This window comes from Pelmatolapia mariae, linkage group LG18 (genome assembly GCF_036321145.2).
Source record: "Pelmatolapia mariae isolate MD_Pm_ZW linkage group LG18, Pm_UMD_F_2, whole genome shotgun sequence".
Lineage (NCBI taxonomy): Eukaryota > Metazoa > Chordata > Actinopteri > Cichliformes > Cichlidae > Pelmatolapia > Pelmatolapia mariae.
Genome location: NC_086243.1, coordinates 19524875 through 19662715, shown reverse-complemented (window position 1 = coordinate 19662715; position 137841 = coordinate 19524875). Strand labels below are relative to the sequence as shown.

The following is a 137841-nucleotide window of genomic DNA, read 5'->3' as shown; positions in this document are numbered from 1 at the left end:
AGAAAAAGAAAAACATTTAAAAAAAGGCATTTCGTTGAAAGTGAACGTTTCCTTCAATGTTTAATCATCGCTTGTTTTTGCAGTGAAAAGTAACAAGAGTTGTGAGCAGGTCACATGATCAGACACTCAACAGCATGTTTTCTCCTCCTCGATATGACTACTTTATTTGCGTATTTTTGAACACTAACACGATCATTGTGTGCGTGAGTGTTTCTTTTACAAAGTGTTATATGTTACTGATGTTTGGGTAAGAATGCACTTGCACCTGAGTGAATGTAGTTGTTTGCTGTGATGTGTTTACATTCTCAATCTCTTAAGCTAACCAGTTAATATTTGCTTTAAACCACTAATTTTATTCGCGAGTAGAAAGGAAGCCACATCCAACAAGCGTCAGCAAAATGAGAATATAGTACACAGTCTGCACATTTCCTGAAAGGCCAGAGAACACCTGGATCAAAAAAACCATCAAGAGTTATGACCAAAGACCAGAAAAGAACCTCCCCATCCACCGCATGAGGCTGTGATAGTCAGTACTTGTGTCCCATTGATGAATATGAAGCATGTTCTCCTTATTCTTAACAGTATTAGTGATGTGCCACGTGACTCGGTGTGGGGAAAGCTGTTATTTATAAAAGGTGTATTCCCATATACACATATAATATTCCTTTCCTTTAATATTTAATCAAATAGAAGCGTACTCCCTGGTAAACATAGCACAAATGGTAATTTAAAAAAGCAAAAAAAGAAAGCAGACAAAGCTGTATTTTATAAGCTCTCAATATTGCAGTGTAATTTGCAGTCGCTGTAATGTGATGACCAAAACGTGTGTATGTGATCATCCTCAGCCGTGGCTTTTTGTTCCCAAACTAAACAACAAGCAGCATCACTGAAACTATCAATACTTCCTTTGTTTTAATGCTGCTATGATAATATGTGTTTAGGTCCTTACACACAGTTTGTCCTCGTCTGTCTGTCTGTTTAATATGTGTATTCTTGGCATGTATTGATTCTTTCTGTGAAAGAAATCTATTATAAGTAGTTTGGGTTAAAAAAAAATGTGAAGTTTTACTAATTTTTGCATACAGTTTAACCAAATAGACCAGAATAGAGTTTAATATGTTATTTTAGTCATCTGTTACTTTGTAGTCATGCTAAAACATCAGGGCAAAGATGAAACACGTTGTGCTCTCTTAATTTGAGAAGAAATACAAAATAAAAATTCTTTTTTTACTTATGTGGAAAATATAAAACTGCTGAAAGCTGAGACAGAAAGTTACATAAAGTTTATGAAAAGTGCGTTTCACTGATCGCCTCCACTGTGGGGGAGTGTGTAGAGTTTCTCATTAATGTTTACAGCTAATGTAATGCTACGTCTCAGGCGTGCGCGTTTAATTCAAAAATGCCCACCCAGGATTCGATAACATCACGACTGAAAATATCAATAAACAGCCATAACCAGTTTCACATTTTAGATCATTTTTAGCAAACTACGCAGCAACCAGCATTCATACTAAAAGACCTGTTACAGTACACTTTTTCTGTGAGTGATCGCCTGTATGGATAATTTGGTTCGTTCTAATTTGTTTTTGTTAAGTCTTTAAATCCAAAGTTTTGTACAAACTAGTTCTTGTGTTTTTATGAATTTCTAAAAGCCGATGTTTTTTTTATAATTATTTATTTTATGCTATGTACATATTAGTAATTAAAAGTATATATTTGCGGAAATACATGTTTTGAAATGGTGTTGTGTGACTTGTAACTTGTAGCCTTTTTACCTCATCTCTGTTGTTCCACTGACTGGATACAGGTGTTTGTCCTACTGCCTGTAGTAGATTTCTAAACGTTAACTCTGTAACACCAAAATAAAAAAAATATTTTAAAAAAGAAAAAAAAGAGACAATGTTTCTTTTTCTGTGGTTGAAGATTTTTTATTAATATATTTTAATGTCAACATTGATCTGTCACGAGAGCTGAGAAATTACTGAATCAATGGCGATGAGTGCTCAGTTTTGGCTTACCTGAGGAGAGGCCAGTGGTCACTGAGGACAGTATAAAGCATGTAATATTCCTCTTGTCTGGTATTTATTCTTGCTGTCCATGCTATTTATATTTTAAAAACATGCACAACTGGTGTGGAGCACCCTGAATTTCGTTGTACATGTACAACTACAATAAAGGCTATTCTATTCTAAAACAGGGGCAGCCAATTCATTTCCCCAAAGGGTTAGATTGGACTGGGACTCTCTATATTACAGTTTTTCTCCATTGGTTTGGCTCATTTCTTGAAACAGAAATTACATTCTCAAAATAACATGGACAAACCTCCAAACCTCTTGGCAAATGTTCACAACAGAATGGCATTTCTCATTCATTTTATCAAATGGCAAATGCCTTAGTACATGTCTCAATTGTCTCAGTGCATCTTTGCAAACGATTAAGTACAAGTAGCCTACAGTTATACAGTTAGCCCACATTTAGCACATTTTCCAAATGAATAGATCTTGTAGATCTAAACTGATTAGCTGATTCCCAGTCTAATGATCATTCTCTCCAAAACATGTCAGCATGATTTCATTGTATAAGTACTCGCATGCACAACTGTCTGTTCAATTGTCAAAATTGGTCAAGAACATAATACCATGAATACCATATATGAATTTCTTTGAATATTTGATAAATTGATGACAGTCATTGACAGTCAGGTGAAACTAGACTAACGAAGGGGAGTGTCACACACAGGTGTGTTCCATGATTGTGTGCTGCCAAACACAGATATATAGAGCTTGAGCAGAGCCAAGGAGGAATAGGGGGAAGAGGCCGAGGTGCGCGAAGACACTGTGCTGTCCCGAATGAAATTCGGGCCACAATTATAGACCATGTCATAAACCATGGCCTCACAATGGCAGAGGCAGGTCGTCGAGTGCAGCCTAATGTGCCTCGCTCTACAGTCTCCTCCATCATCCAAACCTTTCGCAGGGAAAACAGGTATGTACTCTATGTAATCTATGATGAAATTATATGTTGTATAGGACAGGGCACTGTGCGTGAGGCAAAAAATGTATAACTTACTGTAGAGATTTTGTGTGCATCTGCCTACAGTAGTAGGTCTATACTAGCAGGTGGAGAGGACTAGTGGAATGTTGTGATACTAAATATGACAAGAAAGATATTGAACAAATTACTGTAAACTATGGAATTACATAATTCATACAGATTAGAGTAGTATTCCAGTCACTGTGCAATGTTGCATTAGGATTGTGGTGAAGTTACTGTGAGTAAAACAATAATACAATTACACTGGTAACTTACTGTATTCTGTTCTATGTGTAGGATTGGACGACAACCTTGCGTGGGTGGCAGAGGAAAACTGCTAAATGAACAACAGGAAAGAGAGATTTGTAACATGGTGATGGCAAATAATGCCAACACATTGAGACAGATCCGTGATGCCATCCTTCAGGACAATCATATATTCCAGAATATAAACACAATAAGCATCTCCACAATAGACCGGGTTTTGAAGAAGCATCAGATGACAGTGAAACAAATCTACAGGGTACCATTTGAGAGGAACTCTGACAGAGTGAAGGAGCTGCGCTACCAGTATGTAAATGTAAGTCAGTTACTGGTCTCATTATAACCTTACCTGTAATCACAGTAAGCAGTAGTTCACTTATTTGGTTTCAATACCTCCTTTACCTGATTTCAGAATCAGGATTTGCTGCATCTGACTTCAACAATTTCAACAGAAAACTGCAGTTTACTGTATGATACAATTCTCATTATAATCCTTATTTTGTTGTCTCCCAATCAAATCTATCTAATACTGTAGGTTTTACTGTAACATCTCAGTGAGTCATCAGTATTTCCCACTCCCCTTTCTATCAAATACCCCTGCAGTACTTCCTCATAGGCCTATCACTAGTTTAGAACCACTGGAGTAGTGGCCTGTAGTATATTGAACCTGTGGGGGAGAACATGTAATTGTCTAACTGTAGTATATGACTCTTCTGTATGACTGATTTTATGTTCTTTACTCTATTTTAGAGAATAATGGCATTGGAAGGACATGAGACCCCTCACATCCTGGTGTTCGTGGATGAAGCTGGCTTCAACCTGGCCAAGGGCCGAAGATGTGGCCGTAATATTATTGGCCACCGGGCCACAGTGGATGTCCCAGGTCAGCGAGGGGGCAATCTAACTATGTGTGCTGCTATTTCTGAAAATGGTGTGGCCACTCACATCCCCAGTCTTGGCCCATACAACACACAAGCTCCTCATCTTCTTGGATCGCCTTTATACCAATTTTATCCCTGAAAATGAGAGAGAGGTCTCATAGGGCCTCACCTACCCATTTATGTAATTGTGTGGGACAATGTCAATTTCCACCATAGCCCACTCATTAGGGGCTGGTTTGCAACGCATCCAAGGATGGTCATGGGGTTCCTACCACCTTACACTCCTTTTCTCAATCCGATAGAGGAGTTTTTCTCTGCTTGGAGGTGGAGAGTGTATGAGCATCATGCTCAGGATCAGCTGTCCCTGCTCCATGCTATGGACGCAGCGTGTGACGACATTACAGGAGATCAATGCAGGAGATGGTTGCAGCATGCACGCCGTTTCTTCCCTCGTTGCATCGCAAGAGAAAGTATCCGCTGTGATGTGGACGAGAATCTGTGGCCAGACGGACAACAGAGTGTAAATAATCAGGAGGGTGAAGACAGTGGACAAGAGCAGGAGAATGAGTACAGCGACCACTGAATAAGTCCTTGTTTTTTGATTTTGTGTTCATACAATTTACTGCTGTAATGTACATTTTCTTTTTACATATGTATGAAACTTTCTTTGCGTGTGAATATAAAATGGTTATAATTTCCTTGGTAGTGTGAGTGCAATCTGTGATGTCAAACCTTGGAGGCTACTCTTTTCTGTTGTATATTGTTGGTCCTCTGCCATAGTGACAAAACATCTAAACATTTTGTATGGCAGTACTCACACAATGCCAAAGGGACGATGCATTTTGGGGGCACTGACTATTCAGATTAGCAAGAAATGTAGTTTTGACACATGAGTGAACTGTTTTAGGAGAGATGAGCTTTTGCAGGTGGACCATGTTATTGTGATCAACCATCCAGGTTTATTTTGACAAAAGCACCAAGAATGATGAGAATGTCCGATCTGTGTCGAGAAATGAGCCAAAGTTATTGAGAAGGATCTTTGCCATTTTGGAGACACTGACTGTTTAGATGGGAAAGAGATTTAGATTGAAGCCTGAGTGAACAGTTTTAGAAGAGATATGAGCTTTTGCAGGTGAGCTATAGTGTTGTGCTAAACTGTAAGAGTGTTTTGCCAAATGATCTTAGAGTTTTGAGAATGTAATTTCTGTTTCAAGAAATGAGCCAAACCAATGGAGAAAAACTGTAATTGTATCTCTTCATAGACTTATTGGTGCATGTGCTCATTTTGGCCCTTGGGAAAATGTCCACCCATTATCAAAGATAAAAGTGAAAAGTAGATATATCTTTTAAGCAGAAAATTAAAAACCTAATCACAGTCACATCCTTGGTATGTTGAGTTAGTCATAAACACCAATAGATTCAGATCCTAATGCCCAACCACAGGTTTTGGATTTGTCATGGGATAAAAGAAGAAAAAATAAGGCTGGACTCATAATTTGATTCCTTTGAGGAACTGCAGAGGCCAGCTGTGCTTTTTGAGAAACAATAATGGCGGAAAAAAAATCTTAGTAATGAGAGTTTAGAATAAGATGGAGCTTTGTTGAGGAGAAAGACCTTATCTCAAGATAGATTAGGAGTTGGGTGTGAATAGAGCCCACCAGTGTTCCAGCTCAGCTGCTGGACCCCTGATAGTCTTTGAGCCCTGCAACAATGTCACCACCAGAGGCCAGGTCTCAGTGCTATCTAACCCTATTATCACACAGAAAGATTGATACACACCCCCTCCAGAGTGGAAGCACCACAAAAAAGTGATACCCTTCCGTTGTCATTCATGTGAATTCACTAGTGTGCTCACCTCCACATCAAGCTATATTTTAAGCTTTCTGTCCCAGTTTAACTCATTACGCGGGTGCACACAGACACTCATTAGAGTGCTGCAGCTTCTAAACCCCTCCCCATGACTGAAAATGAATAAAGACACGTTGAAAACTCTGTTGTGTATGAACCTGGGAGCCAGCCAGGTTCAGGAGTTATCTAACGGCCTGGAGGGTGTCGGCAGCTCATTCCACAATGTAACCTTTGACATTTTTCACACCAGCTCAATGGGCGAATGAGTAGAGAACATGAAACACATCACAGGATGAACAGAAACTCGGGCCCTGCAGCAACAGTGTGCTTTCGTTTAAGGAAATAGCCCCTTCGGTCAGACCCTCCTTGCTGCTTTGTCACACAAGTGAGATGAACATTGTTAGCAGATAGTTGCCAGAGGAGGCTGCAGAAGCTGCACTAAGTGAGATGGCATCCTGACTGTGAGAACTTTGACGCGACCAGACTGCAAGTGCCGCCACCCAATAACCATATAAATGGAAGACAATGGACCTAATTGCAATCAGTGTCCTCTTTTTAGTTTTTGGCCTTAGTTTCACCCTGGCATTCAGTCGAGACCGCTGCATGCATCTCAATAAAGCCATGTTGTTGTGAGGAGACCAGAGCGACATATATGCAGCGGAGCGGCGCAAAGGCCCACACTCTCATGACACAATGCAAATACTCCCACAGAAGTCACACTTTGGTTACAGCCAGTTTCTGTTTTCCTCATTCTGCATCTGTTTGATCTTTATTCCAACACAAGAATCACAAATACTCAGCTATAAGTCGGGATTATTACTCATTATTGTGATATTCTCAATTTGATCTTTGATCTGTCTTGAAATATATTTAAAGGTAGATTTAAATCTTAGAAACTTAGCATATCAGCATTTGAACCTGAAATGTTCTGGGGCAAAGCTTGTCGCTTTAAAGAATGATTCTCAAAGCTGTCCTTTGTAGGCCGTACACAGCAGAGGTGACAGACCAAAATTGAGCTACAGAGAAGAGTGAAGTGTGTGGGCGCTTCATTATGTAACTGACTTTGAAGCCGGTCTTTTGATGTCTGGGTGTTCTTCTCTCTGGATTCAGATCACTCCCTTGGATTCACGCATTTAACATAGCAGCGCGTCCGGATGTAGAACAGACGTTAAACTATTTTATATGTATGGATATTAGAAACATTTGTGGTGTACTGCTACAGGGCCTGACAGCCAATGAATGAATTTAAGACACACATCATAAGTCTCGTCTTGATATCACAGGGTATTAAAATGTATATTAAGTAATGTATTCATATGCCCTGGAGGTGATAATGGCTCTCACTTCTGTTTTCTAAATAAATAAACCCTGACATCACTCACACCTCACCCAACACCTCACCCACTAAATTCTAAATAAAGATTTAACGTGTTGCTTATCACACAATAGCAGTCACTTTTTGCCACTTTTGGATAAACGTTCGAATCACGAGAAGAGAAAAATCATCTTTTACAGAAAAAAATTAGTTTTTGTTCCCATGCTGAAACATCCTAACATCAACACCAGAAGGGGAATGTGTTTAGTATGTCACCTGCATTCGATGAGGATGATGGCTTATCTGAGAGATTTCTAAAGAGGGCAGCCTTCACGAGAAGAGATGTGACAGCTGTAAAGCAGCCTCATCCCCTTTTGAAGTGCCTGTTTGTATTGTTGAAGCTCACAAAGGAATTTTGTCACCTCTGTTCTTACAAGAGAACATTAGTTAAGCTGGGCTGATAACATTGGGGGGGAGGGGGGGGGGGTGATATGGGGAGACTAATGCACTACAGGCATGTGTATGCGATACCAACCCTGATCACTTTTGCCTCTTCAGTGTTTGTCAAAGAAGCCACATGCGTTTAGATCTGCTTTTGTAAGATGCGATGAGCTGATAATTGAATGCTGAGCATGTAGGTTAACAAGGGGTCCAGATCAGTGTGAGCAGGAGGCACACACGATCACTCATTAGTCAACCTTTCACCTCTTTGCAGCTCAAAGCAGTTCAGCAGGTAGGATGAGCATCTCCAGCTGCAGGCTCAATCTTTCTCACTGGCATTCATTTCTGTCTGGGGAATCATATTTTAATATCTACAGCAGAATAGAAGTCATTGCAGCATCATGGTTTTCAGTTATTGTCACTTTAAAGTCTGAAAGCTGTGATTTTAGTTAGTTGGTAAGTTAGTTGCTGCTTTCAGAGCATGCACACTGTGAGAGTTGGTTCCTGCCTGTGTCGGGGTTTCAAACACGTGCCTTGAAAGTCTTTGAAATTAATGCAGACTTTCAGGATAGACTGTCATTTCTTGCAATGGTGGAAAAATAAAACCAGTTAAACAATTTCCTGGTTCCAAGTAACACTGAGTATAATAATATCTGAATGTAAATCATGCCAAAAATGTTATTTCTGTTTCTTATTTGACTTCCTCACATCTTTCCTTTCCTGTCTTTTGGTGCATTTAATCATCAGTTTATCCCCCAGATAAATAGTCACATTGGAGGGGTTCAAGATTTGCTCAGTGCAGTTTGAAGCAAAAATGGATAAAAGGTTCAGATTTTTCTGCATTATTGTGGACATGTCCCGGGTAAGTGAGATTGGGTATATCAATTACGAGGTGACCAGCAGGGGAGATGAGAGGGGTTATCATTAGCAGGGACTGGCGCTGGCCCCTGGTAGTTCCAGTAATTACCTCACAAAGGGTGGTGCTTGCCTTCCCACTGCTTTTCCCACACTGCACTGCAGGCTCAGAATTCCTGTCGGCCCCAGACCTGCAATCTCCTCAGTTTTAGACAGCAAATTACTGACAAGTCCCATTCTTCACAGCACTGTAATTGCTTTTTAGTGCTGTTTTTATTGAGGTAGCCCCATCCCCCTTACCCTTCCCTCAATAAAGCAAAGTCAGGGAGGGGGCGAAGGGTTAATATAGATGACATTAGTCCCTAATTGGAAGGTCCCGAACCTCAGGAAAGTTTCATACAACTCATGTCTTCTTCTTCATTTTTTAAAGATCTCTTCACATTTCTTGAGTGCACGTATTTGTGTGTCTGTACCGAATCTATTTTGTAGCAATTAATACAAGCTTTTTAAAATGTTTGTGACTTCCACATTGGTTACAAACTCTGTAATAATGCTTCTTTGAGTGTTTGCTCCACAGAAGTGATATTATTAAGGTTCTTCACATCTCATACAAAGCAAGAAGCTGAGCATCTTGGCTATTCTAGGACTTAAATCACTTTGTGTTGTCTTTCCCACCCCTGCGCATTACTCTCTCAATCTATTACTTTGTGGAAATCATTAGTCTCCATGTCAATACAAGCTCCAAGCAGAGAAAACATCTCATTATGGGACTTAAAGAGATCCGTAGCATTCTTGGCTCTGTCAAGCTGTTCTTCCTTTCTTCAGTATAGTTACTTTCCTTTCACTGAGAGGACAAATTCTCAACGTTCCAATGCCGGACAACCAAACAGTTACCATTTGAAATGAGAAAAAGAGAAAGAATGGAAAATGGCTGAGGGATTAGAGGATCTAAACAGGATAAAGGGATAGGAGATTCTTGGTGTGATCCAGTTTAGTTTGAAAGATGGAGGGTCTTAACAAGGATTTGAGACTTTAGAATTCATTGTGCCATTATTTCCATCCTGTGCAGTTTCAGCTAAATTGTTTGCCATTTTTTGGCCTTTACAAGTCCCTAGTTCTTCTACCGACATCTTTACATCTTAACATCTTTACAAGTGCAAGTGTACACACAATATTTAACATTACTTGGTAGAATGTGTTGTTTTTGTCTTGTGCATTTTTCCACTTTTGCTATAATAACATGCATTTGAGGGGGGAAAAATGTCTAATGTCATTATCCACTCAACTTGCAACCCTCTCAGATGTTGATACGGCCAAAAATTGTGCAATAGCCATCAAATATAATTATGAAGACATGATTATATAGACTTTACATGCCAAAACATGACCAGCTTTTATCCTATTTTCTGTAAATCAAACATGAATGCATCTGGGTTTGGCAGGGCAGTAAAGTGCCCTAGGGCGACAACCTCCAATTGACTCGGGCAGCAACCTGCGCCCTCGTGTGACCATCTCCCTGTCAGTCTGAGCATGCTGACACCCCTGACCCTGTCAAGAGTGTCAAATTGCTTGTCAGCGGCCTTCAGTAAAGCACAATGACAAGCCCTCTAATGTATTACCACACGAGTGCCAGCCAGAAATGAGAGGCTGTACCTCTACCTGCAGCCTCAAGGCAGACAGGTGCGCCGTCAAGCAGCACACACACCAAGCATACACACACAAGGAAGCCCTTTCTATCAACAAAAAAAGTGACCAGACAAATGGTACGATGGTAAGAGTCTCTATGCATGAGGAAGCATCAGTTGTCAAAAATATTAATTATGTTCCGCATGATTTCATTAATTGTAATGCCTATGCTTGAAGACTGTGTTAGAAATGCATCCAAGATCATTACTCAGGCAGTTAAAGATGCTCTTTGGGGGGCTTACAAAACTCTTGTCAGTTGCAATCAAAACATGCTGCCTGGACCACCTTGGTAGCATGTTAGGCCAAAGGGCCACTCATAATCAACTTGTCAAAGTCACAGATAGCTGAATGTCGGAGAACTGCAAATAATACCAGATCAACATGACAAGTAAAAAAAAAAAAAAAAAATTAATTTCCAAATTTGGAAACTGCCTCGTTTCTGATGCCACAGATTTTGGTTGTTGCTGGTTGTCCTTCAGGCCCTGCTAGAACATGCTGTGCATTCCAACCAATTATCTACCCTGAGGTGCAACAGGTTCACACTCTAATCTTTGATGCCTCCTCACATGGGATATAGCTGGATTTAAACAGGGAACAAGGGTGGGACAACCCTTAAAAACTTGTATACATAGCAAACATGAATCAACTTCAAACCAACCCACTGAGGGAAACAAAAAAGTCTTTCAAAGAAATACTTTTATCCTCACTATTGTTTCATCTTGCAATGGCTCGTCATAGCCCATGTGGATGCTTAAGGTGAGTTTCAAAGAGAGCAGAAGAGGCAGCTTCAGATATTACACCCATCAAACTGCCCTTTGGGTTCACTGAAGGTGATGAAATGTCTGGTTCGATGTAGGTCATCAGAAGGCGCTTAGAATTTGAAAAAATGGACCATGGTAACCTCACGTCTGACCAAGTCATCCTTAACCAGGAAATCCAGTTCCCTGGCATGGACGTTGTGTTCTATGTGTACTCTTACACCTTGCCAGTATACCCACATACTCGAGCCAGCAATTTCCATTCTTATTACATCACCCTTACCACGCCAGAGGATTCCATGTCCTTTCCGAGGAAGTGCGTCTTTGAAGAGCTTGTCTCAGCCATCTGTCACGGATGTCACCGTCTCCCATCAACACCACTGGCTCCCACATATCCTGCACTAGTGGTAACTGAATGAATGAAAGGGTCACACTGGAAGTAAAACTAAAAGAATATTTAAAAAGGCATCCTAAATATACTATTCAAAGACCAAACTACAAATACTTTCTGGCATCAAGAAGGAAGAATTCTGCACTGGGCAAGTAGTTTTATGCGAAAAAGATTTGATGTTTTCCAAACCTGAGCTTTGATGCATTTCAGTCAAGCCACCTCATTACCTTTGTTTCCAGAAACTGTGCCGTGAAATACTCAAACAACCTTAAAGTAGTATTGACTCAATATTGAATTGAACATTTACGTACATGCCCGGGGCGGAGTGCAAAATTTTATGTAAATCCCCTTAACGACCTTTTCAGGCTGCCGACAATCGCCATACAAAGGTGACTGGCAGGCGACACTGGTGCACATTTATCCTTTTGCCCCCGCCTGTCTCTCTCTGTGGCGCCCCCTACTGTGATAGGCGTGGGGTAAGGTGCCCAGTCGTACTTGTTGCCAATGGAAGAGGCCAGCATGGACCCTCTCATGGCAACGATGCAGGTCGTTGTAATAATGTTCGGTTTGTTTCCTGCTTCACACCCCCGTAATCCAGTACATGAGACGCAGAGGGAGGTATCCCATGCCTGTCCATCCGAGTTCCAACACTGCTTAGCCAAACCAACTCCTTTGTACGACTCACACAGCAGTCTATTGGTTGCCTCCGAGCCATTTCATAATGTGCGACTATTATCACAATTATTAAGATTAATGGAACCCCACAACACAAAACCCCAAGTCCAAAATAAGTTAGTTAACGCAATGCGAAGGCTCGTGAGATTACAAATAAAACATCTCTTGTGCATAGAAATGTATGCATGCTCACACCCATTCTTTTTTCTGCCTGTTTCATACACACATACACACACACACACACACACTAGATCAGTGTTCCCAAGCCCCTTACTGAGCGTTTTTATCCTTGCTAGGCCTCGTCTCAGAGGGGAGTCAGGCCCCTACTGAGATCTTTACCCACTTCCTTGTGCAAAGCCTGTTTTGCCCCTTGGCAGCCATCTTCCATTCACTAACAGCAGACGAGCTCTGCTTTCTGTCTCATCAGCTTAAAATTACTTTGATTTGGAAATGACTGACTCAGGCAGAGATGGCCATAATGCTTCATAGCTGAAGACGTAGTCCATATTCCCATCACAGAAGTAAACATGAAGCATATTATCCTTCCAGACAGAGGCCATTTCTTGGAGTCCTACTGTATCTATCCCGTCTGAGGCCGTGGCCGCCCCCCAGGTGGGCATAAGTCTTCTAGGGACACATTTAACATGAATAAAGAGGGGATTTTTGGGGGGCTATTTAAAAAAAAAGAAAAAAGAGTGCACATGTGTGTATGTGTGCGCGCAAGTTTGTGCATGTGTTGGAGAAAGCTGTTAAGCGTGATGATGCCATCAAAATTTGTTTGCGTTTGCGTGTTTGTGTGTGTGCTTTCGGGGAGGGGGTGTAATATATAAACCCCCTACTGTCCTATTTCTAGTCGTCTGTCCACACATCACAGCTGTCAGTATCCAGTGAGATATGAAGACGAAAAGGAATACAGAGAAGAGCCCTTCAGTTGGATATTACCGCTGGCTTTCCCCGGGGAGTATGTTGGATTTAGCGTTTGCCTCTGGGATCTTTACTGTACTTTCGACTCCCTACATGGTACGTTGTAAATGCATATTATGATCAATCCAATAAATTCACTGTTTTTACTTAAAATCCTCATTCAATAAAAGATAACACCGTATTATTATGATCCTTAAGTTAACAGATTATCTAGCTTTATTTCTGCCTATTTGTCTGCAGATGTTCACAGACAATATTGTTTTCAGCCCGAAGCTATAATTTTCCAGCGAAAGGGATTATCTCCAAGTCCAGATATATGACTTGGCTAAATCATGTAGGACAATATTTAGTTATAAAATATGAATTTGACAAGTTGCATTGTAACTTTTTGTGCTAATCTCAGTTGTCACATCTCAACACCTGCACCTGCGCTGTGGTTGGATGTAAAGAGAAAAACTGGGACTTGATTTTGTTTTGGGTTTTTCTTTAGTTCTATGGAGTACATTTGAAATAAAGAAAGGTTTAATGCTACTTTTTTTACTTCCAGTCCAAACTTCTAGCAAACTTTTTGTGGGATGAGATGTGACATTTTCATAGTGAAAAAAGTAGAGAATATTTGACAGATGAAGCTGACAAACTCACTGCACAAATAAAGCCATCTTCTCTACTCTCTTTTCTTTTTTCGCTCTCTATTTTTCTTTGATTTAGGTATTGTGGTTTATCTTGGTCCAGATGGGACCAGCAAACGTGAATGGAAAGCCATTCAGATGGCTGCTTAGCTGGTTAAGAGTGTCAATGGTTACCTGGATGAAGGAGATTTTCTAAATAAATGTACGGCTCTTTATGAATGCTGCTAAATGCTGATTTCCTCAAGGGGAAAAATATTACCAGTAACCAAATGTTCAGTCTTTACTTAATACAATATTTTTCTTTTTCATATCTTACTCTGTTGTTTGCCTTCTAAGTCATCCAGGTACAACAGTTTGCAACAAGTCTGCCTCAAAGTAAACAAATCAAAAAGTAGTAAAAGTTCTGTTTCTGGAATTTAAGGAGGCAGTTGCTCAGATTATGGACAGCTCTGCACAATTTATCTTCAATGAATGTTTTAATGTTTAGACTTTGATTTCGTGGATGTGTGAAGATTGTGGAGATTTAGCGATGGGTCACCATGATGAAACTACTGTTGCAATTAATCACCTCCAGCCAGCGTTCATTTTCAGGGTGATTTATACAATAGTACAAGAAATCATAGAAATATATGTCAGGATATGATAAAGGACAAGTATTTAGGTATGAATATTTCTCACTATCTGAGAAAAAAAAAACTTTGATGCACAACATGAAACTCTTTGAAATGCAATTCTTTATTCGTGCAACGTTTTAAATAAAATGTTTCTTTTCAACAAGTGAAACCTATCAGCGGTGAACATCAGTGATGTCTGGAAGTATAAAATTTTAAAGTGAATCTCTAAATCATCCTGATAACTCTTTGGTTGTCTTTGTGATTGAATTTTTCTCTCACTGGGCTACTGATGATTTATCCTGAACAATTATTTAGCAGCAAAGTAAAGTAGTGCAAAAACACTCAGTCATTGTTTTGTTGCTGTGGAAAATGCAGACAATAAAAATATACCGTACAGTGCAGATGTCTTGAGTCACCTTTAATTTCTTTATATTTTGATATGAAAACACGAGATAGGTGCAGCGAATCTTGGAAACACCTGCAAACACACAAAGTGAAAGTTGATATTTAGTGTGACCCCCTTTATTCTTCAACACAACATGAACTCTCTTGTCCAAGCTTTCTTGTGATTTTTTTTTTTATATAAAAGAAATCTCCAGGCTTTTGAAGGACATTCAAAGCTCTTCTTTGGATGCTGGCTGCCTTTTGTTCTGTCCTCTGTCAAGATGATCCCACACTGATGAAATAAAATTGAAGTCCAGGCACTGGGGAGGCCAATCCATGACTGCTAGTGTTCCACTGTGTGTTTTTCTATCCAGCTGTGCTTTTACTGCACTGGCAGTGTGTTTGGGATCATTGTCATCCTGAAAAATGAAGATGTTGCCAATCTTATACTTTCCACATGGTATTTCATGCTGGATCAAAATCTGATAGTACTTTCCAGCATTAGTAATTCCTTCAAAAGATCCCCATTACCACTGGGTAAAATGCAGCCCCAAACTATAACAGAGCCTCCACCGTGTTTTACAGATGAATGTAGACACTCACTGTTGTACTCTCTGCTGACCTCCTCAATATTGACAAGCATTTGATTATGTATGCAGCTATTTGAAATCTGGATTCTTCGCCCCATAAGACCTGTTGCCACTCGTTTTTAGTTCAATTAGTGTGCAATTTGCAGTACCTCAGCCTTTTATCCCTTATCTTATTTCTTGACAGCCAACTTTCAGCTGAGATCTTTCCTGCTGAGGCTTCAGTAAACTGCAGATGGATGAACTAAAGTGCCAGATGCATCTCTCAGGTCCTGTGTCAGGACTTTTTTTCTTCTGTTCCTTCCTTTTCCTGACTTTCATACACTTTTCATCTTCTATAGAGAGCTTTTTGGGTCTGCTATCCCTTATTTTCTTCTCCACTTGTCCACTTTCCTCCTTTAAGGACACACTGCACACCACGCCAAGTTTTTTGGATAAGAACTCTTGGAGAATCACTTGGTTGGTGAAGAAACTCTGTTTTATGCATGTCAGTCTCCATTATTTTTTTTTTCAGAGACTCATCTAAAGAAATGGGAAGAAATAATTTGTTTTTGTGACAGGCTGCTAGTAACTAAATGACGAAAGATGCCATTTAAAATTGGTTCTTTGCTAAATTCTCTGGTAGGTGTAGATACTGCTTGATCGCATGAGTTCGGTGTCTTTTGTATGCCTGAATGAATCATAGGTTAGTGTTAAGTGGTTCAATAAACAAAGGGGAAAAAAACTGTTCATCTGAAAATTGTGAAGTACAAGGGCTGGATGAAAAAGGAGTGAAAAAGCAGCCCATGTCCAAAGAAAAAGTTTGAAAGTCCTTTGGGAAGATTAACGAACTATTTCTCAAGCCCACTATTACTTTTTACCAAAAGAAACTGCTGTAGATTTCAGTAAGGGCTCTGTATAATAACAGTGCAATGCTGGCAACGCTAGCTGACAGTATTTGATTGTATTTTAACGAGAAAATTTGCAACAGTTTAAGCTTGTCTTGGGATTACAAAAAGGAGCTCTCTGTTATGGCATTAGATATCAATATTTTAATTGCACTCACTTCAGATGTTCATAATGACAGTACAGTGGGGAGAATGAAATGCTTTGTTATGCTTTCTAATCTTGTTAGTACTACACAAACGTGGACAAACCTCTAATTTACTCTACTAACTACAGGTAATAACAGACTGTACAGTGTTCATTCTTCGACAGAAAGACACATCCACAATGTGAGCACAGATGTTGTGGATACAAATGAGCATAGCAACTGTTATAATATACACCACGTATTCTTTTGCCTTTAAAATGTTCTAAAAGTAAGAATGCCAGTTTACTCATCAGATTTATATCATTCATTTTCCTGCTTTTTTCCACGCCTTGTGTTATGAATTGAATTGGTCTTTTTCATTTTAGAAAAGCACAGATTACATCATCTTTACATATCTAAGAAAAGCGTGTCATTCAAAGCATGACAGTCATGCAAACTGGCACATGTCAGGATTTGTTTTTGAAAAACAGAAACTCTTGGCCTTTTTTTGTCACTTAGCAGCGTGTTTGCTTTGACAGAAACAGTTTGCAGTATACACTCTGACAATATGCTCCCCCTCCCTGACTGTCTCAACAAAGTTCTCTGTGTGCTCTCTATCTCTAAAAGCAAACAAACAGAAACATAGTGGGGTCTTTTTGGGGTTTTTGCTTCTTTCTAATAACTATATATAATAAAATGTATTTATTTTTCGTTTGTTTTGGATGGCAGCGTTGATTTCAAATGTCCAACAGCTGTCCGAAAAATGACGGCCAAACTAAAAAGACAGTAACACTTTGCAGAAACTTTTAACTGCTGCTATTAAACACCTTCCACACCCTTAAAGAAGGACAACTGTTGCTTTGAAAATATGCTGAAAGCGATCTCTATGGCATTCTGCGGGGCAAAACCACAAATTACGGTGGCAGAGTGAATGGCATTATGAGCCTTCAGTGTGTGGTCCTTCACTAGTCTCCCCTCCTGCTGTTCTCTCCTGGCCTTCTCCCCTCCTGCTGCCCCCTCTGCTGGGGTTAGCACGCATAGTTGACCCTGGTTAAAATTCAACTGTCCCGGTAATAATATGGTTAGTTTTTCTCCTATTGGCCTGGTCATGGTACAAAAGGAAGTGGAAACTGCAAAATTAAAAAGAAAAGAAAAGAAAAGAAAAGAAAAGAAAAGAAAAGAAAAGAAAAAGAAACTCAAATGAATCTGAATCAAAAAATTATGATAGACTATAGAAAATGATGCACGCTGCAGCAAGCTTTGAGTATAAATGCACATGTTTAAAATAATTAAAAAGGAAAAGTGAAGCAAAATTGCTCAGGCCTTAAATATAATTATGTGTGTCCTGGGTTTATACTGTGAGTACTCTGGATGCATTTACAGTTTTTAAATCCAGCAGTGAATCATTTACTTACATCGGGAGATAGTGGTTTTATCGTTAATCCTAAATTGTACCTCTTCTTTCTTACATCTTTAGCTTGGTTTTTGTCCTCTTCAATTACAGTGTGTGGCATCCACTGGAAGCAATAGCAATAATAATAGTAATAATAGTAATAATAATGATAATTGGTATACAGACTGTTGGCAGTCGCTTTTAACCAAGTTCCATGTCTGAGCCTCCAGCAATCCACCCCCAGCATGAGTCAACTTTGGTGTGTGTGATTAATTTATCAGTATACCCCCCCTTAAGGATAAACTAGTCACCATAATTAACTGCTGAATAAAGTGAAGCTCGTGACTGCCACCATATTTTCAACAGAAAATTGTTTCCTGAGGTCATATCTAAACTGGGACGGTGGGTTGGCTTCAGATAGTCTTCTATACATCAGACTTCTTTTTGCAGTCAGAAGAGCTGCCCACTGCTGGCCATCAGAGGTAACACAGGTCTAAGACACTTTTGCATTGGCTTTGCTTTTCAGATGTGGAACCTAAGTCTATTAAAAATAAATACAGCCAGCGATTCTTAGATTTTCAAAACAATTTTTTCTTTATTGATAATTAATTTACCACTGGAATGCACTACGAGTCAAAATTACTTGTTTTAATCAATGCTTACAGTATAGACTGTATGTAGAAGCTAGATGTAGGCACTGTGATGTCTGTTTTGAAGTTTCCAGTTGAGCATCTTGTCCAGTGCTGACATGGCTTTTAAAAACTTTCCCAATATTCACAAGTGAGAAGGTGGATCGGATTTTCTTGTTTAATCTTAACTTAAAAGATGGAAACTTCAAAATGAATTATATATAACTTGCTCATAGAAGTAGGAAAATCCAGTGGTCAGGTCTCTGCAGGAAAAATTAGTAGCTGTATTAATGGTGGCCATCGCAACAGATTCTGCCAAAGAGAAGCTGAAATGAGCTCATAAGACAGGGCTCTGACTTTTTTCCTTTCATATCTTATCAGTCAAGAAGAATATTATAAAGCTGAATGATTAACCACAAGTAACTTGTGGACTCAGATACATGAAGTGTTTCAGGTTTTGATTAGTGTGGTTGGAAAGGAGGTGAACCTCGAGCAACTAATAAGCTACTCGTGGGAACTTTAGCAGTTAGTGGGTCTTCAGCAGGGATAGGAATTTAAAAAAAATGATGCCACTTGGGAACCGCTTCCAAGTTTTTCAAAGGATTGGAACTGTATGTTTCTGAACTTATCAATTCTTTTATCAATCCCTGTAGCTGCTGGCAATGCACATTAATTTCAGATCAGCAATGTCATAGATGCGTGTCTAGTGTTGCCATAAAAAAAGAGTCATTGCAGGGAGGACGAATGATTACAAAGCATTGCTTCATGAAGACAGATGATAGCAGTGTTAGTTGTAATGTCTGTAACATCATTATTTCAAGCGGGGTGGAAACACCAGCAACATACGCAACATGGGATTCACTTCAAGGAGTGTCATTTATTTGATGTGCACCACAAGTGCTACCGCTACAGTTTCCCAACTGAGCAGCTCATCAATGCAGATGTATAACAAAAATTTTATTTAACTAAGAAAGCCTGAAAGAAAATGAATGCCATACTAGTATGCCTTTATTTACTCGATTTTAGATGTTAACTGAGAGATTGATGCTACATCTAGAAATAGGCAGTAGTTTGTTTGGGATTTTAAAAAAAAAAATCAGTTTTGATGACGCTGAAAATCTGTTTATGTATAAAAGTGGATCAAGGATCAATAAGGGCTAGGCTGATGAGCAGATTCAATGATGGCACTGGTATATTAAAAAAAAACATTATAAATTCCTATTCCTAGTTTTCAGGGAAATTTAAGATTAAATTTCAATAGTAAATTAAAGTCAACAGGTCATAGACACAGCATGCTTATCGTGCATTTGTACTTGCCAGTCCAAGGTAAAGCTATTTTTACTCTAAATAGTGCCATAACTAAAACAAAACAAAACAAAACCAAAAAAAACCCGAACTCACAGTGGAGGCTGTCAGGTGTGCGTGTGATTCTCCCCTCAACCACAGGGGGAGACACTTCTCCCGGCACGGTGAACGCAGGAGTTTTGCAGGAACCTCTGACGTGTCAGACTGTCGCCATTTTACTAAGGAAGGAAACGCCTAAAGGGAACAAAACATTTCAACTGAGTAAGTGTGCAAGAGAGACTTTTTGTTAAAGAAAAAAGAAAAGGTAGCTTTTACAATATCTGAAGGTAAATGTACAAAACCCCATGTGTTGTCAAGCAGAATCGGCTTTTGTGTGTGCGATTCCGATCACCATAGTCAGAAAAATCTGACTTGCAGCTTGTTAGCGGAATTATCTGAATCGACGAGTCTGTCCTTCCTTTCTGTGTGCGTTGGAGTTTTTTTTTACTCTCTCGCACATGATTTCATATTGAGTGTAACTGGGAAACACATAAATAGAAATGCAATTGTTGTTTTTATTTCTCAAGTTGGTACTCTTAAAATCTGAGCGGGTCGGACGACTATTAGCGTTGCACCGTAACAAGCTAGCATCACCGCTTGTTTACCTGCTCTGAAAGTTTTTGCTCCGAGCTAAATATTAAAAATGCTCCAGTAAGCCGCGTTGAGGCTTCAAAAAGTATTCGGTTCCAAACATGTTGCATAAACTGAAAAGACAAATACTGGTACAGTGTGACAGCTAGCGAGTTTCTTTATAATTTCATTTAGTAGCTTTCAGGAGTCACGGAGTGTTTAACGTCCCTTTTATCGAGGTTGGTGCTACCACGAGTTTCTGGCTTTAAGTAGTATTCAGAAGCTCATATATTGCGTATAGTATACATCACACTGATTAATGCGAGTGCGATAATAGAAAACTGCTTACAGATAATTGTGTTTACACAACAGTAGCATCATACTGATTTCTGAGGGTATTTAAAAATGTCCTAAAAGTGTCTAACAGCCTTTACAGCTGCTTTTCTCCAAAAATCTGAAGGTGCGAACTATATGTGCCACTTAGTATCAGGTCCAGTATATTTTTTAGTGACAATATTTCCATTTTCCACATTTGTAGCCAATTGCAGGGTACACCCTGAACAGGTCGACAGTCTGTCAGAGGGCTAACACAGAGACAGGCACCCATTCATACTCACACCTACGGCCAATTTAGAATGACCAGTTAACCTAACCCCATGCATATTTTTGGACTGTGGGAGAAAACCCACGCAGACCCCGCACGAGGCAAAACATGGAAACGCAGAAACACCCAAGATTGGATTTGAACCCAGGGCCTTCTTGCTGTGAGGTGTGGACAGTTGCACTCCCATGCTGCCCACGCCACTCAATAACAGCAAAATTTCAAACATTCACCTTTAATATTTTGACACAAGCAAATGTAGCTGTCTGTAAGATGATTTGATCACTCCATAAGATCCATCTCACTGGTTAGATGAGGCTATCAAAATTTTAGTCATGGACATAGACTTCATTTAATCCTACGCAGGGGAAATTCACTTGTTACAGCAGTACAAGGGACAGGAAGAAAAAGCAAGTTAGAGATATATATTAGAAAAATAAAAATTGAAAAAAATAGTGTACAAAAAATACCAAATTGCTATATGCAGAAAAATGCACCACTGTTTTTTATATGTATATTAAGTGCAGTGGGAGTAATAATAATAGTAATACACATGTATTTTTTAAAACCGTATTTAAGTTGCACACAATATTTTTTATTTAATGTATGGCGATATTGAAGTTTGTTCACTGAAATTTTAGCTTAGCAATTTTTACTAGCCTGGATGGTGTGATCAACACATACTCAGAACTTCAGTTTGCTGTCCGTCATTTGGGAGGTTGGAACACGGTTTGGTGTTTTCTTATGTTTACCAGCAGCACGTCTCTGTATTGGAGCTGAACAACTCCTCTCTTTCTTCACAGGTTTTCTTTTTGTTTTTTTGTCCTTTTTGGGTTCCTGTCACCAGCCGCCATGGGGAATATGTTTGCAGGACTGTTTAAAATGTTCGGGAAGAAGGAGATGAGGATACTCATGGTGGGTCTGGATGCTGCTGGAAAGACAACGATTTTGTACAAGCTTAAACTCGGAGAGATTGTGACTACCATCCCCACAATAGGTAAGACAAAAACTGTTTTACATGACACAGGAAGGAAGCCTAAAGACTATAAATATTTGAATATTTGTTTCATATCTCCAGGTTTTAATGTGGAAACGGTAGAATACAAGAACATCAGTTTCACAGTATGGGATGTCGGCGGTCAAGACAAAATTCGACCGCTGTGGCGTCATTACTTTCAAAACACTCAGGGTACGTTTTTTTCCTCATCGCCTGACATTTGATGGCTCATGTTAGTCTATTTGAACATGTCTTCTGGTTTGTATTTAGAAGATTTACACCCATTTATTTGATTGCACTTGCTCCAGGTCTTATCTTTGTTGTGGACAGCAATGATAGAGAGCGATGTGGAGAGGCTCGTGAAGAGCTCCTGAGAATGTTGGCAGAGGATGAGCTGCGTGACGCCGTGCTGCTAGTGTTTGCCAACAAACAAGTAAGTCATCAAGTCTTTTATATAAGCAGGTGTACATCATAAACACTTTTCACCTTTCCTTTATCCTCAGGGCACATGTCTAATGATTTCTCACCTTCTTTTTTATAGGACCTCCCAAATGCTATGAATGCAGCAGAACTCACAGACAAGCTCAATCTTCATTCCCTGCGCAACCGACAGTGGTACATCCAGGCAACCTGTGCCACCACCGGAGATGGCCTCTATGAAGGGCTGGACTGGTTGTCTAATCAGCTCAAGAACCATTAATGATTACGGCATTTTAAAATCCAATCTCCTCCACCCCTATCTCTGACCTTGCTCTTTACTCTTAAGATCTTGCTAAACTGAGTTACGTTGTACTGGAAGCTGCTCTCGTGTCAGCTGTTATTACCACAAACATGAAGGCCAGTGGTGGGGGTGGGCTATTCTTGTAAAGCAGCTTTATTTTTATTTTTTTCATATTTTATGTAAGTGTAAATAAATTTGGTATGGGGCAGCTTGTTGCACGCTTTAAAATCCTACTGTGGTGATTTGTCTTTCTGGCTGTTGGGCAGCCATGTGTGCATTGAATAGAAAAACAAAGGCAGGGACTTTACCAGCAGATATTGGCCTACAAAATCAATGCAGTTGAGGTTACACGTACTGTAAGGACTGATTTTAATTTTTTATTATAAACAATAAAGAATCATACACTGATTATGCACTACTTGCAACTACTACTGGTAACTTTTATCAGTAACTAGAAGTACCAGCGCCTCAAAATAAGTATAAACACTGGCATTGACTATATGTACTGACATTGCCCCCCCCCCACCTCCGTCACACACAGTCTGTGAACACCTACCAGCCTTTGTTATTTTAAACTAAGAAATGTTGCATTGACCTCACATCTACCTGCTTTGGGGTAACAGGGAGGAGCCAGCCTCTTGAGCCTGCATTGAATTCTTGTATTTTAGAGTCTCAGGTTGAATATGTGCTGCCTTTGCACTGTACTTGTTAGCAAAACTGCATGATGTAGTCTGTTTGTCTTTAAGGGCATGCATTATTATCTACTGGGTGTTTACATCATACAGCTGCAAAGGAACTCTTAGCCCACTAATTACTATAGCCATACACTGTTAATTTGTTGTAAGGAGCGGCTTAGCATCCTCACTAAGGGCTCTATTAACGTTTTCCTTTTATTGAACTCAAACCTGGGAATTTGCATTGTGCAGCTATGACATTAGTGCCAATGTTTTCCTTTGCAGCACGTTGGGGTTTTTTTTGGTAAACTGGCCGTCCATAAATGCCTTTTTTTTTATATGAGACACATCACTTCCCCCACTCCCCCCAAAACTTATTTGTAAAGGGTGTGGGTGTTTTAACTGATTGCATCGTTTGATTTTTAGCTGCCTAAAATGTAATGTTATTCTCTTAAGGTTGTCCGTGTTCTTATGTAAAGCTTGATCCTGCAATTGATTTCATTTTGTTTCACACCATGTAATAAAATCTAATTTTATGCTGCTTTTTGTAGGCTGTCCCTTGACATCAACTATTACAGAATTAAATGAAGTTTTAGACTATTTAGACGAAAGGATTAGGCATCACCTTGGCATTTTATTCTGCTCAGCAAATCAATCTAAAACACAATATGAGAACACGTATGTGCAGCAATTAATTGGCAATTGATTTTAGTTGTAGCATTAATAGAATTAAGATAAGATAACCTTTATTAGTCCCACACGTGGGAAATTTGTTACAAAGGCCCCAAACTTGTGTCTGTGACTTCATAAGGCTATCACCCCTTGACCCTAGGAAGAAATATGTTGCCCCAAGGTGATGAAACCACCCAGTGCTTAGGTTAAAGCAGTTATGTGAAGAGCACACCCTGTTTCACATTGTGTAAGGGTGGCAATCTAGGACCACATTCTTGCAGGTTGATTAGGCTGCTACGGTTAATGCAGCCAAGCCTGTAAAACATGGCAGGAGAGTATGGTAGTAGTGGAAGAGGAGGTAGTTTGAGTCTTGGGTCCCTCATAGGGTGGCTTTGTCTAGCCTTCTCTCCTGCTGCTTCATCAGCTTGGTTTGTGTGTGGCGGTCTAACGGTACTCGGCCATATAAAAAAACAAAAAGGGCCAGCCTAGTTTTTTGCACTCTTCTTTATGAATGCCTTGCTCTTTTTTTAGTGTACCCCCCCAGGTGCCAGTCCACAGAATACCCTCTTTCAGACCAATTCAAGGCAAATGCAAACACTACTCTATTATGACCAGTAAAGAGCATTCCAATGGTATCGCACCAGTCGGAGCTGAACCTAGAATGACGAGGGATTACTTAGAAAGGAAAATGGCCAGTGTCTGAGTAGTAGGATGAGACGGAGATGTATAGATGGAAAAAAAAAAAGGTGTCAAGAAGCATCTTGAAGGAGCAAATGTTTAGGTTTTCCAATATGAAAATGTAACCAATATAAGTTTGTGTTGAGGGATTTTTGCCGGCAAGTGCTTAGGCAGTCAGGTGAGTCAGGCTATCCTGGAAGAACAGCTCAAATAGAACTTTCACTCAAAAGAATGGGGTTCAAGTCTATGCGTTTTATTTGTTTTGTTATGGGGTTTTTTCTCCCTGTCACTGTTTGGTTAGGCACCAAAACTACATGCTTAGATTCAAGAAAAGAAATACTTATTATTAACATACACTCTTTTACAAGTTTGATTATAATCGTAGAAGGCTTCTTTGGCAGCAAGCCCTTGAAGCAACACATTCCTGTGCAAAAAGTGCCAGTTGCACCATGTCTTTATGGTAACCTTAAAAAAAAAAAAAAGACACGTTCATGTAAATAATTGAATGAGTCATGACAGGGTCATGTAAGAATTTCCATGAGGGATTATTGTGTGTGCTTGCAGTAACAATGATCTGGGTTGAAGTAATGTTAAATATCCTGAACTGTAAAAGCTTTGAGGACAAGGAAGAAAATCATTCCACTTGCTTTGGAAAAAAAGTTTCTATATTTATCTAAGATAAAACCCCCAAAATACAAAGCTTAAAGCAATACAGAGTACTTGATATTTGATGATTAAATAACTCGACGTGATCAAAAACTGTCAAACCAAAACACCAGTGTCACATGAGCAACCTTCTGAATGAAGAAGTTAAAACCTGAGGCTAAAGTCTGTTACACTGATTAGAGTCCATCCACAGTCTGTTTGGCTGTTCAAGTAAATAAGGTCTTGAGGGTCTGTCAAACTGCTGTAGAGCACTCTGTCCATATTATGCATGTTTGAATCGGGGGTGGGGGTGGGCACATTACTCGTCCGAGTCTGTGTCATGGCGCCGCCTGTGGCTTTGTGTGGCACCAGCAGGGGCCTTCTTGTGGCTGGCAGGGTTGCGAGGGACAGGAGATCCTCCATCAGAGGAGTCTGTGTCGTGCCGCTGCCTTCGATGATGGGGGTCGGAGCGCTGTCGCTCGGCCTTTGCTCCCCCCCTTGAGTGGCTGTCATGGGGTCTGGCTCCGCTCTGACTAACGTATGATGGATTATGATGATGGTGGTCCTTTCTGTGCCTGAAAAGTACAAGGAAACAAATAGTGTTGGGATTAATGCTGTGAGGGTATGGAAGAATAAACGGCACCTGCAAGTGGAAATGACTGGCTGTTTTTTTGTTTGATAAAATTGTGTTCAAGTTTATTGTTATTCTTTTCCCTACCACACAAGTTACTGAAGCACATAAATAACAATGTTTAATCTGCTATGCCTCTTCAACTGAAATATAAATAAAGTCTTGTGACGCATGCACCCCATACATAAGACAACAAGTGAAGTTGTTGTATGTAAGACAGTGCCTCACTGCCCTCTAGTGCTGACACAACAATTTGGCTCCCAACAAAAAGACTGCAATGTAATTTAAAAATATAAACAGGGCTACACATAAGTGGTCCGCTGTCAAAATAAAAGACGCACACCAGATAAGAAGTTGGAACGCACGTTTGCGTACATAAGATGTTCTGGAGGAGGACAGACATTTGTTTAGAACTCTTAAAGATGTCAAAGAAGCAAGCTCCGTAAGCAAATACTTTGGTGTTCCTCCACCGCAAAAGAAGCGCGTATTCCCGGAAAATCCGAGAATACGCGCTTCTTTTGCTTTCTTAATGTAAACCTTGTTCACCCATTCACACACCTACTTGAGGAAGTGCTTTTTTTTTTTAAATGTCTAAGCACTTTTAACCTAATACGCACACGCTCACATTCCGATGGACGCACTGAGGGCAGATTGGGGTTCTTTGCCCAAAGATACTTCCAATTAGAAGTGGGAGCAGCCAGGTTGATCTACCTCCACAGCCCCTGTCTTTAAAAACACGATTTTAAAAACATATTTTGAGTTTGGTCCAGACTCACGCTGAATAATGTTTGAACATTAAATGCAGAAATAAACCAACCTCTTCCTGTTGTCTTCAGAATCGGAGGAGGATGAGTCTCTCCTTTTTCGTTTTTTCTTTTTTTCCTTTTTCTTTTTCTCCTTTTTGTTCTTTTTTTCTTTCTTTTTCTTATTACTGTCATGCCTGCAGAGAGGGGAAAGAAAGTAGTGAAGATTACATTTCAAGAAATTACATTATTTTTTAATTTCAAATGTATTATTATTATTTATGCATTCTCATTCATTTGTTCACTGGCTATTATTAAAAGAAAACTTAAGAAACTGGACACAGGGTCAGATTTTGTCCAGTAAATCTAAAAGTTTGTGTGTCTGAAACATTTTACAAGTAGTAATTATCCAGTCTCACCTCTGTTCCTCCTCCTGTTTTACTGCACTCTCATTTGTTTTTGTTGCTGAAGCTTCTGTATGACCTTCAGTCCTGACGTGCTGGACAAAAAGCATTTCTTAATTTTTGCACAGAGTGTAAAATGCCTCAAAGCAGAGTAATGTCTAAGCACCACTACCCCAAAAAAGGTAATAACACAATCTTACTGTAAAAACCGGCAAGCCCATTTTAGCAACCTCCTTTTCTTTTTGGGACAGGACCATTCTCCGTGACCCTGCACTGCAGAAGGAAACATTGAAAACACAATAAGACACTTTAGAATCAAAACACTGAGAAAAGAAGCTTTTTGACACCACTTTCTCCATGATGACAGTTTAAATTTTTGCTGAATTATCAAATACACTAACTTGCCACTTTGCTAGGTACACCCGTTCAACTACTCAATAACACAAATATCTAATCAACCTGTCACAAGGCAGCAACTCAGTGCATTTAGATGTGTAGACATGTTTAAGAAAACGTGCTGAAATTCAAACTGAGCATCAGTATGGCGAAGAAAAGTGACACTGAGCATGGCATGGGTGTTGGTCCCAGACGGGCTGGTCTGAGTTTTTCAGAAACTCCTGATATACTGGGATTTTCCAACACAACAATCTCTAGCGTTTACAGAGAATAGTTGTGGGGGTTTTTTAAACTTAAAACGTAAGATATCCAGTGAGGTACTTTCATGCCAATATAGACCAAAATCTCTGAGGAATGTTTCCAGCATCTTGTTGAATCTATAGCACGAAGAATTAAAGCATTTCTGAAGGCAAAATGGCGTTGAACCCTAATAACCCCCAACGAACTAGCAAGTGGGTACCTAATAAAGTGACCAGTGAGTGCATGGTTGATTTAAAACAAGAGCCCCTGATAAAGATTAAAACTACCTTCACCTTCAGGTTCTACCTTCACCTTAGTGATGCATACTGTCCTTTTAACAAATGTTCATTTATTTTTATGTTGTTGCTTTTCCATATTTATTTATTTTACTCCAAAAATAAAGCACCTTTAACCATCACTGTTTCATGTGGAAAAAACAAACATAAAAAGAAGTCACCTGGAGCTTCCTAAACCAGAAACACGGTCAACATTTCTCTCATCACCATCAGCCTCGTCCCTCCTGCAAACCTCTACAAGGTCCTGCCATAGAAAGTCAAATAAAAATTCACATCACTAAGCTTTTGAAAAATAGCAGATTAATTTTTTAAAAATCATTCATAATTTAAGTCACACACCTCTTTGGTTAGACCAGTCGGTTGTCTCTTTATATTCTTGTGCCCTCTAAATTGATAATGAAAAATGAGAAATTACTAAACTGGTCAGTTTAAACTTCCCGTTTTATCTCTTTTATGGGAAGTTGTACATACAGTGCAGCCATCAACGCTTCTTCCTCTGCTGCCTTGACAGTAGCAAGTTCCTCCTCCCTGGACAAAGGTGCACCACCTTTTTTGTCCTTTGCATACCATGTCAGATCTTTGCCTTTTTGCCATCGCCCCACTGGTGCCATCAACGAGTTACCTGGAAACAGAGGAAGTGATGACATGTGATAAAGATGACAGATAGAGATTCCAGAATATGATGTATGATAATTTCCTTTTAATTCTTAAGCATTAAGAGAAAATGTATTTATTATTTTCTAAAATACTGTACATCTCAATTCAGCTTAAAAAATTCAGTCCTTTCTTATGGAGATAGTATCCTTTAGAAGTAATATTATCCAATATTTGTAACAATTTTGGCCAATAAGGTCACTTGAAATAACAGTTTGACAGCTTTTTAATTTGACTTAGAAAAACAAGAAAATTTTTTAGCACAAAAAACATCTTTATTTAGTCATTGGCTCTTTATTACACAGTTTAAACATTTGGGTCAGCCAAAATGTATGCAAATACTGCCACCACTATCAGTGTAACCCTATTAATTTTAATAGGAGTGATATCACAGTGAGTGTGTTTTGGGCCATAGCATAACATTGAATAAAGCCTGTGTTACAGAAATCCAGATGGTGTCAACTTTTTTTTTCCTCAAACAGTCAAGAATTGTGCATTTTTGTTTTGAAATTATTTACAGTATGTATAGGCGGGTAAAGTGAATTTTTAAAAAATGTCTTGTGTACACACCATAATTGTGTGTGTACAAAAAAATGTGCACAAACACAAACTTTATTGGATGTTAGGGGCCCCACACTAAAATGACTTATTCATTAATCATGGCAAAGATGATTTTGGTATTGTTAGTATTATCGTTTTTTAAGTTTCCTTTTTATGTACAACTTAAAAAGAAAAAAAATACTTTTTTTTAATCTTTCTGTTTGCATCCTCCCCTCCACAGCCACGTGTTTAAACAATACATTTTTAACATCTGCTGCTAACATCATGTATAATGAGGCCCTTACTGTACAATAATATTAATATGATGCTTTTCCTTGAGTGCTTTTTCAAAATGCACTTTCCTGAACAATTTAAGTAGGGTTACTTTTGAGAGTCTTATTTTTCATCGGTGGTGGCCGCTATGTAGGCTAGCTGCTGTTGGTTTGCTTGGCATGCTGGCAACTGTGTAGGCTCACATAACGGAGAGACTACGTGTCTGTGCTCAGGGGTGGGAGCAATGAAAGCTAGGACTTGCTTTGTGTAGACTGAAAGACAAGGCGAAAACCGAGCCATTAGACCCATCCAGACTTCGTGTAATGAGGGAAACGACAACAAAAGGTATGGGAGAGTTGCATGTGAGGCCGTGGTGTGCGTAGTTTAAGAGCTCCGTTAAAGCGATATGAGCAGCACCGCATCTGGTTGCTGCTGATAGCAGACAGATGGCTACTATCTCCTGTACTTACCGAGATAGTTTTCTCTGTGTTTGTCGACTTTCACTTCATTCCAGTTGAACTGGTCCTGACCTCCCCGTACACCTCCAGATCTCGAGGAACCGAACATTTTAGTCGAGTATCTCTAAAAGTTAAGGCAAAAACAATTTCCTGTTAACGCGATGAGCTAACTTTTAGCCACGTTAGCACATGACCCGCGCGACCGGCTAGGCCTTCAGCTAACACTCATCCGGGGAGTTTTTGTGGTAAGTTTAAATTCCCTATGGTTACTAGGACCTGTTGGTGAGAGGCTTGCTTCTTAGTGGTAATGCTTCCTTTGCCTAGAGGCACTGCTTCCAGTTTCCCCAAGTCTCCGCAGAGCGCAGGGGAAATAGTTTGTTTAAACGCTAGTTAGCTTAAAATCGTTAATATGCGTCTTTAGGTTATAGTAATTACTGCCAGCCCGCGCACATGTCGGTACTGCCGCTTTTGAAGAAGCTGCCTGATTCCAGTTGAAAGCATACATACATTCACAATAATAATAGTTTTAAAATATCAGCCTCTTCGTCATTATTTGTTTGGCTAATGTTGCTAAAAGCCCTGCTTTTTCAGCATTCTCTCTCGCGCATTCTTGACGCTCGTGAACGTCACTTGTTGGTGTTTTGGCCTGTGGTGATGACGTAGGCAGCACGGGTATCTTTAATGGCTCTCGCGGTGAAGACTCGGAGCACAGCAGGGGAGGGAGAAGACACTCAGGAGACGGTGCTTTAAGTTGTGGATTAACGCTATTCCTTCCCCATAATGAGACATTTTTCCAGGCTGTTTTCAGGTAGGAATGAGGACGTTTGGTGGGGGTTTTCTGCTCTCTCCAAATTGTGTGTTGTATCACGATATCTGAGCGTGCCATTCATTCCTGGAGTCCCAACAGAGAAGAAGATGGTTCATGTGTTTACCAGAGTGTTTTAAATTAACATGGCTGACGCAATGTTACCTGTGGTTTAATAGTTAGCAAGTCATGTTTGGGAAATGTGATTCAGGCATGGAATAATGTAAGAAGTGCATTTAAGCCTATTTTAAATCCCCATTTCACTTCCAACAACTTTAACTCCTTGTTACAATAATGTCAGTTTTTATATGATTATAACATACAGACTTTGCAGTTCCTGTGTGCTATATATTAACATCAAATGTATATGAAAAACAGATGACGAGGTCTCACTATGTGAAAAAGATACGAACTGTTTGTCCTCCTGATTGGAACAAAGCCACTGTTATCTTGATGTTACATAGTGTTGGGGCGACCAGATGTCCCCTCTTTTGTTCTCCTGCCTTTCACACATCTTGAGACAGTGTCCCACATTTTGGCTGGGTCTGCGGGACACACACTTTTCTAAACTCTGTGTCTTACCCAGTACATATGAAGGGAAGGCTTCTTATTACAGTCAAATGAAGTAAACCATCTATTGTTGTGCCCATCAGCGAAAATTACAAATTACCCCCTTCCCCCCAAAAAAGTTACAAACCTGATTTTGATGAATATAGTGGAAAATACTACTGAGAAAATGAAGCAGCAGTTAAATTGTGTGTATCATAATCGCCTGAAAACTGCTGAAAAAAAATGTATACCAATCTGTGGATCCCTGCAGAAACTGAAAGACTGTTACTGGACAGAACAGAAGCTGAACTAAGAGACAATACAAAAGTGTATATAAAAGCTTTCACATGAGACTATAAGACTTAACTTTAGCTGCCTTTTATCCTTATTGTGTTTACTTAGTAAGAGATTTGGAAAAGCTGCACTAATCTATTTGACTGCCTCCCATCATTGTTTTTCCCCCCGTTTAGTTGGTTGTATCTGTTCACCCAACATCCTGTGCGTGGTATTACAGGATTGTTATAAGATGGACTAAAGCTTTGTAACTGATTTTTCCAATCACATATTCCCAGAGGCAGAAGTTCAGTTAGACATCAATTAGTTTTTTTTTTTCAATTCAGTTTTAAATATATAGCACCAAATTACAACAGCAGTCACCTCAAGGTGGTTTGTATTGACATGTTTATTTTTGTTTTGTTTTGGGTGGGTTTAGCCAAAATTCCAGAGACCAGGGATATTATTATAATGTCTTTTAAGCCCATATAAGACCCAAATATGCAAAATATCAGGAAATATTTGCTTAAAAGGAGGCTGCATAAACCTTCTTTAAAGAAAAATATCCAGATTTTTATTTCTTGTAACGTTCCCACTGAACATGAAGCGGATTGTCTCTGACTTCCATAATGCAACATTGCATGTGATTTTCAAATCGCGCTTCAGGAAATTATTGCATTACATGCAATTTAGTGCACATGGTTAAAGTCAGGCAACGTGCAGCTTTCAATAAATGTTGTGTGCTGATTATAAACTCACATGGCTCTCATTTCCTCTCATGCTGCTCTGTTTATGTAGGAAAGGTGTTCTGTGGGTATGACTTTATGTGGGAGGAAAAAGTGCCTTTCGATGTTGTGCTGGTTCTGTTTTACATTTAGATTGCAGTCAATTATTTTAGTGTCTTGTGTTCTTACTTAAAGGGGGCACGCTATGCTCTTTATAGCTTGATAATTTCATACTTGGACTCTGCTAGAGTAGCTTTGCATGATTTACAGTCTCAGTCCAGCCCTGCTGGAATAAATAATCAAATATTAAACATAAAATCCTATAAATTGTTTAAAGAATCCAGTTTTTGTAAAAGAAACTCCTACATCCTTTTATTAGCCATGATTCTGTTTATGGGAAGCATTCGAAAGGTGATGGAGGACAACTGCTTGGAAATCAGAAGGCTCATAATAATGTGAATTTTATTCTCTGCTCTTAAAAGATCACATGAGCGTCCCAACATGCAGATCAGTTTACTTTTGCTTTCATTTTAAAAGATTGCTTAGACTTTATTGGGATTCAGTGCATGAATCATGTGACGGAAAACCTTATTTTTGGATTAATTGCAGACCCATCCGACACCTCACCTTGACGTAGTAGTGTAGTTAAAACTGGTGTCTTAATGCCTTTTATTATGCTGCGTTATCTTCTTTACTAGGTTCAGTGTTTTTCTAGACACTTTGAGTGTCTTTTAATGAGAGGTTGTTTGAGCATTAGGGCTGAAACCAAAATGCATACATGGTTGCATTATAGCAAGTCACTACCAAGTAATAAGATATTTAAACTGAATCATAAGATGGAACTTTAAAAAAAAACACTAGTGCAGTAAAATTGGCCCTGCCCACTCCCCGTCTCTCCACCCATCTGCTTTTAAACACAATCTACAGACACACAATCGTTCCCTTCCTGTTGACTTGATTTTCCTGTCTGCGTCAGCTCTGTGTGTTTTGAGGTAAGGGGGTAAGGAGGAACGTGAGACTCATTGCTTAATTCTTTACTTTTGGTTGATAGTCAAGCAATTTGTAATAAAAGAAATGTGATGTAACAGGGAAGAAAAGGAGCGATGTAGAGAAACAAAGAACTCTTACTGCCTGCTCACAAGATGTTTGCAGATTTTAGTTTGAAGGCTGTTTAAGGTGTAGCTTGAGTAAATAGAAATATCTGTTAATTAAATTTAAGATAATTTCCTTTTCTGTCTGACACTCACAACTAGAGTTGGGTGCTCCAATTAGTAGTTGTTCCTCGACAGCACTATGGTAACTTCACAGCTTGCTTACCAGTTGATTGCTTTAGCTCTCCTGAGGGCTGTTTTGCTCTCATCATGAGGGTTTTTTTAAACATTGCTGGCTTAGCATTTTATGGTGTGTCCCTTGCCTCGCCAAGGCTTCTCTTTACCTGCCTTTTACTAACAAAAGAAGAAAAAACCCTTGTGACTGCACAGAGTAATGTTGGTCCAGTGATGACTCATATTGTGTGGTTACAGATTTGCTCTGCAGCCTCGCCCATTTGTTTCCTATAACAAACCACACTCTTCTTTTCCGCTGTTATTTCAGTTATGGCTGGACCCAGGCCCGTGGTGTGTAGTGGCCCATCAGGGGTGGGAAAGAGCACTCTGCTGAAGAAGCTCATGAAGGAATATGAAGGTGTCTTTGGCTTCAGCATCTCACGTAAGTGTGTCTGTCTGTGTCCCTGTAAAGAATTTCACATTACTTTTAATATTTATTATTTTGCTGTTGAGGTTTGTTAGTCATGAGTAAAGCTTTTATTTTCTCCCTAAGCGAGTAACAAATTGTTGCAGGGCCAGATTTTTAAACTCTAGTGTGACAGAAGTGTCTTATCCGTTCTCAGATACGACAAGAAAACCCCGACCTGGAGAACAGAACGGCATAGGTACGGCATGTCACTGCTCTTTCACAACCAATGAACCTGAAAGCAGGCTGATTAAACAGTTGGATTTTTTTCTCAATTGTCCTTTTTTGTATACTTTCTTTCTTTCTTCTTCTTCTTTTTTCTTTTTTCCTCCCGGGTTTTAGATTACCATTATGTTACGCGGGATGTGATGCAGGCAGGCATCCACAATGGCGATTTTATTGAGAGTGCAGAGTTTTCCGGGAACCTGTATGGGACGAGTAAAGCAGCTGTCCAAGAGGTCCAATCCAAGAACCTCATCTGTTTATTAGACATTGATATGCAGGGTGTGAAGAACATCAAAAAGACAGACCTCAATCCAATGTTCATTTCCATCCAGCCACCATCCATGGAAATCCTGGTAAGCACATAAGATTTGAAGTGTACAGCACGTGTCTGTAGTTTTCCATTTTTGCCACCAAACAAGTGGGTGTTATCACCAGTTAAATTTGCATCACGGGGATCAGGTAAAACAGGCTTTGGCTGCTCTGTGGAGATTTCTGAATAGCTTCTGTAGGTTGAACCTGTTCTTGTTTCAGGAAAAGCGTCTAAGAGGCAGAAAAACGGAGTCGGAGGAGAGCCTCCAAAAGCGTTTAAAGACAGCCAAAATAGAGATGGAGTTTAGTAAGTAGCTGTGATTTGCTCTCAACAGATCAAAGTTACAAACTATAAATCTGCATGTCATAACCCACCATGAATGGATCTCCTTCTAGGCAAAGAACCTGGTGCGTTTGATGTTATAATCATTAATGATAATTTGGACGATGCTTATGCGAAGTTGAAAGACGCTCTTAAGGAGGTGAGTTACGATTTCACAACACACACTTTTTATTTATTTTTTTTGTTTTTTACAATCTGTCAGTTTAAAGTTTGGCAAATAAAGTTTTAACATAAACCTTAAATGTTATGCCAGGAACACTTTTAATTATTCAATTTATTTTATTCTAAACTAAACATCCAAATAGGGATATTTATTCTTTCAAAATGGCAAAACTGTGATTTATAAACAGCAATAAGACGGAGATGGTGTGTAGTTGAATAGGGGCATATCAGCAAATGCATGCAATTTTTTTGTTAACAATATGGCAATGAACTGTAACAAACAGGTGAAAAGTGCAAATCTGTTGCCATCTGCATACAAAGAAATTCACATTAAACAGAAATTTGATATTAACTGTTCACATTCAGTCCACCAGGACCTATTGGAACCTCTGAAACAAAAATTCTGTCTTAACTTTATGAATCGGATGGCAATCTAATCAAACTGTCACCAAATTGAGAATGACTGCAGTCATTACAGGTTCCAATCATTTCAGAGAGGTTTTTAAATATATAGTAAGCCCTCTGTACTAGTTGGAGTTGTATAAAATGTATTTAACCTTAGATGTTTGTCAGAAAGATGTTACTAAAAGTTGATGAAGAATAAACCTTTACTGAATCCAGTTAGCTCAAATCCAGTTAGCCATTTTGTCCAGTATGACTGGTAGGTTATGGATAACAACAAAATATTGGAACCACATCCTGTAAAAACTATTTGCAGCCAGAGTGATTATTGTTCAGCAAACGTTGCATAGGCTTGCTTTCATGTTCTTAGTCTCTTGCCACAGATCGATGTGTTCCCTGACTAATTATAAAACCTTTTTTTTTCTGCAGGAAATTGATAAGGTCAAGAAAGTGTCCTCATAGGAGAAAGCAGCATCGTGGTCTTCGTTCAGCCACTCCTCACAACACCACCTCACAATTCCACTCTTGTACATTCCCTCAGATGGTGGTCTGTGAAACTAGGACAATTTCCTTCAGCAGATATACAAACAGCTTTTGTTTAGAAGTAGTTACTAATAAATAACTTGGTGTAAAGTGGAACATTTTTATTTAATTTTTTTTACAGACAAAGTGCTTTCCACATTTTTATTTTTACACTGAAGAGAAGACACCCCGAGAACGCTTACTTGAAGTACAACTGGCATGATAAGCAGGAACAATTTGATGCACACAGAAAATACTGTGTGCAACCGTATTCTTTTGCAGAAGTACGATTCATTCCATCATCTGGACAGACTGGTTTTTCAAGGATTAGTTTGTTTTTGTTTTGTTTTTGTTTTTTTTTTGGGGGGGGGGGGGGGGGGGGGGTGTTCTTTCCGTCTTTTGCAACCAGCTACACTGTGTTGATGTTTAATGTCTTAGATGCAGTGAAATATACAGGTGATGGTCAGAGTGAGAGATTAAAACCAGCACTCGGGCCCCTCAAAATTTGGCAGGTAGGTTTGGGCAGTATCTTAGTATTGTGTGGTACCAGGCTATTTTAGACAGAGTACTTTCTGTACTGTTAAAAATACAGACACTCCTTTGTGTTATGCTTATGTGATGTATTTAGGTCATATTGTAATGTACAGCACTCGTCAGAGGGCAGTTACTTCTGATTAACAGCTGAGCTGAGTGAGCTGTGTAACATGGCAGTTGCAAATGTTGGGGTGGATTTTGAGTTTAGTCTCATCTCCCTAAAGATAAACAGTTTGCTTTGAAAGATTTATGCCTAAAGATTGTAATAGTTCAAAGTGAGCACCACCTGCCTGTATTGCATAGTGTTTTGCTACGCTCTGGTTGTGTAGTTATGCCGTTTATTCTGACACAACTGTTCATTGTCAAGATCAAAATAATCAGGGAAGCTGATTTAATTTTATTTTTAATGTGGCAGATAGCCGCTTAACCTAATAGTGAACCAGTGTTGTGTTCTGATAATGTTCATGAGTTTCATAAACTAATATTTTTGGTGCCAGCTAGCAAGGGTTGGAGAGATTAAGCATTCAGCCAGCTAATCTTTCACCCTCCTACCTGAAGTGTCATCTGTCATCATCAGCTTTTAGTTTATTTACACAAATGTAATCGTATACCTGGTGAAATGTGAGGAAGGTAAGAAAGACTATATCGCCCAAGCCTATCAGGAACATGTGGTGACTCTTTACTTTTAGGGAACACATACAAGTCAGCTATACCTTTGAAACAGTAACATTATTCCAGAGTTAGTAAACGCTTTTCCTTTTTATTTTATTTTTTTGTTATGTTATATAACTTGCCAGGTAATGTCCTGGTTCCTTACACTCTTTGTTTGCTGGAAAACAATAAATACTGCTGTGCTCATGTATAATTGAATCCCATCACAGAGTTAGAAACAGTACAACTACATTGTATTCCTGTATAACGTGTTTATTTAATGTTGTACATTTGTGAAAACTTTATATTGTGTAAGTTTCAGTTTTCAGCTTTAGCTGTACAGTAAAATGACAGCGAATCTGTTGCTTTTTTTATTGCTTAGAATTGAGGAAGCAGTAAATATTTAAAAAATTTCCATTATAGATTGGATAGTCAATTATGCCTAAATCGTTATATTCCTGTACCTTGGAACATTCATTCCTTTGCACAGAGAGCTTTATGTTCCTGATGCTACCATTTAAATTCAAGTCTTGCAAATGTTACGATGTTTGTTCATGCTGAACAAATACACGAAGGCCTCTTTAAAACCAAACTAGCTGTTATAGAAATGTGCTTGTTGTAAACATGTACTCAGTTAATGTCCAGCACTATGACTTTTCTGTTGAAACATCAGTAAATATGTTACCATACAACAATGCCAAATTTGTGCTATATAAAGAAATTACTACAGAAGCTAATTATGTGGCGTATTTGCAGTACTTTTATTCAATTGAACACGTTGTACTCAACCATGTTTTGTCCAAAACTACACATGTACAGTACAAGCAAGTACAATCAGTTTGTGATTTAAAATTATTACATAAAATCATCCTTTTAACAGACACCTTTTGATCAACACAAACACCACACGTTTAATTAGGAAGTTACTCTAGTTACTTTTAAATTGCACTAAAAAGGTAGTAAATTTTGCAAGCTCAAGTACTTTGCATAAACATCTGCGCTCAATCAAATATAAGATGACAACTGGTTATTCTAGAGAAACACATCTGTCTTGGAGAAGCAAATACATGCAGTCACTCATCTACATATTTGTCACTTGCATAGGAATATCCCTGTAACAGCCTGAGTTTACAGGCTGTTTCACTGCACTAGCACACAAATGCCAAAGAAGTTGAGTAAAAAATTCAGTTAGTTGATGGTAGGAACTTGGAAACAGGCATCTGTTCACCTACCAAATGATTTGCTCGCACAAATGTCGTGTTTATAAACTGCTCACTAAGGAATCATTCACAACACCACAAAATAATGTAGTAGAGACTTGTAATTCTCTAATTTGATTAACTAACAGCTCCTGAAACACAACAGTCCCCAAGTTTACACTACTTTTATATTCAGTGTTGCTTACTTGAAACATGCATCTCATTACCTCCCAATATTTCCAGCTCCAGGAATCCAAAGTGCCATAGCATGGCCTGAATGGTACCAAAGTAAAACCTGAAAAAATATAAATCCTATTCATGTATGTAGCAATGGACTAAGGATTACATCTGGATCAGTTAATACTGGGGAGTAAAGCTGATCATTCAGCGTAGGTACACTGTTAAACATCACTGTAATTTGTTATCTCTCAAAATTGCATTTTATACCCAATAAAGCCCAATAAAAAATAGACACTAGATTTCTCTGCAGTCACAAATTAATTATAACAATCATGCGAGTAAATAACTGTAATATGGCATACCAGTGGATTAACCATAACAGAAACATAAAACTGATTTTGGTAATCACCAGTACTGTTAATTTAGGGAGCTGTGACATAAACCTTACACTGGGGGTGGCGGTCTCATAAATTTGTCAATCACTGTATGTATAACCAAAAAACATTTATTTTATTTAAAGACTTCAACTCACCATTAGATATGAAGGTTTTAATCAGTAAATGTCAGACCTTTCTTAGCTTCTGCCCATCATGCATATTGTACATCACACAACATGTATATGTTTTATAGCAGAACAGCATCAGACTGAAACCTGCCTACAGTGAAACCGTTATCCCTATAGTTTCCATCTCATCTGTAAGAGACAGTAGAGTCTAACAATCTGTCAAGAAAATATCTAAGGATGACGCTATTATCTGATTGGCAGGCTAAAAATGGAATGGTTTGTCAAATGCAGTAAATGTTGCTCAGGTTACGATCTGTATTTTTATGTATAGTGAATGTCCCTATTTAAGACTAAGAGGGTTTGTGATGCCAAATTAAATGTTTGCTTTTCACTGGTTCTGATAAAGGTCATCTCTAATTTGAAGAGTGACAGGATTGCCAACTGATGTGTAACCATAGGTCTGAGTTGACACTTTGGTTTTAAAACTCTGCTGCCTGCCCTCAACTCTCTGCACCTCTGAGCAGTACGAAGGCTTCACTTCCAGCTTTGCATGGCTCACTTGAATAGGCACGTTCTTCTCCGCCCTGGACCGAGCCTCCCTGGCCTGCGGTGGGACAGCAGATGAGAAAAGGCTGCTGGAGAGATTCTCCCTGAACCGACTAAAGAAGCCAGTCCTTTGCCGGGGCACCACATCAGGCCGGCCCACGTTGAGAAGTACCGGCTGTCCCACTGTAGAACCGCCAATCTCTCTCTGAAGCACAGAGATCTCACAAGGCTTTTCGTCAACGTGTTGCGTGTGGGAGGAGCCATAAGTCTCTCCTTCCTCTGGGACGTAATCCTCCAAGTCCTCAAAGGTTAAAACACGATCTCCTTGTTTTAGGAACACAGGCTCTTGCTTTCTTGCAGATGTATCCTCCTTGTCATCGGGTTCAAAAATTACAGTTTGTTGATCATCCAGGTCGTCGTCATCTTCTCCAGCTGTAGCGAGGACAGAAGAGAGCTCGTGCGGCTCTCCAGAAGCAGATCCAGATGCAGCATCAGTCACCTCTTCCTCCCAGGAGAGCGGCTGGCTGCTGATGTCTCCCTGCAGCTGGGCTTGTGCTTGCTCCACAAGCTTGTTGTTGGAATTGTTAGCATTTGGATTTTCCACTGGAGACCTTTTGGGTCTCAAGGGAGTGCCTGCACGATCAGACCCTGCTGGTGAAATACCTCTCCTCCTGGACAGCCTGGGAGACTTATTAACCTTATACTCGATGACCTCTTCTACTTCAACCCACCTGGGCTTGCTCTCTGTTCCCCTGGCTTCCGCCCCCTGGGGATCAGTAACATAGAGAGTTGGGATAGTGGGCTTTCTTGGAGTGGGCATCCTCCTTGTCCTGGCTGTAGGAGGCTCGGGGGTGGAAGTCTCAGAGCGGTGGACACCAGCAAGACTCAAGCCAGGTGATCTGTGTCTTCTCATTCGAGGATTCTTCACCACGGTGGTTATAGTCTCCTCACTGGAATAAGAAGTGCATTAGGCCTATGTAAATAAAATCAACCTTGCTTGGAGTCTTGGATTTAAAAATAATAGGATAGTAATAAGCTGCAGTGATTAGGCTGACAGTTGAAGTAGACAGCACCCTGATGAGAACAGTCCACCCTTTCATTATCCTTGTGATAGATTCCTTTTGCATCGAGGCTATAAATACTACACAATGCATACATGGAGCCAGAGGGAAAAAAAACACACACACACACACACACATACAGAAAAATGCCCCAAATGCCCTATGATGGGCAATGTTATCTAATAAAACAATACCTACACGGATACATGAACCCAAAAACTGCAGTGGAACTTTATCTTAAAAGAACCCCCTTAAAGATTCCTAAAATATATATTATATAGAAATTATTTTATTAAAATATACTGTAGTGTTAGGTTAAGAAAATCCAAGATTTTTCAACATCCAACTATTCCTACCTGACAGCATTCATCTTACTTTGATCGTACTTACATGATGATGGTTTTCTTTGGCATTTTCGTCTCCTGCTCGGTAACTGTGGGAGGAACATGGACAAAGCATGATGGTTATTATGCATTGCTAAAGCTGCACTCAAAGCATTTTCTGCTCATTAAAAACCACAAAACGTCCAAAAAGAGTAAGACTGTATGGATAAAGCCAGACTTGCTACCTTCAATGGTGATGGCCTGCTCACCAGAGCGAGCCACAGCAGAGGGGGGGACCAAGTCAGCAGCACACTTTGCACTGCCCAGACGGTTCGACAACTGAAATCCAACAGATATATTTTTAGAGTCGTAAATGTAACTCACTGCTGCTAATTAATATCAACTATCTTGAAACTAATTTATAGGCACAAAGGCAAATGCATGACCTGCATTAAAATCTCCCCTCATTGACCCTTAAAAATAAAGGAAATGTTATTTTTGTAATTATCTGAGATATTTTCTTGTATTGAGACCTCTTACAGTACTCCAAATTCTGAACAAATAGATCTTAATAGTTTTAATGATCCTAATATATTTCGAGTACTTCTGTCAATCATTTAACATTAAGTGTACAAAACTTGAGGTTCACGAGTCTCCCTGTCTCACATATTATAACTGCCCTCCCAGAGCCTCTTCATGTCAGACATTTCTTCCTCTTAAATGTATTTATTTTACTGTTACTTGCAACAGGGCTTTCAAATTGTTGGATCTCTCTATGTAATGTTGTATGGTCTTAACCTTACTAAGTGATTGCCCAGAGATTATGTACACTCTGAAATGTCACAAAACTAATACAGATAAATGGAAATGAATTAGTCTAGACCAACCTCGCACTCATAGTGTCCAAGGTCTCTCTCTGTCAGGTTTTTGATTACCAGAACCAGAACGCCACTCCGGAGCTCACTGTAGGTCTGATATTTCTGCTGGTCAGTCAGCAGCCTGCCGTCCTTGAACCACCTTGAACGGGGACACATGCAGACAGGATTAGAGGACGGGGCTGATATTCGAAAAAATTTGCAAAACTGAATCAAAATGAAGGAAAGAAGAAAACATAAGGAAGGTATCCATACCTCACTTTGGGCTTGGGGGCACTTTGTATTACACAGGTGAACTGAGCGTCCTCACCGGCAACAAAGATGGCATTCCTTATTTTATTTACAAAGCGAGGAGGTACTAAAAGAAACACATGACAGTGTTTTATGTTTTAGACTATTCATCATTTTTCACAAGAAAAGTGTAATGAAGCAGTAGAAAAGAATACTCTTAGGATCATCCTATATATAGGTATGATGTGCCACTTACCCTGAACTGTGATCTTTCCCAGAGTACTGGCATTGCCAGCTGGACTTGTGGCAAAGCACATGTACTGACCAGAATCATCTGCAGTCATATTGTCCAGGATTAGTGTGCAGGAACCATCAGGGTCCTCGATGATGATGTGATGAGGATCTGCCTCCACTGCGCGTCCATCTGCATCCAACAAGTAAACAAAACCACTCATGAAACAATCTTTGAATGTCACCCCACATGGCTAATAACCACAGAGGAAATGCCTCACCCTTGTACCAGGTAACCGCAGGTTTGGGTACTCCAGTAACTTTGCAGGCCAGCTTAACAGTCTGGCCCAGCTCTGCTGTGCAGTTTGCCAGAATTTCATCAAAATCAGGGGAACCTGGAAAATAGTTTGGTATAAAAAGCTGCGCTAGAAATTCCAAGCAATAGAGAGGTAAAGAAAAAAGTAAAACTGCATGGAGTCCCACTCACTCCATGCAGGCATGCTGTATCGCTGCTGCAGTTCTCTGAGGTCTCTCAGCCATGAGTTCTTGATGGTAACAGTTCGGGCTTGTAAAGTGTACTTCCTCACAGAATCCTCGCGCTCATGCCAAATCTCAAAGGCACGGTCATCACCCTCCACTGTCTCATTCACATCAATGTTATTCAGCTGAAACAAGATAAAGAAACCAACAAACATCATTTAGGCCGCTGACCATGAAAGAAAAGATGAAACTAGATTATGTTAAAAACACTTACCTTCATCATGTTCTTGAAAATATATGCTTGTGTATCAGTGTTGCTGTCTCTCTTGGGCTTGCAGATAATGCAGTAGTTCTTAAAGAGGAAGACGTGACGGTGGTGACCTCTAGAGGACGTTCTAATTCCAGGAGCACCCTCCCACACTTGGAAAGGCCCCTGGTGGGAGAGAGTAAGCATATGCAGACAGTCAAACGCTTATGTCTAATCGAGACCCTGCACAGTCGGCAGCAACGTGGTACCTGTCTAATTGGTTCTCCAAGAACTTCGAGGGTGGCAGGATAGTTCTCAATCATGGCGACATGGTGGGTATTCTCAGAACGCTGAGGGAGTGCAGACACCATTGCAAAAGCTTCTTCCAGCAGGCAGCAGTTCTGACCATTTCTTGCTTTGTTTCGAATGAGCTCCTGAAGATGTTGCAGCAGAAATTTCAACAAAACTGAAGTTACACTGATCGTGGACATAATTTAAAGGCTCTAAAAGCAAATGACTGTAAAGTAAATAACTGACTCTAAGATGATTGTATGCATGCACTCTATTACCTTCAGGAAGGCCTTGTACTTCTGAATCCTCTCCAGTGGTTGTTGGAGATAGGCATTTATGCTTCTTACTGGTGGATCTGCAGGGTCTGAATTAGCCTGCGCTGTGTCAGTATATTCCTGTTTTTTGGGGTTTTAAAAAAAAGATTTTAACAGTTGGCACATTTGTAATTCATAGTATAGCAATAACAATTCTGCTGTTACCTTAAAGAAGCTGTGGACACTCTTGTCACTGATGGCAGATTCAGCCTGACTCTGACCTACAAGATACTGAAGGTACTTCTCAAAGCCCTCCTTGTTCTTCAGGAAACACATGGCTATGTCGTCATCAGTGTCGCAGTCATTCAACTTCGGAAGGAATGCCCTAAAAAGAAAATCATAAGAATGATGCATTCACATACGCATACTTCTGATTATACTAAAAAATGGCTGAAAATAACATTTAAGAGGTGAGCTCACTTGCTATGGAAGGATTTGATATCATCAATGTTTCTGAAAATAGCCTCTTTCTGACTGGTGACATCAGGCGGTGCATCAGAACTGTCTGCATGCTTTAGGTGATGGGAGGTGAAGAATTCCACCTCCTTGACAAACTCTGATTCTCCGTTTATCAGTTCCTGGATCAGTTGGCTAGAAGCACATATTAATAGTTTGTTATGGTTCTTTGGTTGGTTTGCTTTGTCACGACAAATATGCTTTACTTACAATAATTTTCTCTTGTATTCTCCTTCAGACACCTCTTCCACACTTGTTTCTGGAAGATCGCCAGCATCAGCGGAGAGCTGTAATACAAATTTAAAAAAAAATTAAAAATATTACCCAATGCATGCAACATGCAGTGGCGAGCTGGAAGCAATTGTCTTGAGACATACTTTGAGTTTTTTGTCCAGGTAGGCCGGTGAGACCCAGCCTTGGCGGGATGGTGTCGTTTTGGTGGGTTTGGTCCGAACTAACCACTTGAGTGGGTGAGCCGAGTCCAAAACCTCAACATACTGTCCCTCTTTTAGAGAGATGGAATCTTTGCTCGCCACGATGGGGTTGTAATCAGCTGTTGCTACATAGATATCAAACATCTATAAAAAAATATATATATGTGTGTGTATTAATGACAGGATTGCAGGGGGACTGGAAGCTATCCCAGCTGTCAGAGGGTGAGAGACAGAATACCAATCTGCCCCAAGGCTAACACACAGAGACAGATAACCATTCACACCTGTCTATGTATAAAAAAACTTAATTGAATTTCCCTTTATTTCTTCAAATAAAACTGCTGCATTAAAACTTTCATTTCCTTGTTTTATATAGTATCCTGCCATGGTGTGTCAGTGTTTACTTGATGAAATTCTGATATAAACCTTTTATTTGCCAAATATTTATGAACATTATGAACTTAATGGAATTTTTTTGTATCTCACCTCTCCCCTGGCATCTCCTTCATCAGACTCAGAGGAGGAGTCAGCAATGAGGGAGGGAGGACGGGAGCGACCGTGATGAGGTGATGGAGAAGGTGTCTTGGTCTCATCATCACTGTCACCACCTGGTACGCGTAATGAAGCTGGAGCAGTAAGGAGGAAGTCAGAGGAAGACAGGTCAGTCGTGTGGAAATGTCCCATTAGTATAATCTGTCCTTTAAACCTATGCAGTAGGTATTAGTACCCACACTCACTCAGGTCCATCAGCTTAAATATATATTTAAAAACATAACTGTGTGCTAGCGTGTACCAGTGTTGTATTTACCTGGTCAATTTGAATTTTTCTGTATACTGAAGTAACGATATATTTTTTACGATGCAAAAACAGAGGGGAGAAATCCACAGTGGTTAATTATTCTAACGCTCTAACATGTATTACTGTATTAGTATCATGACAACAGGCAGCAACACTTTTATCTCAGCTCTCCACATACATGTCTGCTTGGTGAGCATGTATTCCACTTATACAGAAGCTTCATAGGTTATTGCAAAAACTATTTTAGTAACAAGAGAAAGGATGAGAAAACTCATTGAAGATGAGTAAGGAGATATAGAGGGCACTAATAGAAATAAAAGGGGATGGCTTAGATGTTATTAAGCTGACACTGAAATAGAGTTGTTGTATGTATAACTAAATATTTCTTGTATGTAAAAGGAAATGTAAGGAAAACTGTTTTATAAAGTCATTATTAATAGATAGAAAATATTTCAGTGGAAAGCTGCAGAGTATCTGTGATGCTGATGCACTTGGGATACATACTGGCAGATTTGGGCCAAGATTTCATCCACTGGAGCACTTCATGATTCTGTAAACTGTCTGAATAACAAATTAATCATTTAATGAGTATTTATTTAGTGGGAGTGATAAACTAATGGGTGTAAAGGTGGTTAGGAAATGATGTCTGTATGAAGGAATGGGAGATTTTATGTCATAAATGCATAAATAAACTAAAGCGTGCACTAGACAAGCACTAACATGGCACTAAGAAACATTCCTCGGTCAGGTTTGGTGTTCAGAAACAAAGGAAAGTGATAGCCAGTTCAGTATTTAAGCATTAAAGCATTTGGATTAAACATTTCTTAAACAGCCAGAATGAATTCAAAGAATTCAACCAAACCTGACAAGAAAATAACAGAGCAATGCAACAGAAGCACTGTATGCGACATAATTTATGATCCATACTTCAGTCTTCAGCATTAGTAACTACCAAATGCAGTCACTGCAGAGGGAATATGGATAGTTAACCTGCACATTTTTAGTCCAACTACAGACACAAGGTAATTTAAGAGATTGAAGGTGTTGTGATCGTTCAAGTCATATAATTTAATGTTTGTTCTCCTGAGAATGTATGTTCTCTTGAGGTGAAACCTTTTGTTTTTCTTAACTATATCCTAATCTAAACTGTTTATGAGACTTGTTGAGAGGGAGCTACAGTCCAATGCTAGCATAATCATTCATTTATCTTGGTTTAAACCAGACTTGAAGCCGGAATAGACCAGTTCTGAAATGCCTTATGGACATAAAGGTTTGTATTTTATAAAGTACTATGAACTCATTAGTCTCTGAATATTTAATGCAGAGCTATAATGGTCCACTTACCTTGGGTGATCTTGGCTGATACCATTTCAGTGATCTGAGAGGTGAGTTTCATGAGGAATTCCTCTGAACCTACTTCACCTAGGAAAGGCATTTTGCCCTCTTAAGGGTTGGCAAAAAGTAAAGAACACCATAAACATTTATTTTTATTCATTTATATATCTTATCAAAAATAAACATTACTGGGCCTGATGATTAGCTAGTATGTCTTACCTTTTCCTCTGCTAGTGTCTTCCTGTGGAGGACTAACTGTAATCCCAAGAACCCTGAGTGGATTTCAGTATTAAAATTTGTCATGTATTTACATTTATATTAAATGTACTTACTACAGACATCTTTTTATGTGCAAGGCAATCAAAAGGTTTAAAAAAATAACTTACTCTGAAGCCGCTGTCTCTTTCTTGGGCTGAGGAGCTAGAGAGGAGGGAGAAAAGAAGCGGAAGGGTGGTTTGAAAAGTGCTCTGCTAAGTGTTTCTGATATAAGAAGACACTCATTTAACCTGTCATTTCAAAATAAAGTGTCTTGATGACTTTATTCTCCTTACTCTCATCCACCTCCAAGTGAGCAGTGCAGATGGACTGTCCAGCTTTATTTGTTGCAATGCAGGTGTAGGCACCAGTGTACTCCGTGCCCACGTCCATCAAGATGAGACTGTGCTGGCGCCCAGAGCTTGCTATTTTGTATCCTTTAGTGTCAGGCTTGATCCACAGGACATCCTCCAAAGATTCCTCCTTTAGCCAGTTGACCATGGGAGTAGGAGATCCTAAGAGAGAAGAAGGGTGAATATGGAGACTTTGTAATAATGCTGCGTGGCAGGTAGAGCCCAAAGTGTAGTAACGCACCTTCTACTTTCACAGACAGAGTGATGCTTGTTCCTTGTTTCACCTTCCTATTGCTGAACCTTTCAATGAAGCGGGGTGGCACCAGGGGCTCTTTAGGGTCTGTGAGAATAAAGTGTATAACGTGACATTTTGAACATATGGACATGTCTACTGAAAGTACATATACTTGTGCTGTGGTTTGTAGGGTAAATGTTAAATTACCCTTTTTCTCTTGTGGTAAAATCTCCCCAGGACCTGTTACAAAAAGTGTTGCAAATGTATAAAAGTGTATCTCATCGTTTCATTTGAGATTTGCATTTTGTATTCAGGCACGTGTATACATACTCAATACTATCATCCGGGCAGAGGAGTAAGCAGAACCGGCTGCATTGCTGATGTAGACGGAGTACTCCCCCATATCCTCTTTTTTCACCTCCGTGATCTCCACGCCATGAACGTCTCTCTCTGCTAACAAATGAATTCTTTCTGAAGGTCGTAGAGGGTGGCCATCTTTGAACCAGTATATTCTGGGTTTCGGGAAACCTGGAAAACAACAAAAATTTTACAAACATTATTCTTAAATCATATGCAATGTTTTTAGAACACTGGGATGGATTAATAAATCTTTACTTTACCCTTTACTTTAAGCTGCATCTTTGCAATAGGTGAACCTGGACAGACGTGAACATCATGAAGCTCCTCCACAACCTGCGGTAGCTGATCATCTTCAGCTACAGACTCAAAGGTCTCAGTTTCCCTGTTGGAGGAGAGTAAAGCACAGCAGCTCCAGTATATCTATAACTGTATGTGAAGGCCTCAATATAAAGGTTTAGTTCATATAAATAAATAAATAAATAAACATAAATAAATTTACCTGGACATGTATCCTTTGGCACTGACGTAAGAAGACGTCTCAGTGGCATCAGCAGCAGTGTCATAATCTGAGCTGCAAGACACTGATGGAGGAATTTTATTATAGTGTTATACAATGCTTAAGGTGTAAAGAGACTCTGCTTTTCTAAGATGTTGATTTATGGTTCGGAAATTAGCTTCATGCTTCTTATAAACATGCTTCAGTTAAATGCTACATCTGTATAGCTGTAGGTTTTGTGGGTTTGTTTTTTTTTTGTTTTTTTACCCCTGCCTAATATAAAGGCAGGGTGAGAAACCTGCCTTTATATTAGGGGAGGCTCAAGGTCCATCTCACATATTCTGCATGCTAGTTTTGCTCTGACTTTGTCTGAAGTTCTCTTCTGTTTTAAAAAAACAAGCTATACAGAAGTTTGCATGTATTTACAGGCATGAATATTGTAGTAATTTTGCCCTTTTATTAATAACAATAATAATGGATTGCATTTATATAGCCTTTTCGAGACCCTCAAAGCGCTTTAAAATTCCACTCTCACATTCACACACTGGTGGAGGCAAGCTACAGTTGTAGCAGACTGACAGAAGCGAGACTGCCATATCGCGCCATCAGGCCCTCTGGCCATCATCAGTAGGCAGTAGGTCTGTGTCTTGTCCAAGACAGATAGGGCTGGAGATAGAGCTGGGGATCAAACCGGCAACCTTCCGGTTACAAGATAAGCTTCCCAACCCCCCTGAACCACAGTCGCCACATTTAATGCTGTCTTTGAATTGTTCTTTTTCCAGGGTGGAATGATGTACAGCATACATCTCAATGACTTCAAAAAACAAGAATTTGGTGTCCAAAATAAATTCAAATTTGTGCACCAAATTCTCCTTTTTTAAGTCATTAAAGATGTACAGATGCTGTACAATTTGCCTAGTCAATTATCCCAGGACAGGTATTTAAAAAGCAAATGTGTGTTTCTTGTATCATCTGTTCACTTACTGTCAACCCTGAGTTCAGCTTTAGTAGATGCAATGCCACTGCTGTTTTCAGCTGTGCAGCGATAGACCCCCATGTCAGTAGGCAACACAGTGGTGATGATAAGTTGGTGGCAGCCCTCCTGGTCTTCATTGATCATGTAATGGTCATTCTCCTCCAGCAGCTTGCCATCCTTATACCAGCGAACAGTGGGAGGTGGCTTGCCAATCACAACACAGTCAAAGCTGACTGGATAACCGTCTGGAACATCCTGACTTTGTAGCTCGGTTAAGAAGACCGGTGCAGCTGGGCAACAAGAGCAAACGGAAAGCAAAAATAAAAATCCCACCCCTTACAGAGAAACTATTCTTGGTGTATTGAACTTGGTGCATTACTAACCAGACAAAATGTGTGTAAGAATAAAGAAAGTTATAATTAACAGAGAGCAAGCTGCTTCTTACCTGGAGCTCCAGTCATGAAAGCAGGAGGCTGTCTATCTTGTGTGGGCGTCTGTGAACCATCTTGTATGTAGCCCATCTTTTTAATTCGCAGCTCCACTTTGTGAGGCCCTGCAGGTAAGATTGTGGTCTCCACAGGAACCCCATGGACTGTAAACATCTCCTGAAATCTCATAGAGGCAACTTCAGCCTCTGTCCGTGAATCAAAACGAATGTAGATATAATTGTCATCTTCACGGTAAGATTGTGGGTCTGGGGCTCGCAAGTCTCCTTCATCTGCACTGACAAATGGTTCTTCCTCAACATCTGGTGGGAGACGCGTGCGCAACAGGCGCCGGAGGCGTCTGCTTGCCTGTCTCAGCGACTCATCCATCTCACTTCCGGAGGAGCTCTCAGGCTCACTGTCAGCACTGTAACCTACAGTAAGCGGCCGTCGGCCCGATGATTCTCTTACCGTTCCCACAGTCACCTTACCACTGTGAGAAGCTACCCCAAACTTGTTAGTGGCTTCACATGTGTAAACTCCAGTGTCCTTGGTGGTGATTGCAGTAATGACCAGTGAGCAGGTGCCATCATTATAGATATCAATATGATGATGCTTGCCATCTGTCAGTAGTTCTCCATCTTTCAGCCAGCGGACCTTATCAGGTTTCCCTTCTGTCACACATTCCAGATGTATGGTCCCATTAGGTTCTTTAGTCTGGTCTTTGAAGACTTCTTTAAAAACAGGACGCATGTCCTTGCGGGCCTTGTAGCCCTTGAAGGCAGCTTGAATCTTAACAGCAGCTTCTCTGAGCTCAGGGTCATCCTCTTTACCGATCTCCATGATGCTAGTTTCCTCTGTAGACACGTGTTTTTCTTGAGTTTGCTGAACTACAGTTGTTTTCACTTCTGTCTGCTGCACAGTTTTCTGCTCTGACATTTGGAAATGTGCGAAGAACCTCTCAGTGGCTAGAGTATCTGCTTCCTTTGTCACTGTCTCAGTAGTCTTGCTGCTCTTTTTGAGGTAAGAAACAAGTGTCGAACGCCCAGAAACAGACTCATCCTCAGAGCTGGTGCACAGGCTGGTTTCTGTCTGCTTCTTTGACACAATGGCCTGCTCCTTCTCTGCTGATTTGACTTCCACTTTCTCAGATTGTGGAAGCTGATTCTGGTCTAATTTGCTCTGACCCCTTTTGCCATCCTCCTCTGGTTGTTCAGAGATGGAGTCCAGAGTTGGCTCCCGACTCATGCGTCGTTTCTTGGCTGATGCTTCCCAAAGTTCATGGAGATCACCTTCTTCAGCAGCCTCAGGAGGAAGACTGGGCTGTCCCAGTACCTCGGTCACTTCCTCTTTTGCATCTACACATATACCACAATGGAGTTACAGTTATGGTCCATGCAGCACCACGCCCTCTTTAATTGGTGCTTAATCCTAACGTTTAACATTTATGTGCAGGGCTACATTAGGGCTACAGCAGAGCTTGTGGAGAAATACAAAAAGTACCACATATACAGTGTACAGTGACCTACCTGGTGTAATCGGTGGCGGAGGAGGTGCTTCTGTGTTACAAGAAGAGAAGAAAAACAAATGATATTAAAGTTTATAAAATATCAAAATTCCTTGGTTTCTAGCATTACATCTTTGGCTAGAATGTTGCACTTGCATAAAGCTCGATCTCATATCACCATGTGACATAAAACATGAACTGCAATTGCAATTATAAACACAACGTCACAGAAAAAAGCAGCTAAACTGTTGTGTTAAGTGAAGCGTACATTCACTCACCAAGCTGAACAGTCTGAGGCAGCTCAACAGGTTCCCCTATCCCTGCTCTGTTGATGGCTGCCACTCTAAACCTGTAGGCACTGCCTGGACTGAGATTTTCAACCACAAATTCAGTGTTACGCACAGGCTCAGAATGACATGGAAGCCAGAGGGCACTGTCTACCATTCGGATCTCCACTCTGTAGCCCAGAATGGGACTTCCTCCATCATGCAAAGGTGTGAACCAAGAGAGGGTAACAGACTTTTTTGTCTTACTGAGGACCTCCGGATCCTCTGGAGGATCAGGCACAGCTATGGGGAAGGGAAAAAGAAAAACCGCCATTGGATATATTTGTGAACACTAATTAAAAACCAAATACTCTAAAGTGTTAATCTGTTATGAAAGTTATATGGAAGGTGTTCCAAATGCTCCAGAACTTTCCGTGTTTTTTGTTAGATAGCTTATCTTTTCTAAAGAATGTCTTTCGCTTAGGCGGCTGTAAATTTGCACAGGTGTGCTGCTGCTTCAAAGAGAAAGCTCTATGCTGTTTGGCTTCCAAAAAGCAGAAGTTAAGTAAAGACCTGATATTCTTAGAGATCACAGCACCGTCTGGGATAAATATTTACTAAGCATAAATTAGAATTAAGAGGAATCTATTACTCAGAAATTTGGTTACATATTTCCAGCAGCCTTTTTCAAAAAGATTGAATCAGAGGGCATTCCCACATAAAGTGGGAACAAAGATTCTTACATTTAATGCAAGTGTTGAAAGTATTAGCGTTAAGACAGCCTTGTTGGAGCAATGCATTGCCTATTTATCCATTTATATTGCCTTAATTTGGAATATCTAGTTTGTGTTGGAACTTAAGACCACACTTCTGACCATTGTTTCTTGTTTACATAATATTTGAAATCTGTTTTCCATACTAGTGGCATGTAGTATGTTATGAAATGACACATTGTACCTACTAGCAAACATGTTGTTTAAGACGGACACCAGGCCACTAGACTGTACAAATTTTAAAGTGAAATCTTCAGTTGTGGATAAAGAAGAGAGCTTCAAACTACTACTGAACTGCCTAGCTAATATAAAACTTCATAGTTGGAGGTATTAAGAAAAAGCTTTGATGGTATGCCATACCTGCTCCATAGTTCTTCAAAAGATTTTTTATTACCTTAGCTTCCTACTATACCCTGAATTGTCCAAAATTTTAATTCTGGTTCTGCGCTCCCTGGTCGAAACTCAGAATTACAAAAAATTGGAGTAAACTCTATATACAGGTTTAAAGGGATATTTGTTAATCTTTTCATAGACATGACAGATTACATAACTGAAATAAATAAATATGCAGAGAGATAGTCTAATACCTTACAGAGATATGGTTAGCAGACTGAATTTATGATTTATGTATCATTTACTGTAACAGTTCCAATCCAAAAACATAAAAAAGCACCTAACTGGAAGATTAAAAACACTATAATTACAACTGTTTAAAAGTAATCTTAGGCATGTTACTCATTAAACACTTACTGATGATGGTGAGCTTGGCCAGAGAGATAGCATCTCTGGCAGCAAATGTAATTTCCTGCTGGGGCAAAAGAGGCGCCTGTCTCAGGACAAGGCGGTAAGACCGACCATCGGCCCTCATAGCCCAGAGGTCACTGGGCTTCAGCTCAACTCCATTAGCATACCAGACCACTTCTGTCGTAGGGACCACCTCCGTGAGCTCAACACAGAACTCGACTTTCTCCCCCACTGCAGCCACTCTGTCCTCCAAACCCTTCACAATGGCCAACTGCCAACCTTACATGGGAAAAATCATAATTCACATCTGACTAAAGTCAAGGTTATAATATTACTACAGCTTCACTGTTGTACAGTCTTCATTTTGATGACTTACCTTTAACAGTGAGCTGGGCAGATGTGGACGCTGAGCCAGCTCTGAAAGTCACCGTGCAACTGTCTTTGGCGCGCAGCTCTTTCAGCAGGAGCAGATGGCGACGACCGCTCTCGAATGATACAACCTCAGCATTAGGGGATTCTTTCAGTGGTTTGCCATCAAGGAGCCACTGGCAGTTTTTGCTCTCAGGACGAGACAGGGCACACTCAAAGAGCGCTTCGCCTCCATCAAAAGTGTCCACATTCTCCAGGCCCTGAACAATGGTAATGGGTTTGGCTGTAGAAAGCAAGAAACCATGGTAACTTAATTATAATAGATTATAAAAGGACTGCAGTTCTCAAAGACAAAAGTAAAATAGTTAAGCCTTTGTCAACCAAGAGCAAAAATGCTGTGATGATCAGTAAAAGGCCTGTTTTTGTTTTTTTTGTTTTTTTTTCCAAAGACGTCTTTCTGGGAAGAAGCAGAGAAGATCCCCTAAAGCCTGGTGCTCTTTCCATGTGGAGGGAAGCTCACCTTCCACATGAAGTGAAGCGACCACGCAGGTCCCCTCTGCCTCACAGGAGTATGTGCCCCTGTCCTCAGCAGACACATGGCTAATGTACAAGCGAGCCACATTCCAGTCCTGCTCCACTACCACCCTTCGGCCATCAGGCTGCAAAGGCTGCCCATCTTTCTTCCACTGAGCCTTCACTGGTCTTGAGTACTGGCAGATGAACTCAGCCGGCTGGTTTTCAACCACCCGAAGGTCCTCCATCTCGCTCACCACTTCAACTGTGGGATCTGAGGTTGGGGTCAGGGGATCATAGGATCAAATCCTGGCCATGAGATGTAAGGATAAAAGCGGGCCATGCCGACTGACATAAGAGCTTTATAACCCCCAAAAGCATGTCTGAGTGTAAATATGTGAGTGATATTATTTTGAAATTACTGATTGTAAGGTACCAATACTCTATGTATATTTTTTATGTATTTTCAAATCGTCCAATGCATTAAACTACATAAGCTCTCAGGGGGTCAAAAAGTCCAACAGTCAAAGTTCACAACCAAGGGTCAAGACTTACTGGCAGCTCATAGAGAAGAAGGGAGTGATAGTAGATAGAAATGCCAAACTCAAGGTGTATATACAAGAGTCAGAGATTTTAATGCTGGAAGGTTAGAAGAAGGGTTTGCTAGGATGGGACAGAGGAGATGAATAGAGCATGACTATTTGAGAGCAGCCGGCCTGTATGGATGGGTGGAGCAGCACTTTCTTTCAAGCATTTCAATATTCTGGTTCACCATCTGTGAACTTTAACATGACGGAAGCCAGATCTAGATTATGTTTGTTTTTTTACTGAATCCAAACATCAAATAAGACAGGCTTGTTATTTATATTACTGAGGGATACTTACAGTTAGGGCTGCAGGTTAACATTATAATAATCACGATCATGCTTAAAAAAGCTTAAAATGAATGAAGAAATCCCAGATTGATGATGCTTGTTTTCAGCATTCTTGTATTAATTGGTCTTCCCTTCCCTGTTGTTGAAGGCATGGTTAAAAGGAGCTGCTTACAACTTTAATAGCTGTTTGGCTACAACATTTGCAGTCAGAATATGCATAATAGTATACCGTATAGATACGAGTGTAATTAGAGCTTGAATCTGGGCATATAACCTTAAATTGAGCATGAAAAAACCCTCAAGATGTTAAAGCAGGAAAATCAAACACAAAAAGTCACAGGATGTGGACCAGAAACACCACCCACCAGCCAACAGGTCAGCTAGCCTGATAGCTAGACTGACTAAACCACAAGGGACTCACAATGAAGACTAAACTAATAAGAAGCACTCCGAGAGTCCAAACCTGGGCAGTATTTACTTTTCAAGAGAGTAGTACTGTATTTTGTATATATTCATTTTGTTTTCTTTGCTCTTTCTAAAAGTACTTTTGGACACCTCCCTTGTTAAAATCATTTTAATACACTTGATATCATTTTGAGAATTATTTTTCAAATTTCAGATGATATTTGGATGCAAACTATAATGTTGTATTTAGAATGTTTTATCCCCGTATACCAGTATTATTTCCCAAATGTTGTCAATACAAACAAAGGCAGTAAAATTTAAAGCATACTTTTAAAGATAAAAGACATTATTATCATTATTAAGTTTCGACATTATTTTATCTTGAAGAAGAACTCAATGCAAACTTAGAATCCCCACACACATGCCTATATGCTGACAATACAAATGATGGCAGTAAGAAACATAGTTTTAAATACCTCCATATATATCATTAATGTCACTTTAACCCTCAGATTGATCTACTGACCTTGTAGGAAACACACATGCACACTAATGCCTCTAAAAACATTACCTCCTTGGGAGAGGTTTTAGACCAGAGCGTCACTCTGAATCAATCATTTTGCGTTCTCTTTTACACCAGGCTCAAAGTGAGGTCTGTCTACTGTAGCTTGAATGTGAACAATATAAGGCTAGCATCATTAGAAAACTAGTGTTTAGATATCTGTTTGTAAAGGATTTTATCAACAAAACTGTCACAATGTTGCTAGATTTAGTCAGACCAGGTGTGGGGGCTTGTGTGATCCCATTGCAAGTTGCTCTCTAGTTGTCCTTTTCACTATTGTGTAATTATACTCATTGTTTACACGTCAATGATTAAGGTATAACAATGCTCCACAAAATTAGTAAATCTGATTGTGTTTCAAAGTGAGAAACATAACCGTGATTATTATTTTTCATCATTTCAGCAGCCCTACATTCAAAAGAAGAGCAACATTTTTAATACTAGGTCATTGAGTCGAAAAGGTTACTAAAAACTTTACTGTGGTGCTGCACCCAGTTGTATTTTTTAGATTATATCAAAGCATATCGCATAAAACATAACTTCTTATTATTAATGAAATGCAAACTACTGCTTCTCATGCATGATGGAGCACTAATATGTCAAATAGCTGGATGGAACCCTGCAGTAAAAATATGATTATATTTCATAGTATATAACCCCATATTCTTCACAAAGAATGGCACATTTTTTGTAGTAAATGCCAGTTATTAAATAGAAAATGTAAATATATTAGTTTCCTGCTTCTACTATTTAATTCAAAATAATAAGGAATACTGAAGTAGGAAAATTGACTATTGTAGTGACGGCAACCCATTAAGATTTTAAATGTAGAATTAAAACACTGCAGGATCCTTAGAGATTGTATAAGACTAAAAGAGACTGCTTTAGCTCAGTCCCTGGGAAAAAGCTTATCTCAGTCTGCAGTTAACATTTTTTATGATACCTTTGACCAAGAGCTTGGCTGTTGATGTTAAACTGCCAGCTTTGAAGGTGACAGTGCCAGAGTCATCTGTGGCCAGGTTCTTTAAGGTGAGTGTGTGGATGTGGCCCTGGGCCAGCCCTATCTCACTAAAGGGGCTGTTCTCCAACAAGCTGCCATCCAGCCACCACTGCACCTTGCCGTGGGCTTTACCAGAGAGCTGGCAGGAGAAAGTTGCCCATTCGCCAACAAAAACATCGGTGGACTTAAGGCCAGAAACAATGAAGACTTCTTTTGCTGTTGAGTGGAAAATATGAATACATTGAGCCTTAAATGTACTCACAATCATCATAATGCCAACTCTAAACAAAAAACACACAACATATGAGCCAGATAGAAGTTTCACAATTAAGAAAAACTGCAACAGTACTGAATGGGAGGCTACCTTGCACTGCTAAAGAAGCTGTAGTGAGCTGGTCTCCTGCATCGCAGGTGTAGTAGCCACTGTCATCAGGCTCCAGATTCCATATACAGAGCTCTTGAATACACCCTGACTGCCTCATCTCATACTTCTTACCAGGCCGGAGGACTAATCCTCCTTTCCTCCACTCAACACAAACACCGGGCTTAGAGAGCTCACAGTGCAGAGTAATATCATCACCCTCTATGGCATCCTGGTTCTTGAGCTCTGTCTGGAAGAAGACTGGGGCACCTGGTGAGAGTTTAAAGTAAGAAAGGTTGATATAACATATTGAGATGGCAAGTTCGATGTCAAATAGTGGAGATGATGAGAGAAACATCCCTGAGGGCTTCAGACTATACTGGGTGGTTGAAGGAGGTGGAAGTTCAAGAATATTATAGTTGTCCATTTCAATCCAATGTTTTTACCTTCCACAGTCAGCGTGACATCACACTGTGCATCCCCAGTGTCGCAGGTATACGTTCCGGCGTCCTCAGCCACCAGGTTGTGAATACGAAGCTGATGAAATGCTGCATTCTTCTTCAGGTCATACTTGAGACCCGCTTGGAGGGCCACATTGTTTTTGATCCAGGTAACCTTACCACTGGGGTCAGAGATGGTGCAGGCCAAAGTGACCGTTTCACCTTCTAATGCAACAGTGTTGTGTGGGTTCTCTAATATTAGCACTGCAAATACAGGACAAGTAGCATTTATATGCAACCTTTTCCGTTCTGCACTGGCATTATGCTTTCATTCTTGATTTCTGTGCACTACTGTAACACAAATTATACATAAAATAATATGACAATTAAAAAAAAGTAGAATTACTGTCTTGTGTTTGTATGTTTCTAGCAAGCAGTCAAATTTACTTTAAATCCATGTCTAGCTAGACTAATATAACAAGCACAAGGATGAAAATTACATACAGAATTTAACGGCTGGGCAGCAAAGACTAATGCAAGAAATGTATTACCTCACCAAATGGGAAATACAGTCACAATAATAACTATGCTGCAGAACTACATTATGTATCTGAAACTACCCAGTTTTAAAACATACAATTTACAGTAGTATTGCTTTGTTGAGCTAAAGTACCTCTATCAGCCCTTTAAAATTAATAAATACTATAAAATATATTTAATGAAAATACAAAAAATGTAAAATGCCAGTGGATTTGAAAAAGAATAATAATAATTTGTGGTTTTTGATGAAGATGGCTCTGAGGGTGAAAACTCTCTAATGACCATCTCATCTCCTTTACCTTTGGGTTTCTCCTCCACCAGAAGACAGGCCACACTCTTCTCTTCTCCCACCACGAATGCAACATCTCCAGATTCATCCGTGGTTACCATCTTGAGGACCAAGTGGTGCACTCTCCCTATAATGCTCATTTGATTCAGATCATTATTTTGAAGCAGGTTGTCTGAAAGCCACCATTCCCCATTGGTGACACCAGAGTGTGACAGCTCAACCTCAAAGACGGCGTCTTTCCCAGTGGTCACAGTAATGTCGCAGAGTTCTCGAATGATTCGCACATGCTCTGAGGGTGAATGGGATGATGAGAGATCAGAGATCAGTTCTGTGCAGAGCTTCCAGACATCATGACTATGAGGGCATATGCTTACTCAACACGTCATTCCCAGATCTAAGAAACATGGATCTAGTGGTGTTTTTTAACAACCTAGAGCTACTAAACTATCAACAATGCATATAAATAAAATCAGATAAATTCCAGTAAAGCAGGAAAATTTAAATTGAATTCCATAGTAGGACACTGGACTCTCTAAATCTGTGAATCCAAGAGAATTAGTTGCGAGTAGAGGATACACTTTTCTCCAGTACTTGATAATGGGGTGAATATGAACTTCAGGAAGGATGAAGACAAGAGGAGAGGAGATGAGAGACACAGACAGATGATAGATGAAGATGTGCTCTGTTACCTTTTACAGTCAGGGTAGCAGTGCTTTTCTGGTCTCCAGTATCACAGGTATATTCCCCACTATCCTCCATGATCAGCTTGTGTATGATCAGAATGTGAGTGGTTGCTCTTTGCTCCATGGTGTATTTCTCTCCCTGTGTGAGAAGAGTTGAGCCCTTCCACCAGGTCACCTTGTGATCAGGGCTTGATACCTCACAGGACAGAGAGGCTTCGCCTCCTTCTTTGGCCTCTTGACTTTTCAGCTCCTTCTTGAATACTACAGGTGCAGCTGCCAGAGACACCAATTTCATTACGATGACAGACTTTAAAACTTTAGAAAGTGAACACTGACACCAGAAAACACACTATAATCCACAGCGAGGCAGCACAGTCCTTCCAAAATTTACATACAATCAACCAATGTGCTCCAAGGAGACCTACAATCCACAAATTCATAAGTTTAAAGAAAGTCACAAATACAACTAATCAGAAAAAACTCAACAATCAGAACAGTTTTGCTGTTGGTGGTGCATGGTGCATGTCTTAAATCCTTAATCCAAGTAACCCCAAACATGAAAAAGTCAAAGACTCAACACTTCCAGCTTCAGCTTAACTGAAGAAAAGTGAAACAACAGTTATAACAGCATTCGGTGATATATAAAAATGTACTGGATGAAAACACATTGATCAACAAGACCAATATGTAATTTTAGTACTAAAATGAAAAGTAAAAGAGTTTTATTAGTTCCAAGTTCAATGGAAAGTAAGGTAAACATGCATGTACTCTGGAAATAGAAATGTAATGGAAAGTGAGAATTTTCTTTAGATGCCATAGCAAGATGAAAAGATAACAAGACAGTTGTTGCTTTTTAGAACTTCTGAAAAAATTGAGAGAAAGTATCCAAAAACAAGAAGACTGAGAGCAAATGAGCAGAAGATAATCCCAAAATTATTGTAGAAGCCAACTAGAAGATGTTCCCAAGGAATACATTGCCTACAATTCCCTTACCTCTGACTGTCAGAGAAGCTGTGGAAGTGTGGTTTCCCACAGTGAAAGTTACTGTCCCTGAATCAGCTGTAGTGACGCCTCTGAGTGTGAGGCTGTGCAGCCGACCCTCAGCCTTGATCAGGTTCATTTCATTATTCTGCAGAGGGACATCCTGGAGTTTCCACAGTGCCATTGGTGCCTCCTCATGAGAAACCAGACACTCAAAGCAGACATCTTCACCCTCGTACACAACGCAGCTCTCCAAGAATTTCAGTATTTTAACCTCGACCTCTGTTTGACAAATACAGTTTAGAAGCACACAACGTTTGGTGAAGTTCAAGTTGATCATTTATGAAGATTTCTGCTGAGCTACAATTACCAGTGCCAAGTGAAGAAAACAGAGTAGTGTTTGTTAATATTTGTGAAGACAGAAATGTGAAAGGCTCAAATGGTGAAATCAGTGATTGAGCTCAAGAGAAAAGTGCGTACAAATAACAAGAAGTGCACAAAAGAGTGAGGTGCTAATGAATATGAGACGAGCAAGTTTTCTTGAACACTGAAAACACTTCATGCTCAAGTGTTGCTCTGTGAGAAGATGGTCAATAAGAGGGAGTATGTTGGAAATGAAGGATGACTGGGCTCCAGCTCAAGAGAGTGCATGGGAAGAGGAGTCTTAAATAGAAAAAAATCCTACCCTTCACAGTGAGGACAGCTGAAGTCTTCTGCCTGCCTGTATCACAGGAGTACTCTCCTGAGTCAGTTCCTTGCAGTTTGTAGATGATAAGCTCAACTACAGTCCCTTCCTGCTTCAGGTGATACTTGCTGCTGGATGCCAGCACCCGATCACCACACCTCCAGACCACACTGACCCCCGGCTTTGTGATTTCACAACGAAGACAGGCGCTCTCTCCTGCTTGTCCTTCAAGGTTCTGTAGCTGGGTTTTGAAAAGGACAGGCTTGGCTGTAGAAAAGTGAAAAAAAATGAGGGAAAATTTTTAGGAGAAATGAAAGAATGAATACACTTAGGCCAAGTTTTAGCCTTCAACTCGCACATGTGAAGAAGTAAGCAGCAGAAGTTGGAGTCAAATCTACATACTTTAGTTTATAGTTTAGAGTATTAACCCTAAGGTCAAGTCAGATATTTCGAGCAACATTCTAATAAAGATAAACCAAAAAGTCACTATTGCCACTATGTTTAAACTACTAACAACAGCATACCCTTCACAGCTAGCTGTGCAGTGCTACGACGATCACCGGCATCACATGTGTAACTCCCAGAATCCTCTGAGTCAACATCATGGATTATTAGTGTAGCCAGGTGTACTTTTTGTCTAATTTCATACTTTGCACAAGGACAAAGACCAAGTTCTCCCTTCCTCCACTCCAAAGGAACACCAGCTTTAGATAGTTCACAGTTCAGGGTGACACTGTCACCCTCATCAGCCGTTTGGCTTTCCAGCTCTTTTGTGAAAATAACTGGAAGAGCTGATAGACAAAAAAAGGGAAAATGGAGTAATTATGCAAAAAGGAACAGGGATGATGAAGAAAGGAGAAATGAAGCAACAAATGAAGGACTTGTTGGAAGAAGAAGAAAACATGCGATAGCTTCATCCTACCATTTACAACCAGGGATGCTGAGCTTATTGTATCCTCTAAAGAGCAGGAATAGCTTCCTGTATCTCCAGGCCTCAAATCAAGAATGTGCAGCTCATGACAGAATCCCTTTTGTTTTATCTGGTACTTTTCTCCACAGCTCAGGACTTCTGATCCTTTCTTCCACTCTACATGGACTCCAGGTTTTGATAGCTCACAGTGCAGGGTAACACTACCTCCCTCTTCAGCTACTTGGCTCTCCAGGTCTCGAATGAATATGACTGGAAGAACTTGGGATTAAATAGATAAAATAATCTGTTGGTATGTATTATGGTAACCCATAGGATTTAATAACAAAAGATTAGTTTGGTATAAAAATATACTTTTTAACCTACTAAAAACAAAAATAGAAAATATAAAAAGCATCCAACATGGTTGCTCTATTGCACAAACACAAAATAACACTGATACACAGTCAGGGCAGGTACACATCCGCCTATTCGAAACATAGCACTTAAAAGTCTGTAAAATACAGCCCTCAACTATTCCTGTTTGAGAAGAACAAGAAAATAATTCTGCAAATCTGGTATTTAGAGCTAATAACAAGTGAGTAACAACCAATCAGGCTAAATAAAAACAAAACAAGGAGAATAAAGAATGCACAGTGCCACTAATTTCATTCCAGCGCTCTGGTATCCAGCTGTAGCAGAGGGATGACATCAAAACCAGCGGGTTTACCTTCACAGTCATAAACACAGTACCGAACAAACACGAGAAGAATGGTGATGTTTCAGATGAATAAGAGAAAAAGCTTGTTAACAAACTAGTAAAATACAGAAGAAAGTCTATAAAAATCAACAGTGAATGATTCACAACTTCAGACTTGTCAGCCAACAAGAACAAATGAGACAAAGACTCAACGATGCCTGAATTTAGAGCCTGTGCGGCCGCAGCTTGTTTTTTAGCAAAACGCAACAAGCCCAAGTGTGCACTTAGAATTCCCCCCCAAAAACAACACCTAATGTAAAGTAAATATATTTATATTTAATGACTAATATCAGTAAATATGAAACATATCCAAGTATGTAGTTCATTTTAAGCTCAAACATTTAATGTTATTTTCTGTGATGCTATGTAAGGATTGTGCTTTGCATTTGCGGATTTTCAAAGCTTGAGGTGTTTATCCTTCTGCTTAACATTAACTGGGCTGCAAACTAAAAGGTTTTTGTAATGTTCACAGACCCCCAGCTGCCTGTTGTGAGAGTGCTGAGTGTCTTTAAAGGCAGGCAGGCTGCCCATTGTACCCTTTTTGTCTCTGCTGGGAGTTGAGAAGGTCGTGACGGGACCACAGATTTGAAACTGTGAATTTATTCAGCGTCTTTCATATTTGTAGACGAAAGTCCTGCATTCATACAACACTCCTGTGACAACTCTTTAGTAGTCAAGAATGCCAGCACATACCTTCAATTTTCTTTAGGGTGTCCTGCTTCTCAGCTTCAACTGTCAAGGTCACTGCTGAGGTCTGTGCTGTAATTGTATTTATTTAGTTGGTTTTAATTGACTTGCATTAACTAGAACTTCAGCTTCAACAACAGAATAATTGATGCAACAAATCAAAAGCAACATGCTTTTATATCCAGAAGTTTCACCTACACTTGATTCCTAACCCTGACAGTGACTGATAGAGGAAAAGCTCCTAACTTTCATTTTTTTAAAATAACACACAGACTCGTGCACTGGATTGGAAATGCAGTATCTTAAAATAGTACTGACACACCATGACAAATAGCACTCAGCATCCTCATATGGACACACTGAACACTGCATTAATGCAAGAAGCATTTCTAAGGTACAGATTTTATATTATTTAACTTTATCTTCCATATTTCATCAGGTTAATGGGACCACAATATAGGTAATTATAATTACTGTAAATATATGGCAAACTTTTATTTAATTTCACAGGAGAATTTACAAAGCCAGGCCGAGGCACATGATCACAAGAAACAATATACACTATGTCTCACAAACTAAAAAAGACTTAAGACTAGACTGAGAGACAAGAGACTGGTATTATATCAGTACTGGTATCCATTATTTAAGATACACCTTCTTGCAACAAACCTCTTTGCAGCAATCTTTCTGCCAACATATCACAACCACGGGAAGCACAAGAAGCAAACTGCAGTGCGTGGGATAGGACAGTTTAAAAACAACACTCCATAGCAGCGTAGCCACAGACAAAATTATTCCATATAACTCAATATTATGAAATCTATTTCCATTCTGATAGGATTCCTGAGGGCAAGTAGTGAAAAACTTCATGTTATTATGTTAAACCCAGTGTTCAAGTGAAAGTAAAAATATTCAAAACAATAAATTGTGTATAAAGTAATGATGTAATTAATTATTTCATAATTAATTAGGCTGAATAATTATGAAGTTACTCAGTGCCTCAGGTGAAAATATGTATTAGTTGTGATCATTAACTAATGCATTCGAGTCAAATTACCATTACTTCATGAATAAGTATTCAGCGTATAAAAAAGGACAAAATCCCCATTCTGCCTGATGACTAATACTATAGTCTGTTCAGGACCAGTAAGATCAATCATTCTTTGTTTGTAGTCTCCTATTACATACTACATTTTGTTCAGTAAACTGGACACAAGTGGGCTTTATCTTTTATGGTCCAGTTATCGGTCACAGAACTGGTGGAAAGTCAATTAAATGCAGACGGTACAAAGTATGTAAAATAGGTTCTAATCAAATTAAAATACCTAAAAGGTGACTAGCTTGGAAAAAATAATGTTACATTTCAATAGAAATTGCCTATTTCACCCAAATGTGTGCTGGCAGTTCTGGAAACACCAGACCAGCCTTAAAGCTGTATGAATGAAAGCAATTACCATTACTTCATTAAGTAAGTAGTTAATATATAAAGTATAATGTGATCACCATTCTGGTAGATCACTAGTCCATTAGGAACCAGTAAGATCAGTCATTCCATTCTTCGTTCGTGGTCTCCAGTACTTCATCATAAATATATCAAATATCACTGACTATAGTAATATCAGTGAATATATCATAACATGAAAGCATAAAAGTAATGATTTTTCTACAAATCTTTAACCTGCATAAAAAAAACAACTTTCCAGCAATTTTATCAAAAAATAGAGTAAATTAAAGTTGTTACTGCTCAAGTTCTTTAGAAAAACTCAGACAACATCGTATTGTTTGCTTTTAAATTGACCTAACCTTAGAAATCAATTTAACTAACTTTTAAAAAGTCACTCAGACAAACTACAGTCAAACATATTTCAATCCACCAAACAATGTCACGAAAACACAAGCATGCAGCAAAACTAACAATGAGAGTAATGTAGCAATAAAGTGTACTGTACAGCAAGAAACCTGCTGGTCAATGCAAAAGTCAAGTCTTTGCGTACCTGCGAGCTGCTCTTTGGTCCCCTGTCTCTGAGTAGCTGGTTTGTCAGTGGTTCCAGCAAAAGGCTTATCAGCTGGGATAAAACACAATAACCTTACAACTGGAGTTCTAGCGTAACTTTAACACAAGAGCCAGAACTAGAAAGGCACAGACAGAAACACGAATCTCGCACATTCTTATGTGATCCGCTTACAAGTGTGCAAACTGAATACTTTAAACAACAAGAAGTTCTCAGAGAGTACAAACCTCCACCAAGGCAGCACACTCTCTAGTCACGATTTATTTTAAGGGAATAGGATTGTATTTTGTGTAATTTCATGTTGTTTTCTTTGTTCTTTTTAAAGCTACTTTAATAAGCAGTGCAGTATAAATCAGATAAGGACAGCAGGACAGATGTTTACTTTGATTACACAAACATGTAGGGATAGGTAGTGGAAATAAAGGAAGAGTGAATAACTAGACATTAATAATTTGACCTTATTTTATAATATCATCCTATTAGATAGCTATTATATTTCCAACTATCAAGGCAGCTCATTATCGTCCTCTTGACAATATTGTCTTGAAAAATATAACACATCTTGGGGTCAACTTGAAATAAATGTAAATGTGACACATAAAAGTGAGGTCAGAGGTCAAATGTGACACAACATTTGAATGCAAACTATAATGTGATATTTACAATCCCCATTTACCGGTATCATTTCCTAAATGTATACGATCCAAACAAAGTCATTAGAATTTTAAGCATAATTTTTTAAGATTTTTTTGTTATTTTCATCAAATGTATCCAAATTTATTTCAGTTATTTTATTGTTATTTAACCTTGAAGAAGAGATCAGATGTAACATGATATTTAGGATCTCCATATATCATTCCCTATATGTTGTCAATAAAAACAATGACAGTAAAATGACGTTTAAACAGCTTTAAATAGCACTATATAGCATTATTATAGCTTTGACCTTCAGATCAATTGATTAATCTTGAAGTAGATTAATAGGAGTATGATATTTTAAATTCTTATTCTGTAAGTTGACAATACACACCACACACACAGAGCCGGTGATGACATGAAGCACTGAAATATTTCAAAATGAAAAAACCAAAACCTACAAGCAACAACAAAAAACAAAAACACCTCAGACCATTATCTCAGTGATCCGACACAAAATGCGTCACAAACACAGAGCAACAAAATGTTCCCTGTTTAACACAGAACACAATCCAACTGGCACAATAAAAACATACAACGAAAGCCAACTTCATTCTGTATTTTTGCCATTCACCTCACAGTAGATATAGATGAGCACACATTGAAGCAAAGACTGACAGGACTGCACACAACATTTTAAAAGACTGAAACTGAATTTTCTCACTGCTCTTGTAGTGTCCAGAAAAATCCATGCAAACACGCACTGCATTACCTTCACTTCCCACTTTAAGCTCTCTTGAACGTCCCTGAAAATCCTGTTTAGGAGTTTGTTCAGTTGTTGTCAATGTCACCGCTAAAACGATTGAACACAACATTGGTCCCATCATTTGAATTTGTCATAATAAAGCAGCAGAAACATGTAATTCAAGTCTCATCAAGAGCAGAAAAACAAACAGCTGATGGAATCAAAGACAGCTTCATATCTTCATACTAAGTCAGCCTCCATGCAACAAAATAATCTAGTGACCACACAAATCCACAGATGTGGAGACTGAAAATATTGCCGTTTTTTTTTCCTGCAACAGTAGCTCAAACCACAAAAACATGACAAAGACCAAAACATCAGTAAGTGCAAATCAACAGCAGTTTTCCAGCAGCAAATCTTCCAGCAGTCCCACAAAAAACAAAGCAAACTAAATAGGAATTACACCAGAAAGCAACAAGACAATTTAAGCCAAGTCATGACCCAACAACTTTCTCTCTTTGGCAAAGGTCAGCAGCCAAACACAGAGGTACAAAGTCCCTAATGGCTTCATTTACTTAATTTGTGACTCCTTTCAACAAAGAGCTGCAGTGCACACACTGATTCACTGCAAAGGCACAATTAAAACAGGATAAACCAACAAACAAGCCGAAACTATTGAAAATTACCTTCTACCATCTCATTTATCTCTTGCCTCTTGTGCTTGTCTTTAGCAGCTACAGACAGAGATTCTGAAATACAAATATTATATAGATATAGAAATAGTACACATTGTAGCCTTAAGGGAAAAAGACCTAAATACTCTATTGTATGACAGAAGGAATATTCGATACAGCCAAAATATAGGAAACAGCATACTGACAAATATATCTATCATGCATTTTACAGGAGGATTGCAGATGGCAGCGCAGAGACCATTATCAAGCTGGACAGGGCAGCTGAACAGGGCAACATAACACTGACAGTTATGTTATTACATCACCATCATCCTTTCATACCTTTTTCTTTGGTTTCCTGCCTCTTAGATTCTGTAGCAGCTGAAGGAGGAGCTGCCAGCTTCACAGCTGAGAGGAAATAATTTTGTTTCAGATCACTGTACTTCAAAAATATATCAATTGAAAACTATCATCTGACAAAAGGGAGTTTCAGGAATGATTAGACCCCATAAAACAGAGCCAGTAACTGCAATATAACACGGCAGAACAGATCAGATGAAATGCAGACAAGAGAGGTTTATAGACCAACATAAATATAAGATCCAGTGCCAAGACTACCACCAATGAAAACAACCAAAACTCACAAAAATGCAGCAACAAGTAAGGCTGCCTGAAATAGGTGAAGTGAAAAAGAAGAAGCCATTTTGTTTGGTAATTTCAAAGCGAAATCTTCAAGGAAAAGTCAGACTGTCAAAACGCAGGTACACTGCAGAAAAGCAATTCAAGCGAAGACTGGTTTCAACCTGATGATGCACTAAAATGTGAAGGACAGAGTAACACCCACATAAATGACATTTCATTATCCATCAGAAACAGAACAACTAAATAAACAGACAGTCGGAGAAATTTCAAAGCAGAAGCAAGTGCCACAATACAAGCGCTTCAGTTGAGATAAAATCAGCAAAATATAACACAATCATCCATGCAGTTTAATCCAGTCATTATCATTGCATTTAAATGTAAACACAACGGTTGTAGTGACAAAAAAGTTAAGGAGTCTGAAAAAACAAAAGGTGAGAACTGTTACTGTATTACAAAGAAAATTTGATATACTTTAAATACAGATTTAAATCACAAATCCTACCCTTTATATTGAGACTAGCTGTGGTCTTCTGGTCTCCACACACACAGCTGTAGTCTCCACTGTCTTCAGGCACCACTTTTTCTATCACGAGTTCATTCACAGAGGTCTTCTGCTTCATCTGGTACCTCTCCCCAGACTTCAGGACCTGTGTTCCCTTCTTCCACTCCACTGGGACTCCAGCTTTAGAGAGCTCACAGCGCAAAGTGACACTGCCTCCCTCCTCGGCCTCCAGGCTCTCCAGCTTCAGTTTGAAGGTTGCTGGTTGGGCTGAGCATTTATTAGTTTATTAACAGTAAGTTATATCCCGCAACATGACATATATTTTTTTGGGGGGGACAAAAGTGGTTTAAAACATAGAACACAAAAGACGAACAGTGACAGCTTGAAATTTAAAAAGAAATACAAAAACAAAAATAAATAAATAAATACATCTTCTCTTACCCTTTATGCTAAGGCTGGCTGTGGTCTTCTGGTCTCCACACACACAGCTGTAGTCTCCACTGTCTTCAGGCACCACTTTGTTAATCACGAGTTCATTCACAGAGGCCTTCTGCTTCATCTGGTACTTTTCTCCAGACTTCAGGACCTGTGTTCCTTTCTTCCACTCTACTGGGACTCCAGCTTTAGAGAGCTCACAGCGCAAAGTGACACTGCCTCCCTCCTCTGCCTGCTGACTCTCCAGCTTCTGTTTGAAGGTCACTGGTTGGGCTGAGCATTTTTAGTTTATTAATGGTAAGTGGCGTGCCACCAAATAACATATAAATTTTGTTTTTACAAAAGTGGTTTAAAACACAAAAGACAAAGCACTGACAGCTTGACATAAAAATAATACAAAAGCAAAAAAAAGTATATATCCTCCTACCCTTTATGCTAAGGCTGGCTGTGGTCTTCTGGTCTCCACACACACAGCTGTAGTCTCCACTGTCTTCAGGCACCACCTTCTTAATTACAAGTTCATTCACAGAGGCCTTCTGCTTCATCTGGTACTTTTCTCCAGACTTCAGGACCTGCGTTCCCTTCTTCCACTCTACTGGGACTCCAGCTTTGGAGAGCTCACAGCACAGACTAATATCAGCTCCCTCCTCGGCCTGCTGGCTCACCAGCTTCTGTTTGAAGGTCACTGGTTGGGCTGAGCATTTATTAGTGGGTTAGTAATCAGTGGCAGGCCATTACAGAAAACATAAATATCACATAACAAAAATACAAAATAACAAAGTGAGAAACAAGGATCCACAAGAACATGCAAATTTGAATCCACTGCACCAACTAACTGTGAAAATCCTTTTCCTACCCTTTATGCTCAGGCTAGCTGTGGTGTTCTGGTCTCCACACACACAGCTGTAGTCTCCACTGTCTTCAGGTACCACCTTGTTAATCACGAGTTCATTAACAGAGGTCTTCTGCTTCATCTGGTACTTTTCTCCAGACTTCAGGGCCTGCGTTCCTTTCTTCCACTCTACTGGGACTCCAGCTTTAGAGAGCTCACAGCAAAGAATAATGTCAGCTCCCTCCTCGGCCTCCAGGCTCTCCAGCTTCTGTTTGAAGGTGACTGGTTTGGCTGAACATTTATTAGCAGATTAGAAAACAGTGCCAGTGTTTTACATAGAACATAAAAATACACATGAAAGATTCTGAGAAACACTGATTTGCAGTAACATGCAAACATAAAAACACTTTGCTGACTAACTGTGAAAATCCCCTTCCTACCCTTTATGCTAAGGCTAGCTGTGGTCTTCTGGTCTCCACACACACAGCTGTAGTCTCCACTGTCTTCAGGCACCACCTTCTTGATTACGAGTTCATTAACAGAGGCCTTCTGCTTCATCTGGTACTTTTCTCCAGACTTCAGGGCCTGTGTTCCTTTCTTCCACTCTACTGGGACTCCAGCTTTAGAGAGCTCACAGCGCAGAATAATGTCAGTTCCCTCTTCAACCTGCTGACTCTCCAGCTTCTGTGTGAAGTTTGGTGGCAATGCTGCACAAGCATGTTTTCATTACTCATCACAATTAGGTCATACAAACAGTTTTTACAAGGCCACAGAATTGTATCTCTTTGAGAATTCGCACACAAATGTTTCCAAAACTATGCTGGAAAAAGCATCATGAATCCATACCAGTGACTTTCAAGGCTGCAGATGTCTTCTCGTCCCCGCATACGCATGTATACACTCCACTATCTTCTATCTTCAAATTCAGAATCTGAAGTATACAAGCGCCCTCTGCCTGCTTCATGTCATACTTCTCTCCTGGTTTGAGAATTTCAGAGTCTTTTTTCCACTGAACGACAGCTGCAGGTTTTGATAGCTCACAGCGAAGTGTCACACTCTCCCCTTCTTTTTTCTCCTGGTTTTTGAGCTTCTCAATAAAAGTGGCGGGCAGGGCTAAAACAAAATGGAAAATTACTTTGAGTTTTGTTGGGTTGTAAAGAAGAATGAATAATGGGAAGCTAGGACGGCAGATGGAGTTGAGGTGCTCCAGTTGTCCAACATTAGTCTTTGGAACAGTGCAGCTGATTCTGAACAGCGGATTAAAATCTAGGAGCAAAACCCAAACTTTACTGCACAAAAAAAATTTAAATTCTTAAATGAAAGGAGAACAATCCAATGAATTTGGGCAATGGTCACTCAGAAATGCCAATGCATGCTAATGAATGTCATTCACAGTTTGTGGATGTACAGACAATACCTCAAACACACATATACCAGACAAAGATATAAACGCCACTTAACACAAAAGCAAAGCATTCCTTGCAGTAACCTAAATACTGCAAATGACTGAAAATTGCAAGAAAAACACAACAGAACTGTATAAATCCACAGCAGTTTCAAAAAAAATAAAAATCCACAAGCTTGTAAACTCCTTGGATGGTATCAGCTGGTTTGGCACCAAAGTTGTTTGCATATGTGCTCTGATCTCCTGTGACTCCTCTTGAGTGACAGAGTGGACTTCCAAGGGTACTACACAATGTAACCACTGTCCGTATGTTTTGAGAACAAAATGTAAAATTGTAATTTTTGGATTCAATTTCTTAAAAAAAAAAAAAAAATTCTCAAAATTAAAAGAAAGCTTAGCTCAAACCTTTCTGCAGTGTAAGATGTAAGTAAGAACAAAATGTTGTCTCACCTTCATTCATGCTAAAGTTCTCACCTTTAACGGTCACCTTGGCCATGCTCTTGGCAGTGCCCACGTCACAAGTGTAGATATCAGTATCGTTCTCCTCCAGTTGTTTGATGGTGAGAGTTAAGACGCCATCTTTCTGAGACATCTCATATCGCCTTCCAGCCTTGAGCTCTGTGTGACCTTTAAGCCATACAACCGTGGATGGGATTTGTTCCGTTGCGCATTGCAGAGTCACAGAGCCCTTCTCATCTGCTTCACTGTCCTTTAGCGCTTTAGTGAATTTATGGATTGGCTCTGCAAAAAGGAAACTTCGTTGTGACAATGTTTGCCACAGTATGAAACTACAGCACTAATCTATAGTTTAATTTTTAAAAAAGACCCCAGAACATATTCTATGTCTAGCAAATATTTCAACGTTTTAAGACTTGGAATATTATTACTAATTCCTGCACCTATACACACCTGAGCTGGCATACTGGAGAAAATGTGGACTGATTTTCTTCGTTAAACAGATTAAGTTTTCGTGTAATAAAATGTGCTATATAATTACAATTGTCATTTTATCTTTACATGCCTTAACTTGGATATTTTCCAGATGAATTAAATCATAATCACAAAGACCTTTTAAAGGTCCTCTTGCCAACTAGTATAAAAGCCACCACTAGGTGCTGCATCCAGAAGGACTGACCCACAAGCACCTTTGTGTATACTTTACGTATGTGTGTGGTGTTTATTTGCTTGTGTGTGGAAAATCGAAACAAAACTTAGAATAATGGTATCCCATCAAAGCTGAAATGTGAAATTAGACCAAGGCAATTTTTCAGTTTTCTTAGAGTCTTACCCTTGATTTCTAGCTTAGCTCTGGTGGTTGCACCTCCAATAACTTCACAGCTGTACTCTCCAGAGTCTTGAGCAGACACATTATGGATGGTCAGTTTCATGACTCTATCTTGCTGGCTGAGCTCATATTTCTGGCTCTTTTTGATGGCTTTACCATCCTTGGCCCACTTTACAACAAAACTAGCCTGTGTCACCTCACAAGAAAATACAGCATCTTCCCCTTGAACGACACAAATATTCTGCAGTCCTTTTGATACAGATGAAGCTTTACCTGCAACATAAGAGGATAAATGTTTATTTTATGATTTGAATCATTGCCAAAGCCTCTTAAAGACTGATATCAAGCTTACCTTCAACTGTTAATGTTGCTTTGGAGCTCAAGTCTTTGATACTGAAGACTACCTCACCAGCATCAGCAGGGGAGACATCTTTAATAGTGAGCATGTATTTGCGTCCTTTGGTGGAGATGCTAAAGCGGCCTCTGTTTGTAACAGCTTGGCCATTGACAGTCCAGGAGCACTCATCTGTGCTCTCACGAGACAGGATGCACTCAAAGCTGCATGTCTCTCCCTCATTCACTTCAACTGATTTCAGCCATTTAGTTATTCCAATACCAATTTCTATGATAGAAACCAAATTGTGTATAAGTTAACTGTATATACGAAAAGCAGTGTGTACAAATAAATATACAAACTTATAGAAAAACACACCTCTGACAGTAACCTTTGCCTTGGATACCTCAGTGCCAAGGTCACAGCTGTACTCCCCAGCATCGTCTTTGGTGACATCCTTGATGATCAGGCCCAAAGACTTGCCTGTGTGAAGGAGCTCATATTTTGGCCCAGCTTTTAAGACTTTACCCTCTTTTCTCCATGTGGGGGAAACTCTCGGCTTGGATGCCTCACACGCCAGAGTGATCATGCCTTTCTCTTCTCCAATAACATCATCTAGTGACTTGAGGAACACAGCGCGCTTCTCTGCAGAAAGTAAAACAGTGATTGAGGGATAAATAAAAGCCTCATTTGTGAAATATCAAATAACTCTGGAACTGCATTTAATGCTCTCACCTTTAACCTTGAGTGTGACAGACTCTTTGACCTTGCGGACTTGAAAGGTGATTGTTCCTCCATCTTGAGGTGCCAGGTTCTTCAGTGTCAGCTTGTGAACCTTCCCCTCGTGAGCGATGGTGTTAACCTCATTTGTGAAGAGCACCTTGTCATTCAGAAGCCACTGAGCTTCTTCATCAGCGTAGTTAATCTCACAGGTGAATACCGCATCGCTGTCTTCATCGACTTCTGTGTTGGCTAAGTGCTTGGTGATTTTGATTTCACGCACTAGGCAGACGAATCGGGACAGCAGTTTCAGTTTGAAAAGAAATCACAAAATATTTCAAATCAGTTGTTTTATGGTTTATGCTAGCGGAACTCTGTGATATTCAAACAGACTGTATAAAAGATGGATGTAGCTTCTCGATCTGAAATAAAAAGCAAACGTGGAAGTGCTGCATTCATTTTATTGGTTGCAAAGAGACTTCTGCTTGGATAAAAGTCTTTTGAGAATGATATTAGAATGACACTAATATCAATTTTAACTATTATAGAAAATCTTTAGCCAAAGAACGGTTTCTCAGTCAGATTCTCACATCTGGTTTCAAAGAACCAAAATGGATGGTGATAGTGAAAACACTGAGCTCGAGGCTTCACAATGGGGAACTAATCGGTGGCTGACGTCACAGTGGCTTCATCCATATTTTAAACACAGTCTTTTGACAATTTAAAGTTGGAAAACGTACCTTCAACAGTAAGTGTGCCTTTGGTCTCAGCAGGTCCAGACTGACAGCGGTACTCTCCACTGTCCTCCTCAGTGAGCCTGTGAATGGTAATTTGGGCGCGTGTACCATCTTGCTTGATGTTGTACTTGTCTGATGCTGCCAGAGGTACTCGACCTTTGAACCAGTTAACCTCTTTGGGTGGAGCAGAGAACTTGCAGCTGAGTATGGCTGAGCTTTTCTCCTTCGCCTTAACATCTTTAATGGCTTCTGCAATCTCAAGTGGGCGCTCTGGATAAGAGCAACAATGCCTGATTAGACTCAGCTCAAATATAATGGAAGTTTTCTGTGTATACATACAGAATTTTCTGTGTGAACATAACACTGAAAACTTTTACCTTTAACTGTGAGCTGGGCTAAAGATTTGCTCTTCCCAGCTGTAAACTGTACAGCTCCCGTCATTGTTGCTTTAGTCTTTTTGAAAGTGAGACGGTGCATCGTGCCTTCTTTCTCCATTTCAACATCAGGCCCCTCCTGCAGAGCAACTCCATTCAAAGTCCATATAGGAGGTTTCACCAGTTCCATACTGATTTCCACTTCAAAAACAGCTGCAAAGGGTTCTGTGACTTCTACTGGACTAAGTTCCCGCACTATGCTGATGGACTGCTCTGGAGGGATCATAAAAAGAGAATGGTTCAGTGAAAAGAATTTATCAACTGCAAATACTTCACATTCTTTCCCAGAAATTAAGAAATGGCATCCATTTTTTTTGCATGAAAGTCATTTTACAAGAACTAAAGCGGGGGTGTCAAACATAAAGCCCAGGGGCCAGAATCAGCACCACAAAGACTCCAATCCAGCCCGTTGTTTAACATTGGAAAATGTAAAGAAGGATTGTATTTTCATATGTTTTACAGCGTTTCCAGTTGACAAAGACCTCCCTGATGGCAACAAAGTAATTAAACAATAGAAATAGAAATCAGCACCACAAAGACTCCAATCCAGCCCGTTGTTTAACATTGGAAAATGTAAAGAAGGATTGTATTTTCATATGTTTTACAGCGTTTCCAGTTGACAAAGACCTCCCTGATGGCAACAAAGTAATTAAACAATAGAAATTATGTAATTTTACACATTTACTTACAATTTTAAGCCGAAAAATTTGTGCTGACAGATTTATTTCATTTACTACAACAGCATTTCTATACCATGTAGAAAAACTGAGACATACTGTAGAAATTGCTTCTTTTTTTATATTAAAATGATCTCATTGCTTAAATTTGTAGTTAATGCTCAGTACAGTGGCAGATAGGGGAGTTTCACCGGTCTGGCCTACACAAAACCAAAGTGGGCTGTGTGTGTAAATGAAATGAACTAAAGGTTGAGGCCAACCCTGAGGTCACACCTATCCAGTGTAGCTTTAGGGTTAATGGAATTTAAGGTTGATAAGGATATCTGAGAGTTCAAAGGTCAAAACAAAATATAAGCAAACAATCTTGATAGGGATCCCTCAGATTTTTACTGTTTTATTGCTTGTTTGTTTTTTAAATTTCACATTGAGAGATGTGTTTCATGTGCTAAACTATAACTTCATCAATATTCTCCACAGACACGATTTGTTTATAGCATGTTCTCGTGATGCTATCTGATGTATTCACCGTTAGGATTTATTGGTCTAGCCCTACACATTGTTTACTTGACTGGCTAAAATTTGCACAACCGTCTGCATGATCCATTAGCATGTGTAAACATTCATCAATGATATTCAAATATGATATGACAGTTTAATGACCTTACACATATGACTGCTTATATGCTTGCCCATATTTAATCTAAGTCCACATGTGAATTTTGAGAGCTATAGCTCATATAAGGGATTTATTTTTCTAATGCTGCATGCAACTATTATCGTTACCGACTATTAGCAATGGGCTTGGAATTATAAATCTTACTTTATAGGATGGAAACACCACACATCATATGCAAAATAACTGTATTTAAGTATAAGACTTTCATTTATCCAGAGCAACGCAAAGGACAATTAACATCCTGTGACTTCAAACACTGTACCCCACACTGTGGTACATGCACAAAGGCCCTTTTGTCTTTAATGCAAGAAAATTCCCAACATAAAACTTCAACACATCAGCAAAACTAAAAATAGGTTGCACTAAAGTTTAGTTACTCATTTAGATTAAGAAAAATCTTTAAATTTCAACTTCAATGTTAATTAATTTAGTAGGTCAGGCTTGTTATAGAACAACTGAGAGATAACATATTAACAACCTATTATACACATATTTCCCATTAGTACACTGTTTCAGATTGGCATACGCCTCATTGAATTGGACACTGATGGCTTGTTTTCTGAGGATATAATGAGAAAGTATTTACATTTACAGTGGCACTAAGTTTAAAATGAACTATTGTCACAATCCACTGTTTTACCTTCCACAAGCAGTTTACAGGATGTCTTGTCATCAGTGGCATCACAGGTATACGTGTCTTCATCCCCAGAGTCCACATCATTAACAGTGAGCTTTCGGTACAGGTCTTCGCTTTTGATCTCGTACTTCTTGCTGGGTTTGATCTCCGTCTTGTTCTTGTACCACTTCACCTTTGCACTGGCACGTGACACTTGGCATTCAAGATGACCACGATGCTTATACATCGCTATCTTATCCCTGAGTCGCTTCACAAACTTCACAGGCAGCTCTACAGTAACAATAACACTTAATCAATGAAAACTATTATGTGTGCCGCAAAGGGACATTACTGCAAAGGGTTTGCCGGTGTCTATGCATAAGTTAAAGTAATTTCAGATGGTATATGAATTGTATGGCATATTAATGCTTTTGATGATATATTAATGCTTGCATTGAGATATAACATGTTTTGCAAAAGCTAAAGAAAAAAGAAAGAGTATATAATGGCACTAACATAAAATTAGCCCATATATGCAAGTTACAGCAAGTTACAGCAACTGATACAAAAGTAGACAGCTATTCTCTTTCAGAATCAAATGATCTTTTCATACTAATAGAAATTAACGAATCAGATGCACTAAATATCTTATCTTTATGGTGGCCCTGAGAGGCCAAACGGACTGCAACTTAAGAAAACACCAGCAATAACAAAAACGCTGCAAGAGCACACAAAACACAACGGAAATAGGAAAAACGACAACGGAAATAGGAAAAAACAAAACAGAAATAGGAAAAACGACAATGGAAATAGGAAAAAAACAAAACAGAAATAGGAAAAACGACAGTGGAAATAGGAAAAAACACAAGGGAAGTGTTTCTGGGGAGACAACAACCTGACGGACCAGTTGCAGGAACCCAAAACATTGAAGGTGTGTTTTATCATGATTCATATAATACTGATGATGGATTTTTAGGCTAATAGTCAGGCTAACACACTTACCTTTCATCTTTTGTTTCCTCACAAAACCGATAGATCCTCCACATCTTTTAAGTGTCTCCCAGTGCAATTCTTAGCATATTTTGGTTCCTGCATCTGGTCCGTCAGGTTATTGTCTCCCCAGAAACACTTTCCTTGTGCTTTTGGAAATCTGTTTTTTCCTATTTCTGTTGTCGTTTTTCCTATTTCTGTTTTGTTTTTTCCTATTTCCGTTGTCGTTTTTCCTATTTCCGTTGTGTTTTTTGTGCTTTTGCAGCGTTTTTCTTATTGCTGGTGTTTTCTTAAGTTGCAGTCCATTTGGCCTCTCAGGGCCACCGTACATCTTACTATAACACACAAAATCTGTTTGTTTGCCCACAAAATCCTCCTTCACAATCAGGAGTTGATCAAACAAAATTGGCACAAATGCATCTTAGGCCCCTGAAGTCTTATCTATACCACATATTGTTGATGTCATTATGTTGCCTAGACTGGAGCCTATCATAGGTGTCATAGGGCAGGAGGCTATCCTGTATGTTTGTCACGGGGCTAACACGGAGAGATGGACAACCATTCACACCTGTGGGCACTTTAGAATCACCAGTTAACCCAATCCCACCAACTGCATGTCTTTGAACTGTTGGAGGAAGCCACAGAGAGAACATGCAAACTCCACACAGAAAGGCCACGGCCAGGTGGTGGATTCAAACCCAGGACCTTCATGCCGTGAACTGCTCCACAAAACATATATTATGGTGCCAGCATGTTGCCAAGAAATCACATAGCAACAGACTAAAATACTGGTGAAACAATACTGCATCGTGGGTACAAGTAATCTGTTTCACAATTAAATCACATTCTTGTACTGCTGGAGATTTTGAGATCCAATCTTCATAAGCCATCACACATTAAAAACAAAAAGAAAAAGAATGCTTTTCCTCTGGAATAAAATTATAAAACTGTAAAGCTGTGCTGTTGTTGAGTGCTCATTTTGCCATCAAGCTTCAATGAGGAGTGACAATGTGAATGTGAAGTTGCAAATGGATTTTATATCTTACCAATATAAAGAATAAATATATGCAGAATGGCACAATGTGGTGACTCTCTTAGAACGATATTTCCTCAAGTTTTATTGTTTGTATCAGTAAATGATGTGGACACATTCTGGGAGAATAACCGACTAACAGAAGTCAAGCTGTTCATCAAATTTAAATGTGTGTTTTATTGTTTGCAATTTTCTAAGAGCTCTTAACACAGTGAGAAGAAATAATCCATTTGCAGCCACACTGAACATCGCGGTGTGTAACAGCGTTGGACTGATAAGCTATTACCATGCAACCATGCATTCAGTGTTATGTGATTTTAGTGCACAGAACACATATTCGTTTACCTTTCACTTTAAGTTTAGCAGTTGAAGATGCTTTCTCAGCTGTAAACTTAATTTCACCCATATCTTCTGGGGTAACAGACTTGAAAAGCAGCACATAAGTTCTGCCTGGAATTAGAAACAGACATCATCGTGAAAACATCCTTATTATTCCCAATCTTTATTAAGGCAAATCCTGTAGCATTACATGCTTAGCTTAATTAAAATGGTTTTCCAATTTCTTGAGGCCTTACCCTCTTGCCTCATCTTTATGTTGTCAGTGGCTTTGAGTTTTGTGTTTCCTTTGTACCACTGGCACTCCACTTCATCGTGTGAGATTTCACAGACAAATTTAGCACTCTCCTTCTCCATTACCTCCAAATCTTCCAGCTTCTTAATGATCTTGATATCTCTGGCTGCAGGAAAAAGAGGCCAAGTACAGAAAACTTTACTGAACCCAGATTAATTGTACCTTACTGATTTCCTTACTTTGTGGCATAATTAGTAATTACCATGAACAGTGAGCTTGGCGGAGGTGTTATCATCAGTAGTACGGCAGATGTACGTGCCTCCATCTTCAGGGGAGCATTTGTTGATGGCCAAAGTGCGCTTTTGGCCCAATGAATGAATAGCAAAGTTCTTTCCCGGTTTTAGTTCCACCTCATCCTGCAGATTCGGTGTTATTCAAAATGTTACATATGTACTGCACACATTTAAATGAGCAGACAGTAATCATTTCTCACCTTGAACCATCTAACATCTGCATTCGCTCTGGACACCTCACATTCAAACGTAACCTTCTCCTTCTCAGGAACACTCATATCCATAATAGGTTTGGAGATCATAGCAGGAGCTTCTGTAGAATCAGCACATTAGACTTTTTTTAGACTGGATTTTTTTAGGAAACCTAGACCTCATCAGGACAAACATGAGCCCACCATTACCTGTGACGATCAGTTTAGCCGAAGTATGCACTCCCTCTGCCTGGAAGGAAATCATTCCTGCATCCTCTTGCTTGAGACTGGACAACGTCAGGACGTGCTTCTTTCCCAGAGCTGTGATATGGCAGTTTGGCCCTGACTTTAATTTGACCCTGTCTCTGTTCCAGGAGCCTTCAACATTGGCCTGACTGAGTTCTACCTCAAGTGTTACTGTCTCAGTTTCACGTGCCTTGGTTTCTGTTAGACCCTTTATTACCTGGATCTTCTTCACTGAAGGGAAAAGGAAAAGAGTGTTAACATGTAGGACTGATTTTGTGATAACAAGCGCCATGACAATGACATTCTTCTTCTTGTATGATATGCACATCATATTCTGTATTTAGAACATTAATCTTGATGAGTCTTACTCTCCACGCTGAGCTTGGCCTGGGTCTTATCATCCAGAGTTTCGCAAGAGTAGATGCCACGGTCAGCATAAGTCACACTCTTGAAGACCAGAGCCTGCTTAGCTCCCTCTACCCGAATCTCCATGTTTCCTGCAGGTTGCAGCACTACACTGTTCTTCATCCACCTGACTTCATCCGATTCCTTACTGAGCTCCACTTCCATCCTCACTTCGCTTTGCTCCTCCACTGTCAGGTTTTCTAGCTTTTTCTTGAAAGTCACAGGTTCATCTGGAAGGGACACAAAGAATGTTAGATGGAAGTATGTGTTCATTTATATAAACAGTTAAACAATAATTCCCATTATCATCTTACGTTGCACTTGTAGTGTAGCTTTGCAGCTTTTGCCTTCTGCATCAACACTTATCTCTCCTGCATCTTTCTGAGTGACTGAGGTGATGGTAAGTGAGTGGCTGCCACCACCTTGCTCAAGCTTATACTTCTGCCCAGCAATGATGGGGATACTGTTGTGGAACCATCTGACGCTGACGTCTGCTGGGCTGACGGCACACTTGAAAACCGCATCTTTTCGCTCTGTTGCAACCACGTTGTTCAGTTTGGTGACCAGCCTCACTAATCTTGGTGCTGCAAGGAATAAAGCATAATTATATAAAAGAAAAGGCTTCCATCCTGGAAAGATGTTTTTTTAGTTAAACTAGTTAATTACCTTTAGAGGAGACTTTAGCAGATGTCTTGTCATTTCTACATTCACAGCTGTATTCTCCTTCATCTTCCTTAGTCATGCCAGTCACAGTGAGAATTCGCCTAGCACCATCTGCTCTGACACAGAACCTGCCTCCAGGTTTAATCTCACGGCCATTATGGTGCCATACAGCATCCCCTGAAGCTTGATTTAGTTCACAAATCAGGCTTAGTGTACCTCCCAGTTCCACTGTGGCAGGTTTCAAAGGGAGAACAAACTTCAAAGCTGAATCTGAGAAGAAAGCATGAGAGGGAAAAGTTCAAAGAAAAATCTGGCATCTGCAGATGCATGAGAGTTGTGTTTAAGACTTTTCTATGACCTGCCTTTAACTTGAACTTTGAACTCCAGTTTATCATCCGCAGTTTGACAAGAGTACGTTCCACTGTCTTTCATTTCTGCAGATTTCACTATCAGGGTACGAGAAAGGCCCTCTTTTTTCATTTCATACTTGCTGCTCTCCTTGAGCTCCACGCCATCTCTAAACCATCTCACACTACCGCCCTCTGCGGTCAGTTCAGTGGATAAAACAATGCTTTCACTTGCTTGAACCACACATGTGTCCTTGACAGATTTCTTCTGGAACTTTATGGCTAAATCTAGAAAGAAGAACTTCTTTTCAGTACTTTGTACAAATAAGTGGTAATCCATTGGCAACGTGTTATATTTAAAATAAATTTACCTGTTAGCTGCAACTTAAATACCAGCTTCTCTGTTCCAGCCTCACAAGTATATTCTCCAGCATCCTTTTTCTCCACTTTTTCTATCACCAGCTCACGAGTTTTACCCTTAGACTCCATGTGGGCTCCTTTGCTGGAAGTCAGCAGCTTGCCATCCTTGTACCACTTTACCTCTGTCTTGGAATCTGAAACCTCACAACTAAGCGTGGCTCTCTGTGAGAGATAAGTTTTCACTTCCTTCTGGACTGACTCCGTGTTAGAGAAGCCAGCTGGGGCTTCTGACCAGCAAATGGAGAAAAAAAAACATCAATCAATGTGAAATGCAAAAAACTTTAAGCAACTATGACTCTTACTTACTGGATACAAACGAGGCAATCTGGCAGAAATACTACACACCAAGACTATTTTAAAGCTCATTAACATACAGTAGAAAAGTACTAGGGATAACTTATTGAGCTTACCTAACACCTGTATCTTAAAGGGCAGCTTCTCAGACCCAGCCTCACAGATGTACTCCCCAGCATCCTTCTTATCCACACTGTTGATCACCAGCTGCCGACTCCTGCCTTTTGACTCTACATGAACTGTCTTGCTGGTAGTCAGAAGCTTGCCATCCTTGTACCATTTTACCTCTGTATTTATATCAGATACCTCACAGCTGAGAGTGGCTTTCTGAGAGAGAGCAGCTTTAACCTCCCTTTGGATAGACTCTTTGCTGGAGAAGGCAGACTTCACTTGGATCTCTGCAGAAATAACAGTGAAAAATGTCATGGCAATGTAATAATTTCATTTAACATTTAACAGTTTAAGTGTGATGTGAGATAAATATAACCTAGAAAATCAATTTTCATAGCAACAAAGTGGATAAATACGTAGCACAGCCAAAACCAGAGAACAATATTTCACAGCTAAAATCTAACGTGACCACAAAATATGCAAATATGTGAAAACATCTGCAATTTCACCAAACCAAAAACAAAAAATTCTAAATCTTTCATTGAGTTTCTGTTCCAGTTTTACTCAATTCAGGTGTCAGGAAAATAAACCTAAACAAAGATTTCATAAAGTATTTTAAAAAATCTATATAAATGTATAAATCTATGTAAATGACAAGTCAGATCAGCTGATTGACTATAATGTTTAAATTACAATTTTCACAACCAAAGATTATTATAAGAGCATGATTATTGTCATGTTCTTCCTTTGTGTTCCAGTACTCTTCTTTTTCTTACAGCGCCTTTACAATGCCCCACCTAAAAGCTCCAAACTTAATGCCCACCAGCTTTAACTCGGCTCCACTCAGAGCAACACAAAGAGCCTAGACAGTCATCTGTCTAGCAACAATTTTTTCTTTAAATTCAACATTGATGTATGATGCTTGATGATTCAGGAGTCAGTGAGTTACTGTAATATTAACTTTTAATAGTTACTAAAATAACAGTAATGACAATAACTATTACATAGTTTTTGTTATATAATTTGCATGTACTTCTCTTCTAGGTGTTAAAACACTTAACCTGTATGTTACAACCCCAATTTTCACTTGCTTTTCACATATAACCTTCAACATCTTTCTTCTCTACATTGTCAATCACCATTTAAGTAATCCTGCCCTTTGAATCCATGTGATCTGCTTTGCTGGGATTTTGCAGCTTGTCATCTTTGTACCATTTCGCCTCTGTCTTGTTATCAACTACCTCACAGCTCAGGATTGTTTTCTGAGAACCAGTAGCTTTAAGTTCCTTGTAGACTGACTATTTGTTGAGGAAAATAGATTTAGCATGGATTTCAGCAGAAGTTAACTATAATGGAGTAAGGTGACAGTACAATTACCTGTACAAAAACAACAGTTCAACTGAAAGCACACAAAAACGCACAGCGAATGCATGATAACTCAGATAACCAGAACCTGGCAAATAACCAGCTAAAGATACCAGATCTTGTAACCAGAGACCAAAACATGGAGTTCAGCAAGTCATTTGAACAACATAACTCAATTTTCTACTCAAAGGCTGGAACACTTTTTATCAAATTAAACCAAATACTGCATCCCACAACTGAAGCAACCAACAATGTATTCAATGCAAACACAAAAACATTTTTTTGTGAAGAAGCCTTTGCATTAAATGATCTAAAATATATTTTAGACGTTACACTACATTATTATAAGCGTGACATTAATAGAGTCATACCTTGCACATGTATCTTAAAGGCCAGCTTCTCAGTCCCAGCCTCACAGATGTACTCTCCAGCATCCTTCTTCTCCACACTGTCAATCACCAGCTGGCGATTCTTGGCCTTTGACTCAGTATGGATTGTCCTGCTGGAAGTCAGCAGCTTGCCATCCTTGTACCATTTCACTTCTGTCTTGTTATCAGATACCTCACAGCTTAGAACAGCTTTCTGTGACAGGGTGGCTTTTACCTCCTTTTGGATTGACTCCTTATTAGAGAAAGCTGACTGGACCTGTGTGTCTGAGGAGACCATGAATATGGATGATAAATTTCTCTTTCTCTGCAGCACCTGCAAGCCCCATGAATCAAACCAGTTAGATCATTGCCCCTACCTGCCACCTGTAGTTTGAAGACAAGCTTTTCAGTCCCAGCCTCACAGATGTACTCTCCAGCATCCTTCTTCTCCACACTGTCGATCACCAGCTGACGATTCTTGGCCTTTGACTCAGTATGGATTGTCTTACTGGAAGACACTAACTTGCCATCCTTGTACCACTTCACTTCTGTCTTGGCGTCGGCTACTTCACAGCTCAGGACAGCCTTCTGGGAGATGGTGGCTTTCACTTCCTTCTTAACTGAATCCTTGTTAAAGAAGGCTGATTGGACCTGTGTGTCTATGGAAACCATGAAAATAAATTCAAATTCTTTGCTCTCCAGAAACAAATAGGTTTAATATCTGTAAGGCGCATAACTCAAGAGGAAAAACTAGAAACCAGTTAGGGCATTGCCCTTACCTGCCACCTGTAGTTTGTAGGCGAGCTTTTCATTCCCAGCCTCACAGATGTACTCTCCAGCATCCTTCTTCTCCACACTGTCGATCACCAGCTGGCGATTCTTGCCCTTAGACTCTGTGTGGATAGTCTTGCTGGAGGACAGGAGCTTTCCATCTTTGTACCACTTCACCTCTGTCTTGGAATCAGATACCTCACAGCTCAAAGTGGCATTCTGGGACAAAGTGACTTTCACCTCCTTTTGTATAGAGTCCTTATTATAGAAGACTGATTGGGCCTCTGAATGAGGAGTCATGAAAGGAAAAAATATCAGGTGATATTTATTCAAAACATAGAAACTAAGTAATGCTATGATTTCAAAAAATCTTACCTGCCACCTGTAGTTTGAAGGTTAGCTTTTCAGTCCCAGCCTCACAGATGTACTCTCCAGCATCCTTCTTCTCCACACTGTCAATCACCAGCTGGCGATTCTTGGCCTTTGACTCAGTATGGATTGTCCTGCTGGAAGTCAGCAGCTTGCCATCCTTGTACCATTTCACTTCTGTCTTGTTATCAGATACCTCACAGCTTAGAACAGCTTTCTGTGACAGGGTGGCTTTTACCTCCTTTTGGATTGACTCCTTATTAGAGAAAGCTGACTGGACCTGTGTGTCTGAGGAGACCATGAATATGGATGATAAATTTCTGTCTCTCTGCAGCACCTGCAAGCCCCATGAATCAAACCAGTTAGGTCATTGCCCCTACCTGCCACCTGTAGTTTGAAGGCAAGCTTCTCAGTCCCAGCCTCACAGATGTACTCTCCAGCATCCTTCTTCTCCACACTGTCGATCACCAGCTGACGATTCTTGGCCTTTGACTCAGTATGGATTGTCTTACTGGAAGACACTAACTTGCCATCCTTGTACCACTTCACTTCTGCCTTGGCGTCGGCTACTTCACAGCTCAGGACAGCCTTCTGGGAGATGGTGGCTTTCACTTCCTTCTGAATGGACTCCTTGTTGATGAAAGCTGACTGGGAATCTGAGGGTAACACAAGTAAGAAGAGCAGTGCTGTCATAAGCTTCAAAAATCATAGATGATTGGAATAATTTAGAGGCAAAATATGAAACACACACTTAGCGCTTGATAGGATGATATTATAAATCTAAATATATATATTTTTGGCACTTCAACATAGTGGATGGTTTAGATGATTAAATGTACACCATGAACATTACTATGAATTTTATACATTTATAATGATTAAAATACTTTAGAAACAAATGAATTAACCAGGCAGTCCCACCTGTGACAAATATCTTGAAGACTAGTTTGTCCCCTCCAGCTTCACAGGTATACTCTCCAGCATCACTCTTCTCCACCTTTTCAATCACCAGCTGGCGAGTGTTGCCTTTTGCTTCTGAGTATATGGTCCTACTGGATATCAACAGCTTGCCATCTTTGTACCATTTCACCTCTGTCTTGCTATCTGACACATTACAAGTAAGAGTTGCTTTTTGGAAGAGAGTGGCCTTCACTTCCTTTTGGACTGACTCTTTGTTGGAGAAGGCAGCTACAGCTGGAGTTTCTGTGAGGAAAAAAGAAGTTTCTGTGCCATCAAATACTCCCAAATCAACATAAAAAAACCCAGCCTTGTGCCATCATGCAGCGTTACCTTTTATCTTAACCTGGAATGTGATTTTGTCAGCTGCTGTCTCACACGAATAATGTCCTTCATCAATCTTCTTGGCACTCTTGATAATGAGTTTCCTTTGAGTCCCCTTGGAGATGATGGTAGTTCTTTGGTCCTCAGTGATCTCCATTTGATCTTTTCTCCACACAACAGCAGCACTGGCAGATGAAACCTCACAGCTCAGCTCAAGATCGCCTTTGAGAGTCGATGACATTCCCATGGTACCTCTGGCTTTGTTTAGAAATTTGGCAGGTTCATCTTAGGGGGGAAAAAGCCATAGGAAGTTACAATGTGACTTATGTGTAATAATAAAATTAAATGTCTTTTTTTAAAGTTTGGTTGGATTGTTAACGCAGGAGCTCATGTTTAGGAAGAGGGTTGGCCACGGCCCAACCACTTCCAACAACAGGACCAGCCTGAGAAGCAGTTTCTTCTCAGAAATTATTTTCAATTAATTTAAAATAAACATTTAAATAAACAAAAACACTAAACATGTTTTCCTTTCCTTTCTAATAAAGTAAAAGGGAATAGTTATTAAATTATCATACATGAATTCCAGCCAAAAGCACTTTAGCCCATACCACTTTACAGTGACCCGTTAAATATAAGAAAGCACATCACAGGTCAGAGGGTTGATCAGCAAAGGATGAAGAAACTTTCTTTAACTTTACTTTGAATTGTATACTGCTGTGGGTCCATATCATGTGACATGTGGATGATGTTTTCTCAGTCTGATTCAGAATTTTTGGTTATACTGAACCTGAATGTTGTTCTAGTGTTTTTATGAGATATTTACATTAGAAAAAACTGTTAAAACATGTCACCTGTAATTAATGGATGTTTTTTTTCTTGCATTTAAATTTTTTAGGCTTTCACATTTTTATGGGGTGTTTTTGTTTTGTTTTTTTAATGGCAGGAATACTCGGGTAATGGGTTAGAGCAAGGATGAAGTCACTTAATGTGGAAATTTACAGTTAAAAACAGAAAAATAAACAGAGAGCATACTTGAGTTAGAGCGGACAATTTCTGCCCATTTTATTTTGTCCTTGAAAGCATGGGCAGTTTCTTTTGAGACAAGCTAATGAATCTGTTTGATGCCTCAAAGATAAAAGCAATCAGAGCAGCTCACATTCAAGTAAATCATTTGAGGTGTTTTGCACCCTGAACCTAGTTCCTATTACAAAAATCATCTCTGGAAAATCCTAATTGTCATTTGAAGCAATAAATGATGATAAGTTAGCTGCAATTTTTACATATACCTTTAAGAGTGAGTTGCATGGACATATTGTCATCAGGTAACACACAATCATAAATGCCCACATCTTCCTCAGTGACGTTGTGTACCATCAGGATCCTCTTGCGGTCATTAATCACATATTCATACTTTTTGCCCATTTTTAGCTCCCGTCCGTTCTTCATCCAAACCACCTGAAGAAAGAAATACAGAAATGCCTTCCAAATTAGACGTTTTAGGATCACACAAATACATACATGTGCTATTAGTGTTAACTGGAATTACTCAAACACAAAAGTGTCTCATTTGCAGATTATTCAGAAAAGGGTGCACCAAGGGTGTAGCATGGGAGGACAAAGAACAAGGCGGTCACAGGAAATTTGAGTATTTAATGAAAAGTGAAAAGTTGTGTTACACAAGAGTTAAAACAGAATTTTGTGTTAGGTAAAATGAAAAAAATGTATACAGATGTAAAAGTTATAATCCTATTAAGTAACTTAATAGTGCACAAGTTGTATAGTCAAAATATATTAGAGGTACCTAAAGTAAGCATATTAATCATGTCGAATTTGAATCAAAAATATTGTAGAGTAGAAGCAGGAAGTAACACTACACAGAAGTGCTTAAATTAAAATACAAGTACATTAAACCAGTACTTAAGTAAATTACTCAAGTAAAGCTCTTTGTGTTTGTCAGGTCAATTCAATTTTATTTATACAGCGCCAAATCACAACAACAGCCGCCTCAAAGAGCTTTATATTGTAAGGTAGACCCTACAATAATAATATGTAGACGTATAATTAGGATAATTAAATATCCTATTGACACATCTACAAAGCTCTTTCAAAAAGACGTTAAACGTTATATTAAAACAGCTGTTTTAATAGAGTCTGTAAAGGCAAAAACTAAAACAAATTATTGACATATTTCTATCACTAACCTGTGTGTCATAATCTGACACCTCAACAGTCAGCTGAGCAGTGGCTTGGGCACTGCAGGTCACCACCTCTAGATGATCGGATTTGTTGGTGAACCTAACAGAAGGGGCTGAAAACAACGTGGCACTGTAAGAGGGTATAACTGATTGGAAGAAAAAAAACACAAAAAAAGACACAAATTAATAGGACTGAGGTCATTTCTCTAGTGCGTACCCTTCACGTTGAGGGTGCAACTGCTTTGTGAGCCTCCACCCACAAACTTGACTTCAGTTCCGTTCATTTCCATGGTCACAACTCGGATGAGCAATGTGTGTATGTTTTTTGACCTGGTGATGAGGTAGTCGGCTCCGCTGCGCAAAAGGCGTCCGTTTAGGGACCAGAAGCCTGAGCAAACAGCAGACAGCTCAACAGAGATGGAGAATTCCTCACTGGAGACTGCAGTGCTGTTAATCAGACCTTTTCTGATTTCTGCAGTGGGTTCTGAAAAGAGGCCCGCAAACAGGATTTTAAGAAAGAAGAACAAAAACCAAACACAGACATAAATGACAACAATCACAGAGAATTCAGTCTTACCAAGGTAGAAGGTTCCAGGTACCTCCAGGTAGGCACTCTGCCCAAAGTCATTAATGGCAGAGATACGGAACTGGTAGCTAGCTTCTTCAGTGAAGTTGCAGATTGTAAACTCTGTTGCGACAATGGTTTCTTCAGCATTGCACCTCTGCCACATTTGGGTACCAACCTTCCTTCGCTCTACAACGTAGCCTTTGATGGGGACAGGGCGGTCACTGTCAGGAGGAGACCACTGAATGGTGATGGAGGACTCTGTTTTGTTCTGCACCACGGCGTCAACTGGAGGATTGGGAGGATGCTTCCGGGCAGCTAGAGAAAATATTGTGATGTTAGTTGAAGTACTAGTTTCAGTTCTTCTTTTGTATTTAATAAATGCTGATATTTGACCTAACAACAAGAAATATATCGCGATACACTGTTTTGTATAATTCAATAAATGTCTGGTTCCACAAAATATTTTGTATATATTTACTACAGATATCATCAGAATGTATCAAACAACATTTAACCCACCAGTAACTGAGAATCGGGTGGATGTCTTGCAGTCTCCAGCCACAAACGCCACTTCTCCAGAGTCCTCTGCCTGGCAATCTCTAATTGTGAGTGTGTACTGTCTAAGCACGCAGCCAATGGAAATACGTGAATCCTCTTTTAACTTCTCGCCATTGCGAGTCCAGTAGGCGTCTGGATAGGGATGTTCCAGCTCCACGCAGAAGATGACAGTGTCGCTAACAGGAACTACTGTCCTCCGAGGAAGCTTCTTAGTTATGTTACCTGAGATATAAGAAGAAACTGATTTGAGATGAAGAAAACAGAACTGAAAACTGCATTTTTCACATAGACATAGCAGTAAATAATGGTCTAATGTAGTAAACATTCACAGACCAGGTCATGCCGCATTAAGTATCCACATGAGATGCATGTAATATTTACATTAAACCCATATAGGCAATTGTAATTACACTTGATAAACAATGAAGAAGAACAGTGGAAAGAAAAAGAGTCTCTACAATACCCAGGACTGTGAGCTCAGCCACAGTGCGACTGCCCTCTTTCATCTCGCATATATAAACTCCATCATCGTTGGTGGTAACGTTGTGTATGGTGAGGCGACGGAGGGTGCCTTCCTGCTCCATGCGATATTTAGCATTTTGCTGCAGTCGCGTTTCCTCCATGAACCAGTTGGTATAAGTGGAACTAAGAGGCACCTCACACATGAGTGTGGCTGAGGTTTTTTCCTGCACCTCCACATCCTGCAGCTTTCTCCTGAATGGCACCTTGGGTTCTGGCACAAGGAAATATGACAGAATCTTCAACCAAAGCTGAACTACATCACACTGTAAACTTCTACATGTATTTACCCACATATTCAAATATATGTCAGGCTGATGCAATATCAATAAAGTGAGAGAAACTAGAAAATTTAAATTCAGGAATCAAGTGTAGAAAATCTGATTTAAGTTACGGAAGAAGTGAGATATGTTCAACCTGAGCACTCAGTATAGCCATATAAAATATTTAACATTTGCGTTCATGTTTTCCAATATGTTTCTTAAACTGTGCTCTCCACAAGTGAGTTAATTTCATCTTGACATGCTGAATATTTTTGCTTCAAGCATGGTTGTAATAGCATCCAAACAGGCACTGCAAAGATTCAAATACAGGATGGTTTCCAAAGCAAACAGAAGATTACTTTTTATCACTGGAAGTGGCAATAAACTCAAAATCCAAAGGGCAGGTTACACGATGGACAGTCTGTCACATTTATAGAATACATGAAAAAGAAAAGGTGCCCTGATAGGAATGGGATCCCTTCTGTTAACATCTCTTATTCATCTCATATTCTTGTTCTTGTTCTAATCCACTGCCTTTATGTGTGAATTTTGCATGTTCTCCCCTTGCCTGTGTGGGTTCTCTCTCGGACACTCCGGCTTCCTCTCAAAGTTCAGAGTCATTCATTTTAAGTGAACTGGTGATTCTTGGTGTGAATGTAAGTGTGAATAGCTTTCTTTTTCTGTATGTTAGTCCTGTGGTAGACAGGCAACCTGTCTAGGATGTATCCAGCTTATCCACCCGTTGACAGCTGTGGTAGACTCCAGCTTAACTTCAACCCTAAACCCTAAACTGGACAAGTACTAAAGAAAGTGGATGAGTATTAGCAAACTACTTCTCCAGTGCATATATAAAGAATGGTATATAAAGAATATCATGCAGTTCATGTGCTGGATACTGTATTTGCCATTACATTACCATCTATTTTCTAGCCACATATAGTAAAACTTCTTTCCATTTCAAAGCTTTCTGCAAAACTCCAGTAAAGTGCCAAATTGCCGGGTAAATATCACACAAAGAACCAATTTCCCTGCACTTTGAATTCAGCTGGTACATCGGCAGCTTGGCACTGACTGGAAATTAATATCTGAAATAAAATCTGCAACTCTACAGCTTCATATCCTGAACCAACATCTTCCCGAGGGAAGTCACACCAACAGTGTGCCAAAGTGATCTACTGAGTGAGTGACCATCTTAGCAACTGTGAACTACTCATCGCCAGCAGAAAATAGCTGCAACACAACACCTTACTTCAGGAGATGAACCAGAATTCAGTCTTGTTGTTAAAAGGCAAACAACAAGACCCAGAAGATTCAGAAGAGTAATTACAGTTCCCAGTAAGCACTGCTCTCAGTTTGTAACTATTAAAATATACAAATGAGTCACACTGCAGCATGGGGGACACGATATTTAAGTACAACGGATGCTGCAGATTATAGATACACCATGACAGTGTTATGAACAGTGTAATAAATTAATATGCAGCTCAAAATATCCTCATCAAATAAACCATTTACTTCTCCTAGAAAAGGATTCATGACTTCTAAACTATTAAATATGTACATAAATATGAGCTTTTTATAAACATTTGTATCTTCAGAGGGTTAGGGTCTTTGACCTGAGTACTACAGAGAGAAAGTGAGTTGAGATTTGTTAGCATTATCAAAAAATAAGGTAAAGCCAGCCTTAATATTTCCCTGCATACTTATTAGAAGTATGCAAACATATCTTTACTAAAAACTTACTTCAGGAGGATTTTCTTAACTGCGATTGCTCAAAAATGGTAATAGCTTACCTTTGACTGTTACTAACACAGCGCTGTAGGTCTGCCCAGCCATATTGGTTGCATTGCAGGTGTAGAGGCCATTATCGGTCTGCTTGCAGTACAGGATTTTCAGGATGAAGTTCTCAGCTTGGTCCTCATAAATGACATGTCTGCGGCCCTCGCTGATGTTCGTTCCATCCTTCCTCCAGATAATGTGGGGTTTGGGGTGACCGGTCACAAAGCAGCTGAGTTTGGCATGTTTCCCCTCAGTCACAGTGCAGGTACGAGTGAAAACACCTTTGGGAAGCTTCGCCAGGGCAGATGCTCGCAGCTCATGTTCCAGGCCCAGAGAACTGAAAGCATCCGTGATTTTGGCCGTGGAGGAGGAAGAAATGGAGGTGCTGCTTTCTTCAGTGCGGTAGATGGAGATCTCCTCTTTGCGCTTCTGTAGGTGAGAGAGAAGGGAGGTGCTCTTATCTACAGCTTGGCGGTGGGAATCCTGAGCATCTACAACGAGGGCAGCCGCAGCTTGTGCGCGGCCAACAGTGTTCTGGGCCCTGCAGGTGTAAGTGCCGCTGTCTAGGTTTCGTATGCATTGGATCTTTAAAGTGCTGCCATCGCTCTCAGAAATTATCTTGATGCGGTTGGTCTCCCCCAGGTAGCGGCCATCCTTTTCCCATTCAAAGTTGGCCTCAGGGTAAGCTGCAACTCGGCAGTGGAAAACAACATCACCCCCCAAAACAACACGTGCAGAGGCAGGCTTCACCATGAAAACAGGGGCCTTCTGAGACATCTCTGTCGGCAGCGCCACTTTGAGGGTTACAGCGGCGTAAGCTTCACCGACGCTGTTCTTAGCTCTGCACATGTACTGTCCACTGTCCTCCAAAGTTAAGTCATAGATGGTCAGGCGATAAGCGTCTCCATCTTCCACAGTCTTGAAGCGGCCTCCGGACGTCAGCTTCAGCTTGTCTTTTTCCCAGGTTATCAGTGGAGTCGGGCTGCCCACAATTGTGCAGCTGAGTGTGGCATCCTTGCCCACACACACTGAAAATGCCTTTGGGCGAGTGAGAAACCTGGGGGCCCCTCCAAACAAGTTTTGATCCATCGTTTGCTCCTGTGATAAAACAAAGGGCAAATATTACACATATTATAAGTCTTATAAATATCTTGGAACAGTTATTGAGTCCAAACTCAACTTTGAAGCAACATGTGTGCAAAAAATCTCCACACTGATAAAACCATTTGTTTCATCCTGCTTTTTTTAGTCTATTTTATCCTTTTTATTTGGTGTCACGGTGTTGATTTCTGCCTCTCTCTCAGAATGTATCTTTTGTCCTTTCGCCCTACCCTCAACCTAACCCTGACCCCAATCAGTCATGGCAGATGGCTGCCCCTCCCTGAGCCTGATTCTGCCAGAGGCTTCTTCCTGTTAAGAGGGAGTTTTTCCTTCCCACTGTAACCACATGCTTGCTCATAGGGAGGCATCTGATTGTTGGGGTTTTCTCTCTATTACTGTAGAGTCTTTACAGTATAAAGCACTTTGAGGTGACTGTTGCTGTGATTTGGTGCTATGTATATAAAATTGAATTGAACTGATATTTATCTGTGAATAAAGGGCAGATTGGTGAGCCACGGCTGAGCTCAGCATCGCTGTACACCACAATTATAGCGTCTGCTGGGCATGATTTTACTGGACAATTTGCTCCCTTTGCATAGTGACTTTCAGCTTCTCGTCCCAAAGTGCAAAACAATACGGTTTACAAAACAACTTTGTTGCAGCAGCCATTACTCAGATTAACCGAGCATAGCGTTGCTATCCTACATGATGCTGAGTGAATTCTCTGTAATTATAGTATAATTATTTCATCAGTATTTTTTATTAAGCTTATATATTTTCTGTGTTTGCACTGACAATGTGTGCATGGATGGAAGATGGATGACTCTCTACTGCAGACCAAATCTACCCATGGGTACAAATAAAGTAACTGAAACAATAAAAAAATTAAATAAATAAATACAAAACTGATGTTATATATGTACAAGTTTAATAACTTTTATTAAAAACACCAATATTCAACTGCAAGTATAAATAAACCAGGAAGAACAAATGTAAAAATTACAAAACTATATCAAGAAAAATAAATATATTTTCTATTATTTCCTGTAGATCATATTCCTCCACAAACACCTGTCAAATTTACACAAACCCATTGTAAAATCTGGCATTCTGCTATGTGTTCTCTAAAAATATGTTATGCTATGAAAATAGACATAAATCCAGAGTTAGGGTGGCATATTTATAGCTGACAGTTACAGTAGCTATATGTCAGTCAACATATCCTTGCCCTGCCTCAGCGGACATTCATCAATACAAAGACCTAAGGGAAAGAAGCTAAATAGCAAACAAATTCCCTCACAACAAGGTCAGAAAGAGCGCTTATGTGTCTTTCAAACAGTGACATTTACCAGCTTTGTCACCTCTGCCGCTTTAACTGCCTGTCCCAAAAATAACCTCAGCTGTCAGACTCCGTCTCTGTCCATTGCCATTTGTAGAAGCGAAAGGGACATCAGCTGTTTGATAAAGCTCCCACTTCACAAACATACTTCATTTCTAGCACTGTCCGTTTTCTACCAGCTGAGGAAAACTCGTAAAAAAGACACTGGAATTTAATGAACGACTTCTGGCTAGTAAAAAATCACGGAAAAAATTCGGCAAAGGAGCTTGTGTTTACTTAAATATAACAGAAACTTCAGCTGGATGATGCGGTTAGCTAATGAACTCAAATCAGCCCCTGTAATAGTCACAGGTGAAAAATAACAGTTATCTACCTCTTTGAGCTGCACCTAAGCTCAAATTAACCAACAAAAAAAAGAAAAGAAATTCTAACTTCGACCAAGTTCCCATGTAAACTTTAATGTAAGAAAATGAGTTAACTGTTGTGTTACTGCTTCTTCACCTTGAGTCCTTAACCGCTCAGGAAATTCAGGCGCTGAATCATGTGGGCCAAACAATCAATAGCCCGTCAGGATTTCCGGATGATGGCCCTCTCCAACAGCGTTCAGGGGCTCCACAGGGGGGCAAGAAAAAGTCTTCTTTCAAATATATTTCAAAATGGTTGTAAATCCAAGATAGTGAAACATCCCCCCCGTCTCCTGCAGTGGGCGGTTGAGCAGACTTACTTTTTCTTTCTTCTCTGGTGCCTCATGATGCCACATAGCTGACGTGCCTATTTTGGCGCAGCCTCCTTTCCAAAATAGACCTGTCATTTGGAGATAGGAGATAGCCTGATGGTTGCTTCGGGAAGGAGAGCAGGCTGGCCTGGCCTCTGCTGGGTTGCTGCTGCTGCAGGCTGGAGACCACAATACGGACACAAGTCGTAAACAAATGTGCCGCGTGTGGACACGTCAAGCAGGAGCAGTTTATTGAGTTTCAGTTCAATTGAGTTTTAGTTATATATCAATCGCCTCAAGGCGCTTAATATTATAAGTTAAAGACCCAACAATAATACAGAGAAACACCAACAATCAGACGACCCACCCAATGAGCAAGCACCTTGGCGACAGCGGGAAGGAAAAACTCCCTTTTAACAGTTAGAAACCTCTGGCAGACAAGGGCGCCACCAAGAGAGAGCCGTGCCCCCCCGGGCGTCACTTTATATATCCCTCACGATTTCTCATCATCACACGCTGCACCCATGCACTGTTCATGTTTTTTTGGGTTTGCCACCCCAAGATTTTAGTGCCCCCCCCCCCAAGTTTTTTTTTTTTTTACCACACAAGTTTAAACACCTATTAACTACTTCTGTTTTAATATCATTTTAACTGTATTCAAAACCTGTCATTTATCCCCTCCAATGTAAAGGAGGGCATAAATTTTGGACTTACTGTATTTTTGTGGTTTTAGAGATTTTACTACTCCGAAACAAAAAATCCCCCCATGTCTATTCATACTACACCAAAGTAATGAAGTGACAGATAAACAGTTTTATTCATTTAAGTAATTAAATAACTTTACGCTTTTTTGTACTTTTAAATCCAAATTCTGCTTCTTTTTTTCCTCCTATTGAGATATCTCAAGGATTGAATGTTCAGTTAAACTTCTTTATCCTGACAGAAAGATGAGTTTCCTTTAAGATTTTTCACTTAAGAGTACATTGAATGTAAAATGAGTTTGATTTATGTTCTGTACTTGGATAGTCAAGGTAATTGAGCCCCCATTTTGGGTGGCATGCCTGGTTTTAAATTCACAGGCAGGGTATAATTCTGAAAACTATGTACCGTAGGGGATTATTCATGATTTGAAGACTTAACAGCGCTGCAAACAAAACTGAACCTCCACTTCTTCGCTTGTTGTTGTTCACTTGTTTCAGACTTTCTTAGATGTGCAAATCTGAGATGCTCAAATCAATCTCTTGCCACCTCTGTCTCTACTTAATGAAAGTTTGCCTCAGCTTACAACAGCTCAAGATGTGCCAGGTTAAATGTGAAGGTAATTAACACCAAGACATCATTAGATACTGCATCACAAATCCAGTCCCTGTCATCATATTACCAGTAACAGAATCCGGCCTGCGCTCTGATATCATTGAACATTTTCAGTGGTGACAAAGGCACAAACAGCTTCCTCATTCTTCTGCTTATTTATAGAATTAAAACCCGCTCTGATCTCTGAACAAAAACATAAATCTATCAGTCTGCCTCTCTTGATAGTTCATTCATTTGCAGTAGTTGTAGTGAATAATAAATCCACTTAATCTGCTTATGATTAGGCTGAGAGGTTGACTGAGCTTGCAGCAGACTGTTTTCCACAACATCCACTGTGACAGCTGCTGTCCCCAGCTCATCAGGCCCCGAATGAAGTTATGACTTCATATTGTCCATATTGTGGAAAGGCCTGGAATGCAGTAATACTTTAAATGTATCCTTAGTGAAGTATTCACTTTGATTAAATCACTTGATAAAGCATGGCAACAAACCTCAGGTTGCAGTGCACGTTTTTAATATAGACTCTCAATTTCCTTTTAGGAAAAAATCATTCTACTTAAAGTGACTAAAGCTAGTGTTAACCCTTTTGGCCCCAATCTTTGGCTTCCATATTATTTTCTTACTCTTCCAGTGTGGGCTTTCCCCCCAGTGCCAGTGACTGACAGCAGCAGGTAGCCTGGACCCTGATTTAAACTCCCAGAAACTCTAGCAGACGGTAATCCACTGTTGCTGCTTTCCTCTGCTTCATCCTCTCCTGGCCACTGTGTTTAGTTTCCATACTCTAACTAGAGTATGTGTACTGAGGAAGAAAATAGTTTAGATAATGCTATCCTCTGTGTTGGCATGAAATACGTCCAAACCTTCTACTGCGCTACTATGTCATAAATTAGCACAGGCTAGGTTCCTTGATTTCAAATCACTTAATATACCAAAGCAACACCACGACATATTTCTGCAACTTTTTGGTAAATGTTTAAAACTCACTTGCAGACAGACCTACCAACAGCCTGGCTATAATTTAGCAACCTAAAGATTAAACACCAAGTAAAACATGTCTTTGTAATGAGACTTTTCTTTTTTTTGCTAAATGGAAGCAATGTATACTCTCCAATCCGGTCTCCGTGGCCTTCCACTTGACCTCACAGCCATTTCGAGAATAAGGTCATAGCTGTATCATGTTCACAGCTTGAAACACATGGGTGTTACCTTAAGAACAGTTACATGGCAGATGACAAGTGAGACAAATGTTAGTTCTACCAAAGATTAAGATTACTAAGACTGAACAGCAGATGGCAGGCATGTCCTCTCCAAAATACTCAAGGGGCTTGGACAACATTAAAAACAAGTAATAATAAGGTGGGCAGGATCAAGTAGGCGTAAGCTTTATCCTACCCCTTTTGAAGCATGTAAATTGTATGGTAGAGCGATTCTTTTTTTTGTATCCGATATATTTTTTTATATTACTTATATGTTTGAAATAAAACAATTAAATAAAAAAATGAGACGAACTAGCAAAAAAGAAGCACATGATATTTATTTACAGTCTTGATAGTATTTACAGTATTATAGCAAGCACAGGACAATAGTGGGAACACATGGCAGTGAGGTGCTGTTAAAGAAAACAACTCACCTTAATTATTCCATACAAAAAGTCCTGATTTACAAAAAAAAAAAAAAAAAAAAGACTTGATCAACAGGTTACCCTAACACTGCCACTGAACTCTTCTAGAAATGAGGGTCACTGAATGTGATTTATGCAGCTGTTGATGCTGTATGATGTAAAATGACGTTTAATCAATGGACCATGTATATGTGCTATTTCTTCATAAGTTCCAACAAGACTGTGAGCAGAATCAACTGATTAGAAAGAGTCATAGAGTAAGTCAGAGGGGAGAAAGAGACAAAGGACAAAAGCACGGAAAACATATATATGACAGTAGTAACAAAATGTGAATAAGTCTGTATAAAACCTTTATATTCATTCAGAAGCTGTTCACTAAATACTTTCTTTTTATTGTTATATAGATTTAGGTGTTATAGTTCAATCTTCTGGGCATCTATCTATCTATCTATCTATCTATATATAATGTCTCTTGTCTACAGTTATTATTTAACCAAACAAATGGAAAAGATAGTAGACTCCTTTGGTTGGAAAATGTGAGGGTAAAGAATCCAGTTGTTTAAGTATTTAAGTTTTTACAAGTTAAGTTACATGAAAAACTACTTCCAAGCAACAGCAAAAACAAAAACAAAGAAAATTAAACTTTATTCTTTTTTATTTTAAATAAACATTACATAATCAACCACACACAGAACGATTAAATACACTCAAAATTAGATGTATTTGCCTCTCTACTCAGTCTCTGAAAACAACACGTACTGTAAAGCTGTGCTGAAAACAAGTTCTTTTGGCATGTTTCATATTTCAGCTAATGCTGCTCAATATACAGAACAAAAACATACAGACAAACTTTTGTAACCACAAAAAAAAAAAGAAGAAGAAGAAGAAGAAGAAAACAAATTCACCATTTCAGGATGAAAACATAGCACCTTGTTCCAGTCACTGTGATCCTTCGACTGGTCTATATAGTGGATAAGAAACCATAGTATGATCAGAAGGTTTGCCATAATGGCACTGCCAATTACAAGGGATGCTCCCGCTTCTTCAGGATGTTAAAGACAGTGCAGTCCCATGACAAAAGAAGTGCACTGTCAGATACAACAGACTGACCTGTCAGCTAACAAGACACATCCACAGTTTCACTATATGCACTCGATGCTATACACAATGGCATGGAAATCAAAAATACTGTACATCCTATGTGCTGGTAAATATGTGAAAGCAAATCTGTTGGTTAACATGAGACGGCTTCTAAAAAGAGCAAATGCTAATCCTTATTACTAAGGCACTGCTTATAATAAAACGACTAACATTAGACACTACCATGGCGTGTAAATGTGGAGACTATCAAAACTCTGTGTTCAAAGCTGAGCTCCAGTGTCTCTACAACACAAACTCATCTCATATGGAAAAAAACACCACAAATGAACTGCGACCACAAGAAATGCATGTAAGCACATTTAAGGCCGTGTGAGGGAAACAGACATTTACTGACCAGCGGCAGAAGAAAAAACAAAAAACAAACAAAAAAAAAAACAAAACACCAAAAAAACATTATGTGCTTGGCCACAGTGTTTCCTTATAGTCTGCTGAGGACAAATGACAACACAACACAGGCTGATGCAATGCTTAGCTATAAAGTTAAATCAGGATGCAAGTACATACACGCACACACACACACACACATTAAAAATGCTTTTCAATCAGTGCAAAAGTGTTAGCATAATTACGCAGATGTTAAAATGCATTCCCTCCACAGACGCATGCACGCTCAACGTGAGAGTGAAACAGCTTCTAAACACACGAAAGGGTAAGGACACACTCTGAAGTCTTATAGAGGTGGAGGGCTCAATTTATATTACTTTGCAGAATGCAATAAAACTGGGTTGATATTTTCATCACTAGATCAACTACGAGATTTTGTCCCAGTTTATTTCAGGGTTTAATTGCATTCACCATCTTGCCGCTGGGCATGGCATCTTTGCAATAACACCAAAATTAAAGACAAAAACCACACTGTAAGTGGGGCCACACACCACTTCCATTCGTAAAAGTTTATGATTGTTTAATTTTTTTTTCCTAAATAAATTATATCTCTCTATATACCTGTATCAATTACATATGTGGGGAAATAAATATATATAATGATCTTACTTTGGAAATATAAAGTCTTAGCAGAACTGCCGTCCTTATGCAGCACGCACTCTGAAATCAGCCCTTATGATGAAGTTCCATTTTTATATGATCAGTTTGAGGGAAAGCACAAAAAATGGTAACAAGCACACAAAGTATTTGAAAAAAGCAACACCTTACTGTTTTGTTCTTTTAAAAATGGTTTCCACCTACACCTGCCATTAAAATCAAAATGCAGTCGAAAGATGCACCTCTAGAATGAAAAAAACGTATATGTATAATAAATATTTACACAAGAGTAAATACACTACAGAGGTATCGATTTGTGTATTCGTTTTTTCTCCTCCACAACTGAGGTAATGCGGAAAACTAGGATTTAAATACATGTTTTTACATCGGTGTTAAGGCATAACGCTGGCTGTGTCCAGCTTAAACAGATTTCAATTACATCTTCTATCTGCATTGGGATTTCGAAGACAAGTGTACTTGGTGCCCATTACTACGGCTCTGCTTTTGAGGAAAAGCAACTGTCTTGACAGATGAGCCGCAGAAACAACAACACTGAACAAAAATCTGTGTTTAGGACCACTAAACACAGACAGCAGCATCAAACCATGTGCATGCTTAGGCTCAAGGAACACCCAGATACACATAGTGTTTTAGCAGTGCGGCTACTGTATAGTGAACTTTTTAATCATTTCAATACTTGGTATATTTTGCAGGAATTGGATCTAGTAGTAAAAATGTGACCTTTGAAGGAACAAGCAAGATGCAAAAGTGTATTTACATTTTACAAGAGTCAAATAGCACAACTCTGAAATGCTTTTTTTTTCCTACACCCCCCCCCGCCGCCCACATGACTGAAATTGTTCAGGCAGACAAGATACAATTTGCAGACTTCATGCTGTGGCACAGATTGAGACACTATTCTGTGGAAAACTTCAATTATACTTGCACCGTAATACCCTGTGATGCTCAAATACTCGATTTGTGCGCAGCAGAAGTTGTGATGAACCTTTCGCGTTTCGCACCCATCGTCGCACGGTGGATCTATGATTACACTACACCTCATCGATCTTTCTGTCATACGAGCTTCGGGAAAAGTTCCTACAAGTTGATAAGAAAATTGTGACAATGTGGACGGAAGACATATGGTTTCCCTGATGCCATAGTCTGCCTGATATGACAGGATGAGGCGTAGAGGTGCAGAGACTGTGGTTATTCAATGAGTCCCTCCTAAAAACGCTGAATGGTGTATTAAAGGTCCATGCTAAATTCTCCATGAAGATCATCTAAGGCCACAACTTTCGTTGAAGAAAGTAAAATGTAAACACTAAAAAACAAAACAAAACAAAAACACAAAAAAAAGAAGAAGAGAAGTGATCACGGCATTGTAGCTTCAGAACAAACAATGCCCAAAAATACAGAACCACAGAGCATTGAAATGAGAGCATATACCTTATGACAAAAGGCACTTCAACAACTACCCTCAGTGCCCTGTTTTGGAGTAGATCCACTATTAATCTCCTGATCGTCTTCTTCCTCTTCTTCTACCTCTTGCCAGCCACCAAGATGGACAGTGGTGGGCACAGAAATGCTGGAACTGAGGCCGCTGTGTGCCTGGTAACCTGAGAAGAAGGGTATAATATCTATTGGTTTGCTGGTATCATTATGGTATCCACATCAGAACCAGGATTTCAGCACAACAAGAATTTTTGTCACATTCATTTGATTCTGAATTAACACCAACAATATTATAAAAGTCCTCTGCAAACTAATATTCATAATCTTTGGTGAATTAAAAATAACAGGTTCTTAAAAATCAACACTTTCATTTACCAGTGTGTGTGTGCAGATCTCTCATTGGCACTGGATTATGCCACTGGCCTGAAGTTCGTGGTGGGTGGGAGCTCTGCTGGTGGAGCTGAAGAGACAAACAGTTTTCAGTGTGCAGCAGAAAGGGGTGCTAAACTAATGGTACTACAAAAGATACTAAAAGCATTACTGTGGCTCAAAATGTGCCTTTCGAGCATTAAATCTGTTAAGCAATACTAAAAATGAAACCATGAACTGAAGCTATGATGATACATGAGAGACCAAAGTAAAGATTTGCATGTTTCTGCATGTCTATGTGCAAACATATCACCTAAAATTTTGGAGATAAAAAAAGGGACATTGGACACACACATATATGTTTTAGAGGCTATAGTTCATGAACAGGAAATTACCTCATGCATGTAGATGGCATGGAGACTCATCTCGGCTGAGGCAAACTCTGACTGCAGTGCATTGCTCCGGACGCGAGAGTCACTGTTAGACATACTGGAAAAAAAAAAGCCAAACACTTTTTTTCAAAGCTGATAACAAGCATTTGGATTTTGTTTGCTTTTGTTTTGTCATAAATAAGCTCAGTATAGAAGTATATAAAATGTAATAGTGGAAAATACCTGTCAATTACGGTGCGCTCACTGTGGTACATGGTAGTCTCAGGGTGGACGGATGAGGGCAGGAGGCCGTGTAACCGGCCACGACTGGTATGCGCGAGCTGAGACGTGGACAAAGAGGCGAGAACGCTGGCTGCAGCAGAAGCAGCGGTGCTTGGTGGGATGAGGCGATGGTCTCGCCCTTGCAGTCCAGATGCAGTTATAATGGGGTGAGCCAGGACACTGGCCAAAAGATTATCAGCCTGGAAACAACAAATGTCAGGAAAGTTACAAAAAAACATAAAGGAAAAAAAAAATTAATGAGAATAGAAATTACAACAATATATTTCATAATGAAGCAATTATCAGTAATCAAATTTCTAGTAGTTTAGGCATTAAGTATTTATAGGGAAAAACTATTTATAGACTTATTTAAATTAATATAAATGATCGTAATGGTAAGGGATTACTGAGTTTTCTTTTTACATTAGCTGCCTATATCATTTTTGAGCAAATAAGTAGTTCTTGCTGTTTGTGTTATCGACTTGGTTCCTACCCCAGTGCCAGACTCATTGGACTGCAGTGAGGTGCAGAGAGGCGCCTCTGAGAGCAGCAGCTGAGTGGAGGGGCCGGCCTGTGCATCATGGTGCACCTTCTCCTTTAAATGGCTGATAAACACTGAGCTCTCCTGAGGGGGCTGCCACCGTGGATTCTTTATGGTGAAATGCATGAGGGACAGCTCCGTTTTGCCATTTTCAGCCTGCTGGTACACAGATGCCTCTGTCTGTCCTTCTGACAGCCACTGCAAAAACATCAATAGACACATCACCTTTTTGATATAATTTTTTTTTCCACAGTCTTCATTCACTGAGACATTTGTTCATTCAGTCCTGCCTAGGGATGGGTACCGGTTCTGACATAAACGGTAGTAACCAGACCGAAAAGCAGCGCACATTTCGGTGCTTTATTTCGGTGCTTTATTTCGGTGCTTTTTTTTCCTGAGCCAATTCTAGCCAATCATTTTACGTTTCCGAGGATAGTAGGCGGGTCCAGGTGCGTACGTTCTTTTAGAGCAGAGCTACAGATTAAAAACGCCCAAGGCAAAGCGGTCAAAAGTCTGGCTGTACTTCGCAGCAAAAGATGCAAACTCAGCAGCCTGCAACAAGTGCTTTAAGGTGATACTGTGATACTGTCAAAGGAGGTAACACCTCAAATCCGATGAAACACCTGGCAACGCATAGCGTTTTTTTTAAAGCCGAGAAATGCGCCGTGTTTGATAGCTTGCTGCGAGACCTCACACCGAGCACATCTACTGCGGGTGTGGTGCCTGTTATCGGACCCGGAGTTAGCAACAACCCCCAAGAACCCGAAGAGTAGAGTCCTGGCCCCAAGCCCTGCCAGTGTAGCAGAGATGATGACGGATGATGATGGCAGCAGCAGCCGTTCTTCTCTGCGTGAGTAGCTTAATGTTGTTCGTGTGTAATTTATGTTGAATAGGCTAACCACGTTATTACATTAATGCATGTAAGGTGAACTAGCAAACACCGTCGTAGTTACATGCGGCTGTCTTCTTGTTTGATGGCAGATACTCCCTTCACCCTGGCCAAAAAGGCTAAAATGACCAAAGAAAAAGTGGGAAACAGCTAAACATGAGAGGTTTTTGGACAAAGTTTGTGTTTTTTCCATTGATTAAGCACTGCTTCCAGCCAAGAGTGATACCATATATGCCCTATAACTGCAGAAAAGGCTAACATTGTTATCTTTTTACAAAAAAAAAAACAGCTGAACATGAGAGGTTTTTGGACCAATTTTGTGTTCTCCATTCTTTAAGCACCGGCACCATTTCAAAAGTACCGGTTTGGCACCGGTATCGGATAAAACCTAAACGATACCCATCCCTAGTCCTGCAAGACAAAAGGAATGGGTCTTACTGTTGGGTTTCCATGGCGTCTGATGTCCATCTGGGCAAAGGAACAGATATCACCAACTCCAACGACCTCCACGGTGAAGTTCCTGAAGAAGTCAATGATTTCTAGAGACTTGTTTCTCAAGAGGAAGATGAGAATGAAGGGTGTGACAATAGGACTGAGCAACTCCTCCAAGATGAACACCTGAGTGGACAGAGATGACATGAATTTCTGGTTCTGTACGTTTTATTTTATGTACACCCTATGAAAATATGACTGTGACCAATCTGACAGTTTTAGCATTACCCAGGTCCTGGATTAAAAACCCTCATCACAGCCAGAACAAGCACATAATTTCAGTCTGACAATCTGACTTGAGTGTGACAAGTGTGTTCCTATCCACTGAGTTTCTGCATTCCTCACCGCTTTGTACTGGAACAGCTGTGCCACCTCGTCACGGGTCTCACTCTTGTTAGCGTTGCCCCTCCAGTGGTCTGGCATATAGTGAATGTGTGCCAGCACACACTGCAGCAGCTGTTCTGGACACCACGCCATATGCTCATCTGGGATAAAAGACCTGGCGTGGGACAGGTACAAAATGTTAGCATTACAGCCGTGCATTACCTGCACATATGAGACAAATGGATAAGCAAAAGAGAAAAGCTTTATCATAAAAAGTTAAAAATTCAGATGGAGTACCTGATGAAGAATATCTAATACTTGCTCATAGTGTTAATGCGAGTTATTTAAAGAATTACTTCATTTATTAGCTTTCAGCTGAATAAATGAAATAAAAATAGACAAATAAATTGTAACAGTGTACATTGTAGTTGTTTTTCGATGACTGACTGGGTGGGCTTGCTTTGAGGACTCACCTTGCGATAGTTATAGTCACCCCCAGCACAGTGATAGCAGTCAGAATGTGCTGCACTGTCAGAACATCCTCATCATAGACTGTAAGTACGATGAGAACAGCCAGCACTGAGCCTGAGAAGAAGGCAATGTTCTTAGCAATCACAGTCAGCAGTGGCGATGTAAACGAGTTCATGTACTTGGAAGTGGGTTTGTAGCCACGACCCAAACGCCCGTGCAGCTCATGGTCCAGCTCATTGAAGTGACGCAGGTATAAACGACCGTAGAGGGACCAGCGGCGTGCGCCCAAGCTCCCAGGTTCTCTGCGGATCACTTCTGTGTAGCTGAAGAAAGCATAGAGCACCTGCCACACTAGGATGAAGGGACATAGCAGCAAATTGGCCAAACCCATCAGGAGGATGACCCTGCTGAGCTGCTGGGCAAGCTCCAGGCGGTTTCCACTGCGCTTGTACTTGGGGTGCAGGTTCCACTTATTCTGAAAGAGTGAGCCAGGGCCCCAGAAAAGGATGAGTTCAAAGTTGTACTTCAGACCCTGGGTTAGAAAGACCACATTGCCCAGCAGGGGGAGCTGCAGGTGCACCGGCAGCAGGGATTTGTTTATCATGGCCACCATGTAGTTCTTAAAACGTAGGATCCGGTGATAAATATCAAGTTCTGTCAGCTCTTTCTTGTGAATGCACATTTGCTGTTCCCTCTGGAGGCTGATTAGACGGTCTTGGACTTCCTGCCATGTGTAGTTGCATAGTTCATCCTGGGAGAAAGACACAAGGAACCCACTCACATTGAGACAAAGCCACAATTTAAAACACTGAGATTTATCATCTCTCTTCATACCAATGAACATGAGTCAAAAAAAATTGTTTGAATGACCTTAATACTCATCTCAAGTTGGTGCACTCACCATTCTGATCTTCAGTGCTTTGATGTAGAACTGCCTGATCTCCCAGTAGTTCAAAAAGTTGCAAATGACCTTAACAAGACGATAGATCCAGAATATAGCAGCCATGATGAGAAGGAATATGATCCAGCTGTTCTCTTGAATCCTGAACAGAAACAAAAGCCCCTTTCAAACATGGCTAACTTCACGTATCAATTTATACATAGTACACATTGTACACCATGTAGAGTCATTGTAAAATGTAAAATCTTACACAATGTCGGTCATACTTTATGGTTTTTAACTAACTTCATTTATACTTTTACTTGTTTTTTTAATCACTGTTGTGTGTATAAAATTCCTGCACTATCTCAGTATAAGGCCCGTACTGGGCATCTGTGGCACTTTTATTTTAACTGTGTTGTTTATTTGTCGTTTATTGTAGACTGTACTATTTTTACTCTTTATCATGCTGCAGTAACACAGCAATTTCCCTTGCGGGATTAATAAAGTATTCATCTATCTATCTATCTATCTATCTACACACATTCCCGTCTCCTCTACTGATAATTTAAGTTGGCTCTTCATTATCTAATGACATAATATTTATATGAAGTATGCAACAGCTGATCTTAGATTGAGTAATCTAGCAAACTCCAGTTTACATGTTTTTGGTGGGGGGGGGGGGGGGGGGGGGGTGTGTTTGAAGTACAGTGGTGGATGTCTGCTCATTATATTCTAAATCTAAGGAAACTCTTTAATGTTCCCATGTGTCTAAACAAACATTAGCAAATTTCAGTGCAACTGTAAAAGCTCTTTATGAGGTAACATTCAGATGTATTAAACAAAATACAATCTTGTTTTCAGTCCGAGCGTTTTAAAGCTGCTTTATGAGGGAAATTAGATACGGGGTATGAAGAGGACAGAGAGAGTCTAAACTGTGGGACAAGTTGTTCCCAAATTAGAAATCCAAGCAGTCGGACGTCATTGACTTTGATATAAACAACTATTGAGCTGCAGTCAAGCTGAGTCTAGGCTACATGTTGTCAAAAAAAAAATGTGACAACACAGGAGTGGTGGGAGGGGTAGGTGGGGGCTTACTCCTGCAGTCAGCTTGTGAAGTGTCATGTGGTAGTCAGCTCGCTGTCCCAGCCAAGCTGTCAGCATCTCGGTTGGCTAGCTGTACCTCACCATAGCTATCAATTACATCGCTCTGTTCTCCAAAGCCAGGCTGAGCTCTCAACACAAACACCTCCCTCCAAGTAACCATGAGTTGCAGAAATGTTGAAGCTACTAATCTCAGGGTGAATTAAACACCAAAAATGAAAAAACAAAACAAAACAAAAAAACACTGAATGAAATATAGAAACCAATCTAATTATTCTGATGACAAACCATTGCCTTGCATTACAAATACAAGTGAGTGAGTAACAGATTTCTAGATTAAATGAAAAAACATGCTGGTTACAGTTAAATAGGTTTTTTCTTTTCTCAGAGTATGTGACTGTATCTTGCACTCTGAGCCAAATCGTATACAGCCCATAAAGAGATTTAGTGTGAAAGTCTAATTGCGGCTGTATTAAGTCAGAATAATGACATCCCTCTAAAGGCCTGTCTCTAATCCTGGACTCTGCTTGAGAACAAAGTGTCTAATCAAACTTCCTGGAATGTGCATGACTTTTCATGCCTGTACATTCTGTCAGATTAAGTCAACTCATCCTTTTCCCACCAGAAAAAAAAAAGAAAGAGAACCTCCTTCAGACACCTAAACTGTCTGTAGGATTGTAATATGCCATCATTACCTTGCAGTGCACTCCTGAGTTGGTAGGATGGCATCTGGCAGTGTGACTTTGTTCCGGTCCAAAGGGTTCTGGATTGGCCCTGTGTGGTTGACCGCTCGATTGGCAAACAGGACATCGTATTCCACGCAGTTGACAAGGAACGTTGTGAATGTGACAACAAATAATAGCTGACTGTGAGGGTGAGATAAAAAAAAAGAGAGTTATTAGGTTTCACACTTAATGAAAATACCAAGAAAACCAAAAGATAACAATAAAAACTGTTTAATGTTTAACTGCTATAAATAATTAGGTTATAAACAATACACTACAACAACTGATCAGTGGATAACACTGTAGTTAAGGAAAGTCGCCCCATCTGATAAACACCAGGAATAACAAATGTCATACAGGCATGGCAGCAGCACAAACAGCAGGAGTATAAAAAATATGTTGCATTAACATGGCGGCTGGTGAAGGGATTAATCCTAACAGAAAAAGTCATAACAGAATAAATGACCACATTAAAAAAAAAGATACAAAATAACATTTAGAGAAGGAATTGCTTAAAAAAAAAGTATTGTTGTCAAAGGCTGGGGTGCACTTAACTCACAGACACATACACAAGGCCAAACACATTTCCTCTTAGATCTGCAAACACACATCAACCTAATGTTTTGCATTCAACGTGTATCACCTGCTATCATGGTGCAATATTTTAGCCATCTCAACATAGTGAGTATTTCTGTGCAACTCAGTACTTACGCAAGTTCAAAGAACTCGGACAACATCATACAGGCAAAGCCATTTTTTTGATGAAAATGATAGATGTGAACAACATGGTTAAGGAAAAATTTTAAACAGCCCTACAACGGGTAGGCAATTATTTTAACTATAAGTATTTAGGTGTGGACATTCACTATAAGTAAGCTGACTGCACAGTGAAGTGATAACAATCTTCAGTGTAACACAATATCTAAATATTCATATTTGATCCCATAGCAGCAGCAGCAGCAGCAGAAGTGACATTCAAATGATGTAAAAGGGATCATTCTGGCTTTCGCCAGTTTGTTCACAGAGTTTAAAAGGATATCCTTGTAAAGAAGTTATCCAGGTTCTTGATATGGTGCCATGAGTCTGAAACAGAAATGAGACCATTGGAAAGGGAGAAGTCTTTTACAACTTACTTAACCTCTTATTTTGTTGCATCATTTGCCAGCAGATGGCCAGCCTTTTTACCCTTATTAAGTACAAAACTTTAACATACATTAGAAACCACTTTTAACGTAAGCAATACTAATATGTTTACCTTTTAGGCCCTCAGGCACGTGCACCAGTAAATCCTCCTCTCCTGGTGGTGAGTCCTCCTCGTAGTCATCAATTCTCTGATACTCCTGGTAAGCTTCAAAGTTGGCCATTGTGCTTCACATTCTTCAGGTCACCTCTCCACAACTAACGAGCTACTTGTACTAAAGACTATACGAAACGAAAGCAGACTAGCAACCACAACTACATCCTGCAGCTAGCTACTTAGCAGCTCGAGCACTCCAAGAAGAAAGGATAGCTACAGCTAACATTAGCCTGCTAACCTGCTCCTCTAACGGACGGCGCTTGTGTAACCCTACACGACCATGATGACAAGTAAAATTCTGCGTTGGAGTTAAAAATTCAGCACATGAAGCTTCCGTATAGTTAGTAATGAGCGTCCCTTACGTTCATAAAAGATTACTACCTGAGCCAAATGACTGTGCAGCGGCTGGCTAACCTGTGAATGATTCAGCCAGTCTTGTAGTCAGGGTGACACGGTTTGTTTTGTTCCCGTCTGCCGTCGGTTCATCTGCTGATCTTTATCCCTTTTTAGTGTTTGCTGCTCAGAGTCCACATCTTCATCAGAGCTCGCTTATCTCACACAACTTCGTTTCAGTTACAACACGGCTGTCTTCGGTCGGTTCCGAGGTCCGTTACTTGATTTCCAAAAATACATCAACCTGTGCTTGTGCACTGTTTTTGTCTTTCGCTAACAAATGTCAACAAAACGACTTTGACGTCACTTCTGATCACACTGACGCCATTTCCGAGTAGCAATTGTAGTTTTTTAGATAATTTTCACATGGCAGACCCTCTGTTGTCCGACTTTTTCGCTTTTAGCGTCGTCCAAATAGCCCCAAATATCGATATGTAGCTTGCTGTAAAGTAAGCATTTATTCGTCTTGCTTGTGGGTTTCACAAAGCATAATTCATTTTAAAGCAACGGTCCTAGCTTTCCCGCTGAAATGCATCCTGGGAGAGTTTGAACATGGCAGCCTGCAGAGTCTCGCTGGATTACTGTAGAGTTTAAAGATTATTTTGACCTCATGAGCTTATTATCACTGAAAAAGGAATAAAGCATGCTTCAGTTGCTCAGTTGTAGAGCAAACATCGCTGCTGCACCATTGCGGCCATTGTCGTTGCACTGCCGGTGCAATAAAAGTGCAGACTTATGGAAGTTTTCACGGTAGGTTAAAGTGACCGGTAGCTAATTTAGCCAGTGACAGCCGACCTGTAGATTATACCAGTTGTATAATCCCATATATGTGGTACTCCTCACTGTCACACTTGACCTACTTTGATTTCCTTTAGCACTGCCAGACTTATTCAGATCTTTTCTCTATGAAAAAAGCAGTACTGTGACAGTAAAACAAATCAAAACAAAACCACATTAAAAATATTAAATTATAAACACACAAATGTGAGATTTTTCTTTCTAACTTTTGAGATAACTGAAAATTTCGACTAGTTTTCCTGAATTTTTCCTGAACTGTAAGATAAATGTATAAAAACTTCAACATTTGCCCAAAAATATAGTGAAGTAGCATTAACATACTCAAGTAAATGCATTCTGTTAAATTAAACTTTGGATTTTGGAAGAAAAAAACAACAATTTGCGGTTTATACTCAAATTCCCACATGTAGATAAAGGCTCATCAATCGCTGTAATCACCGCACCTATTAACACGAGCCGTACGTAATCCTAACACAATAGAGCAAATCCGTTGTATTTGCACATATTATCACTTATATATATATATATATATATATATATATATATATATACATATATATATAAAACTGACAAGAAAGTTTTATACTGGTTTTATACTTTATGCTTTCTTTTGTGTAACTGTGATTATAGTGCCACTTCGTTATAATTGTTAAATACAGGTTCTCTTAACATTGTTTGCTTTCTTGTTTTTTTCTGTCTCATTAATTTCTCAATATATATACATTTATATATTTATATATATATATATGTATATTTTATTAATACGAAGTTGTCAATAAAATATATTTAAAACAAAAATGTTGTTTCAGTTGGGCCACATTTCCTTGTGCTACTCAACTGTAACACAGGGGAACGAATTCATTAAAATTGATTAGCTGATAACGGCCAGGATTTTTGTTACATTAGTGTTGCAAAACCTTCATGATTTTGATTCCCTGATTTTATTTCTGTCCTGGTCTGTATCCAGGTGGTACACATCCCCAGGGTCTAATGCAAACAGCTCCTCACAGCAGCGTGGCGGTGCTGTCAGTCGCATTTGGAGCCTGACTCAGAGAGCTGTCCGTCAGTCCACCACCAGGACATCGAAACCCCCGGGAGTAGCTTTGAAGTTTATCCTGGGACCAGCAGTACTTACTGTTTCAGCTCGACTGTTTTGCCATGTAGCCCACTGTGAGGCAGATGTGAATAATAACACCCCCGTGGAAGTTGTAGCCAAAAACCCAGTGCCTGACTTCAAATGGCACGTTCTGTGGGAATTTGTAAAACCTCAGCTGTTCGCTCTCGTCTGTGCTGTTGTGGTAAGACTGAATCTGTTTACTGATCAAGAATGTCGGTGAAGCAAAAGATTTTAGCCAGTTAGGGCATTTATGCTTATCATTTAAAATTGATGTTTGGGGGTTTTTTTTGTTTTCCTCAGCTCGCTTTTGGTGCTGCTATCTTGAACATTCAAATCCCCTTGATGCTCGGTGATCTAGTAAATGTTGTGGCACGCTACCTGAGAGAAAATACTGGGAATTATGTTCATGAGATAAGAGGTCCAGCCCTGAAATTACTTGGACTGTATGGTATCCAGGTAAGTGCACGTGAAATCTCACTAGTTGCACAACTTACTTGTGAATATGAGTCAAGCACAAAATAAATACTGCAGTTGTGAAGTCTGCAATTATCAGCTTTATAATGCAGTCATTCTAATGCTATAGTCAGTGCGTTTTCAGTTAACTATATTAAATTGTTGTGTAGCCGTATACACACACATTTTCTCTCAACTTACTCATTTGGCACTTAAAGATCTCACTGTATAATTTATTTGTTTAATCTATTCAATGAAAATAGTTTATTTAACTGGTACTTAATTGCCTCCTTTGTGCAGGGACTGTTGACGAGTGGGTACATTGTTCTGCTCTCGAGGGTGGGAGAAAGAGTGGCGGCAGACATGAGAAAGACCCTTTTTGCATCCTTACTGAGGTACATACATACATATTGACACAAAGGGAAAAAAATCGATGTATGCAATAAATGTTATGTATAGTTTGGTGCAGAAGTATTTAGACCATGACAAAAGTTTTGTAATTTGGGCTCTAAGTACCCCCCACAGAGGATTTTAACTCAAAACATAAAGACCCAAGTTAACTTCAGATTGAAATTTGCATTAACAAATTTATGTCTGTAATGTTTATTTACAGACATTTTTCTAACACAGCGACCCATTTTCAAAAGATCAAAAGCAACTGGGCATTTTAAGTAATCCAATTACTATGTGTAAAAATGGCTTTCTAAGCAGTTAGTGCAAAATCTTTGATTAACCTTTTGAAAGTCTGAACTTTGATTGTCTAATTTAAAGTTTTTGTCGTGGTGTACAGAAGCACAACTGCAAAAACTGTGTCATAATCCAAATACACGCAACTATACACATTGTCTTGTTTGCTTTCTTTCAATTCAGACAAGACGTGGCTTTCTTCGATGCCAATAAAACCGGGCAGCTGGTGAATCGTTTGACTGCTGACATTCAGGAGTTCAAGTCATCCTTTAAACTGGTTATTTCTCAGGTAATAACACAAGAATGATCCGGCAGTGATGATTTTGTTACTAAAGTTTTTCTGGTTTTACGCTTCCAATTCAATTTTTTTTTGCACTTTTTTGGTATATTTTCAGGGTCTGCGGAGTATTACACAGACAGTCGGATGTTTTGTCTCCCTCTATGTCATTTCTCCAAAACTCACAGGTTTGACAGTACTTGTCCTCCCCTGTCTAGTGGGAGCAGGAGCTCTCATTGGCTCATTCCTTCGCAGACTATCCCGCTTGGCTCAAGAGCAGGTGTTGTACTATGCATGTTATATTTCATGTATTATAAGCATATAGTGGTTGTCTTAATAAATTCAAGATTTGTTCTAATTACTGCCAGCAGATGTTAGTTAAGTTTGAACTCCTATTTTGAAATGCAGTAAAATGTAAACGTATGCAGCAGTGCTTAATTTATTAGTGCCACTGGCACTCAAAGCAACCAATAAAAAGCACTGCATGAGCTATTATTTGCAAAATTAGTATAATTTGCTCTCTGACTATGTTTTTACTTCATGCTGTCAAATGCAAGGTAGCAAAGGCGACAGGGGTGGCAGATGAGGCACTTGGTAATGTGCGCACAGTAAAAGCTTTTGCGATGGAGGAACGAGAGCTCCAGTAAGTGAGAATATTTTTTGCTATACTTCTACCGTTTGTACTTTCAGAAAAGCACTAAATCTATGACAGAGATACGATGTTTTGATTTCCGTAATGTTTTTACACAGGTTATATGCATATGAAGTTGACAAATCATGTGAAATGAATGAAAATCTTGGTACTGGGATTGCCATTTTCCAAGGGCTGTCAAACATTGCCCTGAACTGTGAGTGTCTTTTACAATGTTAATTAGTTGACACACTGTTTAGCAGGCTGGTAAACTACCAACATTATGCTAATATTTTTGTGTCGTGTTAATACAGGCATTGTCCTTGGAACTATTTTTGCTGGAGGAACTTTAATTTCAAGCAATGAAATGTCTCCTGGAGACCTAATGTCCTTTTTGGTTGCCTCTCAGACTGTTCAGAGGTAAAAACACACAACCTGCTCCACGATGATTTCTCTTTTACAGTTAAATGTATTCTTTCAAAAGTAGTTAATTACAAGTCATGCATTCATTTTATGTTTAGGTCTTTGGCCAGTATCTCCATACTTTTCGGTCAAGTAAGTAAAAACTACGATTATCTGATTATCCAACCAGATTTGAAACTGGAGTATTATAATATGTGAACATTTCCAAATGCCTCAAATATTTTGCTGGCAATCTCTTAACATTTGCCGCAGGTGGTAAGAGGAATGAGCTCTGGGGCTCGGGTTTTTGAATACCTTGCTTTGCAGCCCACTATCCCCCTCTCTGGAGGAGGACGCATCCCATACCATTCACTCACAGGAAGAGTGGACTTCATGAATGTCTCATTCAGGTTAAAATCCTTCTAATTCAGCTCCAAATCAAATATAAGTTTAAAACTACAACTGAGCACAGACATCAAAGAATGTTTTGTGAATGATGTATTGTTTTCTATTGATATGTTGTCAGTTATCCAACAAGACCAGGCCATCAAGTCTTGAAGAGGTTCAGTTTGACACTACCACCCTGTAAAACAGTCGCCATTGTTGGAGAATCTGGAGGAGGTAATTTCTGACATTTCATTCAGTAACTGTGCGACATTCAAACAATATTGGGTCATCTGATAAATGTTGAACCCTGTAGGAAAGTCCACAGTGGCGTCCCTGCTGGAGCGTTTCTATGACCCTACCAGCGGTGTAGTCATGTTGGACGGCCTCGACATTCGAACACTTGACCTTTGCTGGCTCAGGAGCCAAGTTATTGGATTCATCAATCAGGTCAAGGCTGCTGATCATTTCATGTTCAATTTTTAAAAATAATTACTTCCTAACAATTTTCACTGCAACTTCCTTTTTTTCCTCTTTCTTCTTTCTTTTAGGAGCCAGTTTTGTTTGGATCATCCGTCATGGAGAACATCCGTTTTGGAAAGCCTGAGGCTACAGATGCTGAGGTCATTAATGCAGCAAAGCAAGCCAATGCTCACGGCTTCATCACGGGTTTCCCAGACGGCTATAACACCGTGGTTGGTATGTGCTCCCATTTGAGCTTTTGCGACTGTTAAGAAACGGTGCCGCTTGTTCATTCTAAACTCCAGATCTTTAAATCCAGGTGAGCGAGGTGTGACATTATCAGGTGGACAGAAACAACGCATTGCCATTGCCCGCGCTTTGATCAAGAACCCCAGTATTCTGGTGCTGGACGAAGCCACAAGTGCTCTCGATGCAGAATCAGAGCGAGTGGTGCAAGAGGCTCTGGACAGAGCCACAAGGGGTCGCACTGTGCTCATCATCGCCCACCGATTAAGCACCATTCAAGGGGCTGACTTGATCTGCGTGATGAGCAATGGTCGTATTGTGGAGGTGAGAAGGCTGAATATTCAGGACATACTCTGACCTCCATTTAAATCCTCCAGCTAATTTACTCTAGCTTTTAATGTCAGAGATGTACTTAATAAAATTGAATTCTTTCAGTATTCAGTAATACATATAGACATACTGGTAGCTTCCTTGTTGAGTCAATTGTGTTATATCAATTTTTATTATATCTAACACCTTTTTCCTTTTTGTTACAGGCTGGGACACATGTGGAACTGCTGAGCAAAGGAGGATATTATTCTGATCTCATCCGCAGGCAAAGAGCTGAGGGGCAAAAATGACCACACCCATATTTGTTTACAGTAGCTGTATAATACTGTATAATGGCGTTTATTTTGAAATGCATAGCAAGACGTGTGGAAAATTAATTATTTAAAATGTACTGTAAATTTGCCAGCTCTGTGACTAGTTTTATGAGAACTTACAAATGTGTATGAACAAATGGACCAATGTGGATCGGCCTGTGATGAACAAATTACACTACTGTATGCACTGTTATTTCCAGTGTTGTTGATAGAATGATAGATTATAATGTGTTGGACAAAATATTAAAATTACTTTTGATGAATTTAAAGTGTTTTTATCTGTTTGTGGGTGACAATAAACCTTTCTTGTCACAAATGTGTAAGAAACTCAACACAGACCCTTACTAGTGATCAGTACTGACATTATTCTAAAATTAAACTCTGGGGAAGGAGTTGCTGTTTTCACATGATTCTTCTTTTCCTCCACATACATTTGTATATATAGTTTTACTACATCCAGGCCACATGTAAAGAAGAAACTTCACAGCCAGCACATATGCCTTGTGCTCTTAAAAGACTAAAGTTAGGTCCATAGTTTGTTAGACAAAGACACTTTTTGTAGTTTTCTGTCTGTACACTATCACAGTGGATTTTACATCTGACTTAAAGGTTCAAGACATTTAACAAAAATTTCATTAACTATTCACTGTAGGAGTTACAACCATTTTTATACATAGTGCCTCATTTTCAGAGGCTCAAGACTAGTTGGACAAACTAACAATTTTAAATATGAAGACATTGATAGTTGTAGAAACTCTGGTTTGCTTCTGCAGCATTCTTTGGATCATTGTTTGCATCGTTACGCTCACTCCATTCAGTTTACCCTGCTGAACCTGAGCAGAGTATAGCCCTGCACACAATTCATCCTGCTAATCCTGTCAGCAATCACACTTTGTGGCCCATACCATGCCCATATTATAACATTGGTTCCATGTTATTATATAGGCATGAATATGAGCTTTTTCTTTTTACTTAGCATTGTTCTGGTACAAGTTAATCTTGGTTTCTGTGACTAAAGAATCTTTTGGCTCTTTGAGATGTTTTGTTGTTACACCCGTTCTTGAATGTAAACTTATGTTTTAAACCCATGAATGTGTTTCTTGATTATAAACTTCAACAATAATACAGCAATTTCCTAGAGAGTGTTCTTAACTTGGTAAGATGTTGTGAAGTTGTTTTTCTTAATCATGAAAATAGTTTTGTCATCATCCACATTAGTTTTGCACTCACTCAGGCCTTTTGGTGTTGCTGAGCTGGCCATCCCATTCCTTATGTTTAATAATGAACCAGGTTATTAATTTGAAACACATTTTGGCATCTCTACAAGCTGCAAGCGGAGAGATGCCAAACTGTGTTTCATTGTTCTTACATCAGTGACAATAAAGATCTATTCTATTCTATTCTATTGGCCTCCCCTAAAATTGATTTATTGTCACTTTTAGCCTTATGATAGCCTTCTTCACTTGCACTAACATCTCTGAGTCTCATATTTTAAATTACAGCAAAAAGCTTTAAAATATAAACTTAAAATGTTTAATCAAGTGTGGATATTATGTCCTGTTCACTTATCATGACAGAACACGGGAACAGGCCTCACCTGGCTATGAAACTGCTTGTCAATTCATTGCCCAATTACTTTTAAGCCTCTGAAAATGGGTGACTATAGAAAATGCCTGTAATTAAACAGTGAATGCAAAACGTTTGTAAAAACTCCTTTAATTAAAGCGGGAAATATGCAGCTTGATTTTGATTGCTTGATTTAAAATCCACTGCTGTGGTGTATAGAGGCAACACCAAAAAATTGTTCTTTTGTCCAAAAAATTAGGGATTGCAGCTGTATTTGCTGACATATTCTTGTGTAATAATAAACAATAGCAATCAGTATTCCGAACAATGGGCTTGTTTGCTGACCACACCACAAAGGAGGTAAAATTAATAAAGTTGTGTTTACATCACTACACACATATATTAGGCCATATTGGAAGTCTACTGAAGAAATTAAGTCTCACAACTTCCTAGAATACATTTGCACTTTAAGATTATGTTAGTAGTTCTGGAATGTGGGGCCTCCCTGCTGCTGCGGAGTCGGGGCGGTCTGCTTCTCTCCACCCCAGGGAAAAGGGTAACACTACCTGGGTCTGGGTGCAGTTTCCCCCTCCAGGGGCAAGGGTACCTAGACCTGGGGTATAGAGTACGCTTGGAGAGTGTGATTGTGTGTACAGTGTCTATTTATGTCTGTCTCCACGTTGGGTGAGTGCTGAGTAATTGCATATGAGAGCATGAGGGTGGGACTGGATGTTTGTATCTGTGTGTGCCTGTTTGTTTGTGTCTATATGTCAGGTTGGGTATCAGACGCCACCTCTCTAGGGACATCTCAGGCCCTCCAAGGTATGGAGGCCTATCTCCCCCCCACCACTCCCCCTGCCAGTGGCAGACGCCCTCAGACATCGGTGCATTGGTGGTTCTTTGTGTCCGGGGATGGGCGTCCAGGTACCCACCGGCTCAGTCCTGTGCACTGTCGATCTTACGTGCTGCACAATAATATTTAATATTTAGTATTTACTGTTATATTCACATAGATCATCGCGATGATGTTGTTTATTATATTGCTCTCTTTTTCTTTGCTTGTTTTCTCTTTTTTCTTTCTCAACAGGTGATCCAGGTGATTGATATATGTATTTTTTTGTCTGTTTGTTTTGTTGGTTTTTGCCCGTTATCACCGTCCCTCTTCCCCGCTCTTTTTCTTTCCCTCTTTCTTTCTCCCTTTTCTTTTCCCCAGTCAAGTCTGTCCCGTGTTCAGCAAATGAAAATAAAATAAACAATAAAAGCAAAGGTGATCAAATAGACCAATACGGCAAGGCTGGGATGGTCCATTTGGTAAAGTAAATCCGCTGGGCATCTTTCTTTGCCTTTAGACAACAATTCTGATGGCAAAAGAACCAAACGGGACAGGCAAAAAAAAAGAAAAAAAAGATTATGTTAGTAATTATCGCCCCAGATAAGAGACATCACATCTCTACCATGTTCATATTATCACTTTGTCTGCAGCAACACCTCCCTGAATGAGCCATCTGAGCTTTAATGGCTATTACGGATTACTTTACGTTTGTACATAAACTTGCCTTTTACACGATTTTCACAAATGATGTCTTTTAAGGACACGAGATTCTGCTTATTAAAATGTTGTTCATTATAGCAGGTTAGTTTCAAGGTTGCTGTAATTCGACTTTCAGCCTGTAGATGACAAACAAGACATGCTCGGCTGCAATCCGAAGAGCAGCAGCAATAGCAGACAGATTTAAGCTAACGCTAGCTACAATAACATTTTCTTTTCACCCCAATTTGGGGTGTCGTCATTCGTTGGTTTTTTAGCGTATTCGAGGCTGGCTTCACTGGCCAAACATGCAGAAATATGAAAAGCTTGAAAAAATCGGGGAGGGTAAGTTTCAGACTTTCGTTTTGGTTAATTTCGCAAGGTTAATATTAGTTAGCCTAGCATGCTAATGTAGCATTCATGCAGCTCGAAGGCTAAAGTTAGCTAATCTGTAAGCAATATGTATTCGTTAATGTATGCCCCAGTTAACCACATGGAAAAAATTGCGAGTTTTTACTCGCACTAGTATGTGCTAGTAACAGTACCAGTCCGAAGAGCTCTGCCTTCCACTTTTACTATATTAACGCTAGCTAACGGTGGGCATGTAGCGAGCTAATATTAGGACCCCTTAGCTGTGCCCATTCATCGGGATATGTGGGTTAAATAAATTTTGTCTGCTCCATAGGTACGTATGGGACCGTTTTTAAGGCAAAAAACAGGGAAACCCATGAAATTGTGGCTTTGAAAAGGGTCAGGTTGGACGACGACGACGAGGTTTGTTCTTTATAAAAATGATATGAGAGTGTTTGTTAGCTAATAGCACGCTAGTACTAAATGGAAGCTGTTTGTTTTGTTTTGTTTTGTTAAATAAAAAAAATCTTTTAGGGGGTGCCTAGTTCTGCTCTGAGAGAAATTTGTCTTCTGAAGGAACTGAAACATAAAAACATTGTCAGGTAAGTCTGACAGAAGAGCTGAATGCCTCCAGTTTGCATGTAACCCTGATGTCAACAAACACCAACAGAATATTATTTTGCCTTTTTTAGACTACATGACGTTTTGCACAGTGACAAGAAGTTAACCTTGGTTTTTGAATACTGTGATCAGGTGAGTTGGTCACCCCTAAAACGCACTATATCTTAATATGTACCTTCTGAGGCTAATATGTCTCTCTTCTCTGCTGCAGGATTTGAAGAAGTATTTCGACAGCTGCAACGGGGATCTAGATCCTGAAACTGTGAAGGTGAGACATAAACATGAAGAGCATTTAAACTATGTAAACCTGCCTGCTTAAAAGCCTGTTTTATGCTTAAAATTTGAAATTAACTCCATATTGTTGATGCTGTTTGTTTTCCTGTACAGTCATTCATGTACCAGCTGTTGAAAGGCCTTGCTTTCTGTCACAGTCGAAATGTTCTTCATAGAGATCTGAAGCCGCAGAATCTCCTCATCAACAGAGTGAGTGTTTAGGTGAATTTGGACTTGATGGCTGATAAACATTCATTACTGTGTGGACTCCATCGGTATACTATTTCTTTAAAGTTAAAACTAAGTGAGATGGACACTGGTAGTGCTGGGCGATATGATGATATATATCGTGTGGACGATAGAAAAGTGTCTATCGTGCCATTTGTCTTCTATCGTTTCTAACCCTAATTTTATAAATTATTATATCATTATAATAATATATCATTAACCCTTTACAACCGTTTGCCTAAATATTTTTAAATCCCTGTAGAACTGGAACCACGTAAGGTAGCGCAATATATATATATATTTTTTTGCATATGAAACTGGAGGAGTTGTACTTACATCTTATTCCATTAGCTTGCCCTAGGTCACGGTTTCCTTCCACATGTAGCTTTGCAAAAATTGCATAAAAAGCACTTGCAGCAACAAAAATATAATATTCCAGATACATGCTTTGCCGATCCGATCAGCTGTTCATAACACTTCCCACATTGGAATATAAGTCAGCGGGAACTATCGTATGTCCGCCATTACCTGCCCGAAACCGGAAGTGACTTCATTTTCGCGGAAAATGTAGGGTTTTTTTACCTTCAAAATTTTGGTGTTTTTAAAAGTCATGTTTGACTTTATGCTTTTCTGTATCGTTTCCGGGATGCTTAGAAGTCAAATTACACTGTTGGAAATAGTTTATTTTGATGCACATGCTGTTTTTTTTGCAAATTTGCATTATAATATTTATTTTTATTTTTCCTGTAGTATATAAAAATTTGTGTATCTCAAACATAAAACTATGAACGCACTCAAAATAAATTTCTCGTGGTTGGAAACTATTTTGTGCAACTTTTTGTATCTACAGTTTTGAGGGATAAGCCTCTTAAATTTCTCTAACTAGAAATATATGTAAAAAAAACAAAACAATTTTCAATTTTTTTGTAGTTTATTGCACTTTTTTGCAATTTATGCAGTTACTATGGACTTAATGCATACATATTATTAAAATTTGGGCTATAACAGTTGTATTGATGTATAGCAACTTGAAATGCTCCCACAAATGGCACTACAGCATGTAAAATGTAAAGATAAGCTCTTTCGGACTTGGTTCTATGGTAGGTCTTAAAAGGTTAAATAGCCTGTGGCAAATATATTAGTGCTGTCTTGTCACTATACATACCCTTAACTTTATGCAAGAGAAAATAAAGTATAAAAAAATGATATTTTTCGCAAAGAAACTCCGTCTTGTGGTTTTGCGACATGGTGCTGCTTTACGTGCCCCCGGATTTGCGACATGCTTTACGGTAACTCAAAACAAAGGCTGCACCCTCTCCACTCGCTGTTTACAGACTGCATACTTTCCAGATGACCACAGGTCAGGTCGTATATCGTGATATATATCGTTATCGTGATATAAAATAATTCATATCGTGATAAACATTTTTTCCATATCGCCCAGCACTAGACACTGGTTTTCTTTGTGAAAACAAACACCACTGAGTTTATCATTGAGATTCTGTGTAATGTCTTTTGTTTTGAAGTTCATTCATTTGAGCAGTGCAGCTTATTAGTGTCTTAGTTTACCACGTGTGATACTGAGATTGCATTCACGGGGCGATGATGAAATGATAATATACATAATATAAATCAAAAGCAGTGGGATTTAGAATAAAGTTTAAAAAAAACATAAAGGTGTTAATATTGCCGTATTAACGTCAAAGTTTTGTTGAGATTGACTCAGGGAGGTGAGAATGTGGTTACAGACATGTATCCATTTATATGCTTTGATAATTATAGTAAGAATTGTTTATCTGTCTGTAGAACGGCGAGCTGAAGCTGGCTGACTTTGGTTTGGCTCGAGCTTTTGGAATTCCTGTGAGGTGTTACTCAGCAGAGGTAGGTTATACATCATTAATGCAAAAGGTACTAACAGCTCACTGCTTTCAGCTAAAGACATGTGACCAGTGTGAAAAAGCATCATTTTTGGCACCTGCTGTGTCTAAAGAGAGGACAACTTATTTTTAATGTTGTGCAAACTAATGGTGTAAGAATACTTTAAACTTGGCTTTCCAAGAAGTATTGGTATCCAAGATGTTAACAATCTTATGATGAAACATACTTTCTCAGTTTTTAAAACAAAACCACACTTCCTGAGTGAAATGAAAGCTTCCAGCTTTGTTTGAGAAGTGCACTGACCTAATTACCTCAAGATCTAAATATAAAAGGAAGCCAGAATATAGCACAGTATTAACATCTAACCAGTAGATTCCCTTCAATTTTCTCAGTGTTTTATAGGTTTTTGAAATGTGCTTTTTTTGTAGTCTCTCATGTGCACACAGTTAAAGTCCTCAATTTGTTTCTTTTATCTTCAAATTAATTTGTTTAATTAATGATGAAATGGAGTGACGCATGTCTCAGCATGTGGGTGTTTGATTTTTGTTATTGCTAAAGCTTTGAGAGAAATGACGGGCGAGGCTTACCTAAAAACCTGGCAAGCGATTCTCATGGGGATTTTGACCCAGGTTGATGCTGCTGATCTGAAAATGTAATAAACAGAAAATCTAGAGGAGACCTGAGTTTGAAGCATTGAGATTTTAAAATATCATTTACATTTAAGAGGATGTATTGCTCTGTGGCTTCCACAGTTGCTTCTTGTTACGTTGACATACTATATAATGTATATAGTACGAGCAGCTTAAACGTAGTATAGGGTTTGTTTTGTTTTTTTAATAAGTTTTTACTTTATCCACAATATTGTTCAGCTAACCCTAATAAAAGCCAGTTTTATCATATTTAGAGGCAAGTACTTAACAACACTGTACTTTTTTCAAATGAAATGCCGTCTTAGTTGAAAAACTTGAAATCCTTTTCTAGCTGGAAGCTCTATAAGTATAAGTTTTGTAAAAAGAAAAGTTAGTAGTTGTTTTGTAGCAGGTAGTCACGTTTAGTAATTTGCAAAACAATTACTAAGGTGAACTTTTGCACTTTTTAAACTGAAGCATACTCACTTGCAGTCAGCCCACACATTTGCTCTGAAAAGTGGAACTTTTCTATAATTGCATTTGATTTTCTTTTTTTTTTCACTCCTGCGGTGCCCTACAGACGACTCATTTTCATAAGTCCTTGGAAAAATGAGTGTGTGACACAGCAGCAGTTTTTTTAAAATGCCAACGAGTTGTGGTGGAAAGCAGAGGGAGATTTAAATGTGCCATTCAGTATTAGTAACAGTGTTGCCAAAGTCATTTCTTTGTGAAACACACCAAATGTAAAACCCACCTCAGAGAGCCGTCATTATGCCCAGCATTTATTTTAAGATTAGTCTGGTTGTGATAATATCTTTTGTTTTGATTTGTTTTTAGGTGGTGACATTGTGGTATCGGCCTCCGGACGTGCTGTTTGGAGCCAAACTTTACTCTACCTCTATCGACATGTGGTCTGCTGGATGCATATTTGCAGGTCTGTGTGTGTGGTTTGTGGAATCAAATGAGGATAAAACTAAACAAGTAATCCAATAATTCGGTGCTGGGTGGTAAGACCACAAATGTATCTTTTTTTTTAGGATTTTGGTAGTTTCATGTTATATTACAATATTATTAATATTTAAAGTAATACTTTTGAAGGTTCCAGTTCAGGTCACAGTGTGAGCAGGTGACCATAAGCTACAAAGCTAAATACAGCAGCCTGGATTCAACTCCAACCCAAAGGCCTTTGAAGTCTATGCAGAAATAGTGTCATTGTCATTTGTACATATAAATAAACACAATGTTTATATTGTACAATAAGAGGCTAATATGGATGGCTTGTTTTTGCCATTCATAAATAAAAATCAATATTTTAATAAGATAAAAATAAATAAAATAATTTATAGGAATGTAATAAAGCTCTTACTTTATCAATAAAGTAACAAAATAATTGAAGTAATACTATATACAAGTAATAAATGTGCAAACAAAGATTTAAGTTAAAGAGTTGCCGCTTGTCCCTGCTGCCTCTCCCTGCTTTCTTGTCTAGTCTTCTTTAACGTCACTCAACATTTAAGTAAACAGTTATATTGTGTAGTGTTTGAGACCAGGATCTTTAAAGGATAGTTAGTTGTTTTTTGTGTTTGTGTTTTGAATGGTAACTTAATTTGATGCCATTTATTTTATTTTTTTTCCAGAGCTGGCTAATGCTGGAAGGCCTTTATTCCCCGGGAATGACGTGGATGACCAGTTGAAAAGAATTTTCAGATATCCTTTCCATGTTAATACAGTACCTACTGACGATATACAGTTTGGTATGTGGGTCTCTGGTTTGTTCAGGCAGAACTACTCATATTTGAATTATTTATGAGCAAGTCTTAAAAGTAATGTTAAAAGTTTGTCTTTAACTGCTCTGTACATTGTTGGGAACACCAACTGAGGAACAGTGGCCAACAATGACAAAACTCCCAGATTACAAGGTACGTTTTTTTGATGTCATTTCTTTTGTAAAACCTCCATTGCATTGAGCTTTTACTGAATTGTTTTTATTCTTTACAAACTCTTTTTCGTCCTTTAGCCATATCCCATGTATCCTGCCACCACCTCACTGGTGAATGTGGTCCCTAAATTAAGTAGCACAGGACGGGATCTACTTCAGGTACTCTAAAACAAATTTGTGCAATATTTGAGTAGCTACAGTAAAATGATGGAAATCTGTTATTGTAGCTGGGTTATTTCATCTAAAATCATTGTGGGCCTGCTGCTCAGTCACCTCTGGTTTGCTGAAAAACTTTAGACGACTTTTAGTAAAGTTTTACTTGATACTTTTCAAGATAGTGTTTTGTGTGTGTGTGGTTTTTTTTGTTGTTGTTGTATTTTTTCCACCCCAATTTTACAAAATTGGCGTGGAAAAAATTCAAGGTCCAATTCTAGCATGTTTTTTTTTTCTTCACATGTTGAAATATGTTGCAATATTTGGATGTGGATATGTTAACATAAAAATGCAAAATTATATATATAAATATTGCAATTCTTAAAATGGTGATCATGAGGATAGCATGATCCCTGCTTGCCTGTTGCAGTCATGGCTGGGTTAGAGGGTAGGGCTGCCACAAACGATTATTTTGATAGTCGACTAGTCACCGATTATTTTTGCGATTAGTCGACTAATCAGATCATGCATCCATTGGACGTAAAACGTACAGCTTATTGCACCAGCATGCATCTGCTCTTATATAACTATCAGCTTTAAGTGTTTAAAGTTTGTGCTAACTAAAAATAAAGACAAGATGATAGTTTATTAAATTTTAATGAAATTTGCAGATTGTTTCGGTGAAGTTTAATAAACTCCTTGCTATCTAAAATATAACGGGACACCGGAGTATATTCTCGAGCATCTCACACTTCTGATAACCAGTTGTCTGCTTGACGTTTATTCAGGTGTGTAAAAACTATAACTTTAATCGCAGGCAAACCGATTTACTCAGGAACAAATAAAATACTAAAAAAAAGCCAAACAATAACATTTTTAAGTTATCTAAGTGACTTATGCATGTTTAACCTGAGTAGCGAAAGACGGCGGTGGGTTTGAAAACGATTTGCCGGGAGTCCAGTGTTCTCACGGGCTCTAGTGAACCTTTCCCCCGGCTAGCTATCGAGCTAGTGGTTAACAGACGTCTCCGAAAACGTCGGAGCGCTTTTGAAAATATGTGGTGTCTTGATAAACTGAGCAGATATTTGAGGTTTACACAGTTATATTCTCGCCTCTTCTGTTTCAGTCCGTTATTACACTCTTAAATCCTACTACTTATTCCTGCGTCTTTTGTGATCTTACAAAAGCTTCAAACGACGCGTCGACTATTAAATCAGTCGTCGACGATTTTGATAGTCAACGTAATCGTGACTAGTCGACTAATCGTGGCAGCCCTATTAGAGGGTAAGGGTCTTGTATCAGACTACCCTAACCATATTGTTCCATGTGGACACAGCAACTTGGCCTTGCAAGGCTCCTCACGTGAGCTATTAAACCCTTCTTTATCACTCCTAATTATTCTGCTATATTAATTTCTATGAACATAATCTTTTGCAATTATAGTTTATGCATTTTTATTGCCTCTTAGTACATTTTAGACTAAATCTGAATTATCAGACTCCTCCATGGCAATGTGCATGCCTGCAAAGTGGATTGCGCAAATGCAAAAATAAGCCTATATTTAACAAAATTATTTTCTCAGTTATACTTAGAGTACCCTCTGGAAACCCCAGAATTTTATTGTATTTAGATTAGACTGTCTAGTGACATTTTTGTGGTGTAACTTGTCACATTCGCTCGATCCAACATGAAATTTGAATAAAGTTTTTCTATTTTTGTGACAAAGAATTCCATGTTTATTTTCCATTACTGTGAAAAACATCTACATAACATTCAAAAATTTTCACTCGATGTCTTTTGCAATAATATTTTTTTTAGTATACGCTCAAATATGATACCTTTTAGTTTAATTTAAACTAGCAAATATTCAATAATTTGTTTTTATAGTAAAGGAGACCAGTGAAAATTTTAAAAATGGCCTTGGATTCCAAAGTATTGGGAAAAAAAGATGCAGGAAGTGGGTAGGCAGAACATTTAAAAAGAATAAATAAATAAAAATTGGAAAAAAAGCAGAAAATGTTTAAAAAATATGATGATCTGAGATGGATTATCCCAGCTAAAGGTTTTGCTGTAGGAAATCTGATACTGCTATTCACTAATTTAAATTCTTTTCACTAATTTAAAATCTATCCTTTGATCTCACCCAGAACCTGTTGAAATGTAATCCTGTCCAGAGGATCTCTGCAGAAGAGGCCTTACAGCATCCTTACTTTGCTGATTTCTGCCCACCATAAATGCTTAACTGCCTCTCGATAAACGTCAGCTGCCAGAATCAACCATCCCCGCTCTCTTTTGGGACTTCAGGACAAATTCAAAACAAGGCAAATCCCTCACTGGATTTTCAAACACTCCCCCTGCTATTCATTCTGTTGTGCCTCTGTGAGGAACAAAGTCCTAGTGTCGCTGCAAGGATTTATTAGCTTCTTTTAAGTTGAAAGCCTATTTTTAATTTGGCACATACACACTTTCCAGTTGATTGGCACAAATGTGGGACGACGTTGGACCGCATAAACCTTATACCTGTGAAAGCGGTATATCACAATTAAAAATGGCCCTTAGAATCTGTGGTAATCTCATTTGGTGAATTCACTTTGAATAACTAAAATTTTAGTGCAGTACAGTAGCCCCTAAAAAGCCTTTGTAAATATATTGTTTCTATTATGTTTTTGTTTTCAAAGCAGATTTGAAGTCTTATCATTTGTAGAGGTTTTGATGCCAGTTCCAATATTTATATCTGAAAGTTTACAATATGTGATGGTATATTGACCACCTGAATCTGGTTATTAAAACATATGGCTGAGACATGTGTGGACAGACTAATTTAATGGTGGTGTTCTAAATGATCTCATACTCTTATGTGGCATGTCTGTACAGCTGTTTACCTATTAGCCATCATATATACATTTACTGATTTAATATTTTTTAACACATTCCAGAGGCCACTAATGCTACAGAGCTTCCGTTTACGATTAGACTGCATTAATAGATTTGTGGGCTTTAGAGTCATGCTATTCATTTGAAAATGATTAAGGCATAAGTCAATGTTTTTGTAACACAAGCTTTCAAAAAGCTTCCGTGGGGGCTTCCTGAATATTAATATGTCATTTGGTAGTAATCAAAGGGAAATGGGAATTCCCCCCAGTTAAAAGCTAAATTTAATTACCTTAATCACTCTTTTTACTCATTAGGTAATGCTAGCTGTTAATCAGACTTAACTGTAAGTGTATCTGTTGAATAAATGACCCTTTTTTCCTACAGCTAGTACCAAATTAAAAACTGACTGGCAACAATGTAGAAAATAGTGAGACAATTAGAGACCGTTTTGATTACTTGGGCTGTACACACTTTTGTGTTTTCTGATATTTTACATACCAACGCTAAAACTCATTTTCCAATTACCTATTACAAGATTTTTGGATAGCACGGGAGGCTAACTGATCATTTCTGTTTCTCAGGCTTTTATTTTCTCATTTTGTATTTATCTTTTGTGCACTTTGTGATAGTTTTATGTCCGATTGTTTAGTTGTCGTTACCTTAAAATACGTTGAACACTGACAGCCAGGATTATACCAATTAACAGTGAATGGGCTAATATATATGTGTTAATGACTAGTGGACCATTGTTGACCATTTTTATTTGTTTTTTACATTTCTATCACCATGACACTAACACTTTTCTCAAATGCTTTTCTAACAGTTAAGTTAAAAATGGGAAAACAAACCCAGATAATCTGCTGATAATCTGTATTTTTGTGTAATGACTGTTTTTGCACCATTAGCTGTTTCCATTTCAGTTACTTAATAACATGGTTAACAGCTCGCAGTATTATTTTGCTTATGATTGTTACAGAGCTTCTAGTCATCCCATAGAAATCATCCATAATGAGCTGTGTTTGAAGTAGCTGTCTTAGTAGGAAAGGGGTTCATTTTCTTTTCGCTGATGTAAAACAAAATAATTGATGCATGTATTTATTAATGATGGAATATCCGCTTTTTAATTATTTTTTTTTTAATGTAGCACACTTTCATTTAGTACAAAAACTCTGAATGATCTGAGTATGCTCCAGTCTATTGTGTTTTGCAGGCTCTTTTTAGGATTTTCAAATGTTTGAAGGTTGTGTGTGCGTATGGATTAAGTTATAATGAAAAACGCAAAACGTGTTTTCACTCATCCACTTGTATTGGCAGAACATTTGCAGAACATTTGACTTTAAACGGCTTAAAATTGAATTTGAACGATGAGTGGATTTTGCACTTTGTCTAGTCTCTGCTTTTGCTGGTAGACTGTGGGGCAAATGTTTTATGTATATTTCAGCTGATAAGACTCAGTATTCAGTAAAGTCAACATCAATACAAGTTTTCCTTTGATTTAAAATGAATTTCCTGCTTGGTTATTCAGTAATTTGGGGGGGAGGGGTCTTAACTTCGCATGTCATTTTGTGCACAGTTATTGACACAGTTATTATCTTAGATGAGAAGACGTTACAATCATCTATAATGAAAATCACTGGACAGTAGAACTAAATACATGTTATTCAGTGCTGTATACTTCTCATGTTCTTCTGCTGCCACGCTTCTAATATATAGTCCAATAAATTTTGGAGGCAAATATGAAAGGACTCCAGCCTATATCAAAACCACACATTAATAATGCAATAATGCATTATACAATAAAATAATATTTTGCATAATCAGTGGCACTTAAGGTAAATTTGGTTATAATGCTGATGTTTGTAAAGGTTGAAATACATTTTGCAGTTTGTTTTCTACATTTTCTTGTAGATTCCATGTGTTGAAACAGGTTTCTTGATGTCTCACCTTGTACATCACTGAGGTTTAAAAAGAGTGCAATTTCACCATCCAGACACACGAATAATTATTTTTACTCTCCAAATAATTGTGATTGATTTCACACACAATGGACAGGAGTGTGGGTATAATAATTATACACTAAGGTCCATAATTTGTTGGACAAACATATAATTTTTGTAGTTTCGCCTCTTCACACCATTACAGCGGCGTTTAAATCAATCAATAAAGGCTCTCAGCTTTAATTCAGGTTGTTTTTTAAAGTTTTGCATGAACTGTTTACGAATTTCAGCTATTTTTATACACAGTCCCCATTTTTAGAGGGTGAAAATTAATTGGACAGTTGACTGACGAGCCGTTTGTTTGCCAGGTGAGGCCTGTTCACCTGTTATTTAAAGATAAAGGAAGCAAACATGATATCAGTAGTTAAATTAAAGTTTTGTATTGTAGGTTACTGTAATTGTAAATCTGAAGCTCAAGTGAGGGAAATCATCATTAGGCTGAAAAACAAACCTTTCAGAGAGACCGCAAAAAACTTCTAATAGGGACCAAATCAACAGTTAGCTATGTTCTTAAAACTAATGAATGGATTGGCCAAGAACTGGCCATGTTTTACAACAAGGGTACAAACCATTGGTTACACTCAAGAACCAGAAGGCTAGATTAGACTTTACCAGAAAACATCTAGAGCCTGCACAGTTCCAGAAAACAACCTTTAGTCACTTAAAGCCAAGGTTAACTTGAGCATCAGTCATCTGATCTCAACCCAAGGGAGCATCCTTTTCAGTTATGAAATACAAAGAGAATGCAGAGAGATGCACAAACTGAAAATGGCTGGAGTAAATGCCTGGCACAGACTAGACTTCAGGCAGTCAGTGCCAGTCAGTGCTAAAAACAATCATTAAAATGATGCTAGTTTGTGCAATTACTGTGATCCTATGAAAAAACTAGGGTCTAAAAATGGCTGTAATTTCTCAACAGCTAATGTAAAACTTTTGTTGCAGAGAAAGTCTGCACTTCAATCACATATTATAACAGTTAATGGGAAAACTTTCTCTAAAACCCCTTGAATTAAAACTGGAAACTTCTATTGTGTGATTTAAAATGCACTGTGATAGAGTACAGAGGCAAAACGACTACTATCATATTACCACTAGTGGTAAAAAAAAACAAACCCTCCTTTGCAGTATTTATTCTCCCTTGTTACCTGTTTAGAATATTTTGTTGTGCTTTAGCTACCCTGTAGACTTTATCAGGTTTATTTAAGCTGGATGTTACCTTGTTTTGCTGGCACATAACATCATCTGTAAGTACTGTTTAAAAAGCGAACAAACATCCAATACAGTTTTATTTAAAACTGACTACGTTACACATAGTTAAGTGTGTTAACTATTTAATGTACAGCTTAGAGTTAAAATCACATATCTACAATAAAATGCACATATAGCATATAGAGCCAGATGAAACAACTTCTTGTTCTCCAGGTGTGTGTGTATGTGTGTGTGTGTCTATGTGTGTGTTGGCACAGGAAAATCTTTGTTACCTGTAAGAACCTGTCTTAAAGGCACATTTTAGTTTGATTTCAAGCCACACAGTTTAATCAAGCCACAAAAACTATTCTTCTGTGTATTGCACAGTCCCAAGCCTGGTTAGAGGAGGATTCTTACATCATAATGATCCAGGACATTGTAGTGCAGGATGTGGAGAATGCTATTTTGATTCATCTGACTCCAAAGAAAATACACTTTGAACAGTACAAAGTGAATAGCATAGCTAATATTACATTAATAGATCAGAGATAATAGGAATACACATGCAAGGAAGAAAATGGGTGATGTGCTGTAAATTATTAGGATAAAATCAATCAAATTCAGGTATTTGGTGGCAGAAATATATAGTGGACTTTTTTTTCTACTTGGCCGTAACTATGCTGTAAATATCCATGAAAGATTAGTTAATGAGAATAAATAGTTAATTAATATTTTCTGCCAGCTCAGATACACTCTGCTTCTTTGACTGGTAGTAAGGCAGGGGGTGGGGCGAGAGAGAGGTAAAGCCTTCATATCTCCACAGTTTGCGGTAATGTTGGGTCATTTGTAACCCAGCAGCATCACACACACACTCAAAATCATCATGGCAATACAGCATCAGAGGAGCATCATTGTGTAACATGAATTGGCATCTGCGTCTCTTATTGAGTTCATGATGGTTTATTTGTCATATCATACATCATTGTTGCAGGCGGCAGCTGCTCGGTTTACATCCATCACAACTGTTTCATACATCACAAACTGATAATTTGGATCCTCAATCAATCTTTTTCTGGTCAGTTTGCTAACAGTGCTGTCTGATTCAGTGCATTTATTGCTCATAACACAATGCCACTGACTAACCCTTTTTTTCTTAGTGTCTGCTTCCTGAAAGGCAAAAGTTCCATTTGGATAAAGTCCTTCCACAAGGTGCTCTCTGGCTCCGTTTAAATTACCAGTCTTGTTCCTGATAACGCCGGAGCTGTGAGCACACCACGCGTAACAGTGTGTAGTTAAATCTAGAGCCACAAAAGGTAGTTACAACGATAGACGCCCAGTCATTGGCTTTCCAGTGATGGCTGATTTCCAAGGGTTTGTGCTTCACATCAACAGTCATCTAATACACAGACAACAGAGTAATAAAGCTACAGAGTTATGAACACCACTCACTTGACTGGCGTTATACATGAAAGTTTCACGAAAAAAAAAGGTTCCCAGTATTTATAGTACCTACAAATCATAACCGAAATATTTAAATAACACGCTCTGTGTTATTTAAATGAAAAAGGAAGTAGACTGACACGAAGGTTCGAAGAAAAGTTGTGTACATGAGGAGTAAGATGAGTAAATATAGAGTTTATTATAGTTGATCATTTATACATCACAAACTGTTATTTGTGACTTATTACATATTCTGTAATCATAATAATAATAATAATAATCGTAATAATAATAGGTTACAATGGTAAAATTTTACAATGCATTTCTAATATAAATCAATTGAATGGGGCTGAGGTGCAGTGAGTTGTAGATGTATTGAGGCAAAGTCTCTTGTACCTAATAAAGTCTGCCATCCATGTTGTACTCAAAGACACTTGATGGTCCACCTAGATAGAAAGTCCAAATTCCTTGTGGTGTAAGAACGGATGAAGAAAGATTTTTTTTTGTATTTTAAATTTATATATCTATATTTATATGTATATATATGACATGTTTCACATGAGCAATGTAGAATTTCTTCATGGCATTTGATTGTGGGTATTTACAAATTTCTGTCAAGTTTAGGAATGTCACCAGCAAGCCTTTTAAACTCTACTCACAGCATTTTCAATAGAGAATAGATTACTATCACAGGGGATTGTGCTGATGAATCTTTAAGACATTGTGATGAAAACAACTGAACTATTAGGAAAGGCAAAAGAAATTCAGATTGTTTCTGTTGGAGCGAATTCAATTGAAAACAGGGCCAGCTTTTATGGGGACAATTTCTGCAGCAACTATATAAAAAATGGAAATATGACTGAAAATGAAATATAACAGTACAATCAACTGCCTTTTTTTGCCTTCTGATTTTTTTTTACCCTCACTGTCTTAAAAAAAGCCTAAAGTCAACAAAACCATGTAATTCAGGAGTCTCAAAACAGCATATATACAAATCATCAAGTTCCTCTCGTGTTTCAAAGGTGGGTAAGCACACATGTCTAATTAAAGACAATTTAAAGCCCCATAGTAGCAAAAGGCAACATTCAACACTAGTCTAGTGTTTTAATTCATGTCAACAATCAACTCATTAAAAGTGGAGCAGATGTCTAAAAAGGCTCTTCCGTTAAAACGTGACTGCTATAAGGTCACTCAATACAGCATTGGTTAGATGCTGGAGGCATAACACTGATAAACGCTGCTACACATACAAATCCACATGCGTTTGTTGTTGCTTTTTTTTTAATTAGACTGATTGACGTACATCAATACTAGCACAGCAGTACCACGTGACTCATCTCAACACAGTTCAGATTCCTCTTTTTGAACACGTTTATCCTCACGTATTGTATACTCGATAACATAAAGAAATCTACTGAATGAAACATGAGTAAATTAACATGGATGCCTTGACACGGCAGTTAAACCTGAGTTCTGTTTTGGAAGTGGTCTCTTTTGTTTCTGATGATAGTATTCTATTTCTATTCAGGCATTGCTAAACTGTACTACGCATTTTGTGAGCATACACTCAAGAGCCTTTCTCTGTTAAAATGATTTCACAGTTTGCTGTCAAGTACCCAGATGTTCCACCCCATCCCCAACCCCTGCTTTATGTTGTCAACAAGCAAACTCCTCAAAGTTGCCTATAGTCGGGTGACGAGGTAACATGTTCGGCGTGAATCCGAGACTGTCCGAGTGACTCCGGAGGGTGTCACAGGTGCTCTGCAAGAAACAGAGAGGAGGGGAGGAGGGGAGACGAGTTCAACCGGGTTAAGGGAGGAGCGATGCAGGGAGCGATGATGATGTCGATGATGGAGGAAATAAATGAGCCGCAGGTAAAAAGAGAGGAACCAATACAATCATAGAGGGATGCAGAGGGGAGAAAAAACAAACAATGTAACAAGGAGAAATTGATCAAAAACAGGAAAAAATGGGGGAATGATTGTGAATGAAAGGATAATGAATGACAGAAACATATGTGCACAATTATGAGGCAAAGAGTACAACAGATTCAGGGGTTTCGAGATCAGCCACATTGCATATGTTTCATATGTAATGAGAAGATAAATTGAGGGGGTAAGATGATGGGGTAAGATGAATGAAAGGAGGGAGAAGAGAAAGAAAACAGCAGATTTTTAGTCCTGGTTTTACACTAGCATGTGTAATTCTGATACTTATGCAAGTAGTAACATCCACATATGTCTGCATTTTTCGTCATGTACAAAGGCGCTTATTCAGCAGATAACTGCTGATATGTGGATAACAAACACCGGTAGTCCCATCGACAAAGGACCTTCTATCTTTGTGCAAACTCACTGCATGCAGGCCTGCGATAACATCACAAAGTAATGCATCTAGTGATGTTATCTGGCTCGGACCTTCCAATGCATTGCCTCTAAATAGACCTTAGTGCTGCAGGGAAACAAATAGATCTCATGTTGTTCAGAGTTTTGTGCAATTCAATAAATATGTGATATGCTTTCACAGGAGTACACTTTATCCTACGAGGGGAAAAAAGCATCATTATTCGGTGGAAGGAACAAGTTTTGCAGAAAATAAGATCTTTATGCACTTGGAGAATCCAACCAACTTCAGCCTTCTGTCGGCCCAGCACCCTTCTGTCAAAGCAGACAACAACTAACCTGTCCTTACATGGCGGCAGACATTAAAGTGCTCGCTACAGCTGGATAATCACCCCTCTCTTTTGTTGACTGCCAACCAAATCATTTGTAACCATGGAGAAAATGATGAATGTGATGATCTCAAGTATGTATGAAAGAGAGGGACAGCATGGGAGGGAGCATCTATTATCAATGGGATGTGCTACCTGGGGGCATGATTAGGCGTGACACCAGGGCTGGTTGGGTTCTCTGGAAACTCCTGGAATAGACATGATGAAAAGAAAGATGGGTGAGGGTGACTGAAATGAAAATAAAATACAATGTAAATGCTATCAGTTAAACTCCCGAGGGAACACGGTGATATCATTAAAGCACTGAAGGAAGATGATCGTTCAAAATGAAATTTGAGGGGGTTTCTTAATGAGCAGGGAAGGCTAAAGTCAGTGTCACCCAGAAGGGTGTCTCCTGAACAATTAAAGCGCTTCATTAACAGATTGTCTGAGTGGAGATGTGACAGTGAACTAGTTGAAAAAATATAATTAAATGTGAGAAAAAAGAAGTACAGAGGATGGTTTATTGTAACGAGGTGAACATATGACATGAATGGAGCAGAGTGCAGAAGAGAAAACACTATAAAAGCTTGAGTGCAGCCCACTAAATGAAAGCTTTCTTTCCTGCTGTTTTAGTATTTTTCCTAATAAAAAAAAGACTAAAAGAATCTCCTTCATGATATTTTTGTTTAAAATCTATACACTTCCACTTTTGTAAAAGACATTAAACATATTTTTTGATCTTTTCCTCTACAACAGCCAACAAACTCAATACTGACCCAAGCATGCAAGAGCACAGCCCCCATGCAGAAACAAAACCACAACTTTCAAACAGATTTGAAGACAGAATTGGCCACAACTTATTTTGCATGCTGTCTTTTTACCTCTAATAATGTATGACAGAGAGCACAGCTTTCATTTCCAACATGAAGCCAAGGAATGCAAACTGGCAGATTGAATAAACTCAGGGACAAAAGACAATTTCTGCACTTAACAAAAATCTGCTTAAATGCTTTTCATTATGACAGCACCAGAAAAGAAGAGATGTTGCAGGTAGGTTTTTATCTGATTTCATTAGCTAAAAGAAATAAACGACAGGTCCCTACCGTAACTAGGTAGTGTTTTTAGATGTTTTTATATAATCGTTTTTTAAGGGGCTGTTTTAAAAATTCCATTATCTAGGAAACCTGTTGAGCTAGGTCCTTCAAATTCTTTTAGTGCAACTATCTCTGTGAAGGTCGACTCTCTGCAGTGTAGCTCAAGTTAACAGAAAGATAGATCCTTTATAATATTTGGATGCCCAATCTCTGACTGCATATTTTGAGGCCTGTAAAAAACATTGTTTTGCAGGTAGGGGACAGATATTTTAGTTATGGCTTCTCTCATATACAGAGCACATAAGATTATGCAGCACAATCCAAATCAAATAAAGGCTTCCATACATATTAAAGCTTAAACATGGAAAAAACACAATTTCACCAAAACTCATTGTAATATTTCCAAGGCATGAACCAAAATCAGTCTCAAATCTGGAAAACTGTAGTTTCTACCAGTCTCTGAAACTGCTGTCAGAGATCAGGCATCCAGATATTTTAGGGACTTCAAGCACCCATCAGTTTACCTGAGCTACAGCCCTGAGATTCCATATTGAAAGTATCTGATATTTGCCTTAAAAATATCGAAGAACCTAGCTCAAGTAGCTTTAAAGATAATGGAATTCTAAATATAAAGAAAAAATGATGATGCTAAAAAAATTACACTATTTATGTTCTTATACCAAGCTCTATTTTCAGTGAAAGTTGAGTTTGAGAAAATGTGGATTTTTAAAAAATATTTTTGGCTACCATACTGCAAGCAGAAATATATTAGGTCAGCTAAAGTAGAAAGGTTGATACATTACATTTACTACTACTTTTGATTGCATATACTTTTCAGACAAGTTAATTTAACATGCAGTTCTCCTAAAGACTTAAACAATTTAATATAAGGCCTGAAGAAGTTTCCTGGCTATCAAAGAGGTAAAACTTAAACCAGCCCTGAGGTGTGTACTACAAAGTGAGATCCATGGCTTAGGGAGCTATGTCGAGCTAAAAGTCAGATTTTTCTATGTCAAGAAAGTAGCTTTTTTTTACCTGCCTGAATCACCGTGGTAACATGGATAACAGCAGATTCCGAGTTTTCTTGGTTGAAAATATTTAGGAGGCTGGCTGAGGAGCGTGTTTTAAGTGAACCGTAGATTATCTGCTGGTAAAATATATTTCATATGTGCAACTTGTTTAGCTAACATCACAAATAGTGTAAAGTTGCTGCAATGCAAACTGTGCATTCCTTTGTCACTTGAATTTCCATGTTGCTGAAAGAGAAATAACGTTTTATAGGTGATCCTAATCTGCTGCTAAATCTCGTTTACAATGCTGGAACTGCAGCTGCAACACACCAAGAATACCTGTTCAGTCAATAAAGTTAATTTCACTTTGATCTATTGACAAACTAAAGCACTGAAGTCTCCTTTATTAGGCGATGGGACAATAACCTTT

General features: G+C 39.1%; 8 protein-coding genes across 10 annotated transcripts in view; 4 read left to right on the top strand and 4 right to left on the bottom strand.

The window, feature by feature from the left end:
• Window positions 1-19782: 19782 nt before the first annotated feature.
• On the top strand, window positions 19783-23767 carry arf1 (ADP-ribosylation factor 1). 2 transcript variants are annotated; one of them, XM_063462168.1, is made up of 5 exons: window positions 19783-19885; window positions 21638-21831; window positions 21913-22023; window positions 22140-22264; window positions 22373-23767. In XM_063462168.1, exons 2-5 carry the CDS (start codon window positions 21687-21689, stop codon window positions 22529-22531), a joined length of 540 nt encoding a protein of 179 aa, XP_063318238.1. In that variant the 5' UTR covers window positions 19783-19885; window positions 21638-21686; the 3' UTR covers window positions 22532-23767. The 2 variants fall into 2 exon arrangements, with proteins under 2 accessions (XP_063318238.1, XP_063318240.1); XM_063462170.1 differs by lacking the exon at window positions 19783-19885 and adding an exon at window positions 19889-19950.
• A 1746-nt stretch (window positions 23768-25513) lies between these two features.
• lg18h1orf35 (linkage group 18 C1orf35 homolog) lies at window positions 25514-29970 on the bottom strand. The gene is made up of 8 exons (XM_063461003.1): window positions 29869-29970; window positions 28403-28553; window positions 28271-28316; window positions 28093-28175; window positions 27200-27272; window positions 27015-27094; window positions 26670-26792; window positions 25514-25796 (listed from the first exon to the last, which is right to left on the bottom strand). Exons 1-8 carry the CDS (start codon window positions 29963-29965, stop codon window positions 25541-25543), a joined length of 909 nt encoding a protein of 302 aa, XP_063317073.1. The 5' UTR covers window positions 29966-29970; the 3' UTR covers window positions 25514-25540.
• A 28-nt stretch (window positions 29971-29998) lies between these two features.
• Window positions 29999-36225, top strand: guk1a (guanylate kinase 1a). The gene is made up of 8 exons (XM_063461004.1): window positions 29999-30101; window positions 30520-30664; window positions 33802-33915; window positions 34097-34138; window positions 34282-34517; window positions 34696-34780; window positions 34870-34955; window positions 35810-36225. The coding sequence occupies exons 2-8, from the start codon at window positions 30637-30639 to the stop codon at window positions 35840-35842; spliced, it is 624 nt and encodes a 207-aa protein (XP_063317074.1). The 5' UTR covers window positions 29999-30101; window positions 30520-30636; the 3' UTR covers window positions 35843-36225.
• A 1644-nt stretch (window positions 36226-37869) lies between these two features.
• Window positions 37870-93092, bottom strand: obscnb (obscurin, cytoskeletal calmodulin and titin-interacting RhoGEF b). The gene is made up of 82 exons (XM_065469520.1): window positions 92018-93092; window positions 89906-90175; window positions 89404-89664; window positions 88894-89199; window positions 88534-88800; window positions 88323-88429; window positions 87408-87576; window positions 86131-86406; window positions 85762-86043; window positions 85221-85496; window positions 84847-85128; window positions 84480-84755; window positions 84078-84359; window positions 83704-83985; window positions 81514-81789; window positions 81158-81430; window positions 80799-81065; window positions 80447-80716; window positions 80096-80362; window positions 79692-79958; window positions 79491-79603; window positions 79260-79413; window positions 79002-79163; window positions 78772-78876; window positions 76428-76694; window positions 74378-74647; window positions 74004-74270; window positions 73279-73545; window positions 72922-73188; window positions 72562-72831; window positions 72213-72482; window positions 71399-71665; window positions 70366-70632; window positions 69960-70226; window positions 69544-69810; window positions 69115-69381; window positions 68694-68960; window positions 68253-68519; window positions 67451-67516; window positions 67121-67183; window positions 65036-65107; window positions 61610-61876; window positions 61212-61478; window positions 60688-60954; window positions 60015-60284; window positions 59028-59294; window positions 58349-58627; window positions 57516-57773; window positions 57073-57339; window positions 56652-56924; window positions 53874-54140; window positions 53361-53636; window positions 52991-53263; window positions 51480-51770; window positions 49715-51052; window positions 49278-49559; window positions 48297-48378; window positions 48058-48179; window positions 47768-47965; window positions 47645-47677; window positions 47444-47542; window positions 47146-47364; window positions 46981-47014; window positions 46814-46866; window positions 46604-46702; window positions 45764-45820; window positions 44947-45086; window positions 44404-44604; window positions 44237-44313; window positions 43991-44161; window positions 43736-43895; window positions 43535-43651; window positions 43235-43399; window positions 42993-43151; window positions 42726-42903; window positions 42520-42633; window positions 42264-42431; window positions 42032-42134; window positions 41789-41918; window positions 41147-41240; window positions 40969-41011; window positions 37870-40467 (listed from the first exon to the last, which is right to left on the bottom strand). The coding sequence occupies exons 1-82, from the start codon at window positions 93090-93092 to the stop codon at window positions 39360-39362; spliced, it is 19779 nt and encodes a 6592-aa protein (XP_065325592.1). The 3' UTR covers window positions 37870-39359.
• Window positions 93093-98000: 4908 nt separating this feature from the next.
• Window positions 98001-110100, bottom strand: atg9b (autophagy related 9B). Of its 2 annotated transcripts, XM_063461702.1 has the most exons (14): window positions 109394-110100; window positions 109178-109221; window positions 108850-108914; window positions 108109-108279; window positions 106331-106472; window positions 105432-106180; window positions 104980-105133; window positions 104581-104760; window positions 103206-103451; window positions 102674-102912; window positions 102455-102548; window positions 102066-102150; window positions 101685-101854; window positions 98001-101559 (listed from the first exon to the last, which is right to left on the bottom strand). In XM_063461702.1, the coding sequence occupies exons 1-13, from the start codon at window positions 109500-109502 to the stop codon at window positions 101703-101705; spliced, it is 2430 nt and encodes an 809-aa protein (XP_063317772.1). In that variant the 5' UTR covers window positions 109503-110100; the 3' UTR covers window positions 98001-101559; window positions 101685-101702. The 2 variants fall into 2 exon arrangements, with proteins under 2 accessions (XP_063317772.1, XP_063317770.1); XM_063461700.1 differs by having other exon boundaries at window positions 98001-101854.
• A 278-nt stretch (window positions 110101-110378) lies between these two features.
• Window positions 110379-116321, top strand: abcb8 (ATP-binding cassette, sub-family B (MDR/TAP), member 8). The gene is made up of 16 exons (XM_063461425.1): window positions 110379-110578; window positions 111594-111924; window positions 112044-112199; window positions 112497-112591; window positions 113067-113172; window positions 113279-113440; window positions 113718-113803; window positions 113911-114008; window positions 114106-114211; window positions 114313-114346; window positions 114467-114603; window positions 114720-114814; window positions 114894-115027; window positions 115129-115276; window positions 115359-115609; window positions 115822-116321. The coding sequence occupies exons 1-16, from the start codon at window positions 110472-110474 to the stop codon at window positions 115903-115905; spliced, it is 2130 nt and encodes a 709-aa protein (XP_063317495.1). The 5' UTR covers window positions 110379-110471; the 3' UTR covers window positions 115906-116321.
• A 2786-nt stretch (window positions 116322-119107) lies between these two features.
• Window positions 119108-129724, top strand: cdk5 (cyclin dependent kinase 5). Its single transcript, XM_063461873.1, has 12 exons — window positions 119108-119368; window positions 119709-119797; window positions 119909-119976; window positions 120067-120127; window positions 120207-120263; window positions 120383-120478; window positions 122303-122377; window positions 123841-123937; window positions 124641-124712; window positions 124864-124922; window positions 125021-125101; window positions 127243-129724. Exons 1-12 carry the CDS (start codon window positions 119332-119334, stop codon window positions 127327-127329), a joined length of 879 nt encoding a protein of 292 aa, XP_063317943.1. The 5' UTR covers window positions 119108-119331; the 3' UTR covers window positions 127330-129724.
• A 3489-nt stretch (window positions 129725-133213) lies between these two features.
• Window positions 133214-137841, bottom strand: part of asic1c (acid-sensing (proton-gated) ion channel 1c) — a 17308-nt gene continuing 12680 nt past the window's right edge. Inside the window, exons 10-11 of the mRNA XM_063461748.1 lie at window positions 135461-135513; window positions 133214-134355 (exon numbers count right to left, since the gene is read on the bottom strand). Coding sequence (XP_063317818.1) covers window positions 134277-134355; window positions 135461-135513 — 132 coding nt within the window. The 3' untranslated portion in view covers window positions 133214-134276. The remainder of the gene's footprint in view (window positions 134356-135460; window positions 135514-137841) is intronic.

Excerpts from the sequence above, each read along its gene's own strand:
- lg18h1orf35 (XM_063461003.1), bottom strand. The coding sequence starts at position 29,965 with ATGTTCGGTTCCTCGAGATCTGGAGGTGTACGGGGAGGTCAGGACCAG. Across the intron at positions 28,317-28,402 it reads GAAGCGTTGATGGCTGCACT|AGGGCACAAGAATATAAAGA; the intron begins GTATGTACAACT and ends TTATCAATTTAG. Across the intron at positions 26,793-27,014 it reads AAACAGGAGGAGGAACAGAG|GCATGACAGTAATAAGAAAA; the intron begins GTGAGACTGGAT and ends CCCTCTCTGCAG.
- cdk5 (XM_063461873.1), top strand. The coding sequence starts at position 119,332 with ATGCAGAAATATGAAAAGCTTGAAAAAATCGGGGAGG. Across the intron at positions 120,479-122,302 it reads AGAATCTCCTCATCAACAGA|AACGGCGAGCTGAAGCTGGC; the intron begins GTGAGTGTTTAG and ends ATCTGTCTGTAG. Across the intron at positions 124,923-125,020 it reads CAAAACTCCCAGATTACAAG|CCATATCCCATGTATCCTGC; the intron begins GTACGTTTTTTT and ends TTCGTCCTTTAG.
- abcb8 (XM_063461425.1), top strand. The coding sequence starts at position 110,472 with ATGCTTCAGTTGCTCAGTTGTAGAGCAAACATCGCTGCTGCACCATTG. Across the intron at positions 112,592-113,066 it reads CTTTTTGCATCCTTACTGAG|ACAAGACGTGGCTTTCTTCG; the intron begins GTACATACATAC and ends CTTTCAATTCAG. Across the intron at positions 113,173-113,278 it reads TTAAACTGGTTATTTCTCAG|GGTCTGCGGAGTATTACACA; the intron begins GTAATAACACAA and ends GTATATTTTCAG.
- guk1a (XM_063461004.1), top strand. The coding sequence starts at position 30,637 with ATGAGACATTTTTCCAGGCTGTTTTCAG. Across the intron at positions 33,916-34,096 it reads CTTTGGCTTCAGCATCTCAC|ATACGACAAGAAAACCCCGA; the intron begins GTAAGTGTGTCT and ends ATCCGTTCTCAG. Across the intron at positions 34,781-34,869 it reads CAAAATAGAGATGGAGTTTA|GCAAAGAACCTGGTGCGTTT; the intron begins GTAAGTAGCTGT and ends ATCTCCTTCTAG.
- arf1 (XM_063462168.1), top strand. The coding sequence starts at position 21,687 with ATGGGGAATATGTTTGCAGGACTGTTTAAAATGTTCGGGAAGAAGGAG. Across the intron at positions 22,024-22,139 it reads TTACTTTCAAAACACTCAGG|GTCTTATCTTTGTTGTGGAC; the intron begins GTACGTTTTTTT and ends CACTTGCTCCAG. Across the intron at positions 22,265-22,372 it reads TAGTGTTTGCCAACAAACAA|GACCTCCCAAATGCTATGAA; the intron begins GTAAGTCATCAA and ends TCTTTTTTATAG.
- atg9b (XM_063461700.1), bottom strand. The coding sequence starts at position 109,502 with ATGGCCAACTTTGAAGCTTACCAGGAGTATCAGAGAATTGATGACTAC. Across the intron at positions 104,761-104,979 it reads AGCTGTTCCAGTACAAAGCG|GTGTTCATCTTGGAGGAGTT; the intron begins GTGAGGAATGCA and ends CTGTCCACTCAG. Across the intron at positions 102,913-103,205 it reads CCAATGAGTCTGGCACTGGG|GCTGATAATCTTTTGGCCAG; the intron begins GTAGGAACCAAG and ends TGTTGTTTCCAG.
- obscnb (XM_065469520.1), bottom strand. The coding sequence starts at position 93,092 with ATGGATCAAAACTTGTTTGGAGGGGCCCCCAGGTTTCTCACTCGCCCA. Across the intron at positions 88,430-88,533 it reads TTGCACCCTCAACGTGAAGG|CCCCTTCTGTTAGGTTCACC; the intron begins GTACGCACTAGA and ends CGTTGTTTTCAG. Across the intron at positions 40,468-40,968 it reads CCAAAGAAAACCATCATCAT|TGAGGAGACTATAACCACCG; the intron begins GTAAGTACGATC and ends TTCTTATTCCAG.